The sequence below is a fragment of the Apus apus genome, chromosome 24, assembly GCF_020740795.1.
Source record: "Apus apus isolate bApuApu2 chromosome 24, bApuApu2.pri.cur, whole genome shotgun sequence".
NCBI lineage: Eukaryota > Metazoa > Chordata > Aves > Apodiformes > Apodidae > Apus > Apus apus.
This window is the reverse complement of record NC_067305.1, coordinates 1,781,802-1,900,339: the sequence shown is the minus strand read 5'-3', so window position 1 is coordinate 1,900,339 and position 118,538 is coordinate 1,781,802. Positions and strand designations below refer to the sequence as shown.

Genomic DNA, 118,538 nt, shown 5'->3' with positions numbered 1-118,538 from the left:
CCCAGAGAGGCTGTGGAGTCCTCCTTCTCTGGAGACTTTCCAGACCTTCTGGATGCCTTTCTGAGTGACCTGCCCTGGTTTTGGTCCTGCTCTGGCAGGGGGGTTGGCCTGGATGATCTTTGGAGGTCCCTTCCAACCCCTGTGACTCGATGACTCTAGGAACAAAACAAACCCTCTGCCTTCCCCCTCTCCTTGGCTGCAGCTGCCCCGGGCTCCCCCCGAGCCTGCGTCGCCCCTTCCTCTCCCCCCTTGCGTTTGGGTGGGGGAAAAAAATAAGAAGATTGAAATAAAGTGGGGGGAAAAAAAAAACAAAAAGAAGGATCCCAAGGAAAACCCCGAGCTGGAGAGGGCAGCCAGGCTGGTGGGCAAGCTCCCTGGCAGCAGTGTGCGTGGTGGCTCCTCCCCGTCCCTTTTCCACCACCGGGAACGTTTCCTCTTCCCGGCGGAGATTTCACATTCATTTCACGGGTCGTGGCAAAGTCCTTTTGCTTTTTGTTTTGTTTTCCTTCAAGGTGCTTTACATTCAAAGAGCTCTTGCAATCCTAGAGCGAGGAGACGGGGCCGGGGAGGTGACCCCCCAAGCCTCCCCACCCCTCAGGTTCTCTTGGGTTTGACTCTTGGATTTAAATAAATTGCCCCAAAGCTTGGAAGTTTAGTTCGTCTCCACATTTTTTTTTTGGGGGGGGAACTCGGAGGGAGGTGGTGTTTCCCATACCTTAGCTCTCCCCGGGGGTCACTGTACTGAAGCTCTGAGTTGAAAACCTCCTTATAGAGGGGTGGGAAGTTCATGGCGGTCTCTGGGTGCAGGAGACGGAAAAATTCCAGCTTGTCCAAGTGGAGGTTGCAAATGGTCTTCATCAAGGGCAGCTTGGAAACCATCTGTTGGGAAAAGAGGAGCTGGTGACCACCAGGTTCCCAGCTAGCACCCCTCAGGCCACAGTTCCCCTCCTTTGGGGACGAGCAGGTGGGTTTGGGGACAGCTGTCTCTGCCTGGCACCTGGGGCACCCGTGGACACCCCCAACCTTTGGGCACCCTGGCAAAATCATGGTCCAGGGAAGCTGTGGCTGCCCCATCCCTGGCAGTGTTGAAGGGCAGGTTGGATGGGGCTTGGAGCAGCCTGGGCTGGTGGGAGGTGTCCCTGTCCATGCAGGAGCTTAGGACTGGATGATCTTTAAGGTCCCTTCCAACCCAAACCAGTCTATGATCTTTCCACAGGACAACCAGCCCCTGGAAGGGTGCAAGGAGCCCCTCTAGTGCCCCCTCTCCCCATCCCAGCTTCTTCCTGCCCAAAGTGCTCCTGAAATGGCTCCTCTTGCCCCAAACCCTGCTGGCTGCCCCACCACTGGGTGCAGCAGCACAGGGCTGCCCACGGTGCCTTCCACCTCTACATGATGGAGACACAGGGAAAGAGAAATTCTCTCTCTTCCTTCAACAGGTCCCAGGGCTCCACCCCCCAAAAAAAAAAAAGCCCACGTGTGGCCGAGGAGCTCCAGCTCAGCCAGACCCCCAGGCTCAGCCCCCTCCCAGCCGGGCTCCCCGCGCAGGAGGCAGCACTACCTTCGAGAGCTTGTCCTCGCCGGAGTGTTTCTTCTGGATCTCGTGCTGCAGGGCCACATAGATCTTGTCCTGGAGCTTCTGCACCTTCTTGGACTCCGTCAGCCAGGGGCGATCTACAAGAGGTGGCCAGGTCGGTGCCTCCATGGCTGGGTGATGGAGGTGGCTCTCCCTGTGCCTCCACAGGGCTCTGTCCCAGCACGCTGTGGTGGCCTCTTGCTCTTCCAACCCTTCCTGCTCTCCAGGATGCTTCTGGGGACAGCTGCATGGCCAGGCAGCCCCTCTCCACCCCACCCCCTCAACCCCACTGTGGGGGACACAGGTCCTCTTCCCACCAAGGAGTCTGGCAGGTGAATTTCGTGCCTTTTCAGGTGCATTTTTTGCCCCCCTCCCCACCTCCTTTCCCAGGAATAACTGAAATCCAGGAAGCAGCACCAAGACACCCGGGGCAGATCTGAGGTTTAGGGACATGGTTTAGTGGTGGCCTTGGCAGGGCTAATGGTTGGACTTGATGATCTTATAGGTCTTTTCCAAACAAATTCACAGAATCACACAATCACCAAGGCTGGAAAAGACCTTTAAGATCATCAAGTCCAGCCTATGGCCAGCATGACCACCTCAACCAGTCCAAGGCACTAAGTGCCACCTCCAGCCTTTCCTTGAACACCTCCAGGGATGGTGCCTCCACCACTTCCCTGGGCAGTCCATTCCAATGTCTGATCATCCTCTCCATGAGGAAGTGCTTCCTGATAACCAACCTAAACCTCCCCTGGAGCAGCTTCAGGCCAGGCCCTCTGCTCCTATCACTGGTTGCCTGGGAGAAGAGCCCAGACCCCACCTGAGCACAACCTCCCTTCAGGTGGTTGAAGAGAGTGAGAAGGTCCCCCCTGAGTCTCCTGTTCTCCAAGCTAAACAACCCCAGCTCCCTCAGCCTCTCCTTATAAGACTTTCCCTCTAGTCCCTTCACCAGCCTCGTTCTCTGCTCTGGACCAGCACTTCAAAGTCCTTCTTGCAGTGAGGAGCCCAGAGCTGCCCCCAGGACTGGAGGTGAGACCTCACCAGTGCTGAGCACAGGGGGAGAATCACCTCCCTGCTCCTGCTGGCCACACCATTCCTGATACAAGCCAGGAAGCCATGGGCCTCCTTGGCCAGCTGGGCACACTGCTGGCTCATGTCCAACTGGTTGTCAACCAGTACTCCCAGTTCCCTCTCTACTGGGCAGCTCTGCAGCCCCTCTTCCCCCAGCCTGCAGCCCTGCCTGGGGTGACTGTGGCCAACGTGCAGGACCTTGCACTTGGTCTTGTTGAATTTCATCCCATTGATCCCACCGATCCAATGATTCTCTCTGGCTTTGGCACGAGGCCCCCCCTGCCCAGGTCCTGGCTGTGGTGTGTGTGCCCCCCCAGGCTCCCCCCCATACCTGGGGAGAGCAGGACAGCAGCAGTGAAGAGGGCGAGCTCCTCGTCCGAGAGCTGCAGGCGGCACAGGGTCCTCCCCAGCTCGAAGACGGCGCCGATGAGGTCGTCACAACCTGGTGGGGACATTGGGGAAGAAGGGGATGTCACAGCTCCACGTCCCCACCCACCAGCTGACCTCTAAGGGCTTGGAAAGCTTTCGGGAGATGAGGTGGGGGTCCCCAAAAGAGGGTGCCCAGCAGTGCTGGGTGTTGGGCTGGGGTGGGAAGCAGATCCCAACCACGGGGATTGAGCTGGTCCCAATGGGAGCAGGAGCAAACCCCGGGGGGTCTTTGCTGCTCCTGTCCCCCAGGGATGAAGACAGGCTGAGAAAGTTGGGCTTGCTCAGTTCTGGAGCCCCCAGCACAGGGAGGACATGGAGCTCCTGGAAGGAGACCAGAGGAGGCCACGGAGATGATCCAAGGGCTGGAGCAGCTCTGCTCTGGAGACAGGCTGGGAGAGTTGGGGTGTTCAGCCTGGAGAAGAGAAGGCTCCAGGGAGAACTTAGAGCACCTTCCAGTGCCTGAAGGGGCTCCAGGAAAGCTGGGGAGGGGGCTTGGGACAAGGGCAGGGAGGGAGAGGACAAGGGGGGATGGATGAAAACTGGAAGAGGGAGATTGAGGGGAGACATGAGGAGGGAATTCTTGGGTGGGAGGGTGGTGAGAGCCTGGCCCAGGTTGCCCAGGGAAGCTGTGGCTGCCCCATCCCTGGCAGTGTTGAAGGGCAGGTTGGATGGGGCTTGGAGCAGCCTGGGCTGGTGGGAGGTGTCCCTGCCCATGCAGGGGGGTTGGGACTGAATGATCTCTAAGGTCCCTTCCAACCCAAACCAGTCTGGGATTCAATGAATCCATGATTCAGCCCAGCCACCAGGACGGTGAGCACCAACCCCCTGCCCCATCTGGGTGTTGAGGAGCCCTGAGGGGGATGGAGCAACGTGGTCCTTACCCAGCGACTTGAACATCTGCACACCACCAAACTTCCCCTCGAAGAGGACAGTGTTGTTCAGGGGGTTGAAGGCCCGGATCATGCGGATCAGGAGCACCTCGAGGCAACCTGACGTAGGCAGAGAGAGCAGGACAGGGCAGGCCAGGAGGTTCCATCATCCCAGGACCAAACAGAAGAAAGTGGAAAACCCCCCCGTGCAAGTTGGAAGTCCAGATTGTCCGTTTCCCGAGAGCAGGATTCCAATGATCCAATTTGGGTTTTGGCATTAGGTTCGGGATGATTGTTTGGGTTTGTTTTGTTTGTGGGTTTTTAATAGGTTTCCATGGGGACCACCATCATTTACCAAAGGCAAATATTGGCCAGGCGTTGGCAGCCGGACGCAGAGATGGGTCGAGGTCGTGGTGGAGCATCGAGAGAGGAGAGGGTGGAAACAGAAGAAATAAGAAGGAAATGGAAGGAAGGAAGAAATGGAAGAATGAGTTAAACTCCACGGTGGTGGGCACATCACCCCAGGGTGAGGTGCTCAGCTCCCCAGGCCCAGAAGTTAAAAAACTGGGCAGCTTTGGAACCTTTTTTTTTTTGCATTCTGGGGGCTTTTGCACATCCAGGTGCCCCTGCCTGGGGCAGACACAGGGGTGGGGACTTGGGGAGAAGAGGCCAATCCTTCCCTCTTCTCCCTCCCTGCCCCCCTCGGGGTTTGGCAGCCCTTTTTCCCAGGGGAAAACCAGCTGCATTCGTTTCCACCCTGGTTTTTGGGTGACATGAGGGTGACCATGGAGAAAAGTCTCTGCCCATGGTGGCCACTCCCCACGTCCCTCACCCCAGTCCCCAGGTCCCTCTGTACCATCATGTTTAAACACAATCTCCAGCTCCCTCCAGGGCTGGTACCTGCTCCCCGAGCACCGGGGGCAGATGGGGCAGTGAAGGGGGGCAGATCCTGAGAGGGAAGCAGGAACCAAGAGAGAAGATGGGATTTGTCTTCAGCACCACAGATGCCACTTGGGAGAGGAGTTTGGGATGTGCAGGGGACGGGCAGGGGCATGGGGGGGACAGGCAGGGATGTGGGAGGGACGGCAGGGACATGAGAGGGAAAGGCAGAGACATGGAGGGGACAGGTAGGGATGCAAGGGGGACAAGGTAGGGATGTGAGGGGGATGGCAGGGACATGAGGGGGATGGCAGGGACATGGGGGAGGTGGCAGGGACATGGGGGAGGTGGCAGGGACATGAGAGGGACAGGCAGAGACATGGAGGGGACATGCAAGGGGGACAGCAGGGATGCGAGGGGGACAGACGGGGACATGGGGGGGTGGCAGGGGTGTGAGGGAACATCAGGGAGGTGAGCGAGACAGGCAGGGCCAGGGAGGGGACAGGCAGGGCCCCCCGCCCTTACCGGCTTTCAGGAGGATGATCTGGTCGTTCTGGCAGAGCTCCATGAAGCCGTCGATGCGCTTGGCGAACTCCACCACGTACTGGATGGCGTTGGAGATCTGCAGCGAGCACTGCTGCCACATGGCCTCACAGCTCTGCTGGCACAGCAGGGACATCCCTCAGGGCTGCCTGCCACCCCCCCATGCCTGGCTCTGCTGTCCCCTGCCTTCCCACTGCACAGGGCCAGTCCACGGTGGGCAGTGGCGCGGGGACACCTGCCACCACCATCCCACCCCACCTAAAGCCAGATCTCCCTCATCCTCCTCGCCTTCCTCCTTGACTTGGGGCAGCACTGGGGGACAGTGGTGGCACGTTGGCCATGGGAGGGAGGCTGGGGGGACCATGGCATCCATGCTCACCTTGCTCTGAAAGGCCCGGACCTCTTCAGGGGTGTAGAGGCTCCAGGCCAAGCGCTTGAGCTCCTCTGTCGTGTACTGGCACGTCTCCAGGTGGGACTTCACCACGTTCTGGGCCACCCGGTCTGCAAGGGGAGGGTAGCAGGGGGACAGTGACCCCAGGGACACCCCCAGGTCTTCCTGTCCCAACACCCTGGCACCATCCTCTCCCAGGGGGCTGCTGGGGCTGGAGGGTCAGAGGGGCTCTCATGTGGGGTCACAGAGGTCTGAGGACAGAGGGGGCTCGGGAGATGTCCCCGGGGCAGAGTGGTGGATGATAGAAGCAGAGAATCATAGAAAGGTTTGAGTTGGAAGGACCTTAAAAGATCATCTCATTCCAACCCCCCTGCATGGGCAGGGACACCTCCCACCAGCCCAGGCTGCTCCAAGCCCCATCCAACCTGCCCTTCAACACTGCCAGGGATGGGGCAGCCACAGCTTCCCTGGGCAACCTGGGCCAGGCTCTCACCACCCTCACAGCAAAGAATGTCTTCAAAATATCTAACCTGAATCTCCCCTTTTCCAGTTTAAAGCTATTCCCCCTTGTCCCACCACTCCTCGTCCCTGGTAAGAAGTCTCTTCCCAGCTTTCCTGTAGCCCCCTCGGGTACTGGATGCCAGGCACAGCCTGAGGTGTGCTGAGCTCCATCCGTGCTCAGCCCGGAGGAGGGGATGGGCTTGGGGCTGCTCTGAGAGCCAAGGCTGGGTCAGTTCCTTGCTGTGAGTGTGCCAGGGGACCCAGGGTGTCACCGAGCACTATCTCTGGGGCTGCAGGTCCCACGTGTGCCCAGCACAGCACCAGGACTACGCCGGTGCTCACCGATCTCGAGGACAGAGATGTCCCCAGGCAGCTGCCCCCCCTCCAGCGCGCCGTGAGCGAACAGGGCTGGCTCCAGCATCAGCTCGTAGAGGGACTCCTGCTTGATGAGCGTGGCCTCAGCCACGTCCAGGCTGGACTGGTCGGGTGAGGGCTGAGCTGAGGTGAGCAGGTCGAGGTTGTAGTAGGTGCTGCTGCCATCGGGGGTGAGAGGGAAGTCGAAGAGGAGCCCGTCAGACAGCGTGGAGATGTCATCCAGGTCTGAGAGCCCACTGCTGACACTGGTGGTGTAGACACGGCTCAAGGGCTCAGGCTCATCCTTGGTGCCCCCACTCTGCTCCTGGCTCTGCTGGTGCTTCTGCACCTCGGCATAGAGACTGTCCCGCTGCTTCTTCGACATGCGGCCAAACTTCACAGCTGCCCGGGGAGGAGACACCAGCAGTGTCAGGGCAGCTTTGCCCCCACAAAGCCACAGCCATGAGCCCACTCACCCCCTGGGCCCTGGCTCCTGGGGGATACCTGATTAGGAGATGTCTGTGTGCTGAGCTGGGCAGGGGAACCATTGGATGCACCTCCTGCCCTAGACCAACCCTTGGGCAAGTGGACCAGAAGCAATTTAAATTTTCCTGTCATTGAATTATGGAACAGTTTGGGTTGGCAGGGACCTTAAAGATCATCGAGTTCCAACCCCCCTGCATGGGCAGGGACACCTCCCACCAGCCCAGGTTGCTCCAAGCCCCATCCAACCTGCCCTTCAACACTGCCAGGGATGGGGCAGCCACAGCTTCCCTGGGCAACCTGGGCCAGGCTCTCACCACCCTCACACTCCAGAATTCCCTCCTCATGTCTCACCTCAATCTCCCTCTGCCAGTTTTCATCCATCCCCCCTTGTCCTCTCCCTCCCTGCCCTTGTCCCAAGCCCCTCCCCAGCTTTCCTGGAGCCCCTTCAGGCACTGGAAGGTGCTCTCAGGTCTCCCTGGAGCCTTCTCTTCTCCAGGCTCAACACCCCAACTCTCCCAGCCTGTCTATGGAAAACGCCAAAGCATTTCTTGCTTCCCAAAAACCTCCTTGCACCGGGCTGCTCCCCTCATGGGCTCTGAAAGCCTGATTTTCTCCGAGGAGCAGCAGACAGTCCCCGGGCACCACTCACCATCCCGGGACATTCCCAGCGCCAGGCATTTCTGCAGGCGGCAGTGCTGGCAGCGGTTGCGGTTGGTGCGGTCGATCAGGCAGTTCCTCTGCCTGGAGCAGGAGTAGCTGGCGTTGTTCTGCTGGCTCCTCCGAAAAAAACCCTGCACGGGACGGGGAGGTGTTGGGAAAGAGCCCGGCAGGATGCCAGCCCCCGGGATACCACCCGCCCCCGCTGGCACCCGCCCCCGGGCTCACCTTGCAGCCCTCGCAGGTGATAACGCCGTAGTGGATCCCTGAGGACTTGTCTCCACAGATCTTGCACGGGATCACTTCGATTTGGGCTGCGGCAGAGGGGAACAAAAGGAGAAAACCCCAGCGGTGAATGACAGGGGCTGCGGAGCCGCACGAGGGAGACGCCCCTGCTGGGGAAACTGAGGCATGAGAGCTGGGCCCCCCTGGGAGCTCAGCCACAGGCCCCCGAAGAGGCTGTGGGGTCCCCCCATCTGCTCCCCTGTCCCCTGCAAGAGCAAGAGACGGGAAGAAAAGCCCTTCACGTTAGTGCCCCAGCCCCCCCCGGACCCTGCTTTGGAATAATCCTTCCTCTGATTTTTCAGCCTGTCTGTGCCCCCTGCGAGAACATCCAGGACAGGGAGATCTGGGCACAGGGACTACCCCATCCCTGCAGTCACGGACACTCTCCTGTTGGAGGTTTGGCCCAAGCAGAGGGTCCAGGGGTCCCCTCTCCCGCCCCCCTCCCCAGCTGCCCCTTTGAAACCCAGGACCGATATAGCCACGGCCGGCTCAAGGGCCCAGCCCCCTTCCCCCCCCAACAAATCCGCTTCCCTCCCTGCTTCTGCTTCGCTGGCACTGAGCTGCTAATAGGCTTCGTCCTCCTCATTTTCCAGCTGCCCCAGATCTAGGCTGGCTTTGCCCGCCCCGGGGCGGGGAGGGGGGGACGTGGGGGGCACCCCCGGGATTCGTACGTGCCTCCCAGCATCTCTGCACCCTCTAATCCCCGCTGCAGCCTCTGCCCCCAGGCAGGCTCAGCCCGGGCTGCTGGGCAGCTGCTGCCGCGCCGAAGTAACCCCCGCGGCCAGATTAGGGGGGGGGTGTTTCAAATCTCCTGGGTCCGGGCAAATCCCCAGCGCGGGTAATTCCCTTCTGCCTCCCTTCTCCCCTGGGAGCAAGGGACATGTTTGGTAGGTTCCCTCCAGCCGGTGCCACCTCTTGTGGGTGCCAGTCCCGGTGCTCGGGCACTGCCACCTGCACCCTGACAGCCAGCAGTGCCATCCACCAGCCCCTGGAGATGCTACTGATTCCTCCCCAGGAATGCTGTCACTCCCCCCTGGATGACATCCACGTCCCCCAGGGATGCCATCAGTTCCCTGGGGCTGCCATTGGTCCCCCAGGGATGCTATCAGTCCCCCCTGGATCCCACCGATGCCCCCCAGAGATGCCATCAGTTCCCTGGGGCTGCCATTGGTCCCCTAGGGATACCATTGGTTGTTCCCCCCCCTCTCCAAGGATGTCATCGGTTTCCTGGGGCTGCCATCGGTCCATCAGTGATGCCATTAGTCCCACCCTGGAGCTGCCATCAGTCCCCTGGAGCTGCCATTGCTCCCCCCCCAGGGATGCCACCAGTCCCCCCTTGGGGCAAATTCCCTCCCAGTCATACTGGGAAGGACTCATCCCGAGGCGGGGCACAAGCAGGGGGATGGATCCCTCCTCCCCCCCCATCGACTCTCTGCTCAACTCCTGCCCCAAATGCACCAGAAAATGTTGGGGTCCAGCTCCCCCTTCTCGGGGCTGTCCAGCCAGGCTGCGTGTTGTGTCCCCCCCCGGCCCAAAGGCCCCTGTCACCCCCCACCCCAGCCTCTGCCCCTGCTGCGGTTTTGGACCTGGGGGAGGCAAGGAGTGGGCAGAGCATCCTCAGAGCCAGGCCAGCCCCCCCAGCTGCACTGTCACACTGTCACCGCAGCCACCCCCTTGATGGGGAGATGGGGGCACCAGCAGCGTGACCTGCAGTGCCCCCCACCTCACCATCCAGCCGCGACGAACGAGACCCCCCCAATTCGCTGGCTCAAATGAACCAGACCCACCCCCACCCCCGCAGCTCCCACGCTCCAATAAACAAGACCCCTCCCAGTTCCCCGGCTCTGATGAACGCGACCCCCACCCCCCCCAAAGTTTCCTGACTCTGATGAATGAGATCTCCCCCCCCCGTTCCCAGGCTCCGATGAACAAACCCCACCCCCCACCCCCATTCCTCGTTTCCCACCCCCACCTTTGCCCATCCTGCCGGAGCGAGGGGTACGACCCGCAACCCGCGGGGACCCCTCCTCGCCCTGACCCCCGGGGTTGGGATGGAGGTGATGGCACGGCGGGGGGCACAGGGAGGGGGTGCCACCCCCGGCAGGGAGCGGTGGAGCTTCATTATGCAACGTTAATTACCGGCGCGGGGTGATGCATCGCCGGGTGCCTCGCCCTCCCGCCCGCGGCCGATACTCCCGCCCCCCCCCCCCCCACTCCCCCCGAAATTACCGGCACCGCGAGCCTGGAAAAACACCCGGGCTGAGCGAGGCCCTGAGGGTCTCCCAGCTCACCCCAGCACCCTGAGAGCCAACCACGGTTCTCAACCAAGGAGATGTGACTTCGTGCGATGGCCAAAATCCTCCTCCTCTACGCCCATGGTCCGGAAAGAGGGGACCCCCCCCAGTACCCCCCCAGCTGTCACAGGCAGAACTCAGGGTTTGGGGAGAGGAGGCTCTCCCAGCTCCCCCAGCGCCAACCACGGTCCCCAACCAGGGAGATGGCTTCGTGTGATGGCCAAAATCCTGCCCCTCTACCCCCACGGCCCGGAAAAAGGGGACCCCCTCCAGATCCCGATGGAGGGGACCCTCCCCAGGACCCCCGAAGCTGTCACAGCTGTCAGGATTTGGGGAGACGAGGCTCTCCCAGCTGCCCCAGAGCCAACCATCACCCCCGGATGCCACCAAGGAGAAGTCCCAACCACTTCGCCTTGTGCCCAACAGCCTCTTGGATCTCTAATTAGCATCTTGCTAATGATGCGGCCGTGCCCACCGCTGGCACCTGACCCCGCTCCTAAGACGTTCGTCCCAAATATCTGCTGGGGAGATCCAACCATAGCCCAGCCGCGATGGCAATTACAGCCCAGGGTTAATTGCCACTCTGTGTCTAAGCCCCGGTTGAATCACCCCTGGGCGTCCCCTCGTGCCACTGCCATGTCCCCTCCACTCCCCGGGACTGGACACCCCCCTGGGACAAGCCCAGCAGAGAACAGGGAAGGCCCTGGGTGCTGGTTAGGGTGGTCACAGCAGCACCCCCCCATATCCCAAATCCCACCGTGTTCGGGGGGGGAAAGACCACAGCACCTTTGGCATAGCCCCCCGACCTCCCCGTGCCTCAGTTTCCCCAGCGGGATCCTGGGCTTCTCCTCCCACCACAACCCTGTGAACATCAGCCACGCCGTGCAAAAGCAGGTTTATTTGGGTGGAATCCTTCCCTCCTGCCCCTGCCCGAGGAGGGGGGGACAGGCAGCAAAACCCACCCCCCCCCGGGACCAGCAGGAAGGAAACAGAGGGCGGGGGGGGGGGGGGAAAGAGTTTTTTTTTAAAAATAATAACCTTCAGCCGGCAATTAAAATGTCCCGGCTGCGGTATTTGCTCTCCTCCCACTGTAAATATTTCTTGCCCAACTCCCGGCCCGCTGCCACCGGCCGCCCTTGGTGTGAGTGTCACGGCCCGGGCGCGGGGCTCGGCCGGTGTCCCCGGCCCGGTGGCTGCGCTGGCCCCGCAGCTGGAGCCGTCCTGTCCCACTGACACACTTACTGCCCGCCGCTCCACCGCGCTTCTGTAACGTGGCCGCGGCTGTTTACCCTCCCCATGGCTGTTAACCCTCCCCACGGCTGCTAACCAACCCTCCCCACGGCTGTTAATCCTCCCCACGGCTGCTAACCAACCCTCCCCACGGCTGCTAACCAACCCTCCCCACGGCTGCTAACCAACCCTCCCCACGACTCTTAACCCTCCCCACGGCTGCTAACCAACCCTCCCCATGGCTGTTCACCCTCCCCACGGCTGCTAACCAACCCTCCCCACGGCTGCTAACCCTCCCCACGGCTGCCAACCACCCCTCCCCACGGCTGCTAACCCTCCCCACGGCTGCTAACCACCCCTCCCCACGGCACCGAGAGGGACGCGAGGCTGTCCCTCACCTCCCGCTGCCAGGGATGGCACTTTTGGGGCATTTTGAGCTATTTTGGGGTGATATCTTGAGGGACACCCGTTTGCCACCGCGAGCCGCAGCTCTCCGGGGAGGGATGTGGCTTCACCCCTGCAAGGTCCCCAGGTCCCTTGTCCTTCTCCCCCGTGCATGTCCCCCCAGCCCAGCCCCGCTTGTCCCCAAGAGGCGGCTCTGGAGGTTTCGGCAGAGCCGGAGCCGCCCTCCCCGCAGCACGGCTCGGCCTTCCTCCCGCTCCAGCACCCCCTCCTCTGCATCGCCTCCGCCTCCACGGACCCCTCTGGCATCCCCAAACCAAGCCAGATCCTGCAGGATCCAACGACGGGGGTCTGTAACCCCCCCCCTCTGCAGCACAGGGGCCACGGGTGGTCCCCACCTCCTCCTCCTCCCTCTCACCCCTCCCTTTGGATGCGCTTTCTCGCGGGGGGGGTGGGAATCACCCCCAAACCCCCAGCACTTCACTGAGCCATCATGTCCTGATCCTGCAGCTGCTGGTGGCTTTTTGGGCTGCCCCCTCAAGCCGGTCAAGAGGGCTGGGTGCTCCTGGCTGAAGGTTGAGGTCTCCTGGAGCGGCTCCCTGCAAAGCCCTGGGTGCGGACCCCCCCCACCCAGGACGAGCCCACAAGCTCTTCAGCCAGGATATGTCCTCCCCCCACCCCGGGTGGGAAACAAACCCACCCCTGGAACCCGGGTGCTCCTTGCCGAGGGGAGGTGGGGGTTCAGAAGTGTCGCCGTGGCTGCTCCTGCCTTAAATACCCTCCGCTCATTCCCAGCGAACCTGCTGGGAAAGGTGCTCCAGGCCTCATCCTGCTGATCGATGCCGCAGGACGGGCCCCCCCGGGCATGAGCTGCAGCCCCCCCCGCCCCCCGGGGGTGTCCCGGTGCTCTGCCACCACTGCCCTGGCCCCTCGGTGACCCAGGAGTGCAGGAACAGCCCCTCCCTGGGCTCAGCAACCCCCCAGCCCACCCCGAGCAGGGGAGGACGATGGTTCCAGGCTGCACAGGGACACGCAGGGACCCACAGAGACACAAATGGATCGATGGGGACACGCGGGGACATCCCACCTCCACAACCCTGCCCCAAACACCAGCTCCCTCTTTGCCTGCAGCAACCTCCGACCCCAGGACCCAGTGCTGCTCCCATCTCCAGGACCCACCGTGTTTCCCCACAGCAATTGGCCACCATCGGATTTTGGGAATACGTATTTTGGGTGGTGGAGGAGGAATAAGTTAGGGAATAGAGGGAATGATGGTCCCTTTACAGCTGCTGGTAATTTTGCTTTTGCAGGAGGTTACCGGGCTCCAGCACCCTGGGGTGCCCCCCCCCACCCTGGCATGTTGCCAAATCCTATCCCTATCCCAGGAAAATCCCATCCCTGCGCTTGGTGGATGATCCCAAAGGGGCGGGGGCTGTACCGGGCCGGGGGGTTGCAGTGCTCAACCAGCATGGACCTGAGGTGATGGGCAAGGCACCAGCTCCAGGGCACAGGGCACCAGCATCCCTGGCATCCCTTTGGCTCAGCAAGGAGGAGAAGGGAAAGAAGAAGAAAGGAGAGAAGGGAAAGAAGAAGAAAGGAGAGAAGGGAAAGCAGAAAGGAACGATGAAGGGGGGGGAGAGAAATAAATAAGAAAAATAAGGAAAATGCATAAGGAAAATGCATAAGGAAAATGCATAAGGAAAATGCATAAGGAAAATGCATAAGGAAAATGCATAAGGAAAATGCATAAGGAAAATAAGGAAACAGTGTCAGGCTGTGACGCTGGAGGTGGCAACTGGTTTCTTAACTGATCAGCAGAGATTTCCTGGAAACTTTGGACCAGAACAGGGCTGACCCACTGTCCCCGTACCCCAGGGCCACCCTCGGCCACCTTTGCCCACGGCCACAGCTCCGGTGGCTTCACAGCCACCCCCATCCCCAGCGAGCTGCTGTTTTTTGCCCTGTCCCATGGGACGGTGCGTGTTCCCAGCTTGGGAATCGCAGCACGCAGCGGGTGCTGGGGCTGCCCCGTGGCCACCCGCTCCTGCCCTGCCCTCTCCGGTTCACCGGCTCCGGTGCCACGCGGCGGGTTCCAAGGCCAGAGCGGGACGAGCCCTTTGCACTTTGGCTGGGGCAGGAGGGTGGCAAAGGCGCGGCGGTGGGGAGGGGGACCTGCCACCCGCCTGGGCTGGGGAGTGGCCGGAGAAAGCCCCCGATCCCTTGGCTCAACCGAGGGGGAATTATGTCCACGGGGGAATTATGTCCACGGGGCTAAATAAAGGCAGCGAGAGCGGCTCCTCTCCCACATCCAGTAAAGCCGCGGCGATTTAGCCATTAGCAGCTCTTTAAATAGCCGCCTCTGCCGAGTTCAAAGTTAAATGTGACAGGGAGGGGGACGGGCAGGACAGGCAGGGGACGGTGCCAGCACCGGGCTGCAGAGTGAAGTGGGGACAGGAACCAACGTCTCCCCAACACTGCGTGTTCCCCTTCTGGGTGCTGCCGCTCCCCAGGGTTCCCAGGGTGGAGGATCCCCGATCCTTAGCTGGATCCCTTGGGACCCCAGGCTGCCAGGGGTCACCTTTCTCCTCCAACCTTCATTCTGGGAGGCAAAAGAGCATGAGCAATCCCATCTCCATCCCACCGCTTTCCTTGTCTCCATCCCATCCCCGTGCCCATCCCGTGGGTCCCTGGGTTGGGTGCCGGCAGGGCCGGTGGGTGCCGGCCACCCTTTGCCCGCCTGAACACGCTGCCTAAACGGGCAGGGAAGCTCCTCCTCCACCCTCTCTGATTTTTCCAATGACAGATCTAGGTCACTAGGACAAGTGGGAAAGGCTGCCGAGCCACCGCACGCTCCCAGCCACGCCGCTTGCAAAACAAGCGAGCAGGAGGGCTGGAAACCCTATAGGATTATACAAGGCAAAGCTTCTCACCCGGCCCTGGTGCAAAGAAGGACCAGAACGAGGAGGTGCCACAGTCCCTGGGGAACTGGGGGGACTGGAGGTGGCTTGGGGGAAGAAAATGGGAGATTGAATCAATACGACATCGCCATCACTTGGGGCTTCAGTGACAGACGAGGACCCTGGGACTGCGGGAAAAACACCCAATGGGGGAAAACGATGGGGCATCAGGGAGGTTTGATCCATAATTAGGGCCCAGGCGCAATAACTGGGGGGGGGGAAGGAAAAAAAACATTTAAAAACAGAGAAAAAGTTCACCCAGCTGCTAATTAAGCCCCGGGCTGGCTGTGCGAGCGTGACAGAAAAGCCAGGCGGTGTTATTAATTAGGCAGGTGTTAATGTTTCCCTCCGTACTAACAAAGGTGAAATCCTGGGTTGTGATGGGGTGGGAAGGGGACGTGGGGGGCTGGCTGCACAAGAGGGCGGTGGAGGGCAAAGCTGCAGCACTTGTGGCCGTGCCAGGGAGGGGGGAACGGGATTTGAGGAGCTCGAAGCTGTAGGGACCCCGAAAACACCCCTAGAGATGTTTGCCCTCAAAACACACTTATAGGATCTGTCCCCCAAGCTCCCACCTGAAATACATGCACCCCAATAATACACCTAAATACGTGCGCCTCAAATAACACACCTAAAGATGTGCACCCCAAAACCACACCTAAAGATGTGCACCCCAAAACCACACCTAAAGACACAAAGAGCACAACTTCAAGTGAAGCCCGTGGGGGGGTTGAAGGGCTCAGGGACGGCGGGTGATGATGGGAAACTGCTTTAAAAGGGGATAAAAATCTCACCCCAGGGTGTCAGGTCCCAGCAGCTCCCACAGGAGCAAGCAAAGGGGGAGCTGAGTCCCCCCTGCCACTGTGTCACCTCCACCACTATGTCACCATTGGTGGATCATCCCGCCGGAGCCTTCCTCCCGCCATCCTCCTCCTCCCAACCGCCCGCTGTGCCAAGCAGAGAGCTGAAAAGCAGGAATCGCCTCTAATAAGGGATAAAATCAGGCAGGCGCTGGCGCGACTCACTCTCTTCCCTGGCTAAGGGGCACCCAAAATCGCTTGTCCCCTCACAAACCTCCGTCCGGCTGCACCGGCCCCAAACTGCCCCCAAACCGCGGCGGGGAGGGGGAAAAGGAGGAAAAAAACCCGCACAATAAATCCAGCCCTGGTTAGAGCAACATATTGAAGAGGAGATTAAGGGGTTTAGTGCGAGGAAAAGCTTAAGAGCGGGTCTAAGCCGGCATCGGAAAAGCGAAGCAAAATAAACAAGAATTTTATTCCTAATGAAGGGGGGAGCTGGAGGAGCCAAACCGACCCGGGGGACCGGTGGAGTCCCCCGTGTCACCGGCCGGGCTGACGGGGTGTCCCCGTGTCCCGGCGGGGCTGATACCGGGTCCCCCCGTGTCTCCCGGTGGGGCTGACGCGGTTCTCGCCCCGTGTCCCCCCGTGGGGCTGACGCGGGTCCCCCCCTGTGTCACCGGTGGGGCTGACGCGGGTCCCCCCCGTTCCCGTCGAGACTGACGCGGGTCACCCTGTGTCCCCGGCGGGGCCGATGCCGGTTCCCCCGTGTCCCCCCTCCGGCGGGGCTGACCCGGAGGCCCCCCCGTACCCCACCGCGGTCAACTTTTCCCGCTGCCCCCCCCGCCTCCGGGGGCTGTCCCCGCTCTGTCCCCCCCGGACTCACCTCGCATGGTGACGGGCGGTCAGGAGCGCGCCGGGGGGCGCATGGGGGGGGGACGGGGACGCGGGGCTCCGGTCCCTGCGGGGATCCCTGCTCCGGCGGCAGGTCCGGGGGGCTCCGGGGGGCTCCGGCTGCTCTGGCACCTGCCCCTCCGCCGCGCCGCTGACCCACTTCTGCCCGAGCATGCGGCCGTTCACATGACGGGCCCGCCCCGCCCCGCCCCCCCAAATCGGTTTCACTTCCAGCCCCACCTCCTGCCCTTCCTCCTCCTCCTCCATCTCCATCCCCATCCCAACCGCCGATGCCCGGCGCTGCACAGGGACTGGGGGTACCCGTCCCTCCTTCGTTGCCGGGGGCTGCTGGACCCCCGGGGCGGGGGGCACAGGGCCGTGGCAGCGGGGTGCTGGGCCCTGCCCCCCCAAGGGGCTGCCCGCCCCTGGGAGGGCCCTGCGGGGCTCGGCTTGTCCCGGCTCGCCCAGACACGGGGCCGGCTGCGTGTCCCGCTGAATCACCCCGCACCTCCTTGCTGCACCCTCCTGCCGGGGTGTCCCCCTGTCCCCCCCACCTCCGGAGTGTCCCCCCCTTGTCACAGGGACCCCCGGCAGAATGGGATGGGGGACGCTGGAGAAGGTGCCCAGTGCTGGGGGATGTGGGAAGTTTGGGGACCCCCGAGCAGCCCCACAGTGTGCCCATGCCACACTCAGAGGGGACTTAGAGACCTGCAGCTGGGAAGCATGAGATGGAAGTGGTGGGAAGCTCTGGAGATGTCCGTGAGCCATTCCCACCCTGTCCCTCACACTGCCAGGCACAGAGGCCTTTGGGACCCGGGGTGGTATCTTGGATCATGGGCCCCCCCAACACGCTACAAGTAAATGCTGGTGCTGAACCACGCAAAGAGACCTCACAGGGCAGTGCCCGAGGTGTTGGTGTGGAGCAAGGCAGCACGGGTTTTGTGCTGCCGGGTCACAGAGTGCCCATGGTGCCACATCACAGGGGTGGAGGTGGTTGGTCCCCGTCATGGCTGGGCCAGGGCTCAAGGTGTGAGGGATGTGGTGCTCAGCAGTGCCAAGGGGCGCTGGGGATGGTGGCACTGACCTGGAGACCTGCTGGGTGCAGAGAGGGCATCCACCAAGGACACGAGCATGGCATCTCCTGTGGGCAGGAACATGGCACCCACCATGGATGTGGGGCATGGCACCCACTGGTGACACAGCACAGGCATGGACATGGCAGCAGCCGTGGGCGTGGAGGTGGCACCTCCATGCTACACACGTACCCTCCACCACCATCCCTCAGGTGGCATCTCTGCCCCCTCCCAGGACCCATCCCTGCCCTCATGCTGGTGCTTTCTGGGGGGCACCGTGGCCCACAAACCCTTACATTAAACCATTTAAGCCCAGCTGAAGAGGGCCACTCCAACCCTGCTCCAACCCAAAGCCCATCCTGAAGCTGCGGGCTGAGCTGGGGGGGGCAGGGACACTGCTGGGCCCCCCTCCCTGGGCAGACTGTTGGGGGGGCTGAGCCTTGGTGGCCGCCGAGTTCCCACCTCGCTCTGCCCCAGTGCGGGAGCTGCTGCAGCCGGGGAGGGGGATGCGGGGGACAAGGGGGGGGGTAAGGCGGGGGGGGGGCAATCCTCCCGCCGCGCTCCAGTGCTGCTGTCTGACATGATTTTCCTGATGGCGATTGGGAAGGGGTTGGCTGCTCTCGCTCCTTCCTCCCGGCTTCCCTCCCTCCTCCCCGCCGCACTCCGCATGGATGGGCACCCAGACAGGACGCGGGGCGACGTCTCGCCTCGGTCTTTGCAGGCTCCGCTTCCAGCTGGGATTCTGGAAGCACGGAGCCTGAAATCCCACCCCGGCACGGATCCCGAGCGGCCCCGGTTGGGAGCAGCCCCCGTGCCGGTGCCGTGCAAGACCCTTGCCTGCCCCCAGACGTCACAGGTGCTGCCTAAAGGAGGTCAAGCCTCATTAGCCCCGTTTCACAGATGGGGAAACTGAGACCGGGAGCAACGCGGTGACTCTTCGGGATGTGCAGGGTCCGGCCCCGACCAACTCGCCCCTCCCGAAAGGCGGGCTCTGGCTCAGCCGGCGCGGCCCCGATTGCTGCTCTTGGGACACTCACGGCCGAACCGCGCCAGAGCGAGAGCCAAAATCCTCCCCGAGAGCCCCTGCACACCCAAAAGTATGAGGTTACACAAGTGGCACCACACCTGCCGTGAGCAACGCCGGGCCCACGCACCGACACCCGCGGCTTAACCCCTCCAGCCCCGAGCGGCCGCGGGGCGTCCCCGCGGAACAGGAGCTGCCGCACGAGCAGGGACACGACTCGGCCCCAGGGTTCTGGGGCCACAGAGGTGGAGCTGGTGAGGTTAAACCAGAGCAGGACCTGCTTTTATCTTGACTCAAGATTCCCCCAGAGCACTTGTCCAGGTTGGATTTGGGGTCCTGGCCCTGGCAAAGCCACAACCAAGGTGGAGCCAGTTCACTGCTGGTAGCAGTTGATCCCCTGGGGTAATATTTGCTCCCGAGAGAAGAGCAGCATCGCCTCCCCCTGCCCAGGGCTGTTTTGGATGCAGCAGCACCAGATGTCACCCCAAAACCCATCTCCCCCTCCATGCTGGGGCAGGGGTGACACAGACCCAATCTGGTCTGTGCAGATTCCAGCCCTGGCATTGACTGGCACCATCCCAAGTGATGGGGACACTGTGGGCCTGGAGAGGCTGGAGCTGCTGGAGCCATCCCCAGCGATGGGGACATGGAGGGGACAGAGAAGTCCCCAGTAATGTGGACACAGTAGGGCTGGAGGGGCTGGAGCTGCTGGAGCCAGGCTTCCTGCTGGGCAGCTGGACTTGCCGGGCATTGGTGGCATGGAGAGGAGACGGCCACTGGGAAAGGATGAGAGTCAAAAACTCTGCCATCCACCACCACCCATGTCCTTTCCTTCTCCTCCTCCATGGCCTGGCTCCTCACCTGGCTCTTCACAGTCAGGGCCAGGATGGACACCAGGGCACGTTGGAGCTGTGACCACCAGCACGGATCGGCCCAGTTGGCCTCTGGCTGGCCCAGAGGAGAGCAGGAATTTGGGATGACACCACCTCAGCTAATCACTGTTTGCTCCCGCTCATGCCCCACCCAGCCAAAGAGGGACCTCCAGCCCCCATCACCCCCTCCTGCACCCCCAGCCCATCGCCGTGCCTTGGGCACTGACCCCAAGCCCCCGATGGGGGTTGTGCCAGGCTGCCCCGTGCTCACAAGCCCTGGCACGGCTGGTGGGCAGAGCCAGGTCCCCACCACGGGCACTGCCAAGTCTCTCACTCTCCCTGTGACTCAGTTTCCCGTCGGGAATGGCTGAGCTGCCCATCGGGAAGCAGGTCACCAGGTGAATCTGATGCTGGCAGCTACAATGTCACTGCCCCCAAACCTTGTGTGCTGGTGTGGGGCTGTGCCCCATGGCAGCCCCCGAGGCAGGGAGGGGGTCTTCCCCCAGTGCCAGGCCTGGCAAGTGAGGGCAGCAGGGACAGGGGGGCTGTGAGGAGGCACTTGCCACCACTGAGCCTTAACGTGCCCCCCCCCCAGCTGTAGGGTTAACCCCCTGCTTGGGGACAGGTGGCCACAGCCTTGTCCCCTCCATGGGTGGGTCCAGGCACGGTGGTGGGCACCTGGCCCTGCCCAGGTGGCATCAGTCACCAGCCTCGGGGCTCAGCAGGCAAAGGCTGGCACGGCCGTGGTGGGGGGCTGTGGTGGGGGGCTGCCAGGGCCCACTGGGGCAGGTGGTGGGTGCAAAGGGGGAAACTGAGGCAGCCGTGGGGTGTACCACCACAGCTCTCGTGGGGGTGTCCCTGTGCCCCTGCCCCAGGCAGTCACTGTCCCCATCTGGAGCTGGGTGATCTGCCAGAGGTCCGGGGGGTGGGGGGTGGGGGGGGCTGCAGGGGGTCCGGGTCCAGCTGTAACTGGAACCCACCCCCCCCGGGGGCTGACCCGCTCACGTAATGCCCGCCCCGCCCTTATGCAACAGCCCCCCACGTGCAGCAATTACCCGGCCCCTCATCAGCGGCCACGCGGGGTAACGAGGCTAATTGGCTGCAGGGCCGGCAGAGCTGCCGGGGGGCTGGGGAAGGGTCTCTCCCCACACACCCCAGGGGAGCCCCCCAGCAATTAGTGCCTGTTGAGCCTTCGTTAGGGGGCTGAGGGTGGCCGGGTGGGACCCCACGGTGGGTGCTCTTGGGGTGGGATGGGGCGTCCCCTCACTGGAGCCAGGAGTCCCTGTCCCCCCTCCCCATCTCCATCCCTGTCCCCTTCCCTATGCCCCTCCCCATCTCCATCCCCTGTCCCCGAGCCCCTCCCCATCCCGTGTCCCTATCCCTTTTCTCCATGCCCCCCCTCATCGCCTGTCCCCCCTCCCTGTCCCTGTCCCCATCCCTGTCCCCCTCCCCGTCCCCCTCCCCGCTCGATGCTCGATGTAGGTCACCGGGCCGAGGTGTCGGTGGCCACAGGGGCCACTCGAGGGGTTTTTCTCCCTCGCCCTCCACCCAGCCCCGACGCCCTGCTCGCCCCCCCGGGGGAGAAGGGCCAAAGGCAGCGACTCCCAGGGCCGCTGAGCCCCGACACACTTCGCTGCACAAATGATGCCGAAAGAACCGGGCTTGGAGGAGGGGGCTGGGACCCCCGATGTCCTCCCCTTCGCTGACCCCTGTTCAGGGGGGCTCAGCCTGGTGGTGGGGGGGGAACACACAGGACAGGGGGCTCCCAGGGCTGTGTCCCCCCAGCCCAGCTTTTCCCCGTGGCTCGGGCAGTGCTGGCTCTGCTGGGCACCTCCCTGGGCACCGCGCGGCCGAATCTCCCGCGTCACCAGTAGGAGGTAAACCGGGAAGAGGGAAGGGGCAGATTTCCCCTCCCACTGGCACCCCCCCCGAGATGGGTAAAAGCACCGGGGCGGGGGGGGGACGGAGACGGGGGACACAGACACGGGGGGGACGTGAGGGGGCTTTTTTTCCCCCCACTTGTTTTTGCTGAATCAAACATTTTTCCTTCTGCTTTCCCTGCTCCTCCCTTTCTTCTCCCCCCCCCTCCCCCCCCCCCCAACTTGCTTCTTAATGAGGTTTTGCAGTAAAAGTCTCCGAGCCTCCGCCGTGGCCTTGAGTTAATCTCCAGGCACCTTCAAAGCCGAGTTATTCCTGCTTTCCCCCCGCCCCATCCTTTGCCTCCATTTTTTTTGAACTTCCCAGCTACCAAAGTGCCAAGTTTCATGTGATGCTGCTTCTCCATCAGCTGGTGGAAAGTGGGGGGGGACAAGGGGCACGTGGGGGTGACATGGGGCACATGGGGGGACATGGGGCACATTGGAGGGGGACACAGGGCACATGGGGGGGACATGGGGCACATTGTGGGGAGACACAGGGCATGTGGGGGGGGACATGGGGCACACAAAGGGGACACGGGGCACATGGGAGGGACATGGGGCACATTGAGGGGGACATAAGGCACATGGGGGGGGACATGGGGCACATTGGGGGGGACACAGGGCACGTGGGGGGTGACTTGGGGCACATGGGGGGGACATGGGGCATGTGGGGGGTGACACGGCACACACAAAGGGGACATAGGGCACATAGGGGGGACCCAGGGCACGTGGGGGGGACACAGGGCACATGGGGGGGACCCAGGGCACGTGGGGGTGACATGGGGCACATGGGGGGACATGGGGCACATTGGGGGGGGACACAGGGCACGTGGGGGGGACGTCGGGCACATTGTGGGCGGACACAGGGCATGTAGGGGGGGACATGGGGCACACAAAGGGGACACGGGGCACATGGGGGGGACCCAGGGCACGTGGGGGTGACATGGGGCACATGGGGGGACATGGGGCACATTGGGGGGGGACACAGGGCATATGGGGGGGACATCGGGCACATGGTGGGGAGATGGGGCATGTGGGGGGTGACACGGCACACACAAAGGAGACATAGGGCACATGGGGGGGGGACAGGGCACATGGGGGGGAGATGGAGCACGTGGGGGGGACATGGCACGTGGGGGGTGACATGGGGCACATTGGGGGGGACATGGGGCACATTGGGGGGGGGACACAGGGCACATGGGGGGTGACATGGGGCACATTGGGGGGAAGATGGGGCATGTGAGGAGGGACACAGCACACGCAGAAGGCACATGGGGCACATGAGGGGACACAGGGCACATGGAGGGTGACGTGGGGCACATATGGGGGACACGGTCCCTTGGGCTAAGGCAGGGAGGTGGGATGAGGTCTTGCCAGGGGGGTCCCTCCAGGCAGCTCATCTTCGGGGGGAGTTTCCATACAGGAGTGAAAAAGGGGTATCTGGGGAATTTTTTTTTAAGTGAGAATATTGTGGATACACTGCAAAAAACATACCCAAGAGGGTGGGCAGATCTCTCTTTGATGCTGACATAGAGGACTTTGGGGGCCCAGTGACACTGAGGTGACACCCTGGGGGTCAAGGGGGCCGGGGAGCAACCCCTCTCTGGGTCTTTGCAGGGATGGCTGTGGGACATTGGACCAGGGACTGGTGGCCAGTGGTGGCCAAGGGACCTGTCCTGGCTGCCCAGTTGGGCTCTGCTGTAGGAACTGGCCGCCTTGGAGCCACTGGAGCTTCCTTGGCAGCCCCACACAGCCCTGGCCCCAGCCCCTCGATGGCATGGCTGCTGCTGGGCAGCACTGGACATGCTGGGTCAAGGGTGGTCCTCAAAGCACCCATCCATCCCTGGGGGGCTCCTGGACATCCTCACCCTCCCCATCACTTGTGACCTCCTCAGTCCTGATTGCAGCAGGTCCAAAACCCTGAGGAGGGAAGAATCCTAGAATCATCAGATGGTTTGGGTTGGAAAAGACCTTTAAGATCATCAAGTCCAACCATTCCCCCAGCCCTGCCAAGGCCACCACTGCCCCGTGTCCCTCAGCACCACATCTACAGGGCTTTGAAACCCCTCCAGGGATGGGGACTCTCCCCTGCCCTGGGCAGCCTGGGCCAGGGCCTGACAGCCATTTTGGGGAAGAAATTGTTCCTAATATCCAATCTAAACCTCCCCTGGGCAACCTGAGGCCATTTCCTCTGGTTCCATCACTTGTCCCTGGGGAGCAGAGCCCGACCCCCCCTGGCTCCAGCCTCCTCTCAGGCAGCTGCAGAGCCAGCAGGTCTCCCCTCACCTCCTTGTCTCCAGGCTGAACCCCCAGCTCCCTCAGCTGCTCCTGCTCACACTTGTGCTCCAGCCCCTTCCCCAGCTCCACTGCCCTTCCCTGGACACGCTCCAGCCCCTCCGTGTCCTTCTTGTAGCGAGGGGCCCAGAACTGAGCCCCAGATTCGAGAAGCAGGTGCCAAGAGCAGCTGAGCTGCTGGAACACGGGGTGCTGCACCCACCCACCCACACCAGAGCCATCAGCCACCCCTTGATTTCCTTCTCTGGTGCCCCTGGCTGCCCACTGCACCCATACCTGGGCACCCTGCTCCAGAGCCGATCTGGAGGCTTTAGCACAAGTTAATCCCAGCAATCTCTTAATTCTAGGGACCAAAATAGGAAAGATCAGTAGGTCAGTGGGAAAAGCTCTTGGCCAAAGTTAACATGTTAATGCAGAGAGAAAGAGCAGGGGAGAGGAAAGCTCTGCTTTCTCCCCCTGCATCCTGCAGGGGACCCTCTCTGGGGCCACCGAGATGAGCTGGGGGGATCTTGGCAGCTCTGCCCAAGCCTGGGGAGGGAAGGGAGGTTTTTTTTTTTCCCCTCTCTCATTCAGACATCCCAACCCCGGCACTCACGTCCCTGGGGCGGTTTCACTGCGGTTTCAATCCCGGCCTCCAGAGGCGAAAGGTTGCGCATTAACGCGCTGCACCGCTGAGCGCCTCTAATTAGGGCTTGGCAGGGACCCGCCTCGGCCCCGTAAGCACCTTTTTGGCTGCTGCTCTGGAAAAAGCCCTGCCGGAGGACTTAGCTTTTAATACAACCAAAGCCCAGGTGAGCCACCCACCACCCAGCCCCACACGAGCTGCTCCAAGCCCCCGCTCTGGGTTCCCAGCCCTGCGGGGACTCACTGGGTGGTCTCAGGGAAGCCCCCTGAGGGGTTGCAGCATCCCCAGGGAAACCAGCCCAGGGCTCTTCCTCACATCCCTGGTTGTCATCCCCCCCGGGCTGGGTGCTTTGGGGCAATAATACCGCGATGGGAGCAGTTTCCTTAAATCCATCTCTGTTACCTCAAGCAGCTTAGCACCAGAAACTCTCTTCCTCTCGGTTCCTGTAACACGATCCCAGCTTAGCAAAGCCCCGGGTTTAGCCGCTGCCCCTGCAGTGCAAGTGAGGAGAGGAGAATTGAATAATACGAAAGCACAAAACAAAAGGATCTGCTTGATTTAAGCAGCGGGGAGGGAGGGGGCAGGGGCTCCCAGCTCTGCCCACGGGGTCACCTGTGGAGGGGGAGGGTGCTCAGCCGGATGATAGTGGGTGCAGCCCCTCTGGGATGCCTCTTTTTTTTTATGGGTCACTGGGTCAGGATTGCTCCTGCTGCTGGGGACCTGGAGGAGGCCAGCCTGGAGGCACGTTCAGCCTGAAGCTGTCCCCTTGCTGTGCTTTTTGGTGGCCAATATTCCCCTTTTCCAGAATGTTCCCGTCTCACGCTCTGCCGGAAGAGGCCAGGGAAACTCGGTGCCCTTTGCAGAGGCAACATCGCACCACGGAGGGTCTTCCCACCTTCCCCACCCCACCACCCACCATCCCACTGCTCAGGATGGTGCTTCCCAGCCCCGGCTCCTGGTGCTGGTGGTTCTAGCTCATCCCCTGGCTCCCAGCTGGCCGGCCTGGCTCCCATCACACAGCTCACCTTGGACTCTGCTCCCAGCAGGGCCAGGCGGCCGCTGGGGTTGCTGGGGAGACAGGCTGATTTATTTACCATCAGGGCTGAGATAAGGAGCGTGAAAGGGGAGGAGAAGCACATGGTGTCCAATGTGCCTGACCCACTTTTCCAGCGCTCGGGCATCGCTCGCCCTCGGCTATTGGATTGCAGCTGTGGACACCCCGCTGCTCGCCAGAGCCACGGGGCTTGGAGGGTCTGGGGGGTCCTTGCTTCTGAACCCCGTTTTCCCCAGGCTGGTTGGGAATAGAGGGAAGGTATCCCCGGGACACTGTGGGGGCTAAATGGCTGGATGCTGAGACGCTGCCTTGGGGACCAACCTCGGGTGACAGCGCGTTGCAGTGGGCTCCTCCAGCCTGCCCTTGGCTGTGGTCCCCACCGTGGTGTGTCCCCGGGGTACAGCAGGGAAACTGAGGCACGGAGCAAGGTGGGGATGAGCAAGATGGCAGGGTCTGCCTGGGCAGAGAGGGGGGCTCAGGGGCTCACCCTCAGCTGCTGGGTTGCAGCTGCAGACACCCTGCTGCTTGCCATGGGCACCACAGCAGGAGGTTTGGGGGGTCTTTGCTTCTGGACCCCGTTTTCCCCAGGCTGCCTGGGAACAGAGGGAAAGCATCCCTGGCACACTGTGGGTACATCCTGGCTGGTGCATCCAGGTGAACCACCCACCCCCCCCCCAGCCCCACACGAGCTGCTCCAAGCCCCTGCTGCTTGTCCCAGCCCTGCGGGGACTCCCTGGGTGTCCTCAGGGAAGCCCCGGGATTGCAGCATCCCAAGGGAGACGCTGCCGAGAGGTGCCGGGAGATGCTGCAGCGGGGACAAAAAAACTCGGGTGCCGGCGGGTTGCAGAGGCAGCTCCCGCTGTCCTTGGCCGCGGTCCCCGCCGGCGCTGGCACAGTGGCCCAGATCTGCCATCCCGCATGGCTGCCCCGGCTCTCCCCGGGGCCCGGCCCCGCCAGGCAGGGCTCTCGCTCCCCGCCTCGCCCGCTAATCCGACATGACTCTTCCATTAGAGACGAAATGCCGGCAAAGAGCTTTTCAGTGTAGGAATTAACTCCTTCTCCCACCCTTGGAGCTCCCCGACCCGAAGCGTCGGCTCTGTCTTCGTCACCGGTGCGGGCTGGGGGCCGGGGGAGGTTCCTCCCTGGGTTGTCACCTCCAGGTGATGGGCTCCCTGAGGGACCTGGCACCTGCACCTCACACCCTCCTCCTCTCAGGGTGCAGGACAGGAGCACAGAGCTGGTGCTGGAGGGGGCCAGAAAGGGGCTCCAACAGGAGGGACCCCAGCCTGGATGTCCCTGGCCCCAGCATCTCCCACTCTCCTGCTCTGAGGGTGCAGGACAAGAGCAGAGAGCTGGTGCTGGAGGGTGCCAGAGAGGGGCTCCATGGGCCCCCAGGGTGAGAGGAGGGACCCCAGCCTGGATGTCCCTGGCCCCAGCTGCAGCACCAGCCACTTTCCTGATTGGTCCCCTCTCCTGCTGTTATTAATTGGCTCCAATTTAGGCTGATCAGAGCCGGGGGTCCCTGCAAAGGGCCTGGCTCAGTTTTGGCCACTGTCCCCACGGGGCTGAGGAGCAGAGGGGACCCAAGGGGGGAGCTGGGGGGAGGTGAGAGTTTGGGGTGACCATTCTGGCCTAGGGGGTGCTCCCCAAATGAGGGGACCTGGGACATAATGGGGACTGATGGCAGGAGGATGAGCCCTGTAGCCAGGAGCCAAACGTATCCCCTCCAAGGGCATGAATGTCCCAGCTTGGAGGTGCCAGCATCTCACATCCAAGGTGACACTGTGGCAGGGGGACAGTGGCAGCTCTGCAGTGGCAGTAGAGGAGTGTGGGGTCAAAACACAGCACAGGGTCCATCCTTGGGATCACCCTCTGTTCCAAGGACAGCCACTTTCAGGGTGGCCACCTTCCCCACCAGTCTGGGGCTCACCTGGACTGGTAATTCAGATCAGGATCCAGCTGCCAGCACCCCGGGTCACAGTGGGGATGCACCAACAGAGACCTGGCCTGGATCCCAGCCACCCCAGCTGCTGTCACCTCCCATGCCACCACACATCCCTGGGAGAGGAGCTTCCAGTGTGAGGCACAGCCCTGCAGTGGCTGAGGAGGACAGCAGTGGGGACAGCTGCTGGTCCCATCCCTCAGGGTGGCCCCAGGACAGGCCAGCTCAGGGGGAGCACTCCAGGCCACCTGCTTTGGGGCCCAGGGTGGGGAACACTCACCAAAGGTTGTCCTGGAGACCCCCAGCCCCACAGCTGAGGTCTCCCATTCCCCCCAGAGCAGATTGATGCCCAGAAGGACACATCCACTCCTCCCACTCCAGGCAGGGGTTCAAATGACCCTGGATTCTTTTTGTGGGACTATTTGACTGCAAATTGGGATGTTATGCCCCTTTTCCCACACTGGGCAGCTCAGAGTTGGTGGCAGGGTAGGGAAGCAGTGGAGGAAACCCTCCTTGAAATCCCAGCACCCATGAAATATTCAGGCCCTTCAGTGCGATTCCCGCCTGGCCCTTGGAAGCACCATGAATATTGCAGGTGGGCATTAAACTTTCAGGGCTGTCACACTTCAGCACAGCCCCACCAACACCCTTACCCCTCTGCTGGGACACACCATCCCTTCAACAGGCTCCAGTGAGCCGTTGCCTTCCGGTTTCCCCCCAAAACAGGCAGTGGTGATGGACTGGGGTCTTGAATCTCTTCAAGAGCAAACCAACTGGAAGCTCCGTGTCATGTCCTTGGGAAGGGGAACAGCTCTGGGCAGAGCTGCAGGAGGGTGCCAGGTCCTGTAGGAGGGTGCCAGGTCCTGCAGGAGGGTGTCAGGTCCTGCAGAAGAGTGTCAGGTCCTGCAGGAGGGTGCCAGGTCCTGAAGGAGGGTGCCAGGTCCTGAGGGAGGGTGCCAGGTCCTGCAGGAGGGTGCCAGGTCCTGCAGGAGGGTGCCGGGTCCTGCAGGACCAGGGACAAGCACAAGTCCTGGCCACTTCACCCCAAAGCTCAACCACGCTCCTCTGCAACCCCAAGCGGTGCTGACCCTGGGCATGGGAAGAAGTTTGCAGCTCCCTGAGCATCTCAGAGGGTTTCACCCTCCATGTCAGGAGCTTTCCAGGTCAGTACCCCACCAGAAGGGACCATTCCCTTCTCCTCTGCCCTCTCTCATAACTCGGCTCTTCCCGTGTTTATATAACAGCGCCGTCTCCCGCCGACCAGGGAGAGAATTGGCCGGGGAGAAATAATGAGGATAATTCAAGTCATTTGGGAAGATGAGGTTTGTGAGGTGCCCAGCATCTTCCACCTTTTACATGTTGTCTCTAATCATCCGCAATCTCTGGATGGCCATTGATGGAGCCCGTTGCTGTGGCGACGGATGAATAGCCCTGGGATCGTACCATACCCAAAAAGTGCCGTCTTTCCAGCAAAACAACAACAACAACAACAGAAATATCATTCTGTTCAGGAAATTAAGCAGTTTGCAACCAAAGAGCAGAGTCTGAAAGGGCTCCCGCGTCCGCTCTTCCCTCTCGGCTCCCGCGGCCGCGTTGGGTTTGTCAGGAACATGCCCAGCTCCCTGGAGAGGCCTTTGTGTGCACCAGACAAGGAGAAGGTGGTAATTTCAAGGGGGTTTCTAACCCACTGAGCCTGTTAAAAGGGTGTTGTATTTTTTTTCTCCACCCCTCGGCACCTTCTCCTCACCCCCAGAGGCGTGTGGCGCCGTGCGGGGCGCTGGGTTAAGGTGTTAGCTGGGGAGGTTGGAGCAGGGTTGAGTGCAGGGGGACAAGAGAGTGGCCGTGGTTGGGCGGTGGGGAAGGGTGTTGGGGATCAGGTCCTGCTCCTCCTCTGGGGAAGGGGTGATGGATGCTCCACGGGGAGAGCCAAGCTGGGGTTCCAACCTCCAGGAGCCGACCTGGGGCTCCCAAGCTGCTGGAGGAGGGGGGGTGGGTAGGGGGCACAGGGCTCCTGTCACTGTCAGCCTTCCATCTAAATTCCCTTCCAGGCCGTAGGACTTGAGCTCACCTGCTCTCTTTCCTTCCTCAGCACTCTGAGACCATCTCCTCGGGCAGCTGCTGGAGAATCATAGAGTCATCATTGAATCCCAGACTGGTTTGGATGGGAAGGGACTTTGAAGACCACCCAGAATGGGCAGGGACGCCTCCCACCAGCCCAGGCTGCTCCAAGCCCCATCCAACCTGCCCTTCAACACTGCCAGGGATGGGGCAGCCACAGCTTCCCTGGGCAACCTGGGCCAGGCTCTCACCACCCTCAGAGTGAAGAATTTCTTCCTAATATCTAATCTCAATCTCCCTCTTCCAGTTTTCATCCATCCCCCCTTGTCCTCTCCCTCCCTGCCCTTGTCCCAAGCCCCTCCCCAGCTTTCCTGGAGCCCCTTCAGGCCCTGGAAGCTGCTCTAAGGTCTCCCTGGAGCCTTCTCTTCTCCAGGCTCAACACCCCAACTCTCCCAGCCTGTCTCCAGAGCAGAGCTGCTCCAGCCCTTGCATCATCTTAGTGGCCCTAACATGTCATCCACCTTCCTGCACTGGGCCATATCTTTTGGGCAGGGGGTCCAGTCTATCTTCAGTGCTCCCAAATACCAACGGGATGTAAATCATGTAATTCAGAGCTCCGTGACCCCAACACTCATCCTGCCAGAGCAGAGAAACCAAATGGCCACAGGGCAAACATCCAGCTGGCAGCTCAGGAGAGCCCTGGGGTGCAGCAGGGCTGGAGCCAACCCCCGTGTGCTGGGGCAGCAGGGAGAGAGGAGGAGGGACGGGCATGGGGGGAGAAAACACTTTATAGGGGACCCTGAGGATGGGAAACATACCCAAGGTCCCGTGGCTCCTCTCTGGGAGGAGCAGAGCTTTGCCAGCCACCCCCAGAGCCATCCTGGGCTCAGCAGAGCCAGGTGGAAGCCCCTGGTGGCTGCGCGGCCAGGGAGGCAGCAGCGAGGCGGGCTGGGGAGACCAACTCCACAGGGAAAACAAGCTCAGCAGAGGCCGCGGAGCCGGGGCCGCCTGCGTCTGTCTGTCCGTGTCTGTCCCTGGGCACACGCGTGTGCCTCGGGCACAGCCCCACACGCGTGGGCGAGACCCGCACAGCCGTGTGCGTTCAGCCGAGCCAGGTCTGGCCTCGGAGGCAGGGAACTGGAACCGCGTCCTCAGCCTTTAATTGCGCTGCTCTTGATAGCGGCGGTAATTGGCCAGGAATCGATGGTGTTTTGCTCCTGTTTGTCTCACCCTGTCTCTCCCCCCCCTCCCCGGCCGCTTCGCTCCCTCTGGGGTGACATTTCAGCCGCAGGCACCAGGTAACCCAGGCAGGGAGGTGCTGGGAGGGAGGGTGAGGGCAGCTCCGCGCTGCTGCGGGCTCGGGGCGGGCGCTGCGGCTGCTCCCGCAGCTCATCCCGCAGCTCATCCCGCAGCTCATCCCGCAGCTCATCCCGCAGCTCATCCCGCAGCTCATCCCGCTGCTGGCGGCAGGGACAGAGCACAGCGGGGCTGGGGAGGAGGGGAGAGGAGGGGAGGGGAGGGGAGGGGACAAACCCCGGCTGCCTCGGCCAGGCGCTCCCCGCATTTCAATCTGTGCGGGTATTCCCGCTGCTCCCCTCGCACCCCCGCTCCTGGCCCGGACACAGGCGGGATCTCGGAGCTCCTGGTCTCCTCGCAACCCCCCTGGAAGAGCAGCTCCTCTGTTTCACCTCCCCCCTCCACCCCCACTGAGGGCTGCTGTGAGCTTTGCCCCCCAAAAAGCGGCTTTGCCCCCCGGTTCCTGCCCACCTGGGAAGCTCCTGGGGAGCAGAGGGCTGACATCGGGGGGTGCACGGAGAGCCTCGGGGCGGCAGAGGCTCCCCAGGCTGGGGCTGGTGGGCTCAGAGCCTCTAGTCCGCATTAACCAGGTGACCCTCGTTAGCCAGGTGACCCTCATTAGCCAAATTACTCTCATTAGGCAAGTCGGAGCCGGTGCCAGTGAGGGACCTGCTCTGCAGGGCGGGCAGCGACCGAGGGCTCCCGGGGGTGAGTGAGGGGCTCCCGGGGGGGCTGGGGGGTGAGCGAGGGGCTGCAGGGGGGCTGGGGTGAGCCCACCTTCCGTGGGGACCTGGTGCCACCTGGTGGTCACGGACCGGGGAGCCGGGAATGATCCCAGAGCCGGTCAGTTTAGACCAGCCCCTCAGGAGAGCTCAGTTCCCGGTGCAAATAAATCAAACTGCACCGAGACAGAAACACCACAGACTGGTTTGGGTTGGGAGGGACCCTGCATGGGCAGGGACACCTCCCACCAGCCCAGGTTGCTCCAAGCCCCATCCAACCTGCCCTTCAACACTGCCAGGGATGGGGCAGCCACAGCTTCCCTGGGCAACCTGGGCCAGGCTCTCACCACCCTCACACTCCAGAATTCCCTCCTCATGTCTCACCTCAATCTCCCTCTGCCAGTTTTCATCCATCCCCCCTTGTCCTCTCCCTCCCTGCCCTTGTCCCAAGCCCCTCCCCAGCTTTCCTGGAGCCCCTTCAGGCACTGGAAGCTGCTCTAAGGTCTCCCTGGAGCCTTCTCTTCTCCAGGCTGAACACCCCAACTCTCCCAGCCTGTCACTGTAGGAAATGCCTTTGAGCAGCTGAAGCTGACCCTGAAAAGCTCCCTGAGAGCAGATCCCTGCCTGTGCTTCTGCCACAAACCAAATCCAAGCAGAAACCCTGCCCCAGTGGCCTGGCCAGGGCTTACCACCAACACCCCAAGATTTTTGTAGCCGCCTGGGCCAGGGAGATGGTGGAGCTTGGAGCAACCTGGGCTGGAGGGAGGTGTCCCTGCCCATGCAGGGGGTGGGACTGGGTGATCTTGAAGGTCCCTTCCAACCCAAACCAGTCTGGGATTTTATGTTCCCCACTCATCTCCCCTGTAGCTGGGTCCAGGCGGTGCCTCAGCCCTCATAGCTGGGGAGGAAGGTCCCAGCTCCCTCCCCTATAGTCCAGGAATGTCTATGTCCCAGCCTCTAGAGCTTGTGGGGACAGGGGTCTCACCCCCTCCCCTATAGCCTGGGCCCAACTGTGCCCCAGCTCCTACAGCGGGGTCTGGCTGCTTCCCACCCTTGTACCTATAGGAGGGTCTCAGCCCCCTCAGCTATAGATGGGACATGCCTGTCCTCTGGTCCCTGCAGCCAAGGGGGTCTCAGCCCCCTCCCCTATAGCCAGAGCACACCTACACCCCCCAGCCCCTATAGAAGGGGGTCTCAGCCCCCTCCCCTACAGCCAGAGCACACCTGCACCCCCAGCCCCTATAGAAGGGGGTTCACAGCCCCCTCCCCTATAGGCAGAGCACAGCTACACCCCCCAGCCCCTATAGAAGGGGGTTCACAGCCCCCTCCCCTATAGGCAGAGCACAGCTACACCCCCCAGCCCCTATAGAAGGGGGTTCACGGACCCCTCCCCTATAGCCAGAGCACACCTACACCCCCCAGCCCCTATAGAAGGGGGTCTCAGCCCCCTCCCCTCCAGGCAGGGGGCAGGCCTGGCAGACCCTCCCCCGTCGCCGGGCACCCCCGGCCCTGCCCCGGCTCCGGCCGCTCCCCCGTCCCGCCGGGCCGGGCCCTCCCCGGGGGAGGGCGCTCGGGGGCCGCGCTGCCGCCCGCCATGTTTCCCGGCAGCCCGCCGTGCCCGCCGCCCTCCTGAGCCTCCCGGCCCGCCCGGCCCGGTGCCGGGTGCCCGGGGCCCGGTGCCCGGTGAGTGGGGCCCGGCGCGGCCTCAGCGCCCCGGCCCGCCCGGGCCCTGCCCGCCGCCTGCAGGCCGCAAAAGCCTCGGCCTCGATTTCTAGGCCGGGCGGGGAGCGAGGCGCGGAGCCCGGCTGCGGGGGGTGGGGGTGCAGGGGGGGTCCCGCCGGGCCTGCTGGGGCAGCCCGGCCGGAGGGTGTCGGGGCGGGTGACCCGGCCTGCCCTGGGCGCAGAGCAGCGGGAGCTGCTCCGTTTCAACCATTTCAGCCGGTTTTCTGGCTCTTCTCGGCTCCCGCTCTAGCACTTCGGCCCGGGTTTCAGGAGGTTGCTGCTTCCTCAGGGGGAGCCCAACTCCTCCCAAGTCGCAGCAGCCGTCGCCTTCTCTCTCCAGGGACGCTCAAAAATCAGAAGCAAGTCCTGAAAATTTGCCCGTGCGGGGCAGGGAGCACCGTCCGGTTTCCTCCGTGGGGATCCGGGGCCACTCCCGGGAGGGTCCAGCGCTGCTGGTGCCGAAGGAGTGGTGGGTTTGGGCCGGGAAGGATTCCTGGTCTGGGAATGGGAACGACGGGCTGAGCTCTGCGAGGAGAGCCCCGAGAGCAGCGTGGAGATTCCAGCTGAGGACAAGGAGGAATAAACCAGAGCTGATCCACTTCCCATCCCACGGGATCTCTTCTAGGAGGGTAATTATTTCTTGTTCCTGTTGTTTTGTTCCCTTGGTGAAGCAGGTTTTGTTGGCAGGGTGAAAGAAAGAAGGTGGAAGTGAAGTGGTGGGTACTTTGTGCATCTGCCACGCTGGGAGAAGGGGAGATTCCTGGTACCAGTGTTGTGTCTTTGTGTCCAAGCTGGAGCCCCCTGTGCCACCACAGTCCCACCAGTGTCTTCTCCAACAACTGCGTTGTTTGCACCCATCTGAGCTGGTAGTGGTTGTTACTGGGAGTTACTGGTTGTAGTTCTGGTCTAAAGGGGTGTAAATCACACCATGTGTGGCTGGAAGGAACCAGGGGTTCCCAGGATTGTGACCCAGAGACAAATTCTTAGGATTCGTTTTAAAAGCAGCTTTTCCCCTGGGAAGGTGTTCTGGAATTGCATCTTGCTGCTGGAAAGAAACCTTATTTCCAGCCTAACTATGGTAACATTTCCTTTTTTCACCAGCATATTGTCAGGAAGTACCTGAGCATGTCAAAACTGGGAGTCAATGGGTTCTTTTTGCATCTCTTACATCATCTTCCTGAGAACTAAAAAAGTAAATCGAGCTCAAAATGAAAGCAGATGCTGCTGAGTGTCAAGTGTAACCGATTGGGGTGGGGGTTTGGTGGCATTGTGTGTGTGTCAGTGTTTGCAGGAGTCATTTGTGGTGCTGTGGTGCCATTTCTTGATGCTTTTGGAGAGTGGATCATTCGGGTTTTCCACGTGTGTTTTTCACTGGGGGGCTGGGGAGCCTCGTGGTGCCAGGAGGGGGTAGTGAGGCTGGTTCCTGTCAGTGTTTCAGCCCATCTCTGGGCAGCTGAGCTGTGGGTGGCTCAAAGTCCCAGGAATCATAGAATCATGGAATGGTTTGTGGTTGAGGGACCTTAAAGACCATCCAGATCCAACCCCCCCTGCATGGGCAGGGACACCTCCCACCAGCCCAGGTTGCTCCAAGCCCCATCCAACCTGCCCTTCAACACTGCCAGGGATGGGGCAGCCACAGCTTCCCTGGGCAACCTGGGCCAGGGTCTCACCACCCTCACAGGGAAGAATTTCCTCCTAGTGTCTAACCTAGGGACAAAAATTCCTGTGGCTGCCTCCGAGCCCTGGGTGCCCCTTGCTCAGAGGATCGTGTTGTTGTGCACGTGCTGGCTTCTCTTGGGATCCTTTGTGCTCTTTCCTGATCAGCTGCAACATTTGCCCAAGGAGAGTTCAGGCCCTAACAGCTGTCTCATTTTTTTTCTTCCTGTTTGTAGCCTGGGGCCTTGGAGGAGTGAGGATGGCTCAGGAGACCAACCAGACCCAGGTGCCTCTGCTCTGTACCACGGGCTGTGGATTTTATGGCAGCCCCCGCACCAACGGGATGTGCTCTGTTTGCTATAAGGAGTTTCTGCAGAGGCAGCAGAGCAGTGACCGGCTCAGCCCCCCAGGTAGAGGTTTTTTTATCCATTAAATCTATCCTAAACAGGTGCCTGAAGTGACTGGGACAGAGCATGGTACTGGTACTGGCCACCAGCAGGTTTAGTTTCTCCTGAAAAGTATCATTCCCTTTTCATGAAGACTCGAGCCTCTAAATCAAAGACCTGAACTTTGGAGCTCTCTGGACCTCTTCTCACCCCTCTGAGGGGTCAGTTGTTTTCTTCCCAATCCCAGCTGTTTGTGAAGCCCCATCCCAGTCAGCACCTTCCAGTAAACTGTAAAACCTCACTTGTGCTGACAGCTGCCCAGCTCTGTGGCTATTGCCTGCTCCCTGAGTTACGTGCTGCTGGGATCCACCACAGATGCCTGAAATGAAATTTGACTGGGGAAGAATTTGGCCTTTTGGGTTTGCATGATTTTTCTCACCTTAAACAGGGCTGACAATCCAAAAGCAGGGAAAGAAAAGGACACATCAGCCAGCTGGGGGGCAGTGAGGGGCACAGGATGGAGGCTCTTTCACTCATCAGCAGGATTTTCTTCTGCTGAGGGTTTGTTCATGGGCTTTGCGATACCAGTGAGGAACTCCTGCAGTTTTATTCCTGAGTGGGATAATCACTTTTCCTTGAATTACCCACCCCCAAAATATGTGTTGTGACCACGACTCTTCCTGACAGAGGGTTTTTCTAAAGACCCTGACTTAGATCCTCAGCTGATGGAAACCAAGGTGTTTCTGTTGAAATCACTTCCAGCAGATGAGGAGCTGGTTCTCATAGCTTGGAGAAGTTGCAAAGTTGGGTTTCCAGGTATGTTGGTAGCTGCAGGACTTTCATTTCTACTGACAGGAGGATATTTATGTGGAGTTGGCTTTGCAATGCTGAGGAAGAGAAGGGAAATCTAAGAATGATGGAGGTGCCACAGGTGACTGAAGGCAGGTTTTACCAGATGTTCAAAACCACCTGGTCATGGAAGGAACGTAACTCCTGTGGAGAAACCCACATCCTTCAACAGGGAGTTGGGAGGTCCTGGGGAGCTGAACAGGAGCCCAGAAATGAGGCCTGCAGTCCTTGGGAAGATGGGCAGCTCATTTCAAGGGGGATGTTACAATCCTGATAGAAAGAGTCATGCCTGATCTAAAGGGATCTCTGTAGTCATGCCTAATCCAGCAGCTGCTCCGGGTCACGCTGGGGTCTGTCCAACCCCATCAGTTGTCCCCTACGCACAAATGTGGAGGGAGCAGGAGGTTACAGCCTGCTGAAAGTGCTCATCCTGTTTACTCCTTGCCTGTCAGGCCCCCAAGGAACTCGGGGACATTGTGATGAGTTTGATCTTGCCTTGTAGCCCCCAGTGGTCCCACCAGCAGCCCCATGGCTGCCGACTCGGTCGCCGGGCAGCGCGCAGAGGGAGACTCCACGCCTGAGGATGCAAAAGCCAGGTGGGGGCACAGTCTTGAGGGGCACAGCCTGTGGTGGGGGGGTCCTCCTGTGAAAACCAGCCCAGGGCACCAGGGATGGACTCTCCTTCATGTGCACAAGGGGATCTGTAAAGCAAGCTGGATTAAACACGGATTGTTGTGACCCTGGGTTATCTGGAAGACAGAGACGGCCCTGCTGGTGCAGAGTCGGGTGGCAGAGGGTCAGTAGTAAATTAAAACCTCTGGTAAACAAAGCAGCATCCTGGTTGTTTTGGAGCCAGCATCACTAGCTGTGCCAGGCTGTTGGTTTTCAACTCAGCCTCGGGTGAAAGCCCCTGGTGATGATCCAGCCTGGTGGCTGCAACAGCAGGATTAGGGATCTCACACACGTTTGATAGGAAGGAAGGCAGGACTGCATTGCATGGCAGCCCTGACTCATCATGCTGTTTCCCTGTCCCTGGGCTTGTTTGGATGGGCTGTCGCCTTGGCTTTGAGATATAATTGGGTGGAAAAGGAAACTGAGATCATCACAGACTCGTTCCATTCGTGTCTACAGAACTTTGATCACAAATCTCAAGGGGAATTGGCCTGCTGTCCTCCTGAGCTACCTCTGAGTATAATGAAATTAACTTTGTGGGCTGAAGTTCTCTTCCCACATAACTGTCCATCAAAATAAAATGCTTGTGTTTGCTCTGTGGTTTGTTTGTTGCAAATAATCCCAGTGCTCAGACTCCTGTGACCCATCAGATGACAGCCATGAGCATATCCAGAGAAGAAACCAGCAGTGAGACAGAGGAGTTCACCAAGACAGAAGAAGCCTCATCAGCATCTTCCTCATCAGGTAGACTGATGGGTTTGGCCTTTGCACAAGCGGGAACGACACCCATCTCGGAAGCTGCTTTGTGGCCACGAATTCCAGGGAATGAGTTCCCTCCTTTCAGGAAAGGCTAAGAGGAGCTAAGGGAGAAAAAGAGTTTGTCTCTTTCTGAGCCAGGGAAGAGAGAAAATGCTGTGCCTGAGGGCAGGCTGATAGAGATTGCTCTGTGGGCTGAGGGCTGAGTAGCTGCCAGCCCTCGCCTCGCTGGCAGGAGGATAATCTTCCATGACGCCTTTCCTAGGGAATGGCAGGGAGCCCGGAGCAGCGCGTCCCCCAGCCCCCTGCACGGCTGCTGGTGGCTGCAGTTCCCTGCCAGCTCTTCAGGGAGGAAAGGAGGTGGATCCAGTGGAGTCTCGGGAGAGAGGAGATGTGTTTGTGAGGGTGCCCAGGGGCAGCTGCTGGCCTGGTTGTCCTCAGTGTGACGGGAGATGTGGGTGCTCCTCCCAGGGGGTGTTGATGTGGTTTCTTTGCAAGGTGGGACCCTTGTAGTGACACTGGAGCATGCCTGGGGTTGCCAGTGGAGTTTGTCCTCCAGCTGATGAGTTACAGGGATGGTCCCTTGTGTCCCAGTGGAGCTGTAGCCAAGTGACACCCTCCATTAGCTCACCTGACAGTTTGCTTGCATTCAAAGCTAAAAAAACACTGAGAATTGTTGGTTGCTAAAAAAAAAAAACAGGCTCTAGTCATGGCACATGACTCAGCATTTTGGATTTGGTAACCCCTTGCCTGCAAGCCCAAACAAGTTCACAACAGGCAGGTGAGACACTGGTGAGAGGTGTGGAACAGCCTGCCCCTTTCTTCAGGTTGTGTGATTTTTAGAAGGAGCTTCAGAGTCAGGTCTACAAAGCCTCGCACTGTTTCCTTAACCTGGTCTTCAGAGCAGTGTGTGCTGCAGGTGTGGACCTGCTGCCAGTTGGAACTCCTCCCTCCTCTTGACTTCCCTACCCTGCCTGGGTACTGTAGGAAAGCCTGCTGAGCATGGGTGACCTTTAACAATCTGGCTTTTGGAGCTCAGTTTTCCTTTTGGTAGATTAGAGACAGTGATGAGTATCTGTGTAAAGCATCCTGAGACCTACATACAAGGAACACTTACATAAGAGTCAGCAAAAATAATTAGTAGTGCTTACAAGGGGTTAACTGTTGTTTTTCCCACCCCCTGCAAAGATGAACTCTAGTCTCAGCTGGTTGAGTTGCTGTGCTAAGCTCTGGTGACCATCCAGGTGCGTGTTTAACCTAGTGCCAGGTAATTCGTAGTGTGGCTTTTCTCAGCAGGAGATAAACAGCATCATGCTACCTTCCATGTGCCTTTGCTAAGGTGGAATGTCTCCTGGGTGTTTCTGGGCCTTGAACTTCAGGAGTTTGAAACAAAGAGAAAACCAAGAGGCTGTGTGAGGTGCAGGTCTGTGGAACAAGGCAAACCTCACAGTTTGGGGGCTGTTGGCCAGGGCAACACACGCTCTGGTGCTGATCCAGAATCTGTAGGGCCTCAAGCAGCTCCTGTAATCAAACAAATGCATTGCTTGGTTTCTCAAGAAGAGTACCAAAACTTTTGCCTCTGTCTCAGGTACCCTGCTGGAAATATCCCAGAACACAGCTGAGGGCAAGACAGCTCCAGAAAAACCGAAGCCAAAGAAGAATCGTTGCTTCACTTGCCGGAAGAAGATCGGGCTGACTGGTGAGAGCCTGGCTGTGGGGAGAACTTGCCTGGTTTAGTAGCCCTGTGAACTGATCTCTCTGTGCTGTGGTACTGCCTGGGTTCAGGGGGTCAGTGGGTAGAGGTACTTTGTCAAAAAGTACTTCACATCCACAGGATGTGCTGGGAAATGAGGTCTGACCTGTGGGCAGCATGGACTGGAGCAGCGCAGGGCTGTGGAGCTTATTCAGCATCTTCATGAGAAGATGTTTGGGAGAAGACTGAGGGGGGATCTAATGAATGTCTCTAAATACATGAGGGCAGCAAGAAGGCAGGACAAGCTCTTGTCACTTGTGCCCTGGGACAGGACAAGGGGCAATGGATTCAAACTGGAGCCCAGGAAGTTCCAGCTCAAGATGAGGAAGAACTTCTTTGCTGTGAGGGTGACAGAGCCCTGGGACAGGCTGCCCAGAGAGGCTGTGGAGTCTCCTTCTCTGGAGGTTTTCAGGACCAGTCTGGATGTGTACCTGTGTGATCTGCCCCTGGTGATCCTTCTCTGGCAGGTGGTTGGACATAATGATCTCCAGAGATCTTTTCCAACCCCACCATTCTGTGATTCTGAACAGGGTTATTTCTGCTGCTTTTTGAAGCAAAGGCAGTGCTCCCTGTGGATCTAATTCTGCTCCTGTTCAAGTCAGTGGTCAAGTTTTCCTACTAGTGACATGAAATGAATTAGATCCAAACTATAAAATCCCATTCCAAGACATCCCATTCATTTATGCTGCTCACCTTCTGCTGTTTAGCTTCCTGAGAGCAGGATGGCTCAGGCAGTGTCCTGTAAAGCTTAAAGTGCTGAGATGGTGTCAGGTGACTGGCCCTGGAAAGGCAGTCCCTGAAGTTCTCATCCAGGTGAGCTGCTTGGGCTGAGCCTGCCTGGGAGGTTTGCCCAGTGATTGCTACTGTGGATCACAAGCTTGGATGTTTGAGGGCACTGTCATGGAATAAGTGTGGGTTCAAAATCCTGGGACTGGGCAGGGTCCTCTGGGTGTGGCCTTCAGACCTGCAGAGGGGATTGTTTTCCTGGATGAGTGTTTCCTTAAGAGCTTCAAACTGTGAGGAGTCTCCTTTAGGAATCAACTTGCAGAGAACTTCTGTGAATTCAGGGCATTTTGGATACAAGCTTCTCAAACAGGAGTAAACTGGCACCTTGTAGGAAGGTGTTTGTGGTCGTTACAGCCTGTAGTTGGAAGGACATGAAAGGAGAGAGCAGGACTTGGTGGGGGCTGATCTGTCCTCTTATCAAACCTCCCTGCCTCAGTTTCCCAGTGTGCTGTGATAATGGCAGCACTTCTGAACAGTGTGGTCTCCAAGTGAAGTGATTCTGAATTTTGAAGCTGAAATAGCTCGAAAGTGATCCTAAGGAGGTGAAGGTTTTTGCTCCCTGCTGGTCAGTCCAGATGCTGCTGCAGGATGCCTGGGGAGCCAGGCTGGCTGGGAGGGCTGGGCTCCAGCTCAGGCTGCCTGGGGAGCCTGGTCTGGATGAGCAGTCTGGCCCTGTGCAGTCCCTAGCATGTCCTTTGTCCCCGAGGAATGCAGAGAGCAGCTGCTCTGGGAGCCTTCCCACCACTGTGACAGCTGGGGCTGCCCAGGCCACACGTGTCCTCTGGGGAGCAAAGAATCACCCGTGACCTTCCCCCACACTGCGACTGCCTTTCTCCTGTCAGACCCTCACCTCAGCCTCTTGCTGCCTTAGTGGAGTTTCCTGGCCTGGCAGGAAGGAGCAGGTGCCCTGCTTCCCTTCCTGCCCAGCTGGGCTGGGACTGACAGGGCTTTGTCTCCCTGCTCTTCCTCCCTTCAGGCTTCGACTGCCGCTGTGGGAACTTGTTCTGCGCCATTCACCGGTACTCCGACATGCATGCCTGCCCCTACGACTACAAGGCAGAAGCTGCTGAGAAGATCCGTAAGGAGAACCCCATCGTTATTGCTGAGAAGATCCAGAAGTTGTGAAAGGGGGCTGAGCAGCTGGAACTGCAGCCAGGTGGCCTGGTGCTCCTCCTCTTCCTCCCAGCTTTCCTTCGCTTCCTCCCAGCCCCGTGGGGGTGCCATGGGGACTCCAGCAGCACACACCGACCAGCACCCGGACATGGGGACTCCTCACACCTCTTGGGCAGACATTTGGCATTCCTTCCCTCCCTTCCCTGCCTGTCTGACACTCACAGCTCGGCTGATCCGTTCTTGACCAGCTTCCCGAGGGAAAAGGGACCTTCCTGCCCCACCATTCCAGAGCTGAGACCATCAGACTTGTCTTCTGCTGGGGTGGTTCCTGCAGCGTGGGCAGCTGGCTCTGCTGGGCAGCCCTTCCCTTCATCCAGCAGCTCCAAGTCCTGCAAACCAACTGGGACTCAGGGCTGGAGCCCACCAGCTGCCACTGGGCATTGTTCCCTCTGCCTTTCCATCTCTTTGTGGCAGATATGAAACCAGGAGCTGGGGAATCCTGGCAGCCAGGCTGCCCTCTGCTCCCTGAGAGGTGTTTGGTCTCAGATGCAGAGAAGACAATTCTATAATTTTAAGGCCCTCAACCCCCTTCACGTGCTGCTGTGGAAGCTCCAGGGTGGCCAAGCAGCACAAGTCAAGTGATTTTATGGCTGGAAGCAGATGTGGGTCAGGACCTTTGGGACAGCACCTCTTGCTGCCAGGAGGGAGCCAGCCTGCTGGGCTTGGTGCCTTCAGGGACACCCTGGCACCAGCCCCCCGTGCTCCACCTCAGTGCCCACTTCCCCTGTCAGGTTGGTTGTGGCCCAGGGCACCTCTCCCTTCTGCTCCCTCCCTCCTGCCTTACACCCATCTGTCTCATCAGGGTTGTGCACAAAGTTCAGGTCACCAAACCTCCTTTCCCTGTCCCTGCACGTGGGTGGGTGGTAGGGACCTTTCCTCCCCCGTGGGCCTCTCTGATCCTCCCTGAGAACCTTTCTCCCCTGTCAGCACATCAGCTTGGGAAGCCTGTCCTGCTCTCCCACCTTGTCCCTGTGAGGTGAGAGGCAGGGCCAGAGCCCCAGGAAAGGCTCTGAAAGTTGGGCACGGGGATCTGGGGCACAGAGAAAGGCACATGGGACATCATGAAGGTCTTGGGGTGCCCAGAAGGCAGGTGGGGGCTTTCAGGAAAGGCAGGAGAGGCACTGGCAAGGCTCTGGGCTCACTGAAGGACTTGGAGGTGTCAGGGTTGTTGGATAACTCTGGGAGGGCTCTGGGTGCAAGTGAAGGTGAAAGGAGAGCTTTGGGGTACACTGAAAGCCCCTTGGAGCAGTCGAGCACCCTGAAAGGCACCCAGGGGGCTCTGGGGCTGTTAGAAAGGAAACCTTGGGGCTCAGGAACATGAGCGAGGCAAGTGGAGGCTCCTGAGGTGCTTCAGAAGCCACCTCTGCACCATGCAAGGTCTGCACCTGCCCTGGAGCACCCCAGGGGGGACACCCCACTCCTCCCTGGGAGCCTTGGGACTGGGGCTGTGGCCAGGGGGCTCCTGGTGAACTCACAAACAGATCTGCATGGGTCCCAGAGGAAAAGCAGCAGCCCCTGCCCCAGTTCTGGCTGTGCCACACTTTGGAAGAGCTTCCCTCAGCATCAGCTTGTACAGGGGGGTTGGAGAGCAGAGACTCAGGGGGGGGAAATCAGCAGCCAGGGGAAATCCCAACATCCCAAATCCCAACATCCTCCAGGTGCTGGTTTCCTCCCCCATTGACAGGAATTCTGTCCCAGTGATTGCAGGGGGATGGTTCTGGAGGGTTTGTTTTTCCAGTCTGATTCCAGCCAGAGCAGCATGAGCCCCCCCAGCTACCAGGGGGATTCAGACCTCCAAAGCTGCTGCAAACCCCTGCCTGCCTGCAGCAGAGACCAGCCTGGCTCCTGTCACCCTTTTCCTCAGGTTTTTGCCTCTGGGTTATCTCGGTGTCACCTCCAGAGCCCAGCAGGGGCTGAGCCTGGGATGACCAGGGAGGTGTTGGCTGAGGGGAAAGCCCCTCCTGAGGGGAAGCCATGAGGAGCAGCAGCCACCCCTTGCCTCTCAGGGAGGGGAAGCAGCTCCCAAGGGATGCAATGGGAAAGAAGGGCAGCCACCTGCTTTTCCACCACCCACCTTTTCCCTTTTATTTCCCTCCTCTTCATAAGTGTAAATATTAATACAGTCTAGTTTGCTTGGATGATGTGGATGGTTTGTTCTGGACGTGGCTGTGTCAGACACCAGCTCAGCTCTGGGTTCTGGGGTGGCTGTGAGGCCCTGGGCATCATTTTCCTCATGGATAATAAATAACACCATGCCTGGTGCTGGTGGGGGTTAGGAGCACCCCCAGTTTGTCTTCCCAGCAGTACACAGGATGTGTCCTAGGGGGGGTCCAGCCCTGCCAGGCCCTGGGGGACCCGTTTCCCCCTTGGTGGGGGAGCTGCTCTCAGGTCACAGGGCTGGAGCAGGACCCCATGGTGCTTATCACCCTGTGGGCCCTGTGTCCATGTCCCTGCTGAGGGAATTCTAGAATGGTGGTGGTTGGAAGAGGTCTCTGGAGATCATCTAGGCCAACCCTCCTGCTCTAACAGGTTCACCCAGAGCAGGTTGCACAGGATGGTGTCCAGAGTTTTGAGTATTGTGAGAGGAGACTGCACCACCCCCCTGGCAGCCTGGGCCAGGGCCTGACAAACCTTTCCCTGGAGAAATGGTTCCCAATATCCAATCCAAACCTCCCCTGGCACAACCTGAGGCCATTTCCTTTTGTCCCATCACTTGTTCCTTGGAGCAGAGCCCGACCCCCCTGGCTCCAACCTCCTCTCAGGCAGCTGCAGAGCCAGCAGGTCTCCCCTCACCTCCTTGTCTCCAGGCTGAACCCCCAGCTCCCTCAGCTGCTCCTGCTCACACTTGTGCTCCAGCCCCTTCCCCAGCTCCATCACCCTTCCCTGGACACGCTCCAGCCCCTCCGTGTCCTTGCGGTGAGGGGCCCAGCCCTGCCCTCAGCACTCGAGGTGGCCTCGTTCTTCCTAATTTCTCATCGCCTTTTCCCCTCTTGCCTTTGCTGCCCTTCACTAGACTCCTCATGCAGCTGGGGGGGGGTGGGGTCCCTGTCCTGGCCTCGCCGCCGCCCCCCGCGCTCCCCAGGCCCGGGACACCCCGGGGTGGCCGCGCCGTTCCCTTGGCAACGCGGGGGGGGGGGGGGGAAGCGCGCTGACGTCAGTTCCGGCAGCGGAAGGGGCGGGGCCAGCCCCGGCCGCCCCGCAGCGCCGCCCCCGCCCGGGAGGCCCCGCAGCGCGTCCCTTCGGCAGCCCCGGCGGCGGCGGGGGGGGGGCCCGGCCGGGCCGCGGGAGCATGTCCGGGTACGGGGGGCACCGGGGGGGGCACCGGGGGGGGGGGGGGGGGGGACTGCGGGGGGGCCACGGTCAGTGAGGGGGAGGGAGGCCCACGGCGGCCGGTGCGCGGGAGGGGGGGGGGGGGGGAACCCACGGAGGTCACTGGGGGGGTCCCCCCGCACCGTTCGGTGTGTGGGGAGGCCCACGGAGGTCACTGGGGGGGGGCACAGTGATCGCGGAGGGTCCCATCGGTGCGTGGGGAGGAGGGAGGGGGGAGGGAAGGGGGGGGTCCGCCGACCCACACCGGTCCGTGGGGGGGGGGGGGGAGGCCACGGAGGTTAGTGGCGGGGGAAGGGGGGAGTGGGGGGGGTGTGTCTGGGGAGGGGGGATCCCCCAGTCCCGCACTGGTCAGTGTGTAGGAAGGCCCGCAGCCGGCGGGGGGGGCACACCGGTCAGTGGGGGGGGGGTCCCATAGTCCCACACTGGTCATTGTGGGGGGGGGTCCCATAGTCCCACACTGGTCATTGGGGGGGGTCCCATAGTCCCAGACCGGTCAGTGGGGGTCGGGGGGATCCCATAGTCCCACACTGGTCATTGGGGGAGGGGTCCCATAATCCCAGACCGGTCAGTGGGGGTGGGGGGGGTCCCATAGTCCCACACCGGTCAGTGGGGGGGGGTCTCGCAGTGGTTGTGGGGGGTCCTAGAGTCCCAGACTGGTCGGTGAGGGGAGGGGGTCAGTGAGGGGTCCAGAGCAGTCAGTGCTGGGGGGGCCACACTGGTCAGCACGTGTTGGGGGGGGCGGCAGGCATCTCAGCGGGCAGTGGTGGTGAGGGGGGGTCCTACAGCAGTCGGGGGTGGGGGGCACACTGGTCAGCGTGTGCGGGGGCTCCCCCACCCCTACCGATCGATGTGTGTGTGTGGGGGGGTCCCATGGCAGTCCCTGGGGGGAGTCTGACACTAATCAGTATATATGGAGCCCCCCCCCCCCCCTGCCCGACCCCCAGCTAGTGTGTGGGGTGGGGGATCCCCTGCCTGTCCGTGGGGGGCAGGGGGCACCTACTGGGGTCCCACGGGTCGGTGGGGGGGGACCCCCACACCAGCCGGTGGGAGGTGGGGGTCCCCCTGGGATCAGTGCTGGGGGGGGGGGGGGTCAGGGGGGGGTGTGGTGCGGATCCAGCCCCCCCTCACCGGGCAGGGGGGAGCGGAGGGGGGGGTTGGATCTGCCCCCCCTGCGGGGTGCGGGGCAGGGGATGTGACCCCTGACGGTGCCAGGGGACACCCCGATGTGCCGGTCCCGGCCCCCCCCCCCAACACCCTCTCCCTGCCAAACCGGGCAGCACCGGCGGCTCCAGCCAAGACACCAGCCCAAGAGGGACCCAAACTCAGCCCCGGCCCCCCCAGGCGCAGGCCCTGCGGGGGGGCTGGGGCTCCGGGCACCCCTTTCTTCCCAAGATTTCGGGGTGTTTGGGCGCCTCGTGCTTCCCCCCCCACCCCCGGCCGGGTGGGCGCCCTCCCCTCTCCACCCTTTCCTCCCCTTTCCCAGCCCTTTGGAAGCAGAGGGAGCAAATTCCTCGGGGTGTGGGCTGGTTTGACATTCCTCAGCTCCAGCCTGTGCCCAAACTTGCAGAAAATAGTTGCGCTTTTTTCTTCCCCCCCCCCCTGCTTTTTCTTTTCTTTCCCCTTTCTCCCCCCTCCCCTTTTCCTTTGGGGTCTCCACACGCCTGTGCTGGCACCTGGGGGGGAGTCCTGGGGGGGGGCTGTGTCCTTCACACCACCAGCCATGCGGCTGTTGCGGAGCCTGTGTCTGTCTGTCTGTCTGTCCTCAGCTCCCCAGCGTGGGCCTGTGCGTGGGGTGTGTGTGTGGGTGTGTGTGTGTGTGTGTGCTGGGAGTGTTGGATGAGGTTTGGTTTTGGGGGGTAGGGGGGCTGTGCGTGGGTTCAGCGCTAGCGTGGGGGTGTGGTGGGTGGGTGGGGGGAGGAACACAGTGCCCCTCAGCTTGGGGAGGGGTTTGGGGGTGCGTGTTTGATCAGGGGTGGTCTGTGTTTTTGGGGGGAGGAACGCAGTGCCCCTCAGCTTGGGGAGGGGTTTGGGGGTGCATGTTTGAACTGGGGTCTGTGTTTCTGGGGGAGGAATGCAGTGCCCCTCAGCTCAGGGATGGGTTTGGGGGTGCATGTTTGAACTGGGGTGGTCTGTGTTTCTGAGGGGAGGAACACAGTGCCCCTCAGCTCAGGGAGGGGTTTGGGGGTGCATGTTTGAACTGGGGTCTGTGTTTCTGGGGGAGGAATGCAGTGCCCCTCAGCTCAGGGACAGGTTTGGGGGTGCATGTTTGATCAGGGGTGGTCTGTGTTTTTGGGGGGAGGAACGCAGTGCCCCTCAGCTCGGGGAGGGGTTTGGGGTGCGTGTTTGATCAGGGGCGGTCTGTGTTGTTTCTGGGGGGGTCACACGTGCCCTGACCACTGCCCATCCTCCCCGCAGGCCACCGCAGCCGCCCGCAGACCCGGGGATGGCGGCCACCAGCGCCCCGGCCCGCGCTGGCCTCGTGGCCGCAGCCCTGCCCAGGGCCAGCTGAGGACGAGGCCTCGTCGTCATTCCCGGCCTCTATCCTGTTTGGATCCTCCCTGGCTCCGGGCGAGGCTGCTGCTGCTTTTCCTCGTTGCCGTCATGAACGGGCTGTCGATCAGTCAGCTCTGCTGCCTCTTCTGCTGCCCGCCCTGCCCCAGCCGCATCGCTGCCAAGCTGGCCTTCCTGCCCCCCGAGCCCACCTACGCCGTGGTGCCCGAGCCCGAGGGCAGCGCCAGCACCGGCTCCCTGCGCGGCGCCGCCGCGGGGCGCTGGAAGCTGCACCTGAAGGACCGGGCGGATTTTCAGTATTCCCAACGGGAACTGGACAACATCGAGGTGTTCGTCACCAAGAGCAGCCGAGGGAACCGCGTCGGTTGCATGTACGTCCGTTGCGTGCCGGGAGCCAGGTGAGTCGCCCGGGGTGTGCTGGCCCAGGGCGTTCTGCCCCTCTGCTCTGCCCTGGGGAGGCCTCACCTGGAGAACTGGGTCCAGTTCTGGGCTCCCCAGTTCGTGAAGGACAAGGAGCTACTGGAGAGAGTCCAGCCCAGGGCACTGAGATGCTGAGGGGGCTGGAGCATCTGCCTGGGAGGAAAGGCTGGGAGAGCTGGGGCTGCTCAGCTGAGAGAAAAGGAGGCTGAGGGGGGATCTGCTCAGTGCTGGTGAATATCTCCAGGGGGTGGCAGGAGGATGGGGCCAGACTCTGCTCAGGGGTGCCCCGGGACAGGACAAGGGGCAATGGGCACAAACTGGAGCACGGGAGGGTCAAGCTAAACATGAGGAAACACTTCTTGAGCGTGAGGGTGACAGAGCCCTGGGACAGGCTGCCCAGAGAGGCTGTGGAGTCTCCATCCCTGGAGACATTCCAACCCCACCTGGATGTGTTCCTGTGGGATCTGCTCTAGGGGATCCTGCTCTACAGGGGCTTGGACTGGATGATCTCCAGAGGTTCCTTCTAACCCTGACCACTCTGTGACTCTTATGACTGGGCTGATGAAGCACTGGCAGGGACGGTGCCATCCTGCTCTCTCCTCCAGCCAAGTGCCACCTCCCTGCCCCGGGCTGAGCCGGCGCCTTGCCGAAGGAGCTGGTCCTGCCCGTGGGGTTTGGAGGCTCCTGTGGAGCAGGTGAGCTCAGCTCCCAGGACCGGTCTGGCTTGTGCCTGCAGTTGGGAATGGGGTTACAGAGGGAGCGGAGGCAAAGCTGGAGCCTGTGGAGATGCAAGGATTCCCTCAGCTGTCCCACAGATCCCCCCTGGTGTCACACTGGGGACAAAATGCTCCAGTTGTCTGTGTGAGGCTCTTGGTGAGCACCAGGGAGTCTGCACTGGCCACTTGCCCTCTGTCCCCAGCCCCATGGTGAGCGTGTGGGTGGCAGGAGCCTGTGCTGGCCAGGGGACACCTACAGAGGACCGGGTCTGTGCCCTGGGTCTGATCCAAGGCACATGTGATTCCTCACAGTGAGGGTGAAAGCCAGGAGGGGTTTAGGCACAACTGGTCACCCCTGTGGATCCTTAAAGTGAGAAGCTGGAGTGGAGCAGCCCAGGGTGTGGGATGGAGAAACCCTCCCAGCTGCCGCTGTCCAGGCATGAGGGGATGGGAGGGGACAGGAGAGGACTCAGCAGCTGCTCCCTGAGCTGGTGGCACAGCTTGGGCAGAGAGAGGCCAGGTCCCAAAGCCTGCAGCACCCAGCTGAGCCTGCCCTCCAGTGTCCCTCTGGGAGCAACATGTCCTCCGAGGAACGGCATCCACAGAGACCTTCCAGATTGTCCCTCACCCTGCCGATGGCTTCGGAGCCACTGGGTGGGCTTGGGGTGAGGGGTGTTTGGCTGTTGGGGGGCTGCAGAGCTGTGTTACAGGAGGCCTCCCCAGGTCACCCACTGGGGATGGCTGCTCTGGTGTCACAGCTCCCTGGAGAGAGGAAACCATCAGGTGGTGCTGCCTGCACATTCTCCTGCCCTGGCCAGGCTCAGTGCTGGCTCCGCTCCCAACTGCCCCAACCTGGGGGGAAACTGGTCCTCCCAATCCCCCTGGGGCATCAGGTCTGGCTTGTCATCTGTCCTCCCTTCAGCTCAGCCTGCCACCACCCTCCTGCTGGGGCTTTCTGGGCCATCCAGGCTGGGATGTGGAGGCTCAACCTCCCACAGACCTCTTGGACTAATGGTGGGGACTCAGAGGGAAGTGGGTCCTGCTCCCTCCCACTGGCAGGAGGGAGCCAAGCTTCCAGCCATGAGCTATTAGTGTTAATTTTTATGATTAACATTGTTTTCCCCCTTATGGTGGAAATTTCTTGTGCCTTGTCACTCCCACAATTCCCTTCTCTCCCAGTGCCTGGTGTCTTGCCAGACTCAGGGGAGAAAAAAAAGAAATCTGCTGTCAGAATTCTGACTTGAAATCCCCAGTGGGCAAACGGCCCCAAATCCTGAGCTTTTTTACCAAAAATAGGCTCAAAAACTTGAACAGAATCAGCCTGTCCTCAGGCTGCCTGTTTGTGCTGGGAGTGAGCCCCTGGCCCTGGTGGTGAGGAGGGTCTGGGTATTGTAGAATCATCATGGAATCATAGAAGGGTTTGTGTTGGAAGGGACCTTGAAGATCATCTAGATCCATCCCCCTGCACGGGCAGGGACACCTCCCACCAGCCCAGGCTGCTCCAAGCCCCATCCAACCTGCCCTTCAACACTGCCAGGGATGGGGCAGCCGCAGCTTCCCTGGGCAACCTGGGCCAGGCTCTCACCACCCTCACACTCCAGAATTCCCTCCTCATGTCTCACCTCAATCTCCCTCTGCCAGTTTTCATCCCTCCCCCCTTGTCCTCTCCCTCCCTGCCCTTGTCCCAAGTCCCTCCCCAGCTTTCCTGGAGCCCCTTCAGGCCCTGGATGGCTGTTATGAAGTGTCCCGAATGCTGGGGATGGACGGGGGGTGTCATGATGACCTTCCTTGGTGGCCAGTGTTGGCTCTTGGTGTCCCAGGGTTTGGCTTTTGCCCCCTGAAGCCCATGTCCTGGCTGGTGCTGCTGTCCCCACGCGTCCCTCGTTAACCCGTCTCCCCCGGTGCTGCAGGTACACGGTGCTCTTCTCTCACGGCAACGCCGTGGACCTGGGGCAGATGAGCAGCTTCTACATCGGGCTGGGCACCCGAATCAACTGCAACATCTTCTCCTACGACTACTCGGGCTATGGTGTGAGCACGGGGAAGCCCTCGGAGAGGAACCTCTACTGCGACATCGACGCGGCCTGGCAGGCGCTGCGGACGCGGTGAGCGGGGCAGGGGGAGGGAGCGTGGCCAGGAAAAACCTGCAGGCAGGAAATCTGGAGAACAGGAAATGTCCCGGAGAGGGAACCCTGGCTGCTCCTAACGGGAAGGGATGGCCGGAAAACAGCTGCAAGGGAGTGGGGCAAGGGTGCTGGGGGGGTGTCACCTTGCTGGGGGTGCTGGCACAAGCGGTGCGCCCTGTCTGGTTGTTGCCAGGCTTTGGTTGTTGCCAGGCTCTGGGTGTTGCCAGGCTTTGGTTGTTGCCAGGCTCTGGGTGTTGCCAGGCTCTGGGTGTTGCCAGGCTCTGGGTGTTGCCAGGCTCCTCCTGGCTGTGCTCAGCCCTGGTTCCCAGGCTGGGCTGGAGGTGCAGCCCCATGGTGGGCTCTGCCCCAGGACCTGTGAGCCCCCTCTGTGACCCTGGCCAGGCTCAGCCTTGACCCCCCCCACAACTTGTTGAATCCCAGGCTGATTTGGATTGGAAGGGACCTTAAAGATCATCTGGATCCAACCCCCCTGCATGGGCAGGGACACCTCCCACCAGCCCAGGCTGCTCCAAGCCCCATCCAACCTGCCCTTCAACACTGCCAGGGATGGGGCAGCCACAGCTTCCCTGGGCAACCTGGGCCAGGGTCTCACCAGAGACACCTGGCAGCTCAGCCCTGGCTGGTACCTGCTCCCACCAGGGGTGCAGGGGCAGCTGCTTTGGCCCAGCCCTGAGGAGCTGGAGGGAGCTGGTGGGACAACTCACTCTCTCCACCTCAGGAAGCCTTACAGGGTGCTGTGGCCAAAGCAAGTGGACACCCTGGGCTGGATCTCCTGCCGATGTGGGCTCTGACCTGCCCTCTCCTCTCCCAGGTATGGGATCAGCCCAGAGAACATCATTTTGTACGGGCAGAGCATCGGGACGGTGCCCACGGTGGACCTGGCCTCGCGCTACGAGTGCGCTGCCATCGTGCTGCACTCCCCCCTCACCTCTGGCATGAGAGTCGCCTTCCCTGAGACCAAGAAGACCTACTGGTTTGATGCCTTCCCCAAGTGAGTGGCCTGAGGAGAAGGGAGGGGGTGAGCTCTGCAGGGGCAGTGCCCAGACCAGCTGTTCTGGCCACCACCAGCCCTGGCCACCAAGAGGGTTATGGTGAAAACTGTGAACTTGTGTCATGGTGTGGTTTGGGTGTGAAGGGACCCTAAAGATCATCCAGTCCCAACCCCCCTGCATGGGCAGGGACACCTCCCACCAGCCCAGTGGGTGCCTCATCCAACCTGCCCTTCAACACTGCCAGTGGTGGGACATCCACATGTTTCCCATGATAGGTTTAAACATGCCCGTTGGGATCCCCCTGTCTTGTCTTTGGTCCCCTCCAGGGCACTGTAACCTTCCCTGGGGACACTGTCCCCTCTCCTCATCATGCCGTGTCCCACATGTCCCCTGGTAGCATCAGCTGAGCCCTCTTAGAATCATAGAATGTGTTGGGTTGGAAGGGACCTCAAAAGGTCATCTAGTCCAACCCCTACAATCAGCAGGGACATCTCACACTAGACCAGGTTGCTCAGAGCCCCATCAAGCCTGACCTTGAATGTCTCCAGGGATGGGGCCTCCACCACCTTCCTGGACAATCCATTCCAGTGATCCACCACCCTCATATTCAAGAACTTTTTCCTGATGTCCACCCTAACCCTACCCTTTTCTGGCTTGACACCATCCCCCCTTGTCCTGTTGTTACACACCCTGTGGACAGCTCTTCCCCAGCCTTCTCACAGGCCCCTTCAGGCACTGGGAGGTGCTCTAAGGTCCCCCCGGCGTTCTCTTCAGACTGAACAACCCCAACTCCCTCAGCCTGTCTTCATAAGAGGGGTGTTCCAGCCTCTGATCGTTTTCCTTGCTCTTTTGTGCCTTTGCCCATCAGCTTTGGGGCTGTCCCCCTGGCCCTGTCAGCTTCCAAAGCCCTGGGGGGTCCCTGGGACCCCTCCCTCCCCCAGGGGTAATTTCTAGGGCTTTTTTCCCCCTGGTGCAGGGTGGGGGCAGTGGCAGGAAGGGCAGCTCTGAGGTGGGATGAGCTCTTGCTTTGCCTCTGCCTTGCAGTGGGACCCGAGGGACAGTCCCTCAGCTGGGAGCCACCAGTTCCTGCTCTGCATCCCAGCCCTGCTCCCCAGTCCTCCCAGCCCTGCTCCCAGTCCTCCCAGCCCTGCTCCCCAGTCCTCCCAGCCCTGCTCCCGGTCCTCCCAGCCCTGCTCCCCAGTCCTCCCAGCCCTGCTCCCCAGTCCTCCCAGCCCTGCTCCCCAGTCCTCCCAGCCCTGCTCCCCAGTCCTCCCAGCCCTGCTCCCAGTCCTCCCAGCCCCTCTCCCAGTCCTCCCACTCCTCCTCCCAGTCCTCCCAGCCCCTCTCCCAGGGCTCCCAGTCCTCCCACTCCTCCTCCCAGTCCTCCCAGCCCTGCTCCTGGTCCTCCCAGCCCTGCTTCCCAGTCCTCCCAGCCCTGCTCCCAGTCCTCCCAGCCCTGCTCCTGGTCCTCCCAGCCCAGCCCAGCTCATTCCAACATGGGGGGGCCCTGGGCTCCCTCTGTCCTGCAGCCTTTTCCCTCAGCCCTGCCTGGGTCCCCTGAGGCTTTTGTCACTGCATCTGGTCCTCGTCTGTCACACTGAGAGAGAACTTGTCCTGGAGCTCCTCCTTGGCAGGAGACCCATGTTCCCCCTGCTCTGCTGTGATCAAAGAGCATTTCCCAGTCTCTTTCCCTGGGGGAAGGTGTTTTTATTTTGGGGGGGCGAGGGGGGCACGGAACAACCAGGAATGCCTTGATCCCTCGACTTAACCCCCCTTTCTCCCACCTCTTCCCCGCCCACCGTCTTGGCAGCATCGAGAAGATCTCCAAGATCACCTCTCCTGTCCTGATCATCCACGGCACAGAGGACGAGGTCATTGACTTCTCCCACGGGCTGGCCCTGTTCGAGCGCTGCCCCAAGGCGGTGGAGCCGCTCTGGGTGGACGGGGCCGGGCACAATGACATTGAACTCTACAGCCAGTACCTCGAGCGCCTTCGGAAATTCATCTCCCAGGAGCTGCCCAGCCAACGCACCTAGCCGGGGGAGGGGGGGGGCAGGCTCGGTTGTCTGCCTGTTTCTCCAGTTCTCCCAGTGCCCTTCTCCCACGTCCTTGCTGCTTGGAGGTGCAACGAGTCCGTACAGCCTCAGCTGCAAGCTCGGGAGAGGGCAGGATGGAGCAGATGGAGCCTTTCCCCTTGGACATGAGCACAACTGGTCCCACTCCTGGTGTCAGCCCTGGCGCTGCTGGCACCACCAGCCTGGCGAGAGATGGCAGCTCCCTCCTTCCCCCTTCCCAGGACGATGGGATCACACCTTCTTGAGGATGAATCCTTGGCTCCAGACACCTCCTCATCCCCTCTCCTAAAGCAGCAAACTCCTGAATTGCTCCTGGCTGCTCCCACGCTCTGACTATAGCAATAAGGCGAGTGGGAGAGGGGTGGGGGGCTCAGCCCCCTCCCCAGCATTGCTGCCGGATGGAGGAGGTGGGAATTCCTGCTCTCGATGGGAATTCCCGGGAGCGGTGCCGGTGGTGACAGGGTGCCTGGTCTTCACCCTGCAGCAGGGGCAGAGCCCTGTCCCCGAGGGCAATTTGGGGATACTTGGAGGAGGTAGCCCCCCCCCCCCCCAGCCTGGCCCTGCTCTGCCTTCTCAGAGCACCCCCCGTGGGCAGGTCACCCCTGGAAAGCCTCCTCCTCCGTTGTGCTCGCTCGGGAAGTGGGGTGAGGGCACCGGGCACCCAATAAAGAGCAGAGGTTTCATGTTTTACCTGTGTGTGCCTGTGCCCCCCCCCCCCAGGAGGAGCAGCCCCAGCCCCTGGGGGTCCAACCCTTCCCCTGTCCCTTGGCTGTCACCCTCCTCTGGGGACCAGGCACCCCAAGGTGCCAGCAGGAGGGGAAGGAGATGTTGCCCCCCCTGGTAACCAGGCTGCAAAGGTCTCTCTCTCCAAGTGGGGCTGTGGGGACAAGAGGGACCCGTTACCCCACCAGCCCCTGTCCTGTGTTGTTGGGACAGCCCATGGGATCATGGGTGCAGAGGTGGGGATGGCCACAGCCTCCCTCCAGCAGTGCCCTGGGGGGTTTGGGTGAAGGGGATTGTCCCCACGGCGTGGTCCCAAGTGGGCAGGGTGGCCCTGGGGGAAGCAAATCTCTGTGACCTGCTCTGTGCCCTGGCTGCACGGGGACCTGGGTGGTGCTGGGGGTGTGCTGGATGGGTGGGCAGGTTGGGGCACCCCCATCCCCTCCCAGCAGGACATTTGTGCTTTCTGGGTCAGCACCTGCTCTGAAATTCCAACACCCCCCCCCCCCCGCCCCCCCCCCCCCGAGGATGAGCAGCTCCACGTGTCCAGGGGTTTTCCTGCCCCTTGCCCCAACCCAAAGAGCAAAGCAGAGCTCTGCCCCTCCCTGGGGACCCTCGCGGGGCTCCCCAGTGCCAGCTGCCCCCCTCGGTGTCCCCAGCACCCTCGTGTCCCCTCCCTGGAGCAGCTCATGTGAGGAGTGATAATCTCCTTAGGCAGCTCCTGGAGGGGCTCAGGGGCCTCGTGCTGGGGCCCCTTCTGCAGCCCCGAGCTCAACTGTTCCCATTGTTTGGGGCTGGGAGCTGGGGGGGGGGGGGGGGGGTGGTGCTAAGGTGGGACCCCCCTGCTCCCCACACATCCCTCACCTGCCCCCAGGGTGGAGCAGGGGAGACCCTTCCTTAGCACTGGAGCTAAAAGAGGATTTGGGTGTTGGGGCTCTGGGTGGTCTCCCCTCATTTCCTGGGTGGGGGGGGATGTTTGGGAGCCGGGATGTCTCCCTGAGCACCCCCAGCCCCTTCTTTCCTTCCTCTAGGTCACTGCATGGAGGTCCCAGGGGGGTTTGGAGCCTTTGCTGGAAGCTGAAGCCACCAGGGTCACCCAGCCTGGTTCCCCCCCCCCAGCCCTGGCCCCGACGAGGGGGGCTGGAACAGCCCCACGGGGCCCTAATCCTGACATAGAGAGGGTTTGTTTGCACCCGGGGGAGTTTTATCCTCTTACTGCTGTTTCCTGTTGGGCTGCAGATCCTTCCGAGCAGCTCTGAACCACCAGTGAGGGGGCTCGGGGGCAGTGGTTGGGGTTGGGGGGGGATGAGTTTGTATTTCCTGTGGCTCAGTTAAACAAAAAAAAAAGCAAAAGGACAGAAAATCACAGCACGTCAGGGGTTGGAAGGGACCTCCAAAGATCATCCAGTCCAACCCCCCTGCCAGAGCAGGACCAAAACCAGGGCAGGTCACTCAGAAAGGCATCCAGACAGGTCTGGAAAGTCTGCAGAGAAGGAGACTCCACAGCCTCTCTGGGCAGCCTGTCCCAGGGCTCTGTCACCCTCCCAGCAAAGAAGTTCTTCCTCATCTTGAGCTGGAACTTCCTGGGCTCCAGTTTGAATCCATTGCCCCTCGTCCTGTCCCAGGGCACAAGTGACAAGAGCTTGTCCTGCCTTCTTGCTGCCCTCATGGATTGATAGACATTCATGAGATGCCCACTCAGGCTTCTCCTCTCCAGACTGAACAGCCCCAGGTCTCTCAGCCTTTCCTCATCAGGCAGGTGTTCCAGTCCCTTCATCATCCTCGTGGCCTCCCTTGGCCTCTCCCCAGTAGATCCCTGTCCCTCTGGAACTGGGGAGCCCAGAACTGGACTCAACACTCCAAGTGAGGTCTCACCAGGGCCAAGCAGAGGGGGATGAGAACCTCCCTGACCTGCTGGACACACTCCTCCTGATGCACCCCAAGCTACCACTGGCCTTCCTGGCCACAGGGGCACTTTGCTGTCCCATGGACAACCTTATCCCCAAAATCCAGACCCAGCTTGGATATGTGGGATCCTGGTGAGCTGGGCAGCTCCAGCTCCTGTGACAGGGAGTCTGGCCTGGGAAGGGCTGAGATCTGTCACCGTCAGGGATTGGGGGTTGATGGCTCCGGGTCCCAAAGGGCTCAGGGTCTGGCAGCACCTGGGGATGAGCAGCTGGAGGGAGGAGGGAAGGAGAAGCACTGATCCCTGGGGGAGCTGCAAGGGTCCCCAAAAGGCATGAGCCAGACCTGCCCTTGGGGGTCCCGGGTGCAGTGTCCCCCACCAGTGGGGCCAAACTGGGCCATGAGCCACCGGGAGGGCACTTCTGTCCCTGCTGCTGGTGCCAGGAGCCACCAGGATGGCAGTTCCCTCCCCAGGGCTGGTGCCAGGGTTGGGAAGCAGCAGGAGGGGCTGGGGTTTGGTACCTGGGGGGGACACTTTGCCAGCCCCAGGGTCTGGGCAGGGCGCAGAGGAGGGGACGGGCAGGGCTTGTCTCAGACTGTCCCCGTGGTCCCTCTGCAGCCAGAGCAGGGAGGGGACATGTCAGGCATCCCCGTGGCTCCTTTGGAATTCCCCAGCAGGGACACAGGAGGCTCTGGAGCCCATCACTGCATTCCCAGCACCCACGGGTGCTCGTGTTCCTGGCTGTGGAAGGGACTCCTGGACACCCCTGGATCCAAAGGCGGGGACACCCACTGCACCCTGGCACCAGGGCTGGGCGCAGGGGACGTCGGGCTCACTGGGTGACCAGCCAAGAGGGGTTTAAGGCTCTTTTGGGGCATAAATGAGGCTTTTGATGACCGGGGCCTGCGTGCCACGGTCATGAGACCCCGGTTATAGGCCGAGCTCAGTCATGGGATCCAGGAAACTGAAGTAAAGCGTCTTAAGGAGCTTTTTTCCGAGCTCTGCTCTGGTTTTTCACGTGCTTGTCATATGAACAAGGATGGTATAAAAGGGGAGAGGGGAAGGATCCCCTCCGTGGCTGGGCTGGGGAGAGGGGAGGGTGCCAGAGGAGGGATGCCGGGGTGAGGGGCTCCAGATGGCACTGGCTAAAATGGAGGGAAGGGGACAGGAAAGGAGGAGGAAAGACTCGGCCCCAGCAGGTGAGTGTGGGGCTGGCAGGGGCCAGCTGGGGACAGGGCTGGGGAAGCAGAGCCTGGAGATCCTGTCACCATCCTGGTGTGGCCACCGCTGTGCCCGGACACCAGCTGGGACCTTCCTGGTGAGACATGGCAGGGGTGATGGGGAGGAGGGAGCAGCGGGTGCTGGGGACACCCACCAACAAAGGGGGACACTCACCAACAAAGGGGGACACCCACCAGCGAGGGGGGACACCCACCAACGAGGGGGGACACCCACCAGTGAGGGGGGACACCCACCAACAAGGAGGGGATACCCAGCAACAAGGGGGGCCACCCACTGCCCCACACGGCCAGCGGGCAGGGGGGACAGGGCTTGTGGGTGCCCAGGGGTCCCCCTGTGCCCCTTTGGGTCCCAGGAAAGTGCCCTGGCCCAGCCTCTGGGGTGGGCAATGGTGGGAGGGACCCTCCAGCTCCAGACACAGCAACACGCACAGGCTGACACGCTCTGACCCCCCCCCACACACCCCTGCACCCCAACACTGCCCTGTTGGTGCTGCACCCCACACCCCCTCCCCGTCACACACACATAAACCCACCCACCCACCACCCCCTTGCAAGAAGCCACCCCCTCAACCCTCCACATCCCCAGCTGTCCCCAGGGGAGAAGCAGCACCCGGGGGTGGCACCGGGGAGACCCCCGGGCTGGTTTTTCCTGCAGAGGCAGCGTGGGGTGGGGGATCCCCCCAGCTCTCCTGGGCTCCTACCCCTTCCCTCCTGGCTCATGTCTCTCCTTCATCCGCAGGAGCTCCGGGCTGAGGAGCACAGGCCATGGCCCCCCAGGACCCCCCAGGACCCTCGTGGCCCCCCATGGCCCCCCAGGGCCCCCTGCCCCCTGTGAGCTTCCCTTTGTCATCCTATGCCTGAGTGATGCCTGGAGGCTGGGACGGTGAAGGGAGCCCCACGGGCTGCAACAGCTCCTGGAAGGCACGTGTGGGACCACAAACCTGGGGCTTGAATCCTGGGGGGGGGGTCTGAAAGCAACTTTGAGGGGCTGGGAACAACCTTGGAGGGGTGGAGCAGCCTCCTGAGGGGCTGGAGCATCTCCTTGGGGGTCTAGAGCACTGCTGGGGGGGGCTGGGAGTGCTCTTTGAGGGCTGGAGCATCTACTTTGGGGGCCACCAACACCATGGGGTGCTGGGGGTGCTCTATGGGGGCTGGAGCATCTGCCTGGGGGGCTGGGAGTGCTCTTGGGGGGGGGGGGGAAGAGCATCCTCTCTGGGGGCCAAGGAGGACTCTGGGGGGCTGTAGATTCCCCCCCCCACACCCCAGGCTGCCTGGATGGCACACGTGGAATCATGAATCTGGGACCCAAATCGTTGGGGAGCTGGGAGTAATCTTGGGGGGCTGAAGCAGCCTCTTGGGGGGCCAGAGCATCCCCCTGTGGGGTCAGGAACACCCTGGGGGGCTTGGAGGACTCTCGGGGGGCTGTGGATCCACCCCAGGCTGGCTGATACCCTGGGGGTTGCATGGGATGCCATCACCCCATGGATGGGCTCATGGAGCACCCCTGGCCGTCGGGGGGGGGGAGGGGGCTGGGGAGGGATCTCCCATGGGAGATACGGACCATGGTAGGACCCGTGTGGGTCAGCACTGAGATGAGGGGCACCAGGATGAGCATCATCCCATTCTCCCACCAACCCATCCCTGCCAGGAGCTGTCCCAGCCAAGCCCTTGTTCTCCCAACTCTTCTTTTCTCCACCTCCCCAAGCTCCCAGCTGCTGCCAGGGAAGTGCTGGGACCACGGGGAAAAATCCCACAGGGATGCAGGGAAAAGTGGAAACTTGGCCCCAGGAACCTTGACCACGATGCAAAATAACAAGCAGGGAGCAGAGCTCTGCAAGTCTCCTGCCACCTGAGCATCTCCATCTGCTTTTCCTTTCTTTTGGGGGGGCTCTTTTCCCCAAAAAAAAACCTCTACCCAGTTCAGCTGGGTGGTTTATGGCAGGGTGGGGGTGGGTGGCAGGGAGCCAGTTCCCACAGGAGCTGCTGGGCTGGAGGGTGGGGGTAAGATTTTTGGGGACAACCCTGGTCACCCCAGGTATGGTGACATCCCTCTGCCTGGCTCTTTCCAGGGGAAAAAGGGGAAAAAATTGTGGAGGGAAACGTGCCAGCCCAGCCCTGGCTCCTGAGGGCATCCTTGGCATCCCACCCTTGGGTTCCCACCCTTGGGTTCCCACCTTTGGGTTCCCACCCTTGGGTTCCCATCCTTGGGATCCCACCCTTGGGTTCTCACCCTTGGGATCCCACCCTTGGGTTCCCACCCTTGGGTTCTTACCCTTGGGTTCCCATCCTTGGGATCCCACCCTTGGTTTCCCACCCTTGGGTTCCCACCCTTGGGTTCTCACCCTTGGGATCCCACCCTTGGGTTCCCATCCTTGGTTTTCCACCCTTGGGATCCCACCCTTGGGTTCCCACCCTTGGGTTCCCACCCTTGGGATCCCATCCTTGGGATCCCACCCTTGGGATCCCACCCTTGGGTTCCCACCCTTGGGTTCTTGCCCTTGGGTTCCCATCCTTGGGATCCCATCCTTGGGTTCCCACCCTTGATTTCCCACCCTTGGGATCCCACCCTTGGGGTCCCATCCTTGGATACCCTCAGGAGCCAGGGCTGGGCTGGCACGTGTCCCTCCACACTGCCCTTTGTCCCATGTGGGGACCTGAAATGCTGTGACAACCCAAAACCTGTCCCAACCTTGTTCCCTTCCTGGGAAAACCCCCCTTGTTTCTCTGCAGAGGGGTCGGGAATTTTTTTTTGGGGTGGGAAGATGAGGAGCTGTTAGTTAACCTGGGAGGTTCAAATCCTTGGTGGGGTTTTTTGGGGTGCTGAGCTGGTTGGATCCATCAGGATGGGTGAATCTGGGGGTCCCTGCTCTCAGAGGAGCTGCCTTGGGGTGTGCAGGGACCCTCAGGACCTTCCCCAGTGCTACCAGTTGGGAGCTGAGTGGGCATCCCAGTGAACTGGGCATCCCCTTCCCACGTGGGCCTGAAGTGCAAGTGTAACCAAGATGGGCCTGAATCAATTTTGGGCAGTTTTTCCATCTGAGATCCTCCAGGTGTGGACAGAAACAGTGGTTTATATTGTATTATTTTCTATTATTTGACTTTATTTTGCCAGCTTGTGAGTCGAGTGAGAACTGTAAGGAAGGGAAACAACGTGTCTGTGTGTGTGGTCCTGCTCCAGAGTCCTCTCTGTTACAGCTGAAGTTCTATAAACCAGATTTATCTACATCATAACAAATAAAAATGCTGTCTTTTGATTTGGGAAGGAATAGCTTGTTTTTCTAGAGCTGGTGGGAGGCAGGGAGGGAGGGATGGTGGCAGGAGTGTGGGTTGGGGATGCTCAGAGCCCTCCCTGGTTGGTTGCTGTTGATCTCCAGGTGTTTTCCTGCTTTTTAAAAGCTTTTTTAATGGATTGTTCAGGTTTCCTGGGAAGCTGGCAGCTTCATAACCCCCAAAAAACCTTGGCAGTGTTGGGGTTCACCCCCTTTTTCCCTTGGGGCAGGGGTGGGTTCCTCTCCCAACACCCTCAAGCTCCTGGACCTGCTGGGACACTGTGGTGCAAGTAGCTGAGAATCAAGTGTTTGGGTTCGTTTTTTAGACTACTATGAAATATGACTTTGGTCACCTTTCCCTTGGCCTTCCCCGAGGCCAAGGACAGCTCCTCCTTCTGCACCTTTCTCCCCACCCCCCAGCTGGCTCCCTGCACCCCAGGGCTTTCCACCCCTCTCTCCTTTCACAAGCGATGAGGTTCTGGATCATCCCTCCCCTCTGGGCTGGGGCTCCTGGCTCCAGTTAATGGGATTTCTCCTGGAAGGGCTTGGTCTCACTCCTTGCCATCCCCCAACGGCCTCATCTGCTGAAGGGGGAGACTCTGGCTCTGAAAACTCAAGGTGAGGGAAGCGCCGGGTGATTCCCGGGAGCTGTGGGCACCCCTCACCTGTTTGGACACCCCTCACCTGTTTGGACACCCCTCACCTGCTTGGGCACCCCTCACCTGTTTGGACACCCCTCACCCGCTTGGGCACCCCTCACCTGTTTGGACACCCCTCACCTGTTTGGACACCCCTCACCTGCTTGGGCACCCCTCACCTGTTTGGACACCCCTCACCTGCTTGGGCACCCCTCACCTGCTTGGGCACCCCTCACCTGTTTGGGTACCCCTCACCTGCTTGGACACCCCTCACCTGTTTGGACACCCCTCACCTGCTTGGGCACCCCTCACCTGCTTGGGCACCCCTCACCTGTTTGGATACCCCTCACCTGTTTGGGCACCCCTCACCTGCTTGGGCACCCCTCACCTGTTTGGACACCCCTCACCTGCTTGGGCACCCCTCACCTGCTTGGGCACCCCTCACCTGTTTGGACACCCCTCACCTGTTTGGACACCCCTCACCTGCTTGGGCACCCCTCACCTGTTTGGGCACCCCTCACCTGTTTGGACACCCCTCACCTGCTTGGGCACCCCTCACCTGTTTGGGCACCCCTCACCTGCTTGGACACCCCTCACCTGTTTGGACACCCCTCACCCGCTTGGGCACCCCTCACCTGTTTGGACACCCCTCACCTGTTTGGACACCCCTCACCTGCTTGGACACCCTTCACCTGTTTGGGCACCCCTCACCTGTTTGGACACCCCTCACCTGTTTGGGCACCCCTCACCTGTTTGGACACCCCTCACCTGCTTGGACACCCCTCACCTGTTTGGACACCCCTCACCCGCTTGGGCACCCCTCACCTGTTTGGACACCCCTCACCTGCTTGGACACCCTTCACCTGTTTGGGCACCCCTCACCTGTTTGGACACCCCTCACCTGCTTGGGCACCCCTCACCTGCTTGGGCACCTCCAGGGTTGGCTCCAGCACCGACCGGGCGCAGAGAAATGGCTGTTCCCGGGTGCCTCAGTTTCCCCACTGGTAAACACGGGTGTGGTGACTGCCTGGGGAAGGAGGGAGGGCCAGGGCAGGGCGAGTTCCCCGCGTGGCCTCAGGGGAGTCGTTTCCACCTCCCAAAGCCGCCTGGTGTGAGAAAATACCTCATTCCTGGGAGGGTGACCAGGAGGATGATGAAGGGACTGGAACACCTGCCTGATGAGGAAAGGCTGAGAGACCTGGGGCTGTTCAGTCTGGAGAGGAGAAGCCTGAGGGGGCATCTCATGAATGTCTATCAATCCATGAGGGCAGCAAGAAGGCAGGACAAGCTCTTGTCACTTGTGCCCTGGGACAGGACGAGAGGCAATGGATTCAAACTGGAGCCCAGGAAGTTCCAGCTCAAGATGAGGAAGAACTTCTTTGCTGTGAGGGTGACAGAGCCCTGGGACAGGCTGCCCAGAGAGGCTGTGGAGTCTCCTTCTCTGGAGACTTTCCAGACCTGTCTGGATGCCTTTCTGAGGGACCTGCCCTGGTTTTGGTCCTGCTCTGGCAGGGGGGTTGGATGGATGATCTTTGGGGGTCCCTTCCAACCCCTGACGTGCTGTGATCCTGTGGGATCTGCTCTGGGGGATCCTGCTCTGGCAGGGGGGTTGGATGGATGATCTTTGGGGGTCCCCTCCAGCCCCAGCTCCCGCCCTCGGGTCCAGCCGCGCTGGGAGGTTCCCCGGGCGGCATCTCCTCCAAACCGGGGGCGGGGGGGTGCCCGGACCCTCCAGCCCCGGGGCTCGGATCCCGTGAGGAGGGGGAGGCCGGAGCCCCTTCCCCGCCGTGCCGGGCTCCCCCCGCGGGCACCTCGGGCGGGGGAGGGGTTTGCGGGACTCGAACCGCGGGGCAGCGGGACTCGAACCGCGGTCCCTCCCGGCCCCGCCGCCCTGCCGGCCCCTCCCGCAGCCCCGCCCCGCGCTCCGCTCAGGCGCGCCGCGGGCAGCCCCGCGCGGGCAGCGCTGTGCGGGCAGCGGCGTCGCGGGGGCCTCCGGCGCCGGGGCCGGCGCTCCTCAAGATGGCGGCGGGGCCGGTGCTGTGAGGCGGGAGCTGCCGCCGCCGCCTCCTCCTCCTTCCCCCCCCCCCCCCTTCTCCTTCTCCTCCGCCCTCCCCGGCGGCTCGGCCCGGCCCCGCTCCCCGCCCCGCAGCCGGCGGGATGCTGAGATCCACCGGCTACTTCCGCGGCATCGACTGCCCGTTCCTCGGCGGCGGGGGCCCGGGCGGGGGCCCGCCCTGCCGCCGGCCCTACTGCCACTTCCGGCACCCCCCGGTGGCGGCGGCGCGGAGCGGAGCCTCCGGCGGCCCCGTTCTGCTCGGCCATGGCGCAGGTACGGCCCCGGTGCCTCCTTCCCCCTCCCCCGCCCCGGGCTGTGGTTGTTTCCCCGCCCTCGCTCCCCCCCCCGGTCCCACCATCCCCCACCCCGGCGCTGTCCTCTGGCAGCAAGGGCAGGCCCGGCGCCGTCCTCCTCCTCCTCCTCACGCCTGAATCTCCCTCCGTTCCCTCTAAATCCCACCTGCTCCCGGGGCTCGGGTATCTCCGTCCCCCGGGGTGTCCCCACGGGGTGGGGGGCAGCGTCGGGCAGCTGGGTCCCCTTCGCCCCTAAGCTCTCGTGTCTGCTTGTGCTCAGCCCTGCCCGGGCTCTGAGCCCTTTTGTTGCGTCCAAAGGAAGGTCTGAAGGGCTGTTGCTGCTCCCCAGGGTGAGGGAGAGCTGGGTGTCTGCTCCTCATTGTCTTCAGTCGTGTCCTACAGTTGATGTCTGACACGGGGGTGGTGAGGAGCAGCTTTCCATAGCGTCTGTTTGCTTGGGGACAGCCTGTCACCCGTGGCTGGGATGGAGGCTGCAAAGGGCAGCTCTGCTGTGAGCCTTTCTGTGTCCCTCCAGGCATCCCAGCTGAGCCAGCAGGGAGGTGTCAGGGCAGGCTGTCAGACCTCATTGTCCTTCACATCCCTTCAGGAGGTGCCTGGGTTTTGGGAGCTGCAGGTGATGTGTTCTCCAGCCCATCCCAGGTGTTCTCCACCCCACCTGGGTGGGCTGTGGTGAGCTGGGCCCCCTCGGGTGAATCTTTGCTACAAAAAAGCCAATGACCTATTGTTTCTCTCCATTCTTTCAGCAGTCTTGTCATTTTACTTTCATTATTTGCTGATCTGCTTGTTTTGTTTGGGGAAGAAAGCCTTTGTTCTTCTTCCTAGAAGAACACTGCTTGCTTTCTTTTCCTTAAAGCTTTGTTATTTCAGGACAAGAGGGAATGGATCAAAACTGGAAGAGGGGGGATTTAGGTTAGACATGAGAAGAAAACTCTTTGCTGTGGGGGTGGTGAGAGCCTGGCCCAGGTTGCCCAGGGAAGCTGTGGCTGCCCCATCCCTGGCAGTGTTGAAGGGCAGGTTGGATGGGGCTTGGAGCAACCTGGGCTGGTGGGAGGTGTCCCTGCCTGTGTAGGGGGTTGGATCTGGATGATCTTTAAGGTCCTTTCCAACTCAAACCAGTCTGTGATTCTATGAAAATAACACACAACTTGTCATGGCTTTTCTGTGCTTGCTTAACCCTGGGCTATTCACAAGTTTGGAAGATGGTGAGTTCTGGTGAGTCCAGTACAGGTTGGGGGCTGACCTGCTGGAGAGCAGTGTAGGTGAAAGGGACCTGGGGGTCCTGGTAGACAGGAGGATGACCATGAGCCAGCAATGTGCCCTTGTGGCCAAGAAGGCCAATGGCATCCTGGGGTGCATTAGAAAGGGTGTGGTTAGTAGGTCACGGGAGGTTCTCCTCCCCCTCTGTTCTGCCTTGGTGAGGCCACATCTGGAGTGTTGTGTCCAGTTCTGGGCCCCTCAGTTCAAGAAGGACAGGGAAGTGCTTGAAAGAGTCCAGCACAGAGCCACAGAGATGATGGAGGGAGTGGAACATCTCCCTGATGAGGAAAGGCTGAGGGAGCTGGGGCTCTTTAGTTTGGAGAAAAGGAGACTGAGGGGTGACCTCATCAATGGTTACAAATACGTAAAGGGTGAGTGTCAAGAAGATGGAGTTAAGCTTTTTTCAGTGATGACCAGTGATAGGACAAGGAGTAATGGATACAAATTGGAGCATAGGAGGTTTAAGGTGAATATCAGAAAATTTTTTTTTACTGTGAGAGTGACAGAGCCCTGGGACAGGCTGCCCAGAGAGGCTGTGGAGTCTCCTTCACTGGAGACATTCAAACCCACCTGGACACCTTCCTGTGTGATGTGCTCTGGGTGACCCTGCTCTGGCAGGGGGGTTGGACTAGATGATCTTTCGAGGTCCCTTCCAACCCCTAGGATTCTATGATTCTATGATTCTATGATTCTTCACGTCCCCTGGTTACCAGGCCAACTTGAGTGAATTTAGTTCAAAATGAAGGAAGCGCATTCAGGGCTGCCACAGGCAGATACCACATTAGAAAGACAAAACATTAATTTTTGTTCTTTTAAATTTGAAAAACCCCCTGGATGCCTTTCAGGTGGTTCTCTCATTGTGCTGCAGTGTGCTATTCCTGGTTGGTCTTTAAATATCTGTAGAGTGTCAGTTTTGGAACTGGATTTGCTCATTTTGCTCTGCCACCTGCAACAGCTGCTGGTGTTGCTAAATAAAAGCTGGTGCTGGTTTTGGTTTTCATCATGGGGAGGTGAAGGTTGGTCTTTAGGTGCACCTGGAAAGTGTGTGCAGGGTCTGACACTGTCTGGCAAGTGATGGTGGAAGAGCTGAGTGTGAATGACAAGAGAAGAATTATCCCAAAGCCTGGTGAGGCCTGGCTTGGATGTGGTGGTGACCCAGAAGAACAAGGTTGTGTTTTGGGGAGTGAGAGCAGTTTATTTATTGTGTTGCAGCTCTTGGAGAAGCTCTGGCTTTTGAAAAACAAAGTCCTAGGGTGGGTCCTGGTTTTCCCAGGTGAAGTGTCTGCCACTTGGGAAAGAAACAGGGTTGTGAGGCTTCACTTCCAGCCTGCTGCCTCCCACTCTCCCCAGCCAGCTTCGTGCCTCTTCCTGCCCTCTTTCCCAAACTCTTGGCATGTAGTGCATGGCACATTGTCAGAACCAGGGATCTGCACATTCTGCCTTGTCTTAGTGTTAGATTTCAACCATTTGATAGTGGAAAATGAGGCATGAACCTGCTGCAAAACCCTGGCTGTTTTGAAGGGCCTTCAGCAGGGCTGCAGAAGGTGCCTGGTTTTTTGCAGATGTTTTCACGGTTGTTTTTAAGCAGTGCTGTGACTTTGCTTTGTCTGAAGGGCTCAGATTGAAGTCCTCCTGCCTGTTCCTCTGTCTGAAGCTCCTCTAGCCTGGAAGGATATGTTTAAGATTTACACTAGAGGGTGTAGTAGTTTAGTGAGCAACCAGGCAACCATCTTCTTGAAAGCAGCTCCTGGATCCAACATAAGTTGCTCCCTGTCAGTGAAACTGCCTGTCTTGTTTTAAAGTAGCCTTTTATCAGTGCACTTTGGCATTTTTGACCTATTTAATCAAGTCACCTGCTAAATAAGCTTTAAAAGCATATTTATTTTTTTCCCAAAGCAGGCAGGTATCTGCACCAAGAGCTGCACTGCAGGTCTGTGTTTTCTAGGAGAGTGCCTAGAAAAAAGGATAACATCTAAAGAACCAGCCTGCTAAGCATATTGATTTGAAGCTGGTGTTGACTTTGATGTCTGAGGACTGGCAGTAACCCCAAAACTCTTTAGTAGATCTTTGTAGCCTTGAAAGTAGCTTTTGAAAACTGAGGAGTGGAGCTGGCCTTGCCAGGTCGTGGTGGGAGGAGGCCAAGGACGTGCCAGAGCAGAGAGGAGGTGAAAAGAGGAACTGGCAGGATGTTGCCCTGTTCCCCTTTTCTTTGGCCTCCTCACCATTCCAAACTTCCCATGGAGCATCATGTTCAGAAGGTTGTAATAGAATCATGAAATGGTTTGGGTTGGAAGGGACCTTAAAGATCATTAGATCCAACCCCGTGCATGGGCAGGGACACCTCCCACCAGCCCAGGTTGCTCCAAGCCCCATCCAACCTGCCCTTCAACACTGCCAGGGATGGGGCAGCCACAGCTTCCCTGGGCAACCTGGGCCAGGCTCTCACCACCCTCACACTCCAGAATTCCCTCCTCATGTCTCACCTCAATCTCCCTCTGCCAGTTTTCATCCATCCCCCCTTGTCCTCTCCCTCCCTGCCCTTGTCCCAAGCCCCTCCCCAGCTTTCCTGGAGCCCCTTCAGGCACTGGAAGCTGCTCTAAGGTCTCCCTGGAGCCTTCTCTTCTCCAGGCTGAACACCCCAACTCTCCCAGCCTGTCTTCACAGGAGAGCTGCTCCAGCCCTTGGATCATTATCGTGGGCCTCCTGTGGACTTGCTTCAAGAGCTCTATGTCCTTCCTGTGTTGAAGGCTCCTGAATTGGACACAGATAATAGATGATTCTTATTTTCCATCCTGTGCTCTTATGGTTGCCACCCCTGGGAGATGGTGATAGAGGTTCCTTGCCTGCTGGGAGATCAGCAGGAGGACTGAATTTCCTCCCCCTCTGCTGCTGTCTGCATGTGGCAGTGTTCCCTCTGCTCCCCCTCTGAAGGTGTCTCAGGAAATACAAGCTGGTGGGGTGAGGAGGGAGCTGGTGTGTTGTGTCTGCTCCGTAGGGCACGTTTGAACAGGGTTCTGCAAGGTAGGATCCTTCGTCTGAGAAGTCTGTTCCATGTCTGTACTGCAAAAATCTGCCTGTGGGGTGAAAGAAAGTGGAGGCTTGTGGAAATTCAGGGCTGGCTGGAAGCTGAGGAAGGTGCTGGGGTGGGTGCCCCAGTGTGGTGTTTCCATGGCAGTGTTGGGGGCTGAGAACTGGGATCTGAGCCTGAGCAGGACTGGGAATGTGGAGTGGCAGATTCTAACCCTGACTTGGCTGAAGTGTTTTTTTCCCTCTACAAAATGACTAAAACCAACCTGCTTCGGAGCATGATGAAAAGATTATTGAATGTGTGTGAAGTGCTTTGAAAGCTGCTTGTGTGAGCAGGGGGGAGGAACTGCCCTCAGTCCTAAAAGCATCTCTTCAAGAGCTGTAGAGAAGAAAAATAAGACTGTCTTTAACATCTAGGTCCTGAGTATGCTGAAAGACTTAAAAGAAGTGTAATCCATCTCTTCAGAAATATCTTCAGGAAACCAGCTCTTTGCTTTGCTGGGGTTGATAGCAGCTGTCAGGAGATGCTTAGGAGGGGGATGTTTTCACAACCAAGAGTGAAGTGTTGTGTCCAGGTCTGCAGCTCTGAGCTCCTCTTTGCTCTGATCTTTGTGTTGGCGTGAGAAGGAGAGCAAGGCTTTCAGCACCCTGCCTGGAGGTGCTTTGTTCTAGGGCTGTGTGCTGGCAATCACTCGGCAGTTTGCTGGTATGGGCCAAAGCTTGTGAAGCGGTTTTCTTGCTGGGGGGGTTTTCTTTGTCTGGGTGAGCCTTTGCAGAGCAGATCTAGGTTGTCTCTTTGAAAGGTGACTGGGTGGGTTCCTGAGGTACAGTCCAGCCAGGGAGGTTTTTCACCTCTGTGTGGTTTGTGCTACCCAGAAACACTGTTACCCTGTAACCCTGTTTGACTTCTGTTGGCCCAGGTCAGGTGTGGAGAAATCCTCGGGCTTCTCTCCCCAGCTTGAACTCTGCTGATCCTGTTGATGCAGGAAGGTGTTTCACCTCTCCCTTCTTGGATGTCTTCAGCCCAAAAGTGACCCTGTGGGATGGCTGTGGCTTGTAGATAAAACAAGATGATGCTTGGTAAAAACTAAAGAGGCTCTTTAAATGTTAAAACCCAACTTTAATCATTCTCAGGCCCAAGGCTGTTGTCTTCTTCTTCTTCACCAGTCAGGTTCTCATACAGCCCATTGCTGAGGGACTGTGTGATAAACCCACACTTCATCATTTACAACTTGTGTTCAGCCTTGGAGCTGCTGGTGTTCATAGGAAAAGTTTGGGGCCTGCAGGAAAGCTGGGGAGGGACTTTTGGTAAGGGCAGGGAGTGATAGGATGAAGGGGTGGTGGTTTCAGACTGCAAGAGGGGAGATTAAGGTGGGATATTAGGAAGAAATTCTTCACTGCGAGGGTGGTGAGAGCCTGGCCCAGGTTGCCCAGGGAAGCTGTGGCTGCCCCATCCCTGGCAGTGTTGAAGGGCAGGTTGGATGGGGCTTGGAGCAACCTGGGCTGGTGGGAGGTGTCCCTGCCCATGCAGGGGGTTTGGATCTAATGATCTTTAAGGTCCCTTCCAACCCAAACAAGTCTGGGATTCTGTGTTTGGTGGGAGCACCTCTGCACTGTCTGGGGATGCCTTTGTTTTACTTGCATTGCAGTGCAGGTTCATTCCATGTGTAGAAAGGATGAAAGAAAGTCTTTACAGCTGTGTTTTCCTTCCTGTGGCTGATGTTGTGCAAGATCTTGTAGGGAAGAGATTTTCTTACTGTATTTGCCACGGGGAAATGGAATAATGAGCAGAAATGGAAACTTCTGAACTGCCTTTGGTGTTTCTTCACCCAGAGAGGAGACCAGGTGGGTCAGTGCCAGGTGCCCCAGTCCATGAACTGTGTGAGGGACATTGCTAAGACTGCTTTTCTCCCTCCCACACGTGTGTTTGGGACAGTCATTACCAAAATGTCACTGGGGGATGTTTTTATAACTGGGTTTTGAAATGAAGAATAGAAACCCCTCGTGACAGTAAGGTCAGGACGTGTCTTTTCATGTAAATCAACGTGGTGGCTTTCCAGTGGTTTGGGATTTCTTGTCATTTAACTGAACTGGCAGTTGTGGCAGTTTTCTTGTGGGTGGGCAGGGGCAGCTGCTCTGGGTGCTGGGATTTCAGTGTGGGCTGCCAGGACACTTCCCATTCTTGGTCTTTCTGCAGCTGGTAATGTGGCTGTGGGGAGACTTGGCCCTGAGCCTGCCCACAGCTCTTCCTTGCTCCAGTTACAGACCTGTGAAAAGCAGAAGGTGGGAACAAATGGAGTCTCCATCCCTGGAGACATTCCAAACCCACCTGGATGTGTTCCTGTGGGATCTGCTCTAGGGGATCCTGCTCTAGCAGGGGTTGGACTGGATGATCTCCAGAGGTCCCTTCCAACCCCCACCATTTTGGGATTCTGTGAAATCCTCTCTGTCAAGCTGGAAAGATTTTGAAGTCTAAAGGTGCAGGGACCTCCCTGGGTCCCTGCTTGGGTCCCTCCCTGGCCCTGTGTTGATGAGCTTGGGCTCCTCTCTGCCCCCATGGAGCCCTTTGTCTGCTCTTCCAGGGTTTCTCTCTCCAGTGTTCAATATTTCACCTCATGTTTAAAGCCTGATTCGTTTCCTCTGGTCAAACACCACGGTGCTGCATTAGAGACATGGAAAGCAGAATTCCCAAGTCCAGGATTTCCCAAACCACTTTCCCTGTGCTGGGCAAGGCAGTAGGAGGCACCAGGGAGGAGGGTTGGCTCCTGAAATTCCAGAGCAACCACAAGGCTGGGTTGCAGGCAGGCACACACCCAGAGGCAGGGCCAGGTTGTCTCCTCCTTCTGGAGGGCTGTGGGGTGAGGTTGGGCTCTTGGGGGGGACAGTGGGGATGCAGAGACCTCTCAGCATGACCCCCAGGATCACCCACCCTTTGGGAAAACATGGTGCTTGGCAACTCGTGTTCCTCAAATTGAGTAAAAAGCAACATGGAAATTTGGGGAGTGGGGGAGGTATGATGTCAGAAAAGTCCCTGAGATTATAGAAGTTGTGCTGAGAGAGAAGAAAACAGCCAAAAACCAGTTTGGGGCTGGGTTGGATGGGGCTTGGAGCAGCCTGGGCTGGTGGGAGTTGTCCCTGCCCATGCAGGGGGTTGGAACTGGATGATCTTGAAGGTCCCTCCCAGCCCAAATCAGTTTGAGATCCTGTGATTCTGTGAAAAGCCCCGGCAGACACTTCGAGTAAAACCCAACCTGAGCTGGGAGTAGCTGAGGGTGAAGGCGGGACTTGGTGAGTCCTGCCCTAATTATCTCTGCAGCCCAGAAAGTGCAGTGTCAGCACATGGTCAGCGGGATCCTGCCATGAACCCTTGCTGGAGTGTCTTAGCTGTGCCAGGCAGATGTTAAAAGCCTCCAGTACAGCATGAACAAATATCTGCAATATTTATTAACTGCGGGGAGCTCAGGTAATTCTTTGAAGTTTTTGCCTGTGAACTTGTGTTTGGGTGGGGGTGGCAGGAGGGGAGCAGCGAGTGTCTTCTCCTGAGAGGCTCTCACGTGTCAGCCATTCATTTCACCTGAGCCTCTGCTCCTCAGGGTTTCCATCTGCCTCTCAAATCTATGGACTATGCACAAAAAGCTCAGCTTGGTACTTGGTTGCAAAAGGATTTTAATTTCTAGGCTTATTTATTCAAGAGAGGAGCTGAGAAGTGGGAGTGTGTTGGGTTAGAAGAGTCTGTGGAGCTGCAAGTGGCTGGGTTGGGAAGGAGCTGCTAAGTATTAATTCCAGCTTTTGAGTTAAATACAGTCAGGCAGGTTTCAAAACCAGTTTAAGTTTTGATTTTAGCCCTTCAGAAGTCACAGCTGAAGTTTTAAAACATAATATAACCTGAAAGGAGCTTTTACTTAGTTTTTTTAACTCTTGTTTTATAAAGTTGTGACTGTATTAAAATAATGTTGGGTATTTTTTTGTTGTTCTTCAAAGGGAATTCTTGACCCAAAATAGTTAAAGAAATAAAACAGGTGTTGAGAAGATAAGTTATCTTGAGCAAGCCAGAGAAAGGCTGGAAAATTAAGGGACTGGTGGGTGAGGAGTAGTGTTACTGCTTGGTCACCATGCTGGTCAAACTCAGCTTTCAAGGTGAAGTTAAATAGAAAAAAAGACACCAAAATACTTGAAGTATTTATTTTTTTTTCTTCTTCTTGGAAAAGAAAACTTGCTCTACTAATTCAATTTTGAATTAGGTCTTTAGTTTTCCCTAGGAGCATTTAAACAGGAGCTGTGGAACTATTTTCTTGTCTGTCACTTTCTCAGAAACAGGAAGAAAAAATAAGTTATGTATTTATTTTTTTTTCCAAACAGAATTTCAACTTTTCTTGTATCTTGAGGAATAACTTTAAAAGCTAAAATGAGAGGGGGAATGGAAAGATCTCCAAAGAATCAAAACATTGACTATCCAGATTAATGTACCATGGATTTTAAAACGGTGAGATGCTGGCAGGCTGGGGTGGGGGTAGCACCCTGGGGAGCTGTGGGGGATATTTTAGGTGCCAGCCTTTGCTTTCTGCCCCTGTCCTGGCAAATCTGATGTTCTTTCCCTAGGTCATGGGGTCGAAATGTAGCCGTGGTGTGACTTCTTAGGAAAGCATGACATTTCTCACCCATCTTGAGATGCTTCTGATGCTCTTTGGCTGCCCCTGTAGTTCTGGCACCAGAGCAGGTGGCACTGCAGGTCCCTGTGGTGACACAGGGATGTCAGAGATGGTTTTTGTGTGGCCAGACCTTCTTGTTCTGGCTTTCCCATCCTCAGATTTAACTGGTGTTGCTGTGTGGTGGTCCCAGCTGCTCTCCAAGTCTGTCTGTGAGGCTATCAGAGGGTGAAGCTCCCATATTTAGTAGGCTTGAGGACCTTCTAGATGCCTCCTCTGCTGCACCAGAGGCAAAACTGCACGAAGATGCATTTTCTTGAATAAAACAAGGTGTGTACTGTTTCCTTGGATGCTGCTTTCTGAGTTTAGAGGGGCGTGCCCTAAAGTCCTCCTGCCAAAGTGAGTTTCCTGCCCCAGTTGTTCCCTGATAACGCTGCTGGGAGTGACTCTGCCCAGTTTAGAGCTGATCCTTGCTGGGTTGAACCCACTGGGCAAGTCCCTGTCCCCTCTCCAGCCACAGCATGTCAGCAGTCTGGGGCAGCTGAGCTGAGCGAACAGCTTAAGGCTTGTGCAAGGCTGATGTCTGGATGCTCTTGTCCCTTGGTGTGCTCCACCCTGCCCTGTGCTGGTCATGACACCCTCCAGTGGCCCCCTGAGACAGTCCTTGGTGGCACCCAGTGCTTCTGCTGGCCAGCAACATCTGGTGAAACCAAACCCTGAACTTCAGCAGGCTTAAAAATAGCACGGTGTGGTCGATGACCGTTCAGACTTTTTTCAGTCTTGCTAATCTAGGACTTTCTTTTCTCATAATTTACTTCCTTTTTTTTTTTTTTCCCCACTAAAGAAATGACCGTGTTGGTTCATGGTGTGCTTGGAGGCTGTGGCATCAGGTTCCTCTTGTGGAGGAACAAATGCAAGGAGTAGGGGGCCAGCTTGGACTGGCCTGGCTGTAATACCTCAACTTTGCTTCTCTGATGTTCTCAGACCAGGACAAGGTTTTCTACACTATTATGACTTAATTTTAATCATTAAATTTACTATTTAAAAAGAAAAAGAAGGACCAAAAATAAAAAAATCATGAAGACTGAGGGCAGGAAGGCACTAGAACAGGTTGCCCAGGGAAGCTGTGGCTGCCCCATCCCTGGCAGTGTTGAAGGGCAGGTTGGATGGGGCTTGGAGCAACCTGGGCTGGTGGGAGGTGTCCTTGCCCATGCAGGGGGATTGGAACCTGATGATCTTGAAGGTCCCTTCCAACCTCAACCATTCAATGATTGTATGATACTTTTAAAGTTGAAGAAACATTTCTCTTAACTCCTCTTACCTGCCCTCCTACCCCATTTATTCTGGATAGTTCTTTGAGTTGTACTATTTTAAAATCTCAGTGTTAATTATTTCCAAGTGGTTGGATATTATTGTTAAATTGTTGGAAATTTACTTTGGGGGACCCACAAATGTCTGCCCCCCAACACCTGCCATTTCTTTTGTGCTGTTTGGTTCTGAGAAGCAGCAAAACTGCTGCTGAAGCCTTTTTGAAACGTTTTGTTCTTGAGCAACCACCATCTCTCCCGTGAGGCATTAGATGAAAAGCTTAAAATAATTTTCCAATGGTGCTAATTTTTCTGTAATCACAGAAGTTGTTCATTTGCTAAGCACTGCCACTGCAAACACAGACAAGCTGTTCAGCTAACAAAGCTGCTCTGATGACGTTCAAAGAAAAATGCCCTTCTTTTTTTTTCTTCTCCCCTCCTCCAAAGAGGTTTCCCCACAGCTTTTGCCTTCCCCATCTCCTGATAAATGCACCTTTGGAGACCTTAGAGCACCTTCCAGTGCCTGAAGGGGCTCCAGGAAAGCTGGGGAGGGACTTGGGACAAGGGCAGGGAGGGAGGGTACAAGGGGGGGATGGTTTAAAACTGGAAGGGGGGAAATTCAGGTGAGACATTAGGAGGAAATTCTTCACTGTGAGACATCTCCCACCAGCCCAGGTTGCTCCAAGCCCCATCCAACCTGCCCTTCAACACTGCCAGAGATGGGGCAGCCACAGCTTCCCTGGGCAACCTGGGCCAGGGTCTCACCACCCTCACACTCAATTTATTCCTAATATCTCCCCTCTTCCAGTTTTAATCCCTCCCCCCTTGTCATTTCCCCCCCTGCCCTTGTTCCAAGTCCCTCCCCAGCTTTTCTGGAGCCCCTTCAGGCACTGGAAGATGCTCTAAGGTCTCCACCTTAGAGAACCTCCACCCCAGCTCTCCCAGCCTGTCTCCAGAGCAGAGCTGCTCCAGTCCTTGGATCATCTTAATGGTCTCCTCTGAACTTGCTCCAGGAGCTCCATGTCATTATGTTGGGGGTTCCAGAACTGGCCCCAGTTCTCCAGGTGGGGTCTCACCAGAGCACAGCAGAGGGGGACAATCCCCTCCCTGGCTCTGCTGGTCACAGCGACCAGGACATGGTTGGTTTCTCATCCACCATCAACCCCAAGTCCTTCTCCTCAGGGCTTTTTCCAGTCCAGTCTCCACCCAAACCTGTATTTGTGTTTGAGATTGCCCTGACCCAGGTGCAGAACCTTGATATGTGAAGTGCTGTGGTGTGTCTGGAGGCCTGTCTCCAGAGCAGAGCTGCTCCTGCCCTTTGATCATCTTTGTGGGCTCCTCTGGACTCCTTTTGTTTAGCAGCAGCAGCTGCTTAATGACTGTTACCTCTGGAAGGAAGGTAGTTACCACCCATGTCCCACGTGCATCCAGCAGCTTGGCTCCTTTTTCACAACCTGCATGTTCACACCCACCAGCCCTCGTCATCCATTTGAGCTTTTCTATATTTAAAGCATCTGAAGTATGTGTTCTGGTAGGGTGAGTGGGGAAAAAAAAAAGACATCTTTTTCTCCAGAATGACTCACTGTAAAGTAAGTTTGGACATCCAGCAGGTGACCTTGTACCCCCATTATCCGTGTAACGTCACCCTTTGTTTACTTCCCTTTGCCTGTTGCACAAACTAGAAGGACCAGTGTTCAGCCTGGAGTTGGTAGCTTGGAGAGCTCTGTAATGAGAGGCCTCGTTCCCCAGAGCCAACATGACTTTAACCAGGAAAAAAACAATCAGCTTCGTTGTTTGTTTTGCTGTGGTTTTTTTTAAAAGAACCTTGTTTTCCCTCTGCCTGCCCCGAAATGCCTGAGCTAAGCGCTGCTCGTATCGATACGCTCTGCAGTCGTTCTAGGGGAAATAAATGGTTTGCTGAGGCCCTATCTGAATTATTAATGACTTGTTTTGTACAGTGTTGATGTGAACATCACCTTTTCGTGTCTCAAAAGGACCATTTCATGTGTCTGAGGCACGTTCATTTATTAAAATAGTTTGCATTTTAAAGAGTGTCCTGGTAGCAGTTTGGTTCATGGTCCTACAGGGAATTGTCATCTCAAGTCTCATTATCTCATGATTCTCAAAAGGACTCTCCTTTTTACATCCCTCCAAAAAGAGTTATTTCACTGCCTGGTGCCTCTCACTTCTTCATTTTCCTTCAGCAGAAATACATCTTGTGGACCAGAACATCAAACCCTGTGTAGTTCCTTACCCCGTGGCTATTCCTGTTAATCCTGAAAAGGAGAGGAATAAATGCAAAAGCTGATGATGACTCCTTGGAATCTTGTATCCAGGTGGTGAGAAGGGGGAGTGGGTGTAGCTGGGTGCCTGCCTGGCACAGGACTCAGTTGCCCAGAGATCCTTTCCTCTTCTGGCTTCTTTGGAGTATAATTAGGCATCCAAAAAGGTGGCCTGATTGCAGACAGCATCGTTAATTTCTCTGACTTTGGGGACTTGTGTGTGTGTGGCTCTCCATATATGTGTGTGTGTGTAGATTTTTTATATATATATATATATTTATATATATATAAATATAAAATGGGATTCTATCTATCTGTGTATCTATCTATCTGTGTATCTATCTATCTGTGTATCTATCTATCTGTGTATCCCTCCAGCCCTCCACCCACCTAACCATCCATCCATGCATCTCTCCATCCTTGCATCTCTCTATCCATCCATAGATAAAATCCCTTTCTGCTTCTTTTTCCACTACATTATGTTCAAGTGTATCCTGGCCCAAGGTGACAGTCCTGGTGGGTACCGTGGAGCCCACTTACACAAGGGTCTTTCATGGAGAAGCAACCTTTGATCAGCATCTCTTGGGTGATCCATCAGGCCTCCCACCTGCCTACGAAAGAGCTCTTTCATGGCCACATCTCAAGGCCTGCTGGCCTCCTCAGAGGTTAGACTGTATGTTTACATCTGCTCCTTCCACTGAAAGAAAATGTGCAGATTAGTTTTATACTGGAGATGTGCAGCAGGGAATCAGACCCCAGGTCTGTGTTTAGGTTGTCTTCTACTCTCCCTGCATCCTCATTGAAAATCTTTTGCTTTGCTGTTGGACAAGATGTCTTCTGTGTAGTTTGGGTTTGTTTTTTTTTGGTGTGCCAGTGGTTTGTTTTGGTTTATTTTTGCAAGTCTTTAGGTCCAGACTCTTGTTTCTCACCTCTGTTTATAGGCCACCAAATACTTATCTCTGCACAAACAACCAGACTTTCGGCTGTTCCCCTAATGATGCTTGTGCTGAATTTCGAAGTCTCCCTCTTGAGTGAGAGGGTAGCAGCTGATTCCTCCAGGCTTCACTGCACTGGTCTTCTCTACCACCACAGAGCTGACGTGGTGAGAAGTGAGGTGGTGGGTACACAGGGCTCTCTGTTCTTTAGCAGTTGTGGGGCTAATATTTATACCTCATTATTTTGTTACTCTGTTTATGTGAGCCTTGATGATGGTTTGGTTTGCATCTAGATTTGTTCCTGATTTTTCTTTGTTACCTGCATTTCTTTGTGGTTTCTTTCTCTGAGTAAGCTCTGGATATAGAATCCCAGAATCCCAGACTGGTTTGGTTGGAAAGGGACCTTAAATATAGATCATATCATGTAGAGGGGACACTCTTGTGGGCACAGCAGTGTCTTCAGAAAACCACAGACTGGTTTGGGTTGGAAGGGGCCTTAATGATCATCCAGTCCCAACCCCCTGCGTGGGCAGGGCCACCTCCCAGTAGACCAGGTTGCTCCAAACCCCATCCAACCTGCCCAGGGATTTGGAACTAGATGGTCTTTAGGGTCTCTTCCAACCCAAACCAGTCTGTAAGTCTCTGATTTGTATGAAAAGAGGAATGTCAGGTTGGAGTTCCTGGGTGTTTGGTGTTCCTCTCCTGGTGGTTCTTCTGTGAAGTTGGGTTGTGTTGCCTTTGGAGCTGTAGTTTTTCTTTCATAGCAGCACTTTGTCAGCCCAAATCAGACTGGTTTTCCTGGAGCTGCCATGAGGAATACTGAGCTTTGAGAAATATTAGAGACTTTCAGGAGGCTTTGACATTGATAAATGAGAACCTAATCCATGGGTTTCATCCTGGAATCCTCTTCCTCCCTTGCTCACTTCATTGAACGAAGCAGATAACTCTGCATGTACTGAGCTCCTCTTGGTCCTAATACAGTGATTATTCTTTAGTGCCCTGAAGAATGCTTAATTTATAGAGCTTTTCCATGAGTAATAAAAGCACTTTGTTAATAGGTCATTAGTTCTTAAGACCTGGGAGTAGTTGGTAAAATCTAGTTTAGCCACACGTCTGCTGCAGGCCAGAGAACATCACTGGTGGCTTTTGGTACCAAACATCTGCTCTGTGGTGACAAGGCTTTTCATACTGTCTTTCAGTATTGGGTGTTGATGAGAACAGACCTTAAAAAGACCTTTTTTGACATTTTACTCCAAAGAAAATCCTACCTGAATAACTTTTTCATTCTCTGTTGCAGAGCGAGGCTATGACCCCTACAACCCAGACCTCCCGAGGCCCTCGCTGGAGGAGGAGGAGGAGGATGAGGATGGTGCTCTGGCTGACATTACAGGTGTGACACCTGGTATTCTGGAGTTGGAGCTGGTCAACAAGGCTATTGAGGCAGTCAAAAACGAAGTGGAGAGAGAGCAGAAAAAGTATGAGGAGCTTCTAGAAACCACCAAGGAGCTCAGTGCTGCAGAGGCCTCCGCGCTCCTTTCGAATGTGCCCGTGTCAGCTGCTGGGACACAAAATGATTCATTTCTCTCCTTAGAGTATAGTCCAGGTAGCTACAACTTTAATAATAACTCAGACTACAACCCTACTCCTCTAGCTGCTGCTAGCCAGTCAAGTAAGTACACTTTGGATGCTTCCAGATCTAAAGGCAGTTCACTGGAATATGTTCCCAAAGCTGTAGTACAGAATAAAAAATATGGTGGCACTGTCACTAATAATAAATATGTGATTGATGACTCAAAGCCTTCTACAGACTTGGAATATGACCCACTTTCAAATTACTCAGCCAGGCTTTTGAGCAAAGCCACAACAAAGGAGCCCAAGGGGGCTAAAAGGGGCAGGGTGTCCAGTTATGAGGGCTCTTATTCTCCATCACGAAAGAAGCTCTGTGAAGTAGCTGATGACTATGAAGTGTGTGCCAGGTTTTCTTCCTCTGAAGATGAGGCTGATGCAGAATACAAGCCAACTTCTGTGAGTTCACAGTCAAAAGCTGGTTCTGAAAGTGAATCCAGTGATGGGTTCTCCAACAAAGAGCAGAGCACCAAGCTGGATGACTTTGCTTCCCAGGATAGCAAAGGATCAGCAGCTCCATATGGCATGGAGGACCTTCCAAGTTCCCAGAAGAATCCTGGCAAAAACTTCTCAGACAAGAATGCAAAAGCAGCAAAATTGTGTTCTGGTAAAAATGAGCAGGAAATTGAAAATAAGAATAAAGACTCAAAAGACAAAACAAAAAGGAAGAAATCAGATGTTAGTAAAACACCCGGTGTCAGTGAGGTTGGCAAGAAGGAGAAAAGTAAAAGTACAGAAAAAGACAAAGTGGTGAAGAAAGAAGAAAAATTGAAATCCAAGAATGAAGAGAAAAACTGTAAAGAGAAAAGTGTCAAAGTAAAAATGGATGGGAATGTAAAGAAACCCGAAAAACAAAAGTCAGAGAAAGTAGATGGGCTTAAGAAAGAAAAATCCAAGTCTGCCAGCAGTAGTTCAGGGAAAAGCAAGAGTGAGGGTGTCAGCAAAGGCTCCCCAGAGAAGCTGGGGAGCAGCAAGAAGGACTCCAAGCTGAAAGCAGCTGAGTTGAAGAATGGTAAGGAAACCTCTGGTCATAAAAACAAAGAGAAAGGGACCAAGACTCCAGCACTGGAGAGAAAGAAAGAAAACAGTTCTACAGAGAAGGGAAATCCAAAGAAGGGTCGGAAGCAGAGGAGTTTGAGTCATGTTGACCTGTTTGGTGATGAGAGTGGGGATGAGGATGACAAAGGTCGCCCTTTGCCCTCCACCTTACCTGACGTGAGCTCAGACTCGGATGGGGGTGACTGTGGATCAGACTCTGAGAGTGAAAATGAAGGGACAAAGAAAGTGAAACGCTCTAAATTGTCCAAGTCATCGTCGTCTTCCTCCACAACATCTGATGACATTGATTATTCCATTCTGGAGAAAGAGTTGGACTTGGAGTCAGATCCAATGGAAGAGTGTCTCAGGATTTTTAATGAGTCTACAGATGTGAAAACTGAAGACAAAGGAAGGCTGGGGAAACAGGTAATGCTGCTGGGGGTTGCTTGGTTCTCCCACGTCCAAATGTGAAAGGATTCTGGTTTGGTTTAGTGGTGCTGCTTATTTCAAGTAGCTGAAGAGGGCAACAGAGGGATTGTCCCCCTGTGCTGGGCACTGGTGAGGCCACACCTCGAATCGTGGGGTCAGTTCTGGGCTCCTCAGCACAGGAAGGACATGGAGGGGCTGGAGCGTGTCCAGGGAAGGGCAGTGGAGCTGGGGAAGGGGCTGGAGCACAAGTGTGAGCAGGAGCAGCTGAGGGAGCTGGGGGTTCATCCTGGAGACAAGGAGGTGAGGGGAGACCTGCTGGCTCTGCAGCTGCCTGAGAGGAGGCTGGAGCCAGGGGGGTTGGGCTCTGCTCCAAGGAACAAGTGATGGGACAAGAGGAAATGGCCTCAAGTTGTGCCAGGGGAGGTTTAGATTGGATCTTGGGAACAGTTTCTTCCCCAAAAGGGCTGTCAGACCCTGGCCCCGGCTGCCCAGGGCAGGGGGGGAGTCCCCATCCCTGGAGGGGTTTAAGAGATGTGTGGATGTGATGCTGAAAGAGATGGTTTAACCATGGAACTTGGTAAAGTTAGGTTCATGGTTGGTAAAGTTGGATCTAGATGATCTTGAAGGTCCCTTCCCACCCAAACCATTCTGTCAGGGTTCTGTGAAGTGGAACAGGCTGGGAAGCAGGTGCTGGCAGTGATCCTGCAGGGGCAGGGAAGGAGGAGCAGACAAGACTCATCCTTCATCTGCCGATGTCCGTGTTTGACGGGTGGTGAGAGCAGAGCCATCGAGCCCAGTATTTGGGCAGGATGGTCTGACTTGCTGTCCTGCCCAGCAGGCCTGGGAGTTCTGGTTGGGATGAGCACGTGTTCAGGGAATTGAATTGAAAAGAGCTTTAAAAAAGGAAAAAGGTGCTAAATTTGGCAACATTGAGAAAACCCCAAAAACCTGTCACCTGGCACGTCTGACTGCGGTGTGGAGGTGTTGGGGTCACTGAGTCACCTGTGTTACCTGGGAGTGACAAAATTGGGTGCCCTCTGTGTTCCTGGGGACACGAACATGTTTATCCAAGGAACTACTGAGTGGCTCCAGCCATCCTCTGTCCAAAAGATAATGGAGGTGCTGGGACTCTGTCAGGGCTTCCAGTGCATTCCAGTTCCAGCACCTTCAAGCACAGCAAGACTCCCTCTTGAATTACTATAAGATTATGTTGCATTATTATATTAATAGATATATATATATAGATAGGATCCTGATGATCTTTAAGGTCCATTCCAACCTAACCATTCTATGATTCTATGATTCCATGATTATGAATCCAACAGAGGGGCAGGGTGAGTGCAGCAGGAACCCTGCAACTGCACAGTGGAAAGCCAAGTTCTCCTGCTATGGTTGTTTGTTGGCTTTTATCCTAAAAATGGCCTCAGAAATTGGTGCTGGTTTTCAGGCTGTTGTCAGTTGGGTGAGTAAAGTGGCCATGAACAACATTCTTCCATTCACGACTGTCTGTGTGTGGAGGACAAAGTGAGCTGGGATCTGCAGCGTGGGGAGGAGAGCTCATCTGCTGAAAAGAATAGCTGGACTATTAAAGCTTTTTGCTGAACCCTCTGTTGCAATAATGTCCCTGATCTGTTCAGAGAGAAGTTGGTGTTGCTGACAAGTAAAGACCTTTTTTAGACTTGTGTAAAATGCCTTAGTAGAAGAAACTACATAAAGCAGTGGAGTGCAATGATTTTCTGTTGAACTATTAAGCATGACTTGACTTTGCTGGTTTACAATTCAGTTTTGGTTTGTTGCTTTTTTTTTTCTTTAGTGTAATTCCCAGCTAGGAATGAGCTCTTCATTTTATTTTGTTTTGTTTTGTTCCTTTACATTGCTTGATTTGAGTGAAAATAGTCTGAAGAGCACTCAGTCTCTGGTGGGGAAAATTAATCCATGGAGAGCTTTCCAAACAGGGGATGATTCAGATGGGCTGAATTCAGAAAGTGCTGAACCAGGGGCTGCCAGTGCCTGCAAACAGTTAACTCCAGAGTGGAGTGGTTGTCAGCATCCCTGGGTGTTTCCTTTCCACGTGCTTTTACTTTCTAGCCCTGCACGAAAATCTGATTTCCCCCTGTTTTGGAAAGGGAGGAACAAGCTTTGCAGTGGAGGGGTCCTTCTTGGTGAGGTGGGTGTTTGTAAGTACCTTCCTGCTTCCCCTCTGCCTCTCTGGTGGGTGGAATGGGTGATGGAGAGGTTTTTTGGGAGGTTTATGGAATAATTTTGAAGTTGGAGCCCACGTTGCCATGTCTGGAGGGAAGGTCTGTATGGGCTGTGCAGGGAGGGAAGGCTTTGTGAGAGAGGTTATTAGGGATGGAAGCGAATTAACAGACTTGCTGAATTCCTAGAGAGCAAAGTGATTGAGTAGGAAGTGCTGATGCAGAGTGTCCTGGTGGGGAGGGACACACACTCCCCCTGAGCTCATCTCCAAATCCAGCCTTCATCTCTGCTGCTGAATTTCTAAGAGATTGTCAGGCTGGTCTCTGCTCAGAGCTTTGCCAGGGGCTGTGTTGGAAAACTGAAAGCAAGATTGACTGGAGAGCAGCTGGAGTTCTGCAAAATCAACTTTTGAAGTGTGTTTTCTAGAAACGAACAGTCCAGTCAAATGCAGAGAAGGTTTTGAAGTGATTTCTGCCCCCCTGGCACTGGGAGTGAGTCTGAGATGTTGGCTCAGAGGTGGCTTTAGCTAAAGAGGTGCTGGTGGTTCCTCCTGGCCATACAAAAGTGTCACCTGGGGCTTTGTCACCCTAGTCTTCCTACAGATGTGGCTGTGGATAAAACTGCAGAGAACCATGTCCCAGCATGTGTGGGGGACACACACTGTGATTTGTTCTTCAGCAGGTTTTCAGGACCTGCTCTGGCAGGGTGTTACACAGGGGCAGAAGTGACTCAGCTCCCAAGTACTTACCAAAAAAACCCAAACTCCCTGGATTTTAAGGATGCCATGAAAGGAGAGGTTGGGAGTGGCTGGCAGGAGAAGGGTGCTCAGTGTCTCGGGGTGGGTGGATGCTGTTCTGAATCCTGCCAGTGCTGCCCAGTGCACAGGCTTGTGGAGCAACTGCTCAGGTGGGAGCTGTAATGCTGCTCTTCCTTGGCTTCACTGGTGGCTCTTGGGTTTAAAAGAAGGTTTGTTTTAGTAGTTCAGCAGCTGACTGAACATCGTTCTCACCTGCCACCTGCAAGGACTTTCTGTCAACCCTACAAGAGATTGTTCAGGTCTCCTCATTGAGAGGGAACTTCAAGTCTGTTCGGTTTTGGAAGCTTGATCTTATGTTTTCCAGGTATCCAAAGAGGAAGGAAATGATGAAAAGACAGAAGATAATTTAACTACCTTGTTTCCTGGCCAAAAAAGAAGGATCTCTCATCTTGTCAAACAAGGAAATGTAAGTGCAGCTTTTAGGAGCAAAAGTTTAGATTGTCTGAAGTGAGGATTTTCTGTCCTGCTACGACGCTGGAAAATGATGCAGTCCCAGGTTCAGGCATACGAGTTGTTTGGGCTGGAATCCATCTCTCTCAGATTTCTTTCCTCCCCTTTCTGATTTCTGAAGAACCTGATGAGGCATCTCTTAAAAATGGCAGCAAAACCCTGCAAAATGTTCATAAAACCAAGGGTGAGCCGTGGAGGAGTAAATGGATCCTGCACCTTGTAGCTCCCTGCAATAGCTCAAGGTGTTGATTTTTCTACACTACAGCTTCATTCAGTCACTTAGATAAAAATTAGCTGGACACAAGGTCAGTCTGTGCCTGATGGTAATTTTCTTGGTCTTGTGGACCTAAAAGCTGCAGGAATTTTGTAAGGTGTTTAAAACTGTTACTTTGTTCTGGATCAGCCAAGATACCAATGATATCATGTTTGATCCTATTTCCCCATTGTGAAAATACTTTAAATAGAGAGAAGAACAGAAAACAAAAAAAAGACAAGGGAGACATTCTGATTTTTTTATTTCTTTCTCACTGGGATTTTAATTCATGTTTTCTCTGAGGGTTTAATGTGTTTCCCTCCAGGTGCTGAGCACAGATTAGTCAGTTTTATGTTCCAGCAGGATAAGAGTGGAGACTTACGCACTGATTTGAGCTGGGTAGTCCAAATTAATTGTTCTTCCTTTCCTCCCTGCCTAGAAAAGCTTTCTTTGCTTTTAATAATCTGAAGCCCTGAGGTCAATACAATGTGTTTTATTTAACTACATATCTTCAGCCAGTTCATGTGTTTTGATAAGGGCCCTTTCTTCCAAAGTGAAGAGATAAGAGACTGAAGCAAATGGGTTGGAAATTCATTAACTCAAATATTTATTGTGAACAGGCGCCTTTTAGACATGGACAAATCTTTAAATACGTTTTTTTAATGTGACAGCTGATCCCAAAATGCTTTCCAAAGATGTGAGCCCCAGCACAGCCCCTGCTTGGGCAAACAGAACCAACCTGGTGTGCTCAGCAGCAGCTGCTGTGAGCAGCGGGACGTGCGTTCCCTGCAGCGCTCAGCTCGGGGCTGCTGCTGCCTCCAGGTCTGTTCACAAGGTGCTGTAAGATCTGAAGTGCTGGGTTTCTTTTTAAATTCAGAGAGTTGAGGCTTGGGTTTTTCTGTGTCCTCTCAAGTCGATTATTTGCTCAGTCTTGCTTGTGATTTATAGCTCGAGGACTGAGCAAGCAGAAAAGGGAGGGAGCTGAGTTGTAGTTTAGTTGTTAGGGGAAATGGTGGGCCAAAGGAATTGAAGGTGAGGCAGAAAATGGGTGTCCTGTCCTGCTTGGAAGTCTGTAATTATCCAGAAGCATCAGAGGCCTGGAATGCAGGAGGTTCCAGCTTGTCCCAAATTTGCAGTCTCAGAAATGCTGTGTTAGACACGGGCTGTGCGAGCGCACCCTCCTCTGAAGACATTTTGGGAGGAAAAGCCTGTTTCTCAGATTTCAAAGCTTATTAAGTAGTGCAGGGAAATTTTACCACTGCAGCTTCCCTTGTACTTCTGCTGCAAGAAAACTTCTCTCTTTGCTGACATAATTTCTGGCTCCCTTCCTGCAGCCTAAATTTAAACATCAAAGGAAAAACCTGTAACTTGTTTGTGCCGGGAAGGGCTGAAGCAGTGAAATGCCTCCAGAACCAGGCAAGGGCAGAGCCTGTTTAAATTGCAGAGCTCAGTTTATGTAATGCTCTAATCTTATAAATACGGATATGTGAGACTTTGGAGTGGTTACAGGAACTGGAGACTTGAAACAGGGCTGCTGGGGAGATGGCACTGGTTTTTCAGCACGGGAGAAGGAGCTGGAAAGCTCAGCTCTGTGTAGCAAAGGGGAATGGGGAATAGTTGGTCACTTTATCATGGTAATAAACTAAAGGAACAGGCAGCAGGGAGCTCATTTCCTAGTGCAGGATTGTAGAGCTGAGAGGATTGGCAGAGTCCACAAGGGAGTTGGGCATGGTGATGGCTGGAGTGAATGGCTGGAGAGCAGTCCCTAAGGAAAGGGACTTGGGGGTGGGAGGAGATGAGAAGCTCCACATGAGCCACCAGTGAGTACTGGAGCCCAGAGGCCAATTGTGGCCTGGGCTGCATCAACAGAAGTGTGGCCAGCAGGGCCAGGGAGGGGATTCTTCCCCTCTGCTCTGCTCTGGTGAGACTTCACCTGGAGCTCTGTGTCCAGCTCTGGAGCCCTCAGCACAGGAGAGACATGGAGCTGTTGAAGAGGGGCCAGAGAAGGGCCATGAAGATGATCCGAGGGCTGGAGCAGCTCTGCTCTGGAGACAGGCTGGGAGAGTTGGGGTGTTCAGCCTAGAGAAGAGAAGGCTCCAGGGAGACCTTAGAGCAGCTTCCAGTGCCTGAAGGGGCTCCAGGAAAGCTGGGGAGGGGCTTTTCACCAGAGAGGGCAGTGATAGGACAAGGGGGAATGGTTTTAAACAGAAAGAGGGGAGATTTAGGTTGGACATCAGGAAGAAATTCTTCACCATGAGGGCAGGAAGGCAGTGGCCCAGGTTGCCCAGGGAAGCTGTGGCTGCCCCATCCCTGGCAGTGTTGAAGGGCAGGTTGGATGGGGCTTGGAGCAGCCTGGGCTGGTGAGAGGTGTCCCTGCCCATGCAGGGGGTTGGAACTGGATGATCTTTAAGGTCCCTTCCAACCTTCACCATTCCATGATTCTCTGGGGAATGTGGTGCCATTAAGCAAACAGCTCAGATTCCACCCACCAATTTAGGAACGTGCCAGAGGGCGAATCATCCATGTCATGTTTTTTCAGTGGGTGACTAAACATTTGGTTCAGGAAGACACTTGGGGATCGTTTCCTCTCCAAAGCCTGTATTTGCTCACAGAGAGGGGTCGAGGCAAGGAGCCTTTCCTCGGGTGAAGGGAAACCAGAGGGTGGGGGTGAGGGTGCTGGCTCTAAAACCTTTTTGTCTGTGCAGGCAGAGGTCCCCAACAAGCCCGTAGTCCGGCCCTACCGTCCCCCCACGGCTCAGGAGGTCTGTTACCAGAGGATCCAGCTGGCTCAGCAGCAGGCAGCACAGCTGGCTGTGGCCGTTCAGAAGGCCTCTCTTTCTTTGCCAGGAGAAAAGAAGAGGATTGCTCACGTGCCAAATGCAGCCCTTTCTGCAGCAGCCAAACAAAGTAAGCCAGCAGTGTTATTTGTCATCGCTGTCCTGTCCTCCCTTCCTGTTAAAAGACACTGCCTTCTGTTTAAATTTCTCCTGAGCAAACTATCAGGAGATGTTTAGCATTGGCCATGAGTTGGATCTTTGCTTCTAGTGACCAGTGGAAGATCTTTCCCCTGAGCAGTTCCATCCTGTTCTGAAGAGCAACAGACTGGACCTACAGCCCTGTTTCCCCACTGCCTCACACAGCTGCCCTCACTTCAGCCTCTTCTTTTCCTGTTGCTTCTTTGGAGTGTGTTTGCTCCTTGTTCCCTCTTCCATGGGAGCCTTTGGAGGTGGCACAAACAGGAGGGAAGCACTAATTACTGCTCATTGGTGTCCCTTTGTTGTTGGAAGGACTCAGGGCTGACGTGATGGGCAGTTAGTGCATCAGAGCTGACAGGCTCACAACTTTACACACTCTGCTGACTCAGTTCCCCCAAAACAAACAGAAATGAGGGACGTTTCCTAGCAGAAGGTTCCTTCATCCTTGCCTGGAAGGTGCTAAAATTACCCAATTTGTCTCCCTTTGGAAGCTTCCATTTGGAAAAAAATCCCAGCTTGCAGCATGGGCCTCTTATGGTAGGTTCATTCTGGCACCTTGAAGTCTCGTGGCAACTTGAAGCCCTAGAAATGTAGGATTTCTACCTAAGTATGTTTTCTGTTTCTTACAGGCCTTGTGAGTAGTAAGACAACTGTTGCTGGCAAGAGTGTGACACCTTCCAATGACTCTGAGGCACCCAACCTTTCTCTGAAGGCTTGCACCTTAGCTGGGATGGCTTCAAAGACCACCAGCACCATCGTGCCCAAAAGGATAGCACATGTTCCCTCCTTGCAGGTAAGAAGAATCTGAAATCTTTCTGGTTCTTCCCCTTTGAGGCTGTGGTATTCAACCATGCTGCTCCAAGCTGAGCACTCTCTGAAGAGTGGTGGGTTGATGAAATGGGTTTGTTCCTTCCTGTGGTTTTCCTCGATAGCATTGTATAAAAAAATTAAACACTTGAAGGGTAGGAGCTTAAAAAGATAGAAATACTCAAGTGCTGCTCTGATCTCTTGGAATATTGATCACTCCTCTTCAGTTGGAGTCCTCTGTTGTGCTGGCTGGCCAGGTGTGTGGCTCTTGGTGTTGGAGACTTGAAGCCTCTTGTGTTTCAAGGGTGGATTAATGACCTTCCTGGGCTTTGTGGGCTGTACTGGAGAAGGTGCTTATGAATAATGTCCCACACTGACCTATAGAGTTCAAATGTGATCATTTAAACTTCATGCTGCTTTTAGTATTTGGGGAGGGAGGGGAAAATCTTCCTTTTTTCCTGGGGTTCCTGTCCAGCCTTTGGGTAATTTTGCTGTGAGTTCCTTAGCAAAGAAGTCTCTTCTTTCCCCTTGAGCACTGGGAACATGTCACTTCCTAAGACAACTTAGAGTTCCATGTGGCAGTGTGTGGATGCCATAAGAAGCTGGAGTGGATGGCAAGGAATGTGGTTAGTGCCAGGACTTTCTTAAAAAAAACACCTTTATTGATAATATTTTGTGTCAAGTTGTGTTGTAAAATGCTCTGATTGTTTCTGCAGGACTGAAAAGTCATTTTCCCCCTCCCAAAAAACCACCAGAGTAACATAGAGCTTAAAGCTGATTAAAAATGAGACAGCTGTAAGGATAAAATATTTAACAGTGTTAGGTGCTTAAGGGTGAGAAAAAATACACACAGGTAATGAAAATGACCCAATCCTCTTGAACAGGGCATCAGAGTGGGGGGGTCATGAGGAAAATGAGCTTTTCCCATCAAGACAGGACCAGTTACCCCCCTTTGAACATGCTCATCTGTTCCCTAGAGCTCTTTTGATGACAGATGGCAGCAGATGGTTTGGTTTGTGGGTGTCTCTTGGGTGGGATGGAGAAAGACTTGACAAAACAGTTGGGTGCTTCTGAGGTGAAGGTGCAGTTTCTTCTCCCCCCCCCCAAAAAAAAAAAAGAGGCAAATTGTGGGATTTGGGGGATAAACTCGTGTTAAATAGAAAACTGCAGTGGGAGGTCAGTCCAACATGTGTTTTTTAGGCATGAAGTACATGTCATTCAGTTCAAGGAGGAAATCTTTTCAGGAGCATCAGGACTGGCATTAAAAAAGGAGGGGGAAAATAACCTCAATGTAGTGAATTTACAGGAATCCAACAGAAAGTGTGGTGATTTTGCTGCCTACCAGCCTGGCAGGAGTGGGGCTCCTGTCCTCCCTCCACAGTCAGAACACCAAAAAGCAAAGGATGTCCCATCATGCACAGAACTGGTGGGATGTGTTCCTGTCTCCCAGTTCAAAGCCTGGGACTTGGTACCATCCTAATCTTGAATCTCTTCATGTCAATGTCATAATTCCCATGGTCTGGAATGTTTGTGTGTGTCAAGGTGGTGGTGTGACTCATGCCACTGGGAGTCCTGGGCTGCTGGGTGAGTTGCACAATGAAACGTGGTTGTTTTTTTTTTGGAGCAGTTCAAATACTGAAGGTGGCACAAAAGTTTCAAGTGACTTTTTTAGTCCCAAAAAAATGCTGCATGTTATGTTGAGCTCTGGGCAGGTTTTCAGAAAGGAAGTTGTGCCACTATTAATAACTCAGCAGGAAATGTGAGTCTCCAAGCAGTGCACTTCTTAAACCCTGAATAGCCTCTTTCTTTCTCCTCTCTGTCTCCTCTCCAGAGTGCCACCTTACAGAGGCCTGTTATTCCCACAGAATTTGGTGCTAAAGTCCCAACAAACATTCGTCAAAGATATCTCAATCTCTTCATTGATGAGTGCCTGAAATTCTGCTCCTCCTCCCAGGAAGCATTTGACAAGGTTTGTGCTGGTGCTTGGTGCTGCCTTCTTCTGGGTAAGGACTGCAGCAGAGAACAACGTGGCTGAGACCTTCTAAAATTGCAGCAAACCCAGAAAAACTCTCCTGTCCACATCCAGTTCTGCAGAGGAGACTGGAATTTGCCCAGGGAAGCTGTGGCTGCCCCATCCCTGGCAGTGTTGAAGGGCAGGTTGGATGGGCCTTGGAGCAACCTGGGCTGGTGGGAAGTGTCCCTGCCCATGCAGGGGGTTGGATCTAGATGATCTTTAAGGTCCCTTCCAACCCAAACCATTCTATGATTCTATGATTTTAAGCTGTTTTCTCACCCCATCATCATGTGAGTACTGAGGCTTGTTCCAGCTACCAACCCTTCTCTTTTCCCTCCTGAAGAAACCAAACCCCATTTTCACTCTGATTTCCACATGCAGGTTGGACATTAGGAAAAAGTTCTTCCCTGTGAGGGTGGTGAGAGCCTGGCCCAGGTTGCCCAGGGAAGCTGTGGCTGCCCCATCCCTGGCAGTGTTGAAGGGCAGGTTGGATGGGGCTTGGAGCAGCCTGGGCTGGTGGGAGGTGTCCCTGCCCATTGATCTAGGTCATCTTGAAGGCCCCTTCACACCCAAACCATTCCGTGATTCTATGATAGTTGGCTTCTGTACTTTCAAAGCCAAACATTTCTTTTCTCCAGAGAGTCTGGAGTAATGAATTCCATCCTTTGCAGGCTCTGTCAGAAGAGAAGGTGGCTTATGAACGTAGCACCAGTCGCAACATCTACCTGAACGTGGCAGTGAACACCCTGAAGAAGCTCCGGAGCCTGGTGCCCAGTTCTCCCTCCAGTACCAACAGTATGTACCACATTTGTGGTTTGATACTTGGAGCCCTTGCTTGGATTAGAAACCACGGAGAGAGGAACTTGTTGAAAAGACAGACCCATTTCTCAGAAGCATTATGCTGAAAGGCAAACATCTCCAGTTAGCTTTTTATAGTCTGGCAAGCTTTAATGGGCCTTCAAGAGGCAAGTCCTGCAATGCTTTGTTGGCTGTCTGAACCTAAATGGAGATAATGCCACATGGATTCTTTTTTTGAGCACAAGTTCTTTCAAATGAAAAGCCCTGCTAATGGAGTAACTTTCACATGATGCCTTCAAAGTGATAGACTCGTCCATCACCCCAGAAATCTGTTACACACATTAAGCTTCAAGAGAGAAACGAAGAGGGTTAAGACATTTCATTATTGGCTCTCAAGAGGGTACATTAAACAATCAATTTGTGCTGTTCTTGTGAATATATATTTTTTTTTTTCCTCTCCTGGTCTCTTCCCTTTTCTCCCCTCTGTCTTCATTACCTTTGTGGCCATTAGGCAGAGCAGCTGAACTTGGGAGGCTGGCCTTTAGGAGAGGGCTGCCAGTTAATGATTAGTAAAAAGCACCTCTCTGCCATTAGCTGATGTGCTGAGCAGATTCTAGAGCTCTGAAGCTCCTTTCTTAAAAGAAGCTGAAAGATTCAGTGTGGGAGCCTGGGCTGCAGGACCTGACAACAAGGCTGCTGGGGGTGGATGAGGTCACCAGGCAGCACATGATGAGGTCAAGTTGCTTCTGAGCTTGGTCCTCTCTTGCTTTTGGTCTTGCTGTGCAGAGGAAGGAGGTAGAGCTACCAGAGTTTTCCAGGGGGACTGTAAAAATGGCCTTAAAAAAAACCCCAACTTGCTGTGGGCTGACAGTGCAAACAGGAAGCTCTTCATAGTGCTGGGGTAAAAATGCCAGGTCCCCACCTTACCTGTGCCAATTTCTGGAGCAGAGCAAGAATTCAAGAGGATCGATGCAGCCCTGCTCTTGTTGATGTGATGTGCCCCAAGCTCTAGGGCTAAAGTCACTCCCTCTTTCTCAGCTGGGGGCCTGATCTCTGTCCTGTTTTGCTTCTTCCCTCTTCTCACTGCAGAGACAAGCAACAAGAAGGTGGTGTCTCACGAAGCTGTGCTGGGAGGGAAGCTGGCTGCTAAGACAAGCTTCACTCTGAACCGCTCAGGGAGCTTGAGAGCAGAGGATTTAACAGGTAAGAAGACCCTGCCCAACGAGGCTGCAACCTGGGAATTGCAGCTGGAGCTGGAATGTTGTGAGTGGGGCAAGCAGGATCCTGCTGGTCACAAAATCCCAGATTGGTTGGGGTGGGACAGGGCCTTAAAGATCATCCAGTCTCACCCCGTGCGTGGGCAGGGACACCTCCCACCAGCCCAGGCTGCTCCAAGCCCCATCCAACCTGCCCTTCAACACTGCCAGGGATGGGGCAGCCACAGCTTCCCTGGGCAACCTGGGCCAGGCTCTCACCACCCTCACACTCCAGAATTCCCTCCTCATGTCCAAGCTCAATCTCCCCTATTTTCAATCTATCCCCCCTTGTCCTCTCCCTCCCTGCCCTTGTCCCAAGCCCCTCCCCAGCTTTCCTGGAGCCCCTTCAGGCACTGGAAGGTGCTCTAAGGTCTCCCTGGAGCCTTCTCTTCTCCAGGCTCAACACCCCAACTCTCCCAGCCTGGTTCCAGAGCAGAGCTGCTCCAGCCCTTGGATCATCTTAATGGTCTCCTCTGAACTTGCTCCAGGAGCTCAATGTCATTATGTTGGGGGTTCCAGAACTGGCCCCAGTTCTCCAGGTGGGGTCTCACCAGAGCAGAGCAGAGGGGGACAATCCCCTCCCTGGCCCTGCTGGTCACAGAGACCAGGACACGGTTGGTTTCTGGCCTCCAGCACACGATGCCAGCTCATCTTGAGCTTCTCATCCACCATCAACCCCAAGTCCTTCTCCTCAGGGCTTTTTCCAATCCAGTCTCCACCCAAACCTGTATTTGTGTTTGAGATTGCCTTGACCCAGGTGCAGAACCTTGATATATGAAGTGCTGTGGTGTGTCTGGAGGCCAGTGTTAGGAGTTGTCACCTCCCTGCAGGATGGTGCTGCAGAGCTGCTGGGTGATCAGCACCTTTCTCACCCCTCCTTTTTGGGCTGCAGGTTCACTGATTTACTCCCCGTGGCTTTGATGTAGCATCAGTAACTGCTGCCTCTTGACTTTTGGGTGTTACTGACTTTTGGGCTTTTATTTCTGTCTGGGTTTTCCTTGAACTTCCTTGCCCTGAAGGCAACTTTACAACGTGCCTGTCAGATTCAAAGGCAGACTTAACCAATGTCTCCATCTGCTCTGCAGGGCTTAGGTTTGTGTTTATGAATGTCACAGTAAGGTCATATTGTAGCCAAAAGATTGTGCCCACAAGCATTATTTGTGTTGGCTCAGGTCAGTTTATGGGTATTTTGGTTGCCAAGAGATGTGGGCAAATTGTTGAGGAGATCAGAGAAGAGCCAGGGAGGCCACGAAGCAGAAGGAATTGACATGGAGAAAGCTTAAAAGGGCCTGCAGAGCTCAGCTGAGCAACATCAAAGGGTCTCCAGCAATATTGGAAGGGTTTAACGTAGCAGCAAAAGAAGAGATATTGAGCAGAGTGCAAGAAGTTCTAATTATTCTGTGAAACAGGCAGCCTGAAATCAACAGCAGGAAGAAAGCTTCAGATAATGAGGTTTTCTTGCTAGCTATGGGTGGCCTTTGAGGGGTAGTCTTTGAGCTGTGTTACAAATCATCAGTTAGACCATTTAAAACATTAAATTAGGAGAAGTCCCACAGGTAACAAAAAGGCCTGAAGATGGGCCCTTTGGAGGAATTCTGGTTCAGCTGCTTCCCAGGCTTCATGCAGGTTGTTGAGGAGGTTCAAAATCAGCTTGTGCAGCTGGGCCCAGATTTTAAAAGAAATACAGAAATCCAGCCCTGACACCTCTTTCCTTGTCAATCCTGAATAAAGGCAGTGGAAACAAGCTTAAAATAGTGGGAGTCCCTGCCATGAGGTGTGATAAAGTAAAAACCAGGAAGAGAAGCAGCCCCTCCAGAAGTGGCTTCAGGCCTGTCTGTGTGTGCAGGAGCTGCCTTGTACCGGCGCCTGAAGGAGTATCTGATGACTGAGGAGCAGCTCAAGGAAAATGGGTACCCCATGCCTCACCCCGAGAAGCCTGGCCGTGCTGTCCTCTTCACTGCAGAGGAGAAGAAGACAAGTGACTGTAAGTTCTGCTGGTTCTTTCCTTCTGCAAGGTTTGCTGGGTACCGTGCAGCTGGAGATGGCTCTCCTCCCTGCAGCTGGTCTTTTTGTATCAAGATGTTCATGGTCTCAGCCTGGTGCTGTTTGCTCCTCTTGTGATGGGTCTTCTTGGCTGTGACCTCTGGCTCTGCAGGCCAGCTGAGAGGAGGGTGGCTGCAGAAGTCTGCTGTGTTTCTAGAGGATGAGATTCTTCAGCTTGCATGTCACCAGGGTGTTCTTTTCAACACAAGGTTCATAGTTTGTGGCATGCAGGAGTGTGAGCCTGAGTGAGGTTCCTCACTGCTGCCAAAGAGTGTGAATTGAAGGAAGTTCTTCACCACGAGGGTGGTGAGACACTGGAACAGGTTTCCCAGGGAAGCTGTGGCTGCCCCATCCCTGGCAGTGTTGAGGGGCAGGTTGGATGGGGCTTGGAGCAGCCTGGGCTGGTGGAAGGTGTCCCTGCCCATGCAGGGGTTGGAACTGGATGATCTTGAAGGTCCCTTCCAATCCAAACCATTCTATGATTCTGTCAATTGCTCAGGTTGCCTCCCTGGACAAGCTGCCCTTGGCCACCCCCTGCAAGGGCAGGCACGTGTGCTGCACTTGCTCACTCAGTGCAGGTTTTGACTCCATGTTTGTTGCATTTAACTTGGAGGCTGCTGTTGGAAGGGAAATTAGAATCTTTGACTGGTTTGAGACCTTAAAGACCATCCAGTCCAACCCCCTGCATGGGCAGGGACACTTCCCACCAGCCCAGGTTGCTCCAAGCCCCATCCAAGCTGCCCTTGGACACTTCCAGGGATGGAGCAGCCACAGCTTCTCTGGGCAACCTGTTCCAGTGTCTCACCACCCTCACAGCAAAGAATTTCTTCCTAAGATCTCATCTCACTCTCCCTGCTTTCAGTTTGAAACCATTCCCCCTCATCCTTTTACTACATTCCCTTGAAAAAACATGGTTGGAGAGAGACTCCTACTTAGCATCTGATGGCACTTCCCTCTTCCAGGGATTTTTTGGTCTGGGTTTATGAGCTGCTGGTTCAGTGGGTATGGACCAACATTGGGCCAGGCTGGCTTTGCAGTGGGGTTGTGCTTTGCTGGTTTGCATTGCAGAGTTTTCTGCTGGGCCAGGTAGCTCCCAAAAGCCCTTTTAGCAGCTGGACAAAGTGATCCCTCAGGTTTCCTCAGCACAGCTCCTCCCCCCTCTGAATTTTTCTGAGCTCCTGCAGCAGGGTTTATGCTTCTGAAGAGCTAGTTAGAGCAGGCTGTGATGCAGCAGGGATGAAACAAGTACTTAGGATCTACTTGGAGGTGCCTTAAACACTCCTTTGAGCATCTCTGTGGAGAGACCTTGCTGAAGTGTGTGAAGTGCTCATCTGTGTTCACACCTTGTGTCTACATTTGTCCTGTGGTTGCTGAAGCAACCTGTATGGAAGTGCATTAACACTGTCAAGTGCTGTATTTGTTGGAGCCCTTTTCTCCAGGTAACCAGCTCCTTTATTGCATTTTGAGACCATGTTCCTGGCTCTCTTTCTGTAATTTCCTGCAGGATCTTTGAATTTGTTCTTCTTTAACTAAAGCTGTTGCTGGTTTGTTCATGCTGTGGTCAGTGAGCAAAACTGGACTCGACTGGGGATGTGGTGGCAGCTTAAGAGCTCACACTGGAACTCAGGGAATTGCATGGGAATCAGAAGCATGAGAATCAGCTCCTTTACTGTAGCTTTTTTTCATCTCCCTTCTCTGGGCTGTGAGCAGGACAAGCCCAGATGACAGGAGGGGACATCCATCCACAGCTGTCCCCTCAGTGGGCTGGGCTGTGTTCCCGAGTTTCAGGTGTTGAAGTTTCCTTACAGCAAACCTGTGCCCAGGAAGAACTCGCGTGTCATTTGGAAGTGACAAGGCACAGATCCCCTGGAAACAAGGTTTCCTTAGCTCTGATGTCCAAAGAATGTCTTACTTATCCTGCTTATAAAATAACTGTGTTAGAGTGCAACGTAATTTGCTGTGGATGGAGAAACAATTCAGCAAATGGTGATGAGAACTGTGGTGCACACCAGAACCACTAAGGATTCTTACACTTCCCTCTGAGAAGTGTTTGAGGGGCAGATGTTCCAGGACTGCACTTTCAGATCCCTTCCTGTGTCTTTCTGAGAGTTTGAACCACCATCTGAAGTCCTTTTTAACACAAGAAGTTGTTCCACTGGCGCTTGGGGCTCGAGCGGTTGGGATTGACTTGTTCCTTGGCCAGGTTTCACAGGGGAGGGATTTCTAGTGACCTGACTCTTGTTTCTCTCTGCTTTTTAAAGCCTCCTGCAGGATTTGCTGTCGCTGTGGCACCGAGTACATGGTCTCAGCCTCTGGGAGCTGCATTCGCAAGGAGGAGTGTGTCCACCACTGGGGGAGGCTGCGCAAGCAGAGAGGTAGAGCTCCTTGGTGGAGGGTTTGGTCACACACCAGCTCCAAACGGTGGCGTCTGCCTCGGCTTTGAGTTGCTGGGGAACGTCTTGTGGCTTTCAGGGCTTGACACGCTCAGAGGTTGTGGCAGTTCCTGGTTTTGTCACTGGGTGGCCCCGCAGCTGCTGGGATAGCCTGGCAAAGAGCTGCTGGGAAGGGGCTGAAAATGCGGCGCTGGGGCTGGAGCAGAGGTTTGAATATTGCAGTTTGGAAAAAAAAAGTCGAAGAGAAAACGAAGCTTCCTGTGGCTTCTGGAAGGCTTTTTAGAAGCTGACTTGGGAGCATGAGAAGTCTGTCATAGAATCCTAGAATGGTTTGGGTTGGAAGGGGCCTTGAAGTTCATCTAGATCCAACCCAGGAGAGTTTACTGGGTTTGGTTGAATTCATTCACAGCAAGACACTGTCCTAATCTGAGCTCTGCTGTGGTTTCCCATCAGAGCATCTTGGGGGCTTCTGCAGTTTTGTCTGACTGAGTAGGAGAGACTCTAGGTTGCTATGGATCCATACTTATTTTTCCCCTTTGTTTGGCATGTTGCTGTGCTCATCCAGGGTACCTGCACATGAGGGCTAAACTTTAAGTCTCTTGCTAACAGGACTCTCTGACTCTTCCCTCTTGCTCTTCCAGTGCCAGGTGGATGGGAAACTCATTACAGCTGCTGCTCAGGAGCTGTGGGCTCACCAGGCTGCCAGGTTGCTAAAGTAAGTTCTTGAGGAACATCTTTTTATTCTCAATGATCTTTGTCCTCTGCTCACAGTGCTGATGGCTCTGTCATCCTTGCTTAAGCCTTTAGAAGAATGGTGGCTTCCCTTAAGGGGAGGAAACAAGTGCTTCTTAAATATCTTTTGCTGTGCAAAGGGTAAGGCAACATTTGGCAGGAAGGAGGAGGCTCAGCTGTCTGGCCTGAGGAGGTTTAATTTCTTCTGAGCAAATGCCAGAGGATTAAGCTGCCCACCAAAACCTCATCTACAGGCTTCTTTGGGGAAACAGAGGGAGAAACAAGGGATTTACTTTTAAGGAGCAGTCTTGGGGCCTTGACAAGTGTGCCAAAACCTTTTCCCCCTTTCTCTCCCCCCCCCCCCCCCCCCCCCTTCACAGCAGCCTGTGCTGAGGTGATTTTCTGCAGCAGGCCAAACCTTTCCTTAATTTTCTGCTCACTTCATGCCCTGTGTCATGGTAAGGGGAGGAACCTTTGCAGGAAGCCTGTTGTTACTCCTAAGTGATCCTTTTCTGGAGGAGCAGAGGAGGGAAGGGATCCCAGAAAGCAGAATGGAAAATCTGCTCAGGAGTGAATTTTTGGCCCACTGAGCTGAACACTACTTGGGTACCTCTGCTTTTTTTTTGGGGATTGGTTATTTTTTTTTACTTTAGGCAACAGGACACTCAGCTTCCCAGGCTGGTGTCACTGGTCTTCCTGAGCACTGACAGGGGAGCAGGAAGTCTTTTGTCCCTCCCCCAGGTCTCTGGGGAGTCTTCTCATCACTTGTTTTCTTTGTGTATTTGGCAGCTGCCACACGGGGGAGAGGAGCAGGATTCAGGGCCAAGTCAGAGGGGATCTGAAGGGGTCATGCCCAGTGGAAGGGGCTCCCAGAGCATATCCATGATAAGGCACCTCCTTGTCCCACTGTTTGAAAGACCTTGAGTGACCCAGGGCCAGCAAGGCTGGCTGTAGGTTCTGGAGAGGTGTGTGCCTTTCTTGGTCTGTTCAAAAGTTAGAGCTAGGAAGGTCAAGATGTTGTACTTGGCTGTCTTAATGACATTGCCCTGCAGAAGGACAGCAGGTCACAGCCAGGATGGGATCAAGGGGGTGTTTGGAAGGTGCCAAAACCAGGCAAAATTCAAGGCTGGTTTAAAACAGGAAGAATGGTCTGCATGGGCACCCTCAAAACTTGTCCTGCACAGGGGAGCAGGGGTGGAACCAGGCAGGCTGCTGCTTCTCCTGCTGCCTGTTCATGTGAAAATGAAGCTCTCTGTTTCAGCAGTGTTCCAAATCCCATCCAGCAGGGAGGTTGGGAGAAATTGCTGTGGCTACCAAAAGATGATTTCTCCACCCCTTTTTGCCTGGCTGCTGTAGAGCATCAAACCTCGTGGCCTTTGGAGGAGCAGAGAAGCTCTGTAACAGCCCCTGGCTGCCAGGGCTCCAGGGCTTTCCCATCTGTCTCCTCCAGACCTTCATGTGCTGCCTTTTGTGGTTTTCTCACCCAAATGAAGGAGTTTCACAGCATCCTGTGATAGGTTAGAACCACAGAATCATGGGATGGTTTGGGTTGGAAGGGACCTTCAAGATCATCAGGTTCCAACCCCCTGCATGGGCAGGGACACCTCCCACCAGCCCAGGCTGCTCCAAGCCCCATCCAACCTGCCCTTCAACACTGCCAGGGATGGGGCAGCCACAGCTTCCCTGGGCAACCTGGGCCAGGCTCTCACCACCCTCACACTCCAGAATTCCCTCCTCATGTCTCACCTAAATCTACCATGGAATGAGAGATTGGGATGTTTGGGCTACTGGGGAGCACAGCGTCTTTCAGCTTTGATGGAGGGTGTTGAAAACAGCAAATACTTGTCATCAGAAACTGTTTTAAGTAACTAGATCTGCAGCTGGGTTCGAAAAGCACCTGTCTTTTCCTTCCAAGTTCCTCTGGGATGTGGCTGCAGTGAGGCAGCGTGGCAGGAGGTGGCAGGATGGAGCTGTGCTGGCACCTTCTTCCCACCAGGAGTGGAGTCTGGAGCTGCTCCTCTTTGTCATCCCTGACTCTGCCCCGTCCTCTGCTCTGAAAAACAGAAGCCACTTTTTTGTCCTCCTCTCAGCAAGGAAGAACTGGGCAGTTGTGTAGCAAGTAGCATAGAAAAACGCTGAATTTTTGTCATTATTTTGTTCTTCACTGCCCAGTTATATTGTGTTACAGAGGGAGGGAGGGGATCAAGCTGCAAGAGAGTGAAGTGTTGGTGTCTGTTGGCCTGGTAATCTGCTCTGCCTGTTTCTTTAGCTGAGCAGTCACACTCACAGTGTGCACAGATGCAGAATGGACAAGTGTGGCCTCTTGCTCCTGGGAAGCTCCAAACCATGTGGCCTTTGAGCAGAACTGGCTTTGGATACAGGGAGAGACTGTGTTGGCCTGGCTGCTTCATTACCTGCAAATGATGCAGTTCCCTGTACCTGTACAGGAGAAGATGCAAATCCTTGCTTGGGTTGTCCCTCTGCCCACAGGTTTCAGCTCTACAAGTGTCTTGGTTCCTCATCTCTGCCACCTTTCTATCCTGAGAGGAACAAGTCCACTTTGACTCCTTGTAGGAGATCTGTGAGAGCTCCTTGAGATCTCTGAGAAGCACGATGGAGGAGCCTGTGCTCAGGGTGCTGGGATTGTGTGCAGAGTCATTGAGATTTAGGGACAAACAGAACTTAAACAAACCAAAAAGAACCTCACTGTGAAATAAGGGAGAGAGAATGTTACCTCTGGGGGTGGAGCAGCAGGTTTTGATTTGACCTAAAACCATGTTAGGTGGGGAAAAGGAAGGTCCCAGCCCCTGCCTTGCCCTGGATTGTGTGTTCCTGCTTCCCCACTGGTGTGGGTAATCAGGTCAGTAAAATCCTTCACTTCCAAACTCCCCTGCAGAGAAGACTTTCAGGCTGACCAGACAGGGTAGGATTTGTGGCTGTGGAGGAGAGGAGAGAGTGGGAGTGCCTGTTGCAACACCAGCTTAGCTTAAGCTACTCATGAAATCACTCCCTGAGTTTTCCTGGTAGCTTGGAGAGCTGTTGTTTGCTGGATCTTGTTGACCCTTGAACTTTAGCTGGGAATAATGAAGGATGGCTGGAAATCCTCTCCATTTATTGCCTCAAGTGCTGGTAGGCAGCAGCTCCTGTTTCTCTGCAAACTGTCTGGTTTTGGAATACAGTTCTGGAGTCCCCAACATGAGAAGGACATGGAGAGAGTCCAGAGGAGATGATCCAAGGGCTGGAGCAGCTCTGCTCTGGAGACAGGCTGGGAGAGCTGGGGTGTTCAGCCTGGAGAAGAGAAGGCTCCAGGGAGACCTTAGAGCACCTTCCAGTGCCTGAAGGGGCTCCAGGAAAGCTGGGGAGGGACTTGGGACAAGGGCAGGGAGGGAGAGGACAAGGGGGATGGATGAAAACTGGCAGAGGGAGATTGAGGTGAGACATGAGGAGGAAATTCTTGGCTGTGAGGGTGGTGAGAGCCTGGCCCAGCTTGCCCAGGGAAGCTGTGGCTGCCCCATCCCTGGCAGTGTTGAAGAGCAGGTTGGATGGGGCTTGGAGCAACCTGGGCTGGTGGGAGGTGTCCCTGCCCATGCAGAGGGGTTGGGACTGGAGGAGCTTTTAAGTTCCCTTCCAACCCAAACCAATCTGGGACTCTGTGACTGATGTTTTCTGGTACCTCACTTCTTGTGCCCCCTCTGGGCTGATGCACCTGATGCTAAAGCTCCAACAGGGATGTCTGGGAATAGAATCCTGCACTCAGACATGCCCTGGCCACAAACCAAACAAGGATCCAGCAGCTAGAGTTAGATCAGTGTGAGCCCTCAGTGTGACTCTTCCTGACTGGTTCTACTCCTAATTGAAAGCTGAAAGCTGCTTGTCCCTAGATGCATGACGTGGTGGTGCTGTGTGTCCACCTGATGTCACCAGCCCTGATCTGAGTCTGGAATCAGAGTTGCACGTGGCTCTGTTTGCTGTTCCAGTGAACTTCTCCAACCAGCTGGGAGGCAAAACTTACTCCTTATTAAACTTTATAAATCACTGCTTTTGTTTCAGTGGGAGGTTCTGTGGAAGTGGAGTTCTTGGATTCTTATTCCTGCCATCAACAATTGTCCCTGTGGGTTTGTTTTTTTTTTCCTTTAAGCAACATGTCCATGATGGACGAAAGGAGAGCCTTGATGGCTTTGTGAAGACCTTTGAGAAGTTGCCTACAACTGATGGCTACCCTGGAATCTACTCCTTAGACTGTGAAATGGTGGGTCCCTAATGACAGGAGCAGTCATTGCTCCAACAAAGTAAAGCTTTTTGAGGAAAGCTGAGGGCACAAAACGAGCAGCTGAAGGGAAGTTCTGGTTCCTTTACCATCTTCTTTCCTTTCTGCTGGGGACTCTTAATTCATGTTGGTCCTGTGTGTTTAAATTAGCTCTTATTAATTAGTTTGAGCAATGTGTGGGGTCTGGGTGCACCCCGTGGTTGGCTGGGTGCATGGGATGTGCTGGCTGTTGGGATCTGCAGCACTTGGGTGAACAGCTTCATCCATGACCATGCTGTGGTCACCATGCACTTGTTGCCTTCATGTCTGCTCTGTCTCTTGCAGTGCTACACCAAGCAAGGACTGGAGCTGACAAGAGTGACTGTGATCAACTCAGAACTGAAAGTGGTGTATGACACCTTTGTCAAACCAGACACCAAGGTGGTGGATTATAACACCAGGTGAGGACGGGCTTCCTTGGGTCAGGGGTTTGTGCTCAGGAACTTGGTGGGAATGGTTGGGTGCACTTGTTAGAACTCCACTGGCCACCATGTCCTCGTGGCTGAGACACTTTGGGCCATGAGGTGTTCCTTTAGTGGAGGAAGCCCTCTTCCCTCTTTTTTGCTCTTGCTCTGCAGGTTCTCGGGTGTGACAGAAGAAGACCTGGAGAACACCAGTATCACCCTGCGGGATGTCCAAGCCGTCCTCCTGAACATGTTCAGTGCAGATACCATTTTGATAGGGCACAGCTTGGAAAGTGACTTATTTGCACTAAAGGTAACTTGGCATGTTTTGTGCTCACCCTTTTGCACCCTGGGGTGCTCTTATGCCTCCTTTAGGAGCTGTTTGTTTCCAAGAACCAGGAGGACACAGTAGATCTGTCTCATCCCTGAGCCAGCAGGAACTGGCTGTGGTGGAAGAGCAAGGGAATAGTGGGTCATGTGTGCCACTCGTGGTGTCACCCCAGCTTCTAGTGACCCATGCTGCCCAGGGTGACAGACCTCTCTAGAGGTCCCATGCTGCCCAGGGTGACAGACCTCTCTAGAGGTGACTGGGGAGGGTGACCAAGCAGGGATGGTTGGAATCACAGAATCATGGAATGGTTTGAGTTGGAAGGGACCTTAAAGATCATCTAGTTCCAACCTCCCTACATATGCAGGGACACTTCCCACCAGCCCAGGTTGCTCCAAGCCCCATCCAACCTGCCCTTCAACACTGCCAGGGATGGGGCAGCCACAGCTTCCCTGGGCAACCTGGGCCAGGCTCTCACCACCCTCACACTCCAGAATTCCCTCCTCATGTCTCACCTCAATCTCCCTCTGCCAGTCTTCTTCCCTCCCCCCTTGTCCTCTCCCTCCCTGCCCTTGTCCCAAGTCCCTCCCCAGCTTTCCTGGGGCCCCTTCAGGCACTGGAAGGTGCTCTAAGGTCTCCCTGGAGCCTTCTCTTCTCCAGGCTGAACACCCTAACTCTCCCAGCCTGTCTCCAGAGCAGAGCTGCTCCAGCCCTTGGATCATCTCCGTGGCCTCCTCTGGACTCTCTCCAGGAGTTCCATGTTCTTCTTGTGTTGGGGTCTCCAGAACTGGACACAGTGCTCTGGGTGGGGTCTCATGAGAGCAGAGGGGGAAAATCCCCTCTCTGGAAGGACTGGACTGGGATCATTTGCCTTTCACTCTTGGCTGTGTAGTCCTGAATGCTCTGTTGGTTTCAACATCCCTTGACTGGCTTGGAGATATGCTCAGCCAGGGTGGGGGCATGAGGATGAGAGGCTCTGAGGTCCCCTCTGCCCTCTAGGTGTCCACAGTGACCATTCTAGAAACAGGACAAACCTCTTCCCTGCCTCTGCCACTGGAGATAATTCTACTGGTTTCTCTTCTCCTGTTAAGATGTCTCTTTTCTCTGTGTGAGGTTCCCTGCCTGGTTTGCTGTGGTTTGTGGTGTTGCTCTGATCAAGCTGTTCTTGTCCCCTGCCTGGCCGTGGTCAGTCTGGCCTGCAGGTCTCTCAGCCATCCCTGCTGTCCTACAAAGGTGGGTTGTCCTCTCCCCTCCCACCCTGGGGGCTTGTCCAGGGTCACCAAGAAAACGTGTGGCAAGCAGGAGCAGAGTTCTGAGTCTGTCCTCACAAGCCAGACCTTCCTCCAGCCATTCTCCTTGAGATGGAGCTTCCAGCTCCTGCTGCTCCTTTGGGAGCAGAAGGTTTTCCTGCCTGTAAAGTGCTCCCCTGGCACCCTGGGAGAGTTCATCGTATCATCAACACATGATTTGCAGCTTGATCAGCACAAGGTGACTGGGTTGGCCTCTGAGAGGCAAGCATTTCTCTCAGCACCACAGGCAGGGCCAGGAGAAGGGACCCAAGGGTGATGGAGCAGAGGGTGACAGGGGGTGGCACATTGAGTCCCAATGACAGAGGGCTGGGGTAGCAAAGTTCCCTCACTAATGGCCATGGCAGGCTCCAAGTGGTGATTGCATTTCAATTTTTATTTAAAGCTGAATTATCCTGTTTCCTTGAGTCTTCCTGACCTAGAGAAGTAATTCTGCCTGTGCCTGGGCAGGTGCCAAGGTTGGCTGCACTCTAGGAGAGATTTATCCTCGGAAGAGCGTGGCAGGTTGTTCTGCTGAACTGCAGATGTTCTCAGGCATTTCTGGAGCTGGGCTGTGGAGCTCTTGCTGATGGAGTTGGGGATTGGCACAGAGTGCTTGCTGAGGCCTGGGAGGATTCAAAGCAGAGGAGGAGACAGGATTAGCAGGGTCCTGCCTGAGTCATCCTGTGGTGGGACCTGCAGAGGTGTCTTTTGGTGGGGCAGGTTTGTCTCTTAGACCTGCACTCAAGACATGGGGCTGCCTTCATCCACTTCCTTCAGGTCTCACTGGACACGTACTCTTGGCAACAGGATTAATCTTGTCTTAGCCTGAGAGTAAGAAATGAGTGTTCTTAAAAAGCCAGCTTAGCCTGTGAGCATGGGCTCTGTCAGATGTGTCTGACTCTATCACCTTTTCTTCAACCTGGAGAAGAGAAGGCTCCAGGGAGACCTTAGAGCACCTGCCAGTGCCTGAAGGGGCTCCAGGAAAGCTGGGGAGGGACTTGGGACAAGGGCAGGGAGGGAGAGGACAAGGGGGGATGGATGAAAACCAGAAGAGGGAGATTGAGGTGAAACATGAGGAGGGAATTCTGGAGTGTGAGGGTGGTGAGAGCCTGGCCCAGGTTGCCCAGGGAAGCTGTGGCTGCCCCATCCCTGGCAGTGTTGAAGGGCAGGTTGGATGGGGCTTGGAGCAGCCTGGGCTGGTGGGAGGTGTCCCTGCCCATGCAGGAGGGTTGGATGAAGGTGATGTTTAAGGTCCCTTCCAACCCAAACCATTCCATGATTCTATAATTCCATGTTCATGTTAACCTGTTCAGCATCCTCCCTTCTTCCAGCATGGGGACACCTTGTACCAAGAGGACAGCAAACCCCTTGCCTCTCCTGTGTGCCCAGGCACTTGGGCCCAACACAGGACTGTCCAGGGCCTCCCTTCCATCCACTGTGTCATTCCTTCTGCCCAGAAGTACAAGATCTCCTTGTCCCAGTTCAGCCTGGGTGGTGAACTGGTTAAACACTTCCTGGTGACTTGTTGCTGACAGACAGGAGGTTTCAGGTTGGCTGGCATCCTGCAACCCATACCTTTCCCACGGAAGCAGTGTGATGTACAGCTTGGATTGCTCCTCCTTCCCACTTCTGGCCACATCTTGAGGAGCAGTTGGCTGTTTCAGGCTTTGAGAGGTCAACTGGTTCCCCAGCTCTTCATTCTGAAAGCTGCTCTTGGGGGTGTGCCAGGGTGTTAAGGCTCAACCCAGCCCCTCGTTTGAGTTAAACCGAACCAACCCTGAGTTTCTGCTGCCTTCAGTGTGCAGTGAGGCAGAGGTTGAGGGCAGCTTTGTTGGCAGAGCCTGTGTTGGAAGCACCCTTCAAGGGGAAGTCAACCTTGATCCAGCCAGAGCCTCCAAAGGAGGAGTCAACCTCGATTTCAGCAGGACTGGTTGGGCCAGAGCTCACGGATCGCGTTGCGCAGCGCCTGGCCGGGCGATTGCTTGAGCATGATTAATCCTAAGGAATGTCTCTCCCTGTGGGAGAGGGAAAATAACAAGCACCTTTCTTTCCTGCTCCCTCCCTCCAGCTTATCCATGGCACAGTGGTGGACACGGCCATCGTCTTCCCCCACCGCCTGGGGCTGCCTTACAAACGGGCTCTGCGCAACCTGATGGCAGACTACCTCAAGCGCATCATCCAGGACAATGGTGAGACCAAGGAGAGGAGCTGAGAGTGAGGGTCTCCTGTCCCATCCCACCTGGATGTGGGCTCTTTGGACCTGCCTTCCTCAGCTCTACCCAAGCCCCATCCTCTTGCTCCTATTTATTTTCTTCCCCCCCCCCTCGTGTCTGGCCGTGGATGGGCCAGAGGCAGTTTTGTGGTGGGTTCAGACACTCCAGGGTGAGCAGCAATGGAATTGTTGCTTTTGGGAAAATGCTCCCTTGGATACTTTTACAGTGGGAACTGAGAACAAGCAACCAGGGTACAGAGGGTGTAAACACCACTCACACCTGCTCCTTGGCACATACACAGTCCTTGGCTTGCCAGGATTGTAGCCAATCACACACCAAGTACAGGATAAGCAGTGTTCTGATTTTTGTCAACATTCCCAGGGCTGCTCACAGCAAACCCCTCAGCTGGTCTCATATTGGTCTGTCTACTTCTTTACAGATAGAGGAGGCCCTTTTTCTTTTCCCATGGCTGTTTTCCAGACAGTTTCAGTCTGAGCCCTGTTGGAGGCCCAGCAGCACTTGCTGCTTCCCTCTCTTGTGCCAAGTGGAGACCAGAGAAGTGGGTTGAGAGGTAGTTGTGTCAAGGCCATGTCATAGAATCATGGAGATGTTTGGGTTGAAAGGGACATTAAAGACCATCCAGTCCCACCCCCCTGCATGGGCAGGGACACCTCCCACCAGCCCAGGTTGCTCCAAGCTCCATCCAACCTGACCTTCAACACTGCCAGGGATGGGGCAGCTTCTCTGGACGTGCCCTCCCTTCTCTTTGTGGCAAACTGAGACTGACCTTTCTGTTTGAGGCACAACATGTTCCTTCCTCTCTTCCTTGAGCACATTGTTAAGGTACTGCTGGGGACATGGAGGCCTCTCTGACCAGCCACTCCATAGCCTGAGGGCCCTACAGACCCAGCAGGACGTCAGCTTTTCGTTTGAGCAAGGAAACAGTGTCAGGCTGAAGTCCATGAAAATGTGTTTAATGGAAATTTTGCTCCTTTGAAGTCCATCCCTGTGGTTCATGGGGATCAGGGCTGGACCTGTGGCTGCTGGGGCAGAGGGCAGTGAGCAGCTGGGCTGGGCTGTCAGGCTTTCCTCCTCTTGGGAAGCCTTTCTCCAGCCTGTGAGAGGGGCCGTCTGAGCTGAGGTGGTGACTGCCCTCCTTGTCTTTCTGTCCCCAGTGGAAGGGCACGACTCCAGTGAGGATGCCAGAGCCTGCATGGAGCTGATGGTCTGGAAGATCAAAGAAGATGCTAAAGTGAAGCGATGACTTGGCTTTCTCTCTCTCTTCTTCCTCCTCCACCTCTTGGAAGCAGTGCAATAAATGCTGGCAGTAGCACTGTCCACCTGCACGCAGCAGCATGCACCTCCAGGCTCCTCCTGCTCCCAGGAATCCATGGGACTTCCAGGACTGCACCAGCTCACTGCCTGCAGGTCCCTGCCTCCAGGTAGTGGCTCTCACATCCTCTTTCTTCCACCCAAAGGATTTTCTGTGGTACAACAGTTGCCTTCTAGGCATGGCAAGGTGGTTTTGAGTAGCACAACCAGAGAGAACTTCTTGGTTCCTAGGAGGAGCTTTTAGAGGTAGGTTGGATATGTGCAGAAGGATCTTTCTGGTTCAGTTAAAGGTAGATCTTTTTTTTTTTTCTTTTTTTTTTTTTTTTTTCCCCCCTAAATGTAACTTAAATTGCCTCTGGACTCCAAAGCTGGTAGATTCCTGCAGGGCTTGGAGATGTGGGGGGAGATGGAAGGAAGTTGGGCAAGAAGCTGTGAAGTGAGTGGTTTGTGTAGCTGGTGTGTGAACAGCAAGGGGTGGGAAAGCTGAGGGTCAAACCATCTGGGAGGAGATCCAGGTGCAGACCCACGTGGAGGAGAAAGCCAGAGGAGTGAGGGGGGGGGTCAGGGGAACCACTGCCTGCTGCCACCCACCAGGGATCTCCTGTGAGGGCTGCCATCCTGCTCCTGCAGGTGCTGGGAAAGGGAGAAGCCACCAGTGTCAGACCTTGCCACCACCTCAGGGAATGGGTGTGTGGGGTAGTGAGGCAGGGACAGCAGGGCTGGGACAAACAGGGCCAGCAGCAACCTGCAGCCAGGCTTAGGGGGACAGTGACAAGAGCTGGGCTTGTGTCTTTGCAGGTTAGGACAAGCTGTCCTGACCCTGAGCTTCCAGCACGTGTCCAGCAAGCACATAGGTAGGGGTCAAGGTTTGGGGTCCCCTAGCAGCCTGCAGGGCTCCCCCCCAGCCTGTCCCTCAGAGCAGGGATTTGATGCAGGCAAGAACAAAAGCAATAGGTAAAAATGACTCTTTTAAACTAGTTTACATGTTGGGTGTTTTAAGAAGAGCAGAAGATACTGTTTGTCTGTCCCAGACTGTCCCTGTCTCTGTCATGGTTGCAGCAGGGGCAGCCTGGGCAGCTCTGGGGGTCTCTGCTCAGGCTCTGGGGAACATCAGAGCTGACTGAGGTGGTCCTTGGTAGCTGAGGTTCATTGCCTGAGGTCTGGGCAGCAGCTCAGTCCCAGCAGGGCTGGCATGTCTCCATGGTGGCTGGGCTGTGTGCTGCAGCCAGGGTGTCCTGCTCGGGCTGCTGGCACGTGCCTGAGCCCTGGTGGCTCTCCTGTCCCACCACTGTCCTCAGAGCCTCTGCCAGGCTCTCCTGAAGCCACCAGGAGAAGCAGAAACTAAAGGCACCTGTTCCTGCTGAGCCCCTTCCATGTTCCTCTGGCAGTGGCACTTGTCACCCCACGTTTCAGGCCAGGCAGGTCCCCGTGTTCCCGCAGCGCTCAGCACATCCCCCTCGTCCCACAGCCACCTCCTTCCCTGGGGAGCAGCCTCAGGACACTTTGTCCTGTCCCCCTCTCCCATTGCCTGCAAGGAACCATGTGCTGTTCCTGCCCAGGATGTGGTAGAGCAGGAGAGAAAGCTCAGTGCTTCCCAGGGAAGGAAGGTTTGTTCCCACTTCTCCTTCCTGTATTTATCCCCCTGTTAATTTCCCTGCTGGGCTGCAGCTCCTGTCCCTGGAGCAGCTGCCCAGCCACGTTCCATTCCAAAGCTAGCTCTTACCTCCAGGTTCCCAAACAGACATTCCCAGCTCCCTGGCCCTCTCCTACTTCCTTCCTTGGAAAAGCCAGCACCCAGTTTGCTGGTATCCTACTGGGGGGCTCAATCCCACCTCCCAGGCCTGGGGAGCATCACTGCAGCCCACCTTCCTCTGGGCACCAGTCCCACCAGGCCACCACCATCATTTCCCTTGCCTTGCCCCACGCTTCAGCTGGGACCCCCTAAAATGACACCTCTGGGGTGGGCTGTGGTGGGCTGGAGGTTGCCTGTCCCATGGGGTGTTGCTGGGAAGAGGGGCACCTCCACCCTTGCTGTGGGTGAGGAGCTCACGTTGGACCCGTCCCCGGGCGCCGTTAACACTAAAACCAGAGGTTTGTGGTTGGTGAAGAGGTTTTTGGGTTGTACATAACTATTGTAACCTGTAACTCTTTTGTAATTGTTTTTAATAAAAGGGTGTTGACTAGAGACACGCTCCTGAGTCTTGTTCTGCTCTGCCCCACAGCTGGGTCGGGGAGGATGGGAGCTGGAGCCATCCCTGGGCAGGCTCCCCTGGGGCATCCCTGCAACTTGGGGTGCATCAGGAGGAGTGTGTCCAGCAGGTCAGGGAGGTTCTCATCCCCCTCTGCTCGGCCCTGGTGACACCTCACTTGGAGTGTTGTGTCCAGTTCTGGGCTCCCCAGTTCCAGAGGGACAGGGATCTGCTGGGGAGAGGCCAAGGGAGGCCATGAGGATGATGAAGGGACTGGAACACCTGCCTGAGGAGGAAAGGCTGAGGGACCTGGGGCTGTTCAATCTGGAGAGGAGAAGCCTGAGGGGGCATCTCATGAATGTCTATCAATCCATGAAGGCAGCAAGAAGGCAGGACAAGCTCTTGTCACTTGTGCCCTGGGACAGGACGAGGGGCAATGGATTCAAACTGGAGCCCAGGAAGTTCCAGCTCAAGATGAGGAACTTCTTTGCTGTGAGGGTGACAGAGCCCTGGGACAGGCTGCCCAGAGAGGCTGTGGAGTCTCCTTCTCTGGAGACTTTCCAGACCTGTCTGGATGCCTTTCTGAGTGACCTGCCCTGGTTTTGGTCCTGCTCTGGCAGGGGGGTTGGACTGGGTGATCTTTGGAGGCCCCTTCCTACCCCTGACATGCTGTGATCTGTGAAGTCCAGCTGCTGCTTCCTCTGTGTCCCCACAAAGTGGCTGCAGCACAGCCCAGCCTTTCTCCACACTTGTCTCCACTCACATCAACCTGCTGGGACAACAAGGGGCTGGAGGAAAGGGGGTGAAACTGGTTCCACTGGGCACTGCAACAGTCCAGCCCAGACCCTGGGCCTGGGAGCCCAGGCAATGCCTGAGGTGCCTGGGGTGGTGAGAACTGGATCTTTGCTCCATGCAAACCCTTCTTGCCCCCAACATGGTGCCCAGAGCTGCTGGGCATCAACAGGGCAGCTCTGAGGGCCCAGAAGCTCCAGCCTCCACATCCTCCCACCAGGCTCCCTGGAGAGCCCTTATCAATCTCACAAATGGGGCAGGAATTCAAGTGCCAAGTGAAGGAGCTGATTCAGCACGGAGGAAGAGGTGAAGGTAAAAAGTTCAAATCAAAAAATAATGGGCTATTAGATGACCTCACTGACAATGTGTTTTATTGAACGTGCTGGGGATGGTTTGGCCATGGCAGCGGGTGCTCAGGAGGCTGGAAAAGTCACAGCTGACCCGTGTTCTCAGCCACCTTTATGGCCCTTTGAGGTGCTGAGTGTGCCAAGCTCTGGCATCAACCTCCCGGGGTACCATCCCCTCCCTGTGGGGTGGTTGTCCCTCTCCTCCCACCTGCTGCATGTCACCTGTGCCCCCTGGAATGGCAGCAGGGGACTGACCCCCAGGTGACACCAGCCAGCTGGGAACCCCTGAAGTGCCTGAAGTGTTTTGTTTTGCTGCTTTTCTGGAGCCTGGAGGGACCCTCTGAGTCTCCTCTTGGGTAGAGGAGGGATTTTTAGGGTTGTAGGAGCTCCTGGTGCCACCCAGCTCACCCAGCCTGGGCAGTGCAGATGGACACCTGGGTGGACAGAGGGACACCAGTGCCACAGGTCAGTGTCTGCCCTGGAGCACCTGGTACCCAAGGGCTCTGCAGAGCTGGCTTTGCTCTCCAAAACCTTTGTCCCCTTGGGGTCCTTCCCCTGTCCCCCCTGAGACCTTCTCAGCTTTGTGATGCTGCTGCTGAATCCAGGAACCAACCGAGTGGAGAGACCCCCCCTGAGCCATGATCCCAGTCCCCAAAACCTGCCTGGGGAGGCCAGGCTGGCACTGCCAGCCCCCTGGAAGTGACCTGGAATCTGGGCAGCTGAGCTGCTGGAACAAAAAAAGCTCCTTTTTTACCCCAGCTCAGGGGTGCTGGGCTGTTAGACACCCCCTTGCTGGGTGTCCAGCCCCTGTCCCCCTGTCTGTGCCCGCATCGATCTGTGGAAACAGCCTCTGGTCCTCATCCCAGTCTAAGCTCTTTCCCAGTCAGCTGGTGACACTGGGCTGGCCGTGTCCTCGGAGCTGCCACCAATCCAGTGACCTGCTGGGTCCCTGCCAGTGCTGGGGGGACAGTGGGGAGGGGGGGCAGTGGGGAGGAGGGACCTGCCCTGCCCTTGGTTTTGCACAGTTACCTCTGCCCGTGGCTTTGCTGTCCCATTCCAGGAGGGAATTTCCAATCCCAAAGCAAAGCAGCCCTGGCCTTGAACCTGCCCTGGTGCAGGGAGGGAGGGGTTTGGGTGGCCCAGGGGGTCGTCGTGGGACCCTCTTCTGCAGCTGCAGGTGAGACCTGGCAGCTCATCACACCCAACGTTGCCTTTGCAGGTGCTCCCAGGGTTTGTGCCTGGATCCATCTCCTCCTGCAGCATCGGCCCCTCAGCGAGGGGCATCTCTGGGCCACCTGCATGTCACCCCCTGCATGTCACCCCCTGCCCCTGAGCCCCCCAGCACAGGTCGGAGGTGACCAAGGTCGCTGATTCTCTCTTTAAAAAGCTTTTAATCACAGCTTGTCTGGACAAGCCCTGGGGGTGAGGGCTGGGGGTGAGTGCCCAGTGTGTGTCGGGGTCCTGTGCCTTGTGTCTGCAGGTGGGACAAGCTCCTTGTGAGGTGACATCGTGGAGTGTCACAGCCCTGGGGACAGTGCCACCCCCCTTGTGGCAGCTCCTTTTGCTTGGCTGGACCTTGGGTGGGTTCCCTGAGCCCAGGCCCCTGGGGCTCTCTGCTCTGTGCCTCAGTTTCCCCTGGGGTGGTGACAGGGCCCTCACCACGGCCCAGCACCCCCTAAGTGCCCTGGGGGGCTGTGGGGCTCCCTGGACGTGGGGGTCCATGTCCCCAGATTGGCCTGGTTTGACCCACATCTGCTCACCCTCCCTCTGCTTCCCTGGGAAGTGGGGGGGAGAGAATGGGAAAGGGGAAGGTAAAGACACCTGGGGGGGAGATAAAAACAGTTGAATAATAGAAATAAAATATGATGGGAATAGTTGTTTTTGATGATGATAATAATAGTAATAATAGTAATAATAATAGTAATAATAATAATAATAATAATAATAATAATAATAATAATAATAATAATAATAATAATAACGATGATGATACTACCTGCAGAGTGATGCCTGGTGCTCACCACCTGCTGACCAACGTCCCAACAATCCCAGAGGAGAGAAATCCCCAAACCACACTCCTGGAAGAGAAAGAGCCCAACTTCCCAGCCAGCTCCTGTCTCCCTGCCAAGCACGACATCACATCTGGAATATCCCCCTCCTGGGCTCGTTGCTCCGGCCCTTGTTCCCTCCCAGCTCCTCGTGCACCTGCACAGCAGCAAAACATGGGAAGTGGAAAAGTCCTCGATTTCTTAGCAACAGCTAAAAACACCCGGGTATGAGCTACATTCTTCTCATGCCAAGCCCTGGACTCAATCCGAAGCACAGGGTATCCCAGCTCTGAGGAGGGGATTAGCTCTATCCCAGGCAGCCCCAGGCCACAGCCCCAGACCTGCAGCTGGGCCAGGTGGGTGACTCTGGTGCCACCGCGGGGACCAGGATCCTCCTGCCACTGGTGAGAGAGGGGAACTGGCCGGACTGGGGAGTGGGGGCTGGTGGTGGGTGAGAAAGAGGGTCCCCACCAATGACCGGCCTGTTCACTTCCCAGTAATGTCCCCTTCCCAGCCCCATCTCTTTCCCAGCCATGTCCCATTCCCAGAATGTCCCCTTTCCAGCCCTGTCCCCTTCCCAGTCCCATCCCCTTCCCACCCTCATCCCCTTCCCAGCCCCGTCCCCTTCCCAGCCCTGTCCCCTTCCCAGCCCCATCCCCTTCCCAGGCTCATCCCCTTCCCAGCCCTGTCCCCTTCCCACCCTCACCCCCTTCCCACCCTCATCCCCTTCCCACCCTCACCCCCTTCCCACCCTCGTCCCCTTCCCAGCCCCATCCCCTTCCCACCCTCACCCCCTTCCCAGCCCTGTCCCCTTCCCACCCTCACCCCCTTCCCACCCTCACCCCCTTTCCAGCCCCATCCCCTTCCCACCCTCACCCCCTTCCCAGCCCCGTCCCCTTCCCAGCCCTGTCCCCTTCCCACCTTCATCCCCTTCCCACCCTCATCCTCTTCCCAGCCCCGTCCCCAGGTGGCCGCAGGGTGCCTGGGAGCACGGCAGGACCAGGGAGGTGCTGGCACAGGTGCTGAGCAGGAAGGAGGGCAGCAGCCAACTGGTTGTGCAGGTTTTGGGGGCAGGGTGAGATTTTGGGTGTCGGAGGCGGGTGCTGGGTGCCCAGGGCATCTCTCACCCCTTCCACTTCCTCCAGTTCTGCTCGGGGCACTGGGGGGAGAAAACGAACGTGCCCGAGGGCTCCAGCCTGGCCAGGGCACCGGGGCGGTCCCCGTGGGCAGCTGAGCCAGGACCAACATCTGGGGCATTAAGAGAAGCCCGAGGGGGCGGGTGGGGGTTGAGAAACACCCCCTGTCCCACTGGGAAACCTTTCTCCATTAGCGGGATTATTCTTTTCTCCGAACAAACGGGGCTTTGTAGCTGCTCGGCCGCTCGGAACGAGGCACCCGGAGCTGCTCGGGCTACGAGGGGAGGTAAAAAAAACCCCAACGCACCGGGCTCTGAGGTTTAACTGTTCCCTGCGGGGGCGGGAGGCTGAGCTCGGGGTCCGGCCGTCCTGGGAACAACCCCCCCCCCCCCACCTCGGGGGTCTTCTGTGCCCGGAGGGGGGGGGGAATTGGCTGGGATGGTGGTGGGAGCACCCGGAGGAGCAGCCCCTGCCCCAGCCCCGCCGGCTGCTTCATTGCCCCGGGGGGGGGGTTCAACTCATGGCAGGGATCATCGATTGGTAGAAACGTCCTCTTGGGCAGCTGAGCCTGCCAGGGCGACCTCGGCTTCTCTCCTGCAGCTCCTTCGGGTCCTGGGTGCCCGAAGCCACCTGCCAATTGTCCCCGGGGGGGTGTGGAGGGTTGTGAAAAGCTTTTTCCTTCCTCTGGAGCCGCTGGTGCTGGAAGCAGCGGCTGCCAAAGCCGGGGGGGGTTGGGGGGATGATGTGGAGGTTCAGGACCTGCCCCTGCCGGGCCGCCAGTGGCCACTGGTCCATCCTGGTGGTGCTGGTGCCACCTTCATCCCCGTGGGGCTGAGGAGCGGGAGGAGCTGGCAGATGAGGGCTGGAATTGGCGAATTTTCCTGGTGGATGCTCCGGGCTGGCAGCCCCGCGGGAGCGCGGCAGAGGAGCAGGCACGACAGGCAGGTGATGGGCTCCAGGAACGGAGAAACTCGGCTGGGGTTGGGAGGGAGGGGGTGGATTCGTGTCAAGGGCCGTTTCCTGGGGCTGCAAAAAAATGCTATAAAACCCCCCTGCAATTCCTGGCCCCGCCGTGAGCGGGGGTGGAGACCCAACCCCACCGCCCCTGCTTGCTCAGACCCTTCATCCAAACCTTCCCGTCCCACCCGTCCCCTCCCACCCTTGATTTCCACCTGGCACGTGTGGCTGCCCCCCCGCTCCACGTGACAATTAACAACTCATTAATTTGGCTTCCCTCACAGCACCGGCCCCTCAGGCGAGGGGGTCGGGGCAGGTTTCCCCCCCTCACCCCCTTTCCAGGAGGAGCTGCCCCCCCGGGATGGGGATGGGGATGGATTTGGGTCCCTCCCCACCACGGCAGGTCGGGGGCTGGTGTGGGGACACAGGGCCCTGGGAACAGGGCACAGGCACCTGGATGAAGGATCATGACATTCCTGGCTGGGCAGCAAACGCTTTCTGGACCGTCAGGTCAGCGCTTGCTTAATTGCCTCTGGGTTTCGGTGGTTGATTGCAGCGAGTCATTAGCTTTAAGCCGGCTAATGAAGGACCAGTGGGGCTCTCTGTGGGTGTACGTGGGGTGGGGATGGGAGAGCCGGGCTGGCTCTCACCTCATTAGCTGCCATCGCTAACGAGGCAGCCTCTGTCCCCGCTGGTTTGTCACTGCTGTCACTGCTCGTCCCCCCCACTGGTGCCTTCGGCCTCCTCTTCCTCAGCTCCCCCTTCCTCAGCTCCCCCTTCCTCTGGCTCCAAGGCACAGCCCGAGCTGCTGCCAGCCCCCCCGGGAGGGGGGGGACACACACACTGAGCCCTCCCCAGTGACAAAACTTCACCCACCTCTGCCGAGTCTCTGCTCAAACACCGACCCCGGAGCTGCTCGTGTTGTGGGACCCGCTTTGCAACCCCCCCCCCCCCCCACGTCCCCGGCAGGAGGGCGGCAGGGATGTGGCACCGTGACCCCCTCCCCTGGCACATCCCACGGGAACGGCCCCGGCCCTGGCACTTCCCGCCTTGTTTGGAACCGAATGAGGCGAAACGACGGGTCAGGGCAGGTTTCGAGCTGTGCCAGCCCCCGGGGGGGGGGTCGGGGGGGTCTCCCCCAGCAGGCAGGGCCAGGACGGGAGGTGGGCAGGGCAGGCGGGTCCCTGGGGAAGCCGGGGCTGGGAGGTGTGTGTGCCACGGGCTGTCCCCGCTGTCCCTGCCCTCCCCACGCGTGGCAGCGCGTCCCGTTTGTCGCCGCGGTGGCAGGAGCAGGTACCGGGACCCGGGGGGGGGGGGGAGCGTGGTGGGGAATCCCCCCTCGGGGGTCCCAGGGCTGTTCTCCTCCTCCTCCTCCTCCTCCCCCCCACCTGGAGCACCCGTGGGTGCCAAGTGGGAGCCGAGCAGGCAGCGAGGGTGCGTGGAGGGGGTTTCAGAGACGTGGTGCTGAGGGCCGTGGGGTGGCCTCAGCAGGGCTGGGGGGGGAACGGTTGGACCTGATGATCTCAGAGGTGTTTTCCTACCGAAAAAAGGGTCTCACTGGGTTCCTCGCAGGAGCTGCGTCTCTCCCCGTGGCCCCCCCCCGGGGAGAAGGGGGTGCAGGGCAGCCCCCCCCCCCTCTACCAGCGCCCTGGCTGGGTGTTGGGCCGGAGCAGCCTTTGGGGATGGAGGTGGAGGAACCAGCGTTTCATCCGGAGCTGCGTGCAAGGAGCGGGGGAAACAGGGCGAGGGAAGAGAGACCCAGAGCCCGGGCGTGTCCTGAGAGCTGGGGAAAAGCCCCCGGAGGTTTTACTGAGCAGCGCTGGAGCTGGCAGGGGCAGGGGGGGTGCCCAGGGCACGGGGAGGCACGAACCTGCTGCTCACAGGAGTCACTGGTGGCCCCAGAGACAGGGCTGAGCCTGGGGTGACACGGGAGCTGTGGCAACCGGGGGGTCCCCAGGGTGATGGGGCTGGGGTCCCACGGGGGTGCTGTGAGCAGGGAAACAAGAGCAGCACTGACAATGGGGGGTCTGGGCAGCACCCACCGACTGTGGGCAGGGGGCAGAGGGGTCAGGGGGGGTCAGGCTGGTCCCTGGGTGGGAGCAGGAGGGGCAGAGAGGTGAGAAGAAACCCCCCGGCCATGAGCACAGGGCAGTGGAGCTGGGGAAGGGGCTGGAGCACAAGTGTGAGCAGGAGCAGCTGAGGGAGCTGGGGGTTCAGCCTGGAGACAAGGAGGTGAGGGGAGACCTGCTGGCTCTGCAGCTGCCTGAGAGGAGGCTGGAGCCAGGGGTTTGGGCTCTGCTCCCCAGGAACAAGGGATGGAACCAGAGGAAATGGCCTCAGGTTGTGCCAGGGGAGGTTGAGATTGGATCTTGGGAACAGTTTCTTCCCCAAAGGGTTGTCAGGCCCTGGCCCAGGCTGCCCAGGGCAGGGGGGGAGTCCCCATCCCTGGGGGGGTTTCAGAGCCCTGTAGATGTGGTGCTGAGGGACACGGGGCAGTGGTGGCCTTGGCAGGGCTGGGTGAGCAGTTGCACTTGATGATCTGAAGGTCTTTTCCAGCCAAAATGATTCCATGATTCTGTGTCAGGTCTCTGAGAGCACCAACTTGTGAGTGTTGCTCCAGCCCCAACCCCCCTGGAGCTGTTCCTGTTCCTGCTTCACATGCAAGCCCCTGCTAGCCTAAAATAACATTTTTGGGGGTGAGACAGCCTGGGGGATCAGCAGGGTGGGACATTCCCTGCTGGGCTGGCTGGACTGGCTGGTTCATCCCACACCTTGAGCTGGAGGAACATCCCGTGGGTTCATAAATCACTGTTGGTCTGGGCAGGGGGTGGAGCTGTGGTCACAGGGTGTCCTGTGCCTTTGGCCACTGCTGGCAGGGTGTCCTGGCACCTGCTGCCACCTGCCCAAAGTGCCATTTTAATTTCTAATTATTTAGGCAATGAGTGGAATTTGCAGAGAGGTTTCTTGGAACTGGAGTTTCTTGGAAGTAGCTCTTCAGTCCTGTGAGTCACCTTTTGCTTTTTCCTTCCCTTTTTTCTCCCTCTCTCTCCCTTTCCTCCTGCTCTCATGTTCTGCTGAGGGTTTGTTGTTTTATTTCCACATCCACCACCTGCAGATGCTTCACCTTGGGGTTGGTATCTCCAGGAATGAGGGTTCCCTGGAGCCCATGAATGGGGCAAGGAGGGGGGTGACCATGGGTGCAGGGTCCAAGAGGGCTCGAAGATGCCAAACACCACGGGGACTTGGTGGACAATCAACTTCAGGCCTGATCCGGAGGGCAAGAGGGACCTTCTGAAAGGGTGAGCACAGACAAAACAAAGGTCTTCCAGTGCTTCCCAGTGAGACCCAGGGGAGGGCAGGAACAGACCCTTTGGATAAAGTGATCTCAACATTTGCTGCTTTGGAACAGCAGCTCAAGGAACCATCTTGGCAGACATCACTGTTGGCTCAGGAGAGACCTTCTCACTCCCTACAACTGCCTGAGAGGAGGTTGGAGCCACGGGGGTCGGGCTCTGCTCCAAGGAACAAGTGATGGGAGAAGAGGAAATGGTCTCAAGTTGTGCTGGGGAGGTTTAGATTGGATCTTGGGAACAATTCCTTCCTGGAAAGAGTTATCAGGCCCTGGCCCAGGCTGCCCAGGGCAGGGGGGGAGTCCCCATCCCTGGAGGGGTTTCCAAGCCCTGTAGATGTGGTGCTGAGGGACACGGGGCAGTGGTGGCCTTGGCAGGGCTGGGTGAGCAGTTGGACTTGATGATCTGAAGGGTGTTTTTCAACCAAGGTGATCTGATGACTCTGATATGATTCTGCTGGAGCAGGGAACAAGGTCCAAAGATGCTGTGAGCCAGGGGTTAGGGCCCCAGGGGCACTCACAGGCATTAATGGGGCTGATCCCCCTCAGCAGGGACCTCTCCCAGACCTGCCATGGACATGGGGCTCTGCTTAAGCTCAGCCTTGGGGCTCAGTTCCAGCCTAAGGTTTATTGTGGCTGGGTCTGTGTCCAGCCTGACCCTGGGGACACAGAGGAGCACCTCTACCCACGGGCTGACTTTTGGCTTGACCTTGGAGCTGCCTTCTCCCAGCAACACACTGGGTTATGTCTCACCTTGGCCTTGGCCACCAGACCTGATCTTGACCCATGTGTTGACTTCTTGACTTGAATCTGGACCTACCCCATCATTGCAGGCTTGGGGAGAGATCTCGACTTGGGGCTGACCCAAGCTGCCATGGCTGGATGGCCTGGTGAGGACCTGGTGTCCTGGCTTAATGCTGGGGATGGAGCCATGGCCACCTCCACCAGCACAAGCCAAGAGGCACTGGCTGGTACAGAGGGGTGTGA

The 118,538-nt window shown here is 56.9% G+C and overlaps 4 protein-coding genes and 2 long non-coding RNA genes across 8 annotated transcripts in view; 3 read left to right on the top strand and 3 right to left on the bottom strand.

Annotated features, from left to right (window-relative positions):
• LOC127394188 (nuclear receptor ROR-beta-like) overlaps nt 1–16,639 on the bottom strand; it is a 21,168-nt gene extending 4,529 nt beyond the window's left edge. Inside the window, exons 1-9 of the mRNA XM_051640020.1 lie at nt 16,602–16,639; nt 7,982–8,067; nt 7,746–7,887; nt 6,599–7,012; nt 5,744–5,865; nt 5,347–5,479; nt 3,955–4,062; nt 2,976–3,086; nt 1,559–1,671 (exon numbers count right to left, since the gene is read on the bottom strand). Coding sequence (XP_051495980.1) covers nt 1,559–1,671; nt 2,976–3,086; nt 3,955–4,062; nt 5,347–5,479; nt 5,744–5,865; nt 6,599–7,012; nt 7,746–7,887; nt 7,982–8,067; nt 16,602–16,608 — 1,236 coding nt within the window. The 5' untranslated portion in view covers nt 16,609–16,639. The remainder of the gene's footprint in view (nt 1–1,558; nt 1,672–2,975; nt 3,087–3,954; nt 4,063–5,346; nt 5,480–5,743; nt 5,866–6,598; nt 7,013–7,745; nt 7,888–7,981; nt 8,068–16,601) is intronic.
• A 6,283-nt stretch (nt 16,640–22,922) lies between these two features.
• Nucleotides 22,923–25,422, bottom strand: LOC127394202 (uncharacterized). Of its 2 annotated transcripts, XR_007891605.1 has the most exons (5): nt 25,334–25,422; nt 25,030–25,241; nt 24,820–24,908; nt 24,069–24,135; nt 22,923–23,417 (listed from the first exon to the last, which is right to left on the bottom strand). It is a non-coding gene; the product is annotated as an uncharacterized LOC127394202 (long non-coding RNA). The 2 variants fall into 2 exon arrangements; XR_007891604.1 differs by lacking the exon at nt 25,334–25,422 and having other exon boundaries at nt 25,030–25,306.
• Nucleotides 25,423–33,078: 7,656 nt separating this feature from the next.
• Nucleotides 33,079–41,809, top strand: LOC127394196 (AN1-type zinc finger protein 5-like). 2 transcript variants are annotated; one of them, XM_051640036.1, is made up of 8 exons: nt 33,079–33,172; nt 33,552–33,840; nt 35,104–35,277; nt 35,941–36,069; nt 36,605–36,698; nt 37,400–37,518; nt 39,119–39,229; nt 41,046–41,809. In XM_051640036.1, exons 3-8 carry the CDS (start codon nt 35,127–35,129, stop codon nt 41,192–41,194), a joined length of 753 nt encoding a protein of 250 aa, XP_051495996.1. In that variant the 5' UTR covers nt 33,079–33,172; nt 33,552–33,840; nt 35,104–35,126; the 3' UTR covers nt 41,195–41,809. The 2 variants fall into 2 exon arrangements, with proteins under 2 accessions (XP_051495996.1, XP_051495997.1); XM_051640037.1 differs by lacking the exons at nt 33,079–33,172; nt 35,941–36,069 and having other exon boundaries at nt 33,405–33,840.
• On the bottom strand, nt 39,560–109,550 carry LOC127394203 (uncharacterized). The gene is made up of 3 exons (XR_007891606.1): nt 109,489–109,550; nt 62,545–62,665; nt 39,560–39,576 (listed from the first exon to the last, which is right to left on the bottom strand). It is a non-coding gene; the product is annotated as an uncharacterized LOC127394203 (long non-coding RNA).
• ABHD17A (abhydrolase domain containing 17A, depalmitoylase) lies at nt 44,423–54,123 on the top strand. The gene is made up of 5 exons (XM_051640028.1): nt 44,423–44,539; nt 46,988–47,481; nt 50,130–50,324; nt 51,178–51,357; nt 53,169–54,123. Exons 2-5 carry the CDS (start codon nt 47,174–47,176, stop codon nt 53,392–53,394), a joined length of 909 nt encoding a protein of 302 aa, XP_051495988.1. The 5' UTR covers nt 44,423–44,539; nt 46,988–47,173; the 3' UTR covers nt 53,395–54,123.
• REXO1 (RNA exonuclease 1 homolog) lies at nt 63,292–108,918 on the top strand. Its single transcript, XM_051639998.1, has 16 exons — nt 63,292–63,536; nt 78,329–80,121; nt 83,445–83,546; nt 86,549–86,750; nt 87,448–87,611; nt 89,457–89,594; nt 90,311–90,434; nt 91,527–91,640; nt 93,540–93,677; nt 95,998–96,111; nt 96,771–96,844; nt 101,000–101,110; nt 101,453–101,568; nt 101,746–101,884; nt 105,257–105,377; nt 106,577–108,918. Exons 1-16 carry the CDS (start codon nt 63,365–63,367, stop codon nt 106,663–106,665), a joined length of 3,711 nt encoding a protein of 1,236 aa, XP_051495958.1. The 5' UTR covers nt 63,292–63,364; the 3' UTR covers nt 106,666–108,918.
• Nucleotides 109,551–118,538: the final 8,988 nt, after the last annotated feature.

Coding starts and splice junctions, on each gene's coding strand:
- REXO1 (XM_051639998.1), top strand. CDS start 63,365: ATGCTGAGATCCACCGGCTACTTCCGCGGCATCGACTGCCCGTTCCTC. Junction 91,641..93,539: donor GAGAGCAGAGGATTTAACAG/GTAAGAAGACCC, acceptor CTGTGTGTGCAG/GAGCTGCCTTGTACCGGCGC. Junction 96,845..100,999: donor CAGGCTGCCAGGTTGCTAAA/GTAAGTTCTTGA, acceptor TTTTCCTTTAAG/CAACATGTCCATGATGGACG.
- LOC127394196 (XM_051640036.1), top strand. CDS start 35,127: ATGGCTCAGGAGACCAACCAGACCCAGGTGCCTCTGCTCTGTACCACG. Junction 36,070..36,604: donor TTGCAAAGTTGGGTTTCCAG/GTATGTTGGTAG, acceptor CTTGCCTTGTAG/CCCCCAGTGGTCCCACCAGC. Junction 37,519..39,118: donor ATCAGCATCTTCCTCATCAG/GTAGACTGATGG, acceptor CCTCTGTCTCAG/GTACCCTGCTGGAAATATCC.
- ABHD17A (XM_051640028.1), top strand. CDS start 47,174: ATGAACGGGCTGTCGATCAGTCAGCTCTGCTGCCTCTTCTGCTGCCCG. Junction 47,482..50,129: donor CGTTGCGTGCCGGGAGCCAG/GTGAGTCGCCCG, acceptor CCGGTGCTGCAG/GTACACGGTGCTCTTCTCTC. Junction 50,325..51,177: donor TGGCAGGCGCTGCGGACGCG/GTGAGCGGGGCA, acceptor CTCCTCTCCCAG/GTATGGGATCAGCCCAGAGA.